We start from the raw sequence: 101945 nt of genomic DNA on the forward strand, positions 1-101945 counted from the left end.
AGGGCCAGATCGGCGAAGGACCTACTTTCCCAGGACCGTGGGGATCCAGCCTGTCGAATGGCGTCAAAATGTCGACTACGAAAATGAGGCCGATTTTTGGCAAATTTAATGATATTTTGCGAAAATCGTGATGGAATGGATGTCCTTTTTTCTGGTGCCAATCGGTTGGCAGGACTCTCCCGGTCACGAAATGACATGCCGCGCCCCGATCAGCTGCCTCATTGCAGAGATATAGCGTGCAGAAGAAACCAGTATTTGCATGTTGTGCAGATACAAATCTTCGGAAGGCTATATCTCAGGCAAATAAGGCCAGATCGGCAAAGGACCTACTTTCATAGGACCGTTGGGATGTAGCCTGTCGAATGGCGTCAAAATGTCGACTACGAAAATGAGGCCGATTTTTGGCAAATTTAATGATTTTTTGCGAAAATCGTGATGGAATGGATGTCCTTTTTTCTGGTGCAAATCGGTTGGCAGGACTCTCCCGGTCACGTAATGACATGCCGCGCCCCGATCAGCTGCCTCATTGCAGAGATATAGCGTGCAGAAGAAACCAGTATTTGAATGATGTGCAGATACAAATCTTCGGAAGGCTATATCTCAGGCAAATAAGGTCAGATCGGCAAAGGACCTACTTTCCTAGGACCGTGGGGATCCAGCCTGTCGAATGGCGTCAAAATGTCGACTACGAAAATGAGGCCGATTTTTGGCAAATTTAATGATGGTTACATCATGATTTTTTGCGAAAATCATAATGGAATGGATGTCCTTTTTTCTGGTGCCAATCGGTTGGCAGGACTCTCCCGGTCACGAAATGACATGCCGCGCCCCGATCGGCTGCCTCATTGCAGAGATATAGCGTGCAGAAGAAACCAGTATTTGAATGATGTGCAGATACAAATCTTCGGAAGGCTATATCTCAGGCAAATAAGGTCAGATCGGCAAAGGACCTACTTTCCTAGGACCGTGGGGATCCAGCCTGTCGAATGGCGTCAAAATGTCGACTACGAAAATGAGGCCGATTTTTGGCAAATTTTATGATGTAACCATCATGATTTTTTGCGAAAATCATGATGGAATGGATGTCCTTTTTTCTGGTGCCAATCGGTTGGCAGGACTCTCCCGGTCACGAAATGACATGCCGCGCCCCGATCGGCTGCCTCATTGCAGAGATATAGCGTGCAGAAGAAACCAGTATTTGAATGATGTGCAGATACAAATCTTCGGAAGGCTATATCTCAGGCAAATAAGGTCAGATCGGCAAAGGACCTACTTTCCTAGGACCGTGGGGATCCAGCCTGTCGAATGGCGTCAAAATGTCGACTACGAAAATGAGGCCGATTTTTGGCAAATTTAATGATGGTTACATCATGATTTTTTGCGAAAATCATAATGGAATGGATGTCCTTTTTTCTGGTGCCAATCGGTTGGCAGGACTCTCCCGGTCACGAAATGACATGCCGCGCCCCGATCGGCTGCCTCATTGCAGAGATATAGCGTGCAGAAGAAACCAGTATTTGAATGATGTGCAGATACAAATCTTCGGAAGGCTATATCTCAGGCAAATAGAGCCAGATCGGCGAAGGACCTTCTTTCCCAGGACCGTGGGGATGTAGCCTGTCGAATGGCGTCAAAATGTCGACTACGAAAATGAGGCCGATTTTTGGCAAATTTAATGATGTAACCATCATGATTTTTTGCGAAAATCATGATGGAATGGATGTCCTTTTTTCTGGTGCCAATCGGTTGGCAGGACTCTCCCGGTCACGAAATGACATGCCGCGCCCCGATCAGCTGCCTCATTGCAGAGATATAGCGTGCAGAAGAAACCAGTATTTGAATGATGTGCAGATACAAATCTTCGGAAGGCTATATCTCAGGCAAATAAGGCCAGATCGGCAAAGGACCTACTTTCCCAGGACCGTTGGGATGTAGCCTGTCGAATGGCGTCAAAATGTCGACTACGAAAATGAGGCCGATATTTGGCAAATTTTATGATGTAACCATCATGATATTTTGCGAAAATCGTGATGGAATGGATGTCCTTTTTTCTGGTGCCAATCGGTTGGCAGGACTCTCCCGGTCACGAAATGACATGCCGCGCCCCGATCGGCTGCCTCATTGTAGAGATATAGCGTGCAGAAGAAACCAGTATTTGCATGTTGTGCAGATACAAATCTTCGGAAGGCTATATCTCAGGCAAATAAGGCCAGATCGGCAAAGGACCTACTTTCCTAGGACCGTGGGGATGTAGCCTGTCGAATGGCGTCAAAATGTCGACTACGAAAATGATGCCGATTTTTGGCAAATTTAATGATGGTTACATCATGATTTTCTGCGAAAATCGTGATGGAATGGATGTCCTTTTTTCTGGTGGCAATCGGTAGGCAGGACTCTCCCGGTTACGAAATGACATGCCGCGCCCCGATCGGCTGCCTCATTGCAGAGATATAGCGTGCAGAAGAAACCAGTATTTGAATGATGTGCAGATACAAATCTTCGGAAGGCTATATCTCAGGCAAATAGGGCCAGATCGGCGAAGGACCTACTTTCCCAGGACCGTGGGGATCCAGCCTGTCGAATGGCGTCAAAATGTCGACTACGAAAATGAGGCCGATTTTTGGCAAATTTAATGATGTAACCATCATGATTTTCTGCGAAAATCGTGATGGAATGGATGTCCTTTTTTCTGGTGGCAATCGGTAGGCAGGACTCTCCCGGTTACGAAATGACATGCCGCGCCCCGATCGGCTGCCTCATTGCAGAGATATAGCGTGCAGAAGAAACCAGTATTTGAATGATGTGCAGATACAAATCTTCGGAAGGCTATATCTCAGGCAAATAGAGCCAGATCGGCGAAGGACCTTCTTTCCCAGGACCGTGGGGATGTAGCCTGTCGAATGGCGTCAAAATGTCGACTACGAAAATGAGGCCGATTTTTGGCAAATTTAATGATGTAACCATCATGATTTTTTGCGAAAATCATGATGGAATGGATGTCCTTTTTTCTGGTGCCAATCGGTTGGCAGGACTCTCCCGGTCACGAAATGACATGCCGCGCCCCGATCGGCTGCCGTATTGCAGAGATATAGCGTGCAGAAGAAACCAGTATTTGAATGATGTGCAGATACAAATCTTCGGAAGGCTATATCTCAGGCAAATAGAGCCAGATCGGCGAAGGACCTTCTTTCCCAGGACCGTGGGGATGTAGCCTGTCGAATGGCGTCAAAATGTCGACTACGAAAATGAGGCCGATTTTTGGCAAATTTAATGATGTAACCATCATGATTTTTTGCGAAAATCATGATGGAATGGATGTCCTTTTTTCTGGTGCCAATCGGTTGGCAGGACTCTCCCGGTCACGAAATGACATGCCGCGCCCCGATCGGCTGCCTCATTGCAGAGATATAGCGTGCAGAAGAAACCAGTATTTGAATGATGTGCAGATACAAATCTTCGGAAGGCTATATCTCAGGCAAATAGGGCCAGATCGGCGAAGGACCTACTTTCCCAGGACCGTGGGGATCCAGCCTGTCGAATGGCGTCAAAATGTCGACTACGAAAATGAGGCCGATTTTTGGCAAATTTAATGATGTAACCATCATGATATTTTGCGAAAATCGTGATGGAATGGATGTCCTTTTTTCTGGTGCCAATCGGTTGGCAGGACTCTCCCGGTCACGAAATGACATGCCGCGCCCCGATCGGCTGCCGTATTGCAGAGATATAGCGTGCAGAAGAAACCAGTATTTGAATGATGTGCAGATACAAATCTTCGGAAGGCTATATCTCAGGCAAATAGAGCCAGATCGGCGAAGGACCTTCTTTCCCAGGACCGTGGGGATGTAGCCTGTCGAATGGCGTCAAAATGTCGACTACGAAAATGAGGCCGATTTTTGGCAAATTTAATGATGTAACCATCATGATTTTTTGCGAAAATCATGATGGAATGGATGTCCTTTTTTCTGGTGCCAATCGGTTGGCAGGACTCTCCCGGTCACGAAATGACATGCCGCGCCCCGATCGGCTGCCTCATTGCAGAGATATAGCGTGCAGAAGAAACCAGTATTTGAATGATGTGCAGATACAAATCTTCGGAAGGCTATATCTCAGGCAAATAGGGCCAGATCGGCGAAGGACCTACTTTCCCAGGACCGTGGGGATCCAGCCTGTCGAATGGCGTCAAAATGTCGACTACGAAAATGATTTTTGGGAGGTAAGGTCTTTCTAGGCTCCTTTTCCCAGGGTCACGGGAATTCGGAAAATGAATATCACATGATCATTGGTATTATTTCTTTTCATTTATTGAAATTTTTAAGTCTTTTGCTTTTTCATATACATATTGTTTTGTTTTCATATACGTTTTGTTATTATTATATTTTAGGTTTTGGGTAGTTTTGGCTCTATAAATATGAATAATATTATATTATAGCTAATTGCTTTTAAGTTAATATTCGCCATGCAACGAACAATGTTGTTTTTAGTTACACGAACGAATATGTGTGTTGTTTTTTTTATTGAATGAAAAAAAAAAAAAAAAAACTATCATGCCGCGCACTCAACGGGGCGGGATGTTAGTATGTGCTAATAGAACTAGTAATCGTACATTCATAGATCGCATTTGTAATTAATTGGTAGAGAAGATTAGATAAAAATGTGGGGGGGGGGGCATGTCGCTTAGAGGTTGCCTTGGGTAAATTGGTGTTTCAAGTTCTTGGAGGAAGTCAAGTGTTATACAATTTGTTTGTATATATACATATATATATATTTATATATATGTGTGTGTGTGTTTGTATATATATATTGAGAATAGCTATCGTAGATCGTAGGGGCTACATGTATATGTATATCGTACGTGTATGCGTGTATGCTGAATGTATATATATACAATTAGTTTTATAAACTTATTTTAGCAAGTAGATAGTGCGGGAAACAGACAATTGTTTAATTTATGTACATCAATTAATATTAGCAGAGAACGAAGGAACATTCAAAATTCACTATATACTCGTAAGCTGTGTGTGTGGTGTGTGTGTATGTTTGTTTGTTAGGTGTTGCAGAAAAAATGGCTTTCGGTTCGTTTCGATTCGGATTATACAGATACTTGACTCTATATGCTATATAGATTTAATATTTATCGCTTTGCTGAACAACGGAAATGTACAATACGTAGATGAGTAGATGACTTAGACCTCCGTCGACCGTGCGTTCTCATCGGAGCGTGAGGCCTTCCTCTCCCTTCCAGGGATTCGTCCCGTGACCACGGCTCCTCCTCCTACTCCTGCTCCTCCGCCTCCCTGCTGCTGTAGCGCCTGCGCCTGAGCCTGCGCTTGGGCCTGGGCTTGCGCCTGGGCTTGCATTTGTGCCTGTTGCTGAAGCATTTGCTGCTGCTGCATCATGTAGGCGGCCTGCGACTGCTGCACAAAGTTGGCATGCGTGTACGCCTGCATTCCGGGCGCTGCATACACATTGCTGGGCGTGGCAATCGCTGCCGTTGGCGGCATGTTGAAACGCATCTTGGCAGCCGCCGCTGCATTGGCGGCAGCTGCAATGGCCGCCGCATTCTCCCGCGAGGCGCTGGACGTGGTGGTCGACTGGAAGGAGATGCTCATGCCGCTGTCCAGGGAGCCGACGCTGCCTCGTCGCTGGGGCTTCTCGTTGCCAACTGGAAGGAGACTCGGAATAAGACAAACGCTCTCACATATCAAAATCTGAGTCTGAGAACTCACATTGCTCGTGCATGTCCAGGAGACTGTTGCTGAGCGCACTGCGCTTCAGCTGCTGCGTGGAGTCGGCCGAGTTGCCAGCTGCCTGCTCGCCGGCTGCCTGGGAGCCGCCGCCGGACCGGGAGCCGTAGGGACAGGGACACACCTCCACATCGGCCACGCCGCTATCGCGGTTCTCTGCGTTCCCCGGGGCCCGGTTGCGCGCCGACTTCTGGCGCTCCAGCTCTGCCTCGATGCGCAGCGATTCCATTTCATCCATCTCGCTGATGGACTCCTTGAGATCCTCGGCAAACTTGCAGCGGTCGTGCTCGTTGCGGGCATTGAAGGTGATCAGGATCTTACCGTCGACCTTCTGCGACAGCTGGATGCAGAACGGATAGTTGGGCATGTCCAGCAGGGTCACCACCGTGCCGCAGAGCGGGAAGCTGTTCCGGAACGTGTACGTCACGGAGGTCTTCTTCTTGCTGAAGATCTTGGTGATGACCAGCAGGTCGTTGAAGAGGAACACCTCGCGCTGGTGGACGCCCGGCCGCTCCTTCTTGTTCACGTCGGGTATCTCGTACAGGCGGCAATAGCAGACCAGCCGGCGGTGGGGCAGCGCCAGATTCGGCTTCTTGCCGACAATGGTGGCCTGCACCTTCATCACCTGGGTGACGTGGTCGCTGCCCGGCTTGAACTCGTCCGACTTGACGCGCTCATAGATGCCGCTCAGCATGTCCTTGTCAATGTCGTGGCAATCGTCGATGCCTCGCAGATTCTTGATGAAGTCCTCGACGCGCATGCGCCTTTCCGGCTTCAGATTGGGCGTGTGCAGATCCGTATTGAGCATAATGATGGCAAATGCCAGCACAAAGATCTGTAAACAAATAGAAATCGGATTAGTAGGCGAACCTCCAAGGAGGGGAGGGGAGGGGAGACCCTACCGTATCGGATGATCTTAGGCGCCCCACAATGTCCGCATTGCACTCGCAGTAGCGCTGCGAGAAGATCTCCATCAGTCGCTCAATCTTCTGCGCCTCCCCGGGCATCCGGAAGTAGGCCTGGAACTTGCGAAGGGCCACGTCCACCTGGCGGCCGGACAGGTCCAGCTCCATGGCGAAGCAGCTGAGCACGGCCATGTTGAACTGGTTCTGCAGATTGCCCAGATACTCGCCGATCATCTGGCGGGAGAGGCCCTTGCGCGTGATCAGGAAACGAGCCACGCCCTGTGGCGTATTCTCGAGGAAGCCCCTGCGGATGAGATAGGTGATGCCCTTCTCCGGCTTCTTGTTGAACAGATTGAGGCCCACGCGGTACTGCCGCTTGCGTATGGTCTCCGACATCTTGTAGTTCTGGGCCACGCCCGCGGCGGAGGCCGCTGCCTGCAGCTGCTGCTGCTCGTGCTGCTGCTGTTCGTGCTGCTCGTACTGCGCGGCGCTGGTGTGCGACGAGACGGCATGATCGTCCGTCGGCGGTACTCCGCCCGCCGCTGTGGCCGCTGCCACGGCCGCCTGCATTTGTGCGGCATACGCTCCGGGCCCAGCAGCAGCTATGGCTGCTCCGGAGACCACAACGGCTCCACCTCCACCTCCGCCGGGCACCGAGACCGATACCGAGTCGGCCGAGTGTGTGGAAAACTGCTGGGAGCTGTTCAGGGCCGTGCCACGCTTCCACGTGTGGGGGGAGTTGCTGCGGTCCGATCCGAGGTCGCTGTTCATGTTCCGCTCCGCCGAGGTGACGCTCGAGTCCGAGCCGGAACTCTGGACGGAGGTCAGGCTGCCGTTCTCCGCCGTCTTGCAGAGCCCGTTGGTCCGCAGCAGCGACGGGGGCGGCGGTGTCTGGCGCTGCAGCAGCAGAAGCTGGCTCTGCTGCTGTGCCGTGATCGAGGAGGTGCGCTTGGGCACCTCCGGCGGCACCTTCTTGCAGCTGCCGCTGCCACTGCCGCTGCCGCTGCCCGTGCTGCCGCTGCAGCTGGGAGTGGGCGTGGTGCTGCCGCCCTTGGGGCGCATGTAGATCTGTGCCGCCGAGTAGTAGGGCGTGTGGGGGCTTTGCCCGCTGGCGTTCACCCACGAGGCGTTCAGCGAGACGTCCGCGGAGCTGGCGTAGCTCAGGTCGTGCGGGGAGCCGTGGTAGCTGGTGTAGTAGACGGCTCCCTGGGCATTGTAGTAATGCGGCTCGGCCGCGTGCAGCAGATTCACATGCGGATGGGAGGCCATTCCGCCAGCGGTGGCTGTGGATCCCGAAATCGAAACGGGAGAGGCGCCTGCAAAAGGACAGAGGAGTTGGATTAAGCAAAGGATCCACAAGCAGGGGGAGAGAGTGATTCCTTACCCGATTGACTACGTGGTATGGGACTGCAGTCCAGCTGTCGTCGCTCCCGCATCGACAGAGAGCGCGTGGGCGGTGTCCTCGAGAGTCCCGGGGAGGCTGCTCCAGCAGGACCCGCCATAATGGTGACGCGTGGCTGTTGCTGTTGCTGCATCTGTTGTTGTTGCTGCTGCTGCTGCTGATCCAATTGAGATTCTGTGGCACTGCCATAGGCCGACGAGGAGGCGTTCTCCTCGGCCAGCCCGAGGCTGGAGGCCGTCACCACCATGCGGCGGCTGAGCCGCTTCTCGGCCTTGGCCATGGCCGTGATGGAGGCAAACTTCTTCACCATCATGTAGTGGCGGAAGGCCCGCTGGATGGTCACCGCCGCGTTGCGGGCCCGCACTCCGCCGTACTTTCGCTCCAGCAGTTCGATCTGCTTCTCTAGCAGATCTTGTGAGAGTTCGTAGCTGCAAGAACAACGAAAGAAGAGCCCGAGATGAGGATTGATTCAAGATGGAAGTTCTCCAAATAGGTTCTGTGCTGTTCGTTCCAAAAGTGGCAATCAAATGTTATTGCACGTCGGTGCTTCTGGCTCTGGCCCTCTGGGGGCGGGCACACACAAGCCGAATGTTTTCCCCTCCTCGCGATAAGATAGCGACAAACGACGCCGTCGTCTCTTAGGAATACAAAGTTTCTGTGCTTTTTTTCGGCGTCGTCACCGTGTTGCCCGATAAAAAATTCGCATCTCAGGCCCACAATATGGCCTTTTGTTGGGATTATTCGAATATTTAAGTTGTGTGGCCACCACGCTTATTCAGATTGCAATCGTATCCGCAAGAGTTCACTGAGGGGTCAGCAGAGAGGCTCCCTCTCCCCCTCCCCATCCCCCGCCTGAGCAGCTGCACTCCCATTCCCCACCTCAAGATTTCTGCGGAATAACATATTTATTCTGCTCTTCTTCATCGGATGATGTGTGCTGCAGTCGCACGCAAATATTTGCCATCCTATCAGCGGATATCTCGTGGTGGCTGCTGGCTGGCAACGGCGACAGCACCTAATCTTAGATACTAGATACTGGACACCACCTACCTACCTTCGGGTGGAAGTGGATCCCGCTGCGAGCTGCTGACTTGGCCACTTTCGAAGGGGGGCCAGAGTCCAAACTCATTAAAAGCCCCACCACGAGCCCAATCCATAAATAACTGATTCGATATGGCGGAACGCACCGCTTGCTACCGTTCTGTTCCGGTGGCTATACTCGTATACGACTTTTGATTGCCAGAATGCCCAGAGTGTGCCCTGGAGGAGGGGATCTGGCGTTTAATAGATTTCTTAATCCAGCTGCCACCTGCCCCCTGTACTGCCTACAATCTCCTCCATAGATACGTATCTATGCTTTGTCCCCGAGCTAACATCTATGCTATGCTATTGATTGTTGATTGATTGACGCAAAAACACACAGAGATATAAACTGGAATTTGCAACAGCAGAATTTTCGTCTTTAAACGAAAGAGACTTCGCCCAAATATCACCAAAGGGTCGTATCTATTCTATTAATCTGTTCCCGATTCCCTTTCAAGACACTCAATGCCTCCAAACGAGACTTATATCTATGGGTAATCCCATAAAGAAGAGGCTCCCCGATCGGTTTTCCCTTTGAGAGAGGCAATACTTACGCTGACTGTGCCCGTCCGCGCTTGAGGACATCTCCGCCATTGCGGATCGAGTTCTTCTTGTGCATTCCCTGGTGCTGGTGCTGCTGCTGTTGCTGCTGGTGCTGCTGCATCTGTTGCAGCTGCTGGTGTTGCATGATCACGCTGCCGGCTCCCATCCCAGTGCCCACTCCGCTGCCGGCAATGACCACCGCTCCGCCGTGGCCGTGATGGTGTGCATGGTGCTGTCCGTGCTGTCCCCCGTGGAGCATGTGGTGGTGCTGGTGGTAGGCCGAAGATCCTCCCGCTGTCGCCGAGGTCACCTGCATGTAGTGTCCCGCAGCGGCCTGGTGCAGGTGCTGCTGCTGCTGCTGCTGCTGCTGCTGCTGCTGGAGCTGCTGCTGATGCTTATGGCACGTGGGGTACTGCTGGAGCTGGTACATCATCTGGGGATGGTGCTGCTGCGTGGGGTAGTTGATGGCGGCGGCGGCGTTGTGGGCGCCGGGCGCATAGTGGTTCTGCACGTAGACATAGCCCCCAACGCTGCCGCTGTCGGTGGTGGAGGCTGTGCTGGAGCCGGCCGGCGGCGCCCCAGCCAGATCGTACTGTGTGGAGCCGCTGCGTTCGATGCTCTGTTGGGGAAAGCTGCAAAAGGAGAGAGAATCGACGGATTAGCCATAGAAATTCGCAAATATATCTATCCGGGAGAGAACTTTCGTTTTCTGGGTCAGATATGGGGTCATGGGCTGTGGGGCTGTGGGGCTGTGGGTCTGTGTGGCGGTTCCTACCTTTCGCCAATTATAAAACCCGATATGCAAATAATCATCGTATCGTATCGGGGGAGAAGAGAAGACTGATATATGGGCTATTTATGCCTGGCAGCCTGCTGGCAGCAGTCGTCTGCCACGGGTTTGGGAGCAGTCGCACATTCAACACACAATAACAAAAAACACCAAAAACCAAACACCAACAAATGAGAGCCAGTCACAAGATCCGCGCGATAGATCGATTCTAATTAACATACGCGACGCGAATGCGAGTGCGAGTGGCGATCGAAATGATATTCAAATTGGGTGCCGGAGTGTCGGAGTGCCGGAGAGGAAGCGGAAGATATATGCAGATACGCTTTTGGGCCCTGGAGCTGGGGCAAGGGCACGTCCGATCTTAAAGGCGTTCGCGTTTGAACTAAACCGAGCGCTCGGCCACTGCTCGACAAAGTGCCAGTCGCAGGCGCAGGCGCAGCGTCGGCGTTGGCGTTGGCGTTGGCGTTCTCTTCCTCTCTTCGGGCAGAAGAAGAAACGTGTTTCGCATGGCTCATTAAATACACAGATACACACGAGGGGAGGGGGGAAACAGACACAGATACAGATACACCGAAATGCATCTGTTTTGTTTGAATCTACTCGTATTCGTATTCGTGTTCGTGTTCGTATTCATTGTTCGCGTGTACCCGAAAAAGAACAATTGTTGTGCTGTGCTGCTGCTACCCTTAAAAGAGACAAAACATTCAGACAAAAATAAAGAAATCCTAAGCGTAAAAGGATCCATTATTGAAAGGAGACAGGGGACAGACGACAGAGAGAGGGAGAGAGAGAGGTGCAAAGTGAAGGAAATGGAAATGATTAGCCAACGATGACAAACTTATTGATCAGGATAGCTAGCAGCCAGCAGGGAGACGCACACAGGAGGCAACAATTGGAGAGGGAACCCTCCAGGGAGATGGAAATGGAGAGAGACTTCCCCACATCCGAATTTCAGCTGACAAATTAACAGATCAACACCTGATTGATTGGAATTATTGGTCAGTGGAGAAGCAAATTAATGAAAAAGGAACAACTATTATTATATTGGAGAAAAATGCTTATTCCAAGCTTACTTTAGTCCCAAAACTAATGCTTAAGGCACATGGAAATGTTGTGGATTTACACACCGTCAAAGTTCCCAGCGAAAGAGCCCGAGCCGAGGACAGCCAGTGTGTCTCGCAGGAAGCCTGGTCTTTCCAGGTGATGGAAATATGCACAACAAACCGCAGGACCACATCCTGTTCTGTTCTGAATCAAATCAAATCAAAGCCTCCTCTACTTAAGCGCCTCAACGCCTATACTTTAAACCTCAAACAGACTCTGCACTGCTTCTGTACTTAACCGCAATTCAAGGCCATGCAAACAGGGAATCTAAGAATCAATATTTCCGATTAGGGACCTGCAAATTGTATCGAACTGCTGCCGAACGGGAGTTTTCTTCCTCAAACAGGGAGAGGTTTTCAATCATCTACAAAGGGTAGATCTGTAGACACTTTCCCATCAAAATACTTTCCCCAAAACATATCAGAAATATCGTAAGTATTCGCTCGCCGCGTTTCATCGTTTATTGATTTGCCATGAAATCGGGAATTCGATTTGCATGCTGATCCTCTGATCCTCCGATAATTCATTATCCACGTATTCGCTTCGTATAGCGAAAAAAACGAAAATCCTCTCCTGAAATCATTTTCCCGCAACGGGGGATCGATCTCTCAGTGTCTCTGTTTCTCATTCTTCCACATTTTGTGGCAGCTGCAGATTTGCACCTAGCGAGCCGATCGAAAGAGGAGTACAAAACAGGATCAGCTAAAACAGGATTCCAGCCGAAGGATAACCATTCAAAAGGGGCATCCTTTTATCTCTCTCTCTCTCTCTCTCTCTCTCTCTGTATCTGTGTCTGTGTCTGTCTCTCCTTTTGGCCAGTTTTCCAGCTGCACCTGGCACCATCGTGGCTTTATCTTTCAGGGTTTTTTTTTGTTGTTGTTGCAAGGACAACAGGCGGCAGCAGGTAGTTTTGCTTGCCACACAACAGCAACGGGAACAACAACAACGAAAGCAGCAGCAGCTGGAGGAGAACCCGCTTGTCATTGTTGCCACTTCTCCGCACTCTCCGCACTCTCGGCTCTCCGCTCCTCTCCCTCTCTAGTGATTTTTTAAGAGGTCCTGCTTTCAATTTTAGGGGCAAGGAAAAACATCTGCCACACGTCGCCCCTAATTGTTTGCCGCTGCACGTTGCACATGTTTGGGGCAGCCACAGCTCTGGCTTCTCTTCGCCGTCCCCCGTCCCTCTGTTTGACCAACCAGACAGCCCCTGGACGTGCGACGTGCGACGTGCGACGTGCAACTGGTGTCTTGTATCGCGTATCGCGTATCTTGTATCTCTACTCGACACACAAACGTCACACAAAACCACCGCCGCTGCCTGCACTCGCGAGCCAAAACTTCCGCAGTCACAGTCTCTGCCACAGTCGCTGCTGTGCTGCTTCTTCCTCCCTGCTTGACATGCAACAAGTGTCGCTGTATTTGCGGCGGCGGCTCGCGTCTAAGTCTGACCTGAAAGGCCCGAACCGAACCGCACCGCGCCGTCCCGAGCCGCCTTTCCGCCAGAAGTGTAATTATTATTGATTTTACATTAGTTTGTGCATTTTGATTGGGGAATGGGAATGGGGGCTGAGCAGCCCCCGTTGCGTTATGGAGCGTGCCACAAAGCGGCCCAGACACACCACGGAGGGGGTCAGAGAGAGGGCCAGGGCAAGAGACAGCAAGAGTGGACTGCAAGAAACAGTTTTATTCGTTTAATGTTTCCGTATGCCAGGGATTACTGTCACTGTTACGCCTTCAGCCAATTGATTGCAACATCTTTAGGGAGCGAACTTTTCTGCAGGATTCTGGGTGCTCTCCTCCTCCAAAGCAGCCCGTATGTCCTTCTCTACGGGATTGTCCACCTCCTTTTTCTCTGCCGGAGGCTCCATCTCCAACTTCTTTCCTTCTGGAGTCTGAATCGTCTGATCTTCTGGAATTTCTGGTATCTTCTTCTCTTCTGAAATCTCTGGTATCTTCTTCTCTTCTGAAGTCTCTGGCATCTCTGGCGTTTCTGGAATCTGCATCTCTTTTAAATTCTGAAGATTTTCCTGCTCTTGTGGAGTCACTTCTGGAGATACTTCTGGAGTCTCTTCTGCAGTCTCTTCTGGTGTCTCTTCTGGAGTCTCTTCTAGAGTCTCTTCTGGTGTCTCTTCTGGAGTCTCTTCTAGAGTCTCTTCCCGAGCCTCCTTCTCTACTGAAGTCTCTGCAATCGTCTCCTCCTCTGCTGCATTCTGTATCCCCTTCGCTAGTTGATTCTCAATTTTCATCTGTACGGGAGATGCTTCCCGCAGCTCCTCCAGCTCGTCCTCCTGCAGTCCGATTCCCATCGGTGCTTCGACGTCGGGGCACTCCAGCACCATCTGTGAGATCATCTTCCGGTGCACCACAAAGACCACCGGCATGAGGAGAATCAGAAAGGACACGGCCGCATAGAGAAAGAACAGGAGTGACCAACCGAACATTATGGAAATTTACGAATTTTATTTAAGTACTAGAAAATTTAACAAAATCGAATGCTTGTTCCGGCATGTAACGCAAAAAAAAACTAAATGACTAAAGAAAACCGAATAGAAACAATGGAGTGATCGATCAAGGAGTATATGATGATATACATATACATGTTTCTAGAAATTTTAAGGATTTTGGATTGACTTTGAATCTTGTTTCCAACAACAAATAACGATTCCCGATCCTGTTGTGGGATGTGGCGCATGCGCCACGAAATGACATTTCTACATGCATTTTACATTTATTCTACATCTCCCAAGCAAATCCCTGAAAGTATGCCACACAAAACGAGTGTCAAATAACATGTATTTTTGCATGTAATTGTCGACATCATAGTGGCGGCATCTGCCGCCCAACGAAGCCTGTTGGCAAACAATAAATTCGAATATTTGAGCCAAATTTATTTCTTATTTTAAAGGATATTTAAATAAAGTATAGAGATAAAGTTTAAGGGTCGAGGAGTTGGGGAAACCAAACTAATTTCAATCTGAAGTAGGCGCCGAAACTTGCAGAAACTTCTACCACGAAAAATTTGGATTGCAGAAGTTCCACACGGTATTTTTGTATTTTAAGGGAATTTCACTTTGTTATCTCGGGGGGTCAAGAATCGAACGATTATTAACAGGGCCAATGGTGCACTAATAGATTTGTGGGAGATATGATCGCCCTGTTCTTGGGACAATCTTAAAGATACTGATAATCTGATAAAGATACTCCATTTAAGGCTCATGGAAACGCATTCCCTTATCCGTTCGAGTAAGTACGCACACTTTGGATAGAAACCCACAAATACCGCGGAGCATAAGTATTAATAAATAAATGATCGGAGGGCCACAAATAGCCAGAGAACCGAGTAACCCCCCTCATAAAGATAACGGGATAAAAATGGATGTGTGTGTGGCGGACGATAAGAAGAGAGTTTTGACCACTTGGAGTACACTTCGTAGCCACACGAAGGCCACACAAAGGCACAGGGGCCACAGCACGGCTGTGGATCTGGAGAAGAGATCTTCTTACCTGACCGCCGTCACATGGTGCGAGGTGTGTGTCTGCGTCTCCTTGTGCCGGGTGGAAAGACTGACCACCGTCACGTGCCGTGTGGCAGTGCGCACCACGCGCCGCACTCGACTCCGGCCATCCCCCACCACCACCACAATGGGCGGCGGCTTCTTGTCCCCGTCCGTGCAGTACTGCAGGAAGGACTCTCCACTGAGGTCGGAATGGGAGTGGGAATGGGAGTGGCTGTGACTGGGGGATGGTGCCGGCACTGGGAGCTGCTGGCGCCGTGATTTGTGGTGGTGTTCACATTTTGACGACATTGCTGCCGCGTGGATTCCTCGGATTCGATGTTCGATGGGGGGGGGGGGGGAGGATGTCCGGATTCGGATTCGGGAATACGCGACACTTTCCCCTTCAACGCATTGGCAGCATTCGCTTTTCTAGTGTTTTTTTTTTGTTCAGCTTTTCGCTAACTTTCGTTTGTTTATTCGTTTGTTTGTTTTTTTTTTTTGCAAATTGACTTCTTGTTATCGAGAGATCTTTTATGCGCGCTTATCAATTTTTTGTTTTTTTTTTTTTATGGGATTCGGGTTCGTTTTTCAGTCCGCTTTTTGCGAGCGTTTCTCTCGTTTGAGCCGCCGACTCGCCTCGTTCTTTGTCATTTTATCTTTGGTTTTTGTTGGTTTTGGAATTCCGTCGTTCTGGCGCGACTATGGGGCTACATTCTTATGCGGCGGGGGCCTACGATAAAGCAGCGACACATTTGCGATAGTAATTTGCAGTCTTTATTTTCCCCGCCCACCACTGCCTCTGTCTCTACAGAGCAAAGGCAACGGAGAGAGAGAGAGAAGTGTGAGTGAGCGGATGAGAGTGCCCTTCAAAGCGCGTTTGTCATAAAAACAATCGTATAAATAAAACATGGAATAACATTTATGAGTGCTGCCTCCAGTCAGTCGGAGGTTAGAAAAACCAACACAACGATAGAGAGAGAGAGAGAGAGACAGAGAGATAGAGAGATCTATGTGTTGTATAGACTTGGGAATACCTCAGAGAGCTATGGATCACGATACCCTTTGGAACTTTTGTTTCCTTATCTGTTTCTGTTTCTGATTCTGAATGTGCCTTAACAGCTGCAGGCACTGATTGCAACGGAACGGATTGGAAATGGAACACACCTGTTTCTGATTTGAGAAGAAAGAACTTATTTTCAAAGTTGAAAACTCAATCACTTATCGGGGGGATATTTATATGTGTCTAAAAACCACTCAAACCCGCATCTGATCTTTTCGTTTAGTGGCAGAGGCCTAAGAGCTTCAAGTTCCACTTATAATTTCTCTAATACAAGTATCTTACGTGATTTGTTTGTGACTGATCTTTAAGATATTTCTACAGTATTGTGCTGGCATGATTATGGTCTGTTTGGTCCACCCATCAATCATCAGTCACTCCTCGCTACTGTGAGGCAGAATAATCTATAGAGATCATGAATCTAGATCTTGGATCTTAGCTAGGATCAGAGGACCTAGGGCGGAATCTTTAGTTTAAGTGATAATAATCCATAGGGGATTCCCGGGCATCAGTCACGCCCGGGGATGAAGAAAAATCTCTAGAGATCGTGTATGGGTCTTAGTTCCATCATACCCTTCATCCCCTATCCCATGATCGTTTAATATGATAATCATGCTGTATGGAAGAGCATGACACTTGCAAAAACACACGACGCACACGCAAGCGTCAATGAGAGAGCTCTGCTCCGAGCAATCGCATTCAATCATCATGCTGTTGCGGCGCTGCCGCGGCTGCTGCTGCTGTTTTTGTGTCGGTTTCTGTTTTTTGGGTCAGCGATCAGTCATTCAGTCATTCAGTCAGTCAGTCAGTCGGTCGATCCGATCGCAAGTAAAAGTCGCAAGTTGTCAACTGCAGAACTATTTATGTAGGAAAAAGCAAACAGAAAGAGAGAACGGCACCGAGAGAGAGTGCGCAAGCGAGAAGGGAGAATGCAAATAAACAATATTCAAATTGAACATGTCACGACACGCAGAGACAACGATCGACTTGTGCCAGACAGACAGACTAGAGGAGGGTTCGGATCGGTTCGGTTCGGTTCGGATCGGATCGCAGGTGTTGGATCTGCTCCAATCCAGACCCACAGACGTGCCTCACACGGGAAAGTGTGTGCTGGCACGGGGCCCAGGCTGAGGCACAGCGAAGGGGTGATCCTCACGCTCTGAACAACTGAATTGACTGAATGACCTGATCCACTTGGCAACATACAATGACGGTCGGACCGAGGGCCGAATGATCCATAAATCATATGAAAATTTATGTGCGAAATGCGTGAGAATTTGCCATGAAAACAATGAGTTATAGAAACGAATACACACGAATGCGAGCGAATAGCAAACCGAATAGAAAGGGAAACAACAAGAACAACAACAGAGGCACTCAAAGTGTTTTGTCCCAAGATCAAGATCTGCCATCAAACCACACATAAAAATATTATATTTATGGAGGAGCACAAGACTGCTACCAACCCCCACACTTTCTTCCATAAAATCTCAAGTTCAAGAACCTTTTTCGAGAGTCTTTCGAGAGCTTGAAAGCGATCCATCCGCCTGCGCCTGCTCGGAGACATCTCTGTTACGGTGCGGGATACAATTGTGACAACACTTGCCACTGTCTCTGGGTCTGGCTCTGTCCCGTCGCCAATTGTTGTTTCGTCAGAGAACCGAAAAAACAGTCAGCGGACATGCATACACTCACAGCCATCGATTCATGAGTGAATCAAGCTAAAAAGCTGTGCAAACAAGCGATAATCTCACGATTCTGGCGGTGCGGTGCCCAGGCCCAGCCTTGGAACAAGTCATGGAATTATTGGCCAAAACAAGTCGCCTACTGCTTGCTGCTTACTGCTGCCAATAAGCGCTTCAGGGGAGTTCTCTCAATCTCAATCACAAACGTTGTAGTAGAATAGAATGCTGCTCTAAGGCCCACTCACAAAACACACGAATCTCAAACCCCACAAAACAAAAAACAAAAACACCTGAAAGAAAAGTAACTCGAACTCTTGATACTCTCTATCTACTCTACTGAGTGGTGCACGTTCCTCGGATAATGACAGCGTTTAACATAGCAAAAGATATAGAAGCTTCTTGCAGATATGCGGATTGCAATCACAGGATTACCACCACATCAAACAGAGGAAGCAGAACAGAGGGAGACCGAAAGCTGCTCATCATACCCTCTCCCTTTGCTAAGGTATCACAAAATCAGCTAAAAGCGGAATATTTTCGTTATTTAGCAACCTATTAGTTGTCGTTTTTAGCTGTCGTTGCTTTTGTTGTTGCTGTTGCTGTTTTGTGCCTCTGTTGCTGTTGTTGCTTTTGTTGTTTGTGGTGTGTTCTAGTTGTTGCCGCTGCCGTTTCTGACTACTCCCAAGAACTGTTCCAACTTGTTCTGTTTGTTTCTTTCAGCCATTTCTGAGAAACTTTTGTTTGTACATAATTGCAATTTTGTCGAGCAGGTTTTTCGTTTGCTTTAAAGTTTATAAGAAAAGTCTGTTTTCTGTTTTAAGTTTTTAGTTTTCGGTTTTCAGTTTTCAGTTTTCAGCTTTCTGTGTCTGTTTCGGTTACTGTGCTTTTTTCTGGTTCGGTTTGCAACAATGCAACAGATATAGAGCTTGGAGCGGACCGTAGCGGGACTTGGGGGCTGACTGGGTTGCATCCGCTCTCGAGCACGACATCAGCGGCGGGCTAGGGTTGCCGCAGATAGAGCTGCCTTTGTTTTACAGGTGTTCCACTGCACGAGCAGCAGCAGCAGCAGCAGCAGCAGCTACAGTGGCAACAACAACAGGCAGCAGCTACAATCAGCTTTAAGTTGTTTTCTTGCTTGTATTGTATAATTATTTAATTTATAATTATTTTCTGTACTCTAACTCTCCCTCTCCCTGTCTCCCTGTCTCTCTCTCTCTCTCTCACTCGCACTGGAGTTTGGTGCTGCTGCAGATTGCGGCAGGGTGAAGTGCTGGAGGGGGTTAGCAGAGCCCCGTGCCCGATGCCTTTTTATTCACTTTCGTGTCATTAGTAACGGCGCACGTAACAGAAATCACCAGCAAACACACACACACACACACTCTCCCGCTCTCTCTGTCTCTCTGTGTGGACTTGGCTCTCACTCCGCGCCACAACTGAAGAGCGGAAGAGGAAGTGGAAATACAATATGCAACCAACGTCCACATCAACGACGACGATGCAGCGTAATTGGGTGGCAGGGTGGCAGCGATTATACAAGCCACGCCAGAAGCACCAAAGAGCAGGGAGTCAAAAGTGAGCGACGTTTTCGGACTGAAAGTGGTGACTCCTCTCCCTCTCTCTGTCTGTCTCTCGTTTTCGGAGCCTGAGTTACGGCTGAAACTGTGAATAATTCGACTTCCAAGATGTGTTTGTCGCTCTGAATCAGCTGATTTCCAGAAATTTCATAAATATTCCTTGCAAAACGTTGCACCCCGCCCGAGGGAGGTACAAGAAGGATTCTCTTCATTTCAATAGCATTCGAAGGGATCCTATCGGTGTAACTTGATCTTTTCGATTGCAGTTGAAACTCAAGGAACGACTAGGATCAGTGGGTACTCCCTTTCTCCCTTGACGGATGGGCTCATTAAGGATGGCAGAATGTTTGAGCCGCAAGCGATCTCCCTCTCTCGCTCTCTCTCTTCCCTGGCACTTGCTATAATTTCAATTACAAAATAATAGAAATTTCCAGTTCAACACACATGCAGAAAGAGACAGACAGACAAACAGACAGAAAGACAGAAAGAGAGAGACACATATGGTTTGGGGCGCACACTCTTGTTGCTGTTGTTGTTGTTGTTGTGTTTGCCGAAACGTAACGGGGCAGTGGCCGTGGTTCCCGCTCTTTCTCCCTATCTGGCCGCTGCTGCTGTTGACTGCTTGGCGGCACTATTGTTTTTGTGATACTCGCAGCTGGAGAAAGGCGATTTTCTCTTTAATTATATTTTATTTTTTACATAAAAAAATTGTGTGATGTGCTGATGTTGTTGTTGTTGTTGTGGATTGTTTCATGGTTTCCGCTTTGTTTTATTCGATGGAGGGTTTTTTTTTTATTATTGTGATATTGTGGCAGGCGGACACGACGATGTCAAATTAATAAACCGGCCCCGGCCCTGTCCCTGTCCCTGTCCGTGCCCCTGCCCCTGCTCCACTAGACAGACAGACCGACAGACGGACAGCAACAACAAATGTAATAAAAGCTTTGCGTGATGCGTATTTTTTTTCGCTGATTTTCTTTTCATTTAGCACTCACACGCACACGAAAAAAAAGACCCATACACATGGCCGCAATTTGTGTTTGCAAAATCAATTTGCATTTCCATTGGGAAATATAATAAGTTTCGGTGTTGCCAAAAAAAAAACAAACAAAAACAAAAAAACAATGACTACATATCGGGAATAATGTGAATATTGAATATAGATTATCGAATATCGCAATGACAGCCAACAACAAAGTGACTAACAAATGCACCAACACACGCACGCACACACACCAAAGTACGTACGTAGAAACGATCAACACGAACGCAAACGAACGGCTGACGGCCGACTACGAAAACTGTTCGAAAGAGACGAAGTACAGCGCGCGCGAGCAACCTGTGTGCTACCTCGACGGAGCTTTGAGAGAGAATGGCGATGCCGTCGGTCGGGGTCTGAAAAACTGTTCCAGCGAGCGGCTTGCCAGTCGAATGAGGCGAGAGAGGGCGGCCGGCCAGGTGGCGATAGTGCCATGGTATGGGTGAGAGCATGGCATGGCCACTACTGTGGCTGTGTGCCACTTAAAAAGCTGGCTAACATAGCTGGCTGTTCCATGGCTCTTCCGATTGATCCACAAAACAAACATTCGGCCCAAACAAAAACAAATAATCGGGCCATCCAGAAGATTCTCTCTGCCGCACACCTGTACCACATGAGACATGACACATGACACATGACGTGTGCTGCCACAGTGGGTCTAATTGGGGTTATATAACCCCCATTATAATGCGGCACTAAGCAGCAATGCAATTATCAAAGTTATTTGCATTTTTAACCCAATCAACGTTTCTCATAAGACTTGCACAATGCAGGGCTGCGGCTCGGGCTCCGCCTCGGGCTCGGGCTCTTTGCAGTCATCTCCCACTGTTTATGGAGCTTTCAGGGCTTTCCCCCTTGACTCCCATTGTCAAATTGGGCAATTGCAAAAGAGATCCGAAGGCACATACATACAACATATGAACATGCTCGTAAATCGACAAACAGTCGTAAAAAGGTGTAAATTCGTATGCAAACGACTTTGAGCACACACACAGAGACACAGACACACAGAACACACACCAAACAGCAAACACGAAGCCAAAGAGAGGCTGGCTGGCTTCCTCTCCGAGAGCGCATTAACAGCTGCTCCAGACAACGACTGCAGACAGCAGACTGCAGGCGAGAGTGAGAGCGCATGCGAGCGGAGAGCGAACAATAAGCTGGGATCAAGTACTGGCTAAACGCGACAGCAACTGCACTGCGAAGCTCTCCGACAGGTTGCTGCATTTCTGGATAGTCAGAAATGACGGCAACGCATCCGCTTTCTCGTTTAGTGAGTGCTTACAAAAAAAAAGTGAGTATGCCCGCGCTCGTACTCGAACAACAGGCTGAGCTTACGTTACGCTCAGGTGACTCACGATCGTGCGAAGGGCGAGCGGGGGCGCTTTACTGCTGCTGCCTGCTGATGCCGCTGCTGCTGCTGCTGCTGATGTGCTGACGTCCGCCGCCGCCTCTCCATATGGCATGTGCATGTGCCGTACATTATGGCCGAGTGGAGTCGAGTGCCTGCCTCTGGTAGTTAGTCGCTCTCCCGCTCGTCGTTAGCTTGCGGCGGCTGGGGCCACTAACAAAATGGGCAACGTAATGCCTCACTGGCTCCGACTACGACTCCGACTCCAACTCCGAGTCGGACTCCGAATCGGACTGAGCCAAGCGTTAAGACTGATGACTGTATTCGCCGCCTGTGCATGAGTGCGCATATCTGTACGTGTGTGAACCATACCGCTTCTCAGACAACAAACCATTTATATCCGGACCTGAGGCCTGTTTTGACTTTTCATTGAAACCTGCTGTCGCTCTGTCATAGTCGTCGGTGGGGCCATCGTTAAAACTAAAGTCGTAAAAATATATACGGAATACGGAATACATACGGAGTATCGCGTATCTACACACCACACTTTTGGCCCGCTCTCCTCTGTCCCTCTGTCCCTCTCCCTTGTCCCTTGCCCCTTGTCCCGTGTCCCTGCGGCCTAGACTTGCTTGGCTTGGCTGATATTAACGCATTAGGCACAAGGTACACAAACCCATTTGCCATACTTGTGTCTGGGGCTGCGTCTCGTACCGCGTACCGCGTACCGCGTACCTCGTACCTCGTCTTGCTGCGGCGTTTCAGGCGGTGTTATGAAACAATCAACAAACAAACCCGACAACAACGATGATGATGACAGCAACAGCAGCAGCCGCAGTCGCTGCAACAGTACTACCCGAGGGTTGCCAGAGCGATTTTAATAGGTGTTCCTGCTGTCATCAGGAGGGGTTGGAGAGAGCTCCAGGAACCAGGAGCTAAATAAGCGAGAAGTCTATAATTAGAACTGAGATGAGCTTTCTGCTCTGACGCACATCTCACTCCCCCATCTTTGGACTTCCTTTGTTCGGAAGCTCCTTTGGTATGTTAATCTGTTTTCTGTTGCTACTGTAACTACACCTGAATCACTCGTTCACAAGCAGAGCCTCAACGAAAGCCCAGCACTGTGTCGCTGGAACGCTTTTAATTAAGTTTTGGGACTAAAGAAGTGGCTGGGAATGTTCCAAAATTCCTCTAAAAGGGTAAATTAAGGAAAGTCGATTGGAGATAATCATTATTTGAACAGTCTGCTGCTGCTGATGATGCACCTGTTAACACCTCAAGAGGGTTTATTATTTTCAGAGTACCATTTACTGTCATCCGGTTGTCATCTGTCTTCATTTCTGCACTATTTCCAATATTACCCAATAAATACCCACTCCTAAGGACTATTTCGGAAGAACTGACAACGAATCAACTTCTCAATCGCCCCTCTTCCGCTCACATATGAAATTTATTTTATATTTCATTAGTAAACATCGCAAAAGGTTTTGTCGCATGTAGTTACTAACTAAGCGATTACCTATTCCTCCCCTTAGCCTTCGCCCTCCGCCCTCCACCCGCCACTCTCTGCAATGCTGAAGCTCGACTGACCTTAGGCATTTTGAACCCAATTTGTAAGCAACAGAAAGAGAGAGAGAGAGTGAGAGAGGGGTGGTTGGGTAGGGTAGAGAGGGGTACTACATACATGGCTAGTAGACCTTCAGTCCGCCCCAAAACAGAGAAAACACAGAGAAGCAAAACGATTGCGAGAGCTTAGGGGCCCCCAGAGCCTTCCCCTAGAGGGAGGGGGAGATGGGGGAGGGGAGAGCCCACCTTCAACTTGCGTGTTGCCACCGCTGGCGGGGCCATTGAATTGTTCATTCGGTCATGGCTACAACTGTGCTTGGGCTTGGGCCTGGGCCTGGGCCTGGGTCCGGGCTTTGCGGCTCATTAGAAAGTGAACGCTGAACCGCTGAATGCTTAAGAGACAATACCCGAACCGCACCGCACCGAACCGCACCGAACCCCATACCCACAGACGAACCCAAACCCAAGACGTCGCATCGGATCGGATCGGATTGGGGGTCTAATGAAGCTTGACAGGGCTGCCTATCGGGGACCATGGATCGGTTCAAGATTCACTCTCCTCTGTCATTAGGGTTTTCCATCTTCTGCTTTTTCATTCAATTAAATGTGTAACACACGAATCCACGACAAAGATGAGCTGCGCTGCTGACGGATGGATGGGAGATACGAGTGCGAGCACGAGCACAGCAGCCCCATGGAAATGTTGAAAGAAAGATGGGGCGCAAAGACACGAGACAGAGACAGAGACCCAGAGAAAGATACAAACCAACAACAACAAAAAACACACACACACAAAAAATGATGTTAGTGGGAAATTTTTGTGGTTTCATGAAGTACTACGCCGCCGAGTACTCCGATAGTCCGATTCCGACTTGGAATCACTTTCACTTGCACTTCGCTTTGCTTCCCTCCGCCCCGCCGCTCCACTTGTTGTTTCTTCTCTTGGCCATGAATGAATCCCCGCCACCCCCTCTCCATACACCTCTCTTCATTGAGTGGGGCTGCGGCTGCCCACTGGCCAAGCTTTTTGTATACCGCTTGCCACCGCCGACGCCACTGGCGCCTTCATCAATCAACGAGCAGCGGCAGAGGCAGCAGCAGAGGCAGCGGCAGAGGCAGCAGCAGCAGCAGCGTTGGCCGTGCTTGCCGCTCATGTGGCATAGACAATGGGAAAGTTCGCCCACAAGGGTTCTCTGTGCCGCCCGCCCCCGTTCGGCTCTAAATCACGTACCACCTCCACACCCTCCCATCCCCATCGGTATGTGTATCATTACCTCGTGTCTCTCGTCCATTGATTTTCGTGTGTGCATTTTTCATTGGAAAACTCATGTTTACAAGCGATTAGCAGCTTATTATTATTATTTTTTTATTTTTCCTTTGCTTTTCTTGTTTCCAATTGAATTTCTCAATTTGTTTTCCCATTGTCTGCACTTCTTCGAGGCACGACTCCGTCCTCCCCCTTTCCGCCCTCCGCCTTTGCCTCTACCTCCTCCAATCATCATCTTTTGCCATGTTTATCGGATAATCCAAGGCGCTGAAAACCGTTTGATGGCCTTTTGGAGAAAGACAAATCTTGGGGCTTTACATAATCCGAATCCCCACTTCCCACTCGCAAATGGTCATCATTATGCGAATTTCATTTCTTCATTTACTATTTTTGGATGGTTAGAGTGAATGTCGAAGCTTCTTTTCTTTCATCTCTCACTCTTCTTTTATTCCTATATTTTCCAATGTTTCTTCCCCAGAAGCTAATGAACTTGAACGAGACACCGCAGCGCAATCGGATTGTGGGTAGAATTGAGTAATTCAAATAAAAGTCCGGGGCTTTGCAATTATTCAACCACAACTAAAGTTCGGATTAGTTGATTTTAATTCGTTTGAATGATAGTCTAGCTGGGACTATGGAGCTCTGCCCCTCCTGAAAGCTCTCTACTATCCATACACATGTTTTTTGTAGCTGCTTCGATTTAAGTTTTGAGGAGAGCTATGATTCCTCTTCCGCTTTTTAAAGATTTCTCTATGTGAGTTTTATATGAATTGTTGAGTTTCTAGTCTCGTAGAACTCATAAGTAAACCATGCAAACGCGTCACTCCTCTGAGTAAACCTTTAAAGGTACTCTATTTTCAGTTTTTTCCAAATATGCATAATATTTTCTGTGTAAATCAAAATTTTTGTGCAATAAATAAATAAATTGCAGACGGATTCTACAGGTATGAATAAATCCCTTTTTTTATTTGTAGATCTTGCAGCCATATTCTTGGATTTTTTGATAGCCGTTTGCCCCTAACCCAGATCATATTTCTCATCGAAACCCATGGGTACAATGGGGTCATTCACGGGTCAATGGCTTCATTGCATGCACAGCAGTGGCTTAGAGTTACCCCTTTCAACCCTTGCCCAACCGAAGAGGACAAAAGAAGTCTGATTAATTCTACAGAGATTACAATACCCTGCATTTCGTGGGGGGGGGAAGGGGGCTGCATTTCGTCAGGGCTTTGATTCAATGCAAATTTCCAAATGAAAACAAAAACTGCATGCTCTGCCGACGCCCAAGAAGACGCTGCCGCCGCTGTCGCTTCTTGTCTGCATCTTGCGTCTGCATCTGCGTCCGAGTCTACAATTGCTGCTGCAGAATTGGGCAACGATCCGGCCCGAGAGCCCAAGACAAAACGCAACAAAGGAAACGAGAAAACATCGAAAAACAAAACAAAAAACAAAGCGAAGCAAAACAAAACAAAACAAGCAAGAACGCTTCAGGCGATGCTTCGACGTTTGGATACCCTCTAATTGGATTTATTATTTATGGAAATTACATTTAAAATCTCAAATTGAGGGGGATTATGTACTAATCTGATGCCCTGCAGCCCATCAGAGAGTACTACATATATACAGGGTATATTTTAGGCAGCGGTCGGCACGCACACATTCACGTCTCCTGCAGTGCGTTTGTGTGCGTAGACAGCAGGCAAAAGGGGACTCCTTGCCGACCGCCGATTCAAAGACCACCAATATACCCTTTATCAAGTACGAATACCCTGTATAAAAAACACTTTTTCAGTAGGTTCTTGGGTTTTGCATATGTATAGCCAAGAGTGGGAGGGAGATAGCCGGGGCATCCACACAGCGGGGCGGGGGGAGTGCTGGAAGCGACTAAAGTTGGCTCCAAGAAATTTGGCTCACACATAACTAGGACGACAACAACAACAGCAACAGCGGCAGCAGCAGCAACAACTGCTTCAAGAACTGGTTAATGTGTGGTGTGGTGTGTGCCAACCGGCAAGCGGAAAGCGGCAACCGGCAACTGTTTGCTGCTGCCCCTGTACTGCCCCCTGCACTGCCCCCTGCACTGCCCCCTGCCTCTTGCATGCATGACGTCAGCCATCAGCCCCGAATGGAAGTCCGTACATCGTACAGCCCCAACCTCCCCCCAACAGCCAGCAGCCAGCAGCCAACCGACAACTGGTTTCGCACTTAATTTAGATGCTTTCCATGCGGTGCGCATCGGGTTTTGCTGCTGATTTCGGCTGCAGCTCATCTGAATTTATTTGCTTTTACACTGTAGGCCTACAAACCCAGAAGCCTACAAAAGAGGAATCTGCAAAGGAGGATCCCCAGGCAGAGAAGAATCTGCCAGTGGAGGCCAGAGGAAGGAGAGCCGGCATATCCAGTTGCAGCGGGAAGTACGATCATTCATCCATCGATGGACCTCTATGGAGATGGAGGGGGAGGGGGAGGGTGAGATACAGAAACTGCCTCGCATTGCCTAGTTTTATCAATCATCGAAAGTCTAACGCTCAATTAGCATTGGACCGAACGGGAGCTGCCGCCGCCGCCGCCAAATGAGCGTCGGAAAATCTCACTTAAAGGTGAAGCTAATCAACGCCACCCCGTGGGTCACGTGGGGACCCAGAGAGCCCCAACAACTTGGGAACACAACAATGGAATGGAGAGGGGCAACAATAAAAGTGAGAAAGTCATTAAATAATCCCACGACACGACTTTCAACTACTGGAAAAGTCTGTTGCAAAACCCAAACAGCGGCTGTAGCAGTGGCACTGACAGTGGGATCGGGGGCTGGGTGCTGGGTGCTGGCTGGACTGTGGGAATAATGAGACGATGAAAAGAAAGACATTTTCAAAGGGAAATGTCCGGCCATCAAAGAAATGGAACTACTTTCAATCGATTTCCAGCAGACATTTAAAAAAAAAGTTCTGAGTATCGCAAACCTCTTAAACTCTTAAACTATCAAAAGTCAAGTCTCTGGGCCTTAACTTAATCGAAGTGTACGTTTTTAATGAGAGATAATGAGATAAGATATCCGCTAATTAGAATTTTGCCTGGAAACTTGGCAACAAAAACAAACGAATAAGTATGCCGTCTTTCGGTTATAATTTATAGATTGCTATGGAATTTTCGGCTAGAACCAAAGATAGTGGCCAAAAACGTATGACTAAGAAATGCTAAAATATTTGTTTGTTTCCAGAGGCACATTCCTTAGAGAAGCTTTTCTCCAGGAGAATCACAAGAGTTTCTCATTCGAAGAACTTGTATCTTTGACAATGAAATCGAGGAAATTCTGGCTACCCCACTGCTGTGCCTGGTCCTAATCCCCAACACACTTGCCCGTCGCAAAAACCCGGATATACCCGTACCGTACCCGTTGGACTTTAGCAACAAATGTGCTCGCTTCTCTAGAATCTGCTATCTGTTGGCAGATAGGTTATATTTGTGGCACTGGTCGCCCCATTTGACGGCTATGTACATACAATCACGTGTTTATCGCTGGAATTTCTATGCGCGTGCCTCCGCCGTGGGAGTTCAGCCCCCAATGCCCATCCCCATCTGCAGCCCCCATCTCCCAGCCCAACATTGTATTCAAATGTGGGCGTACGGATGGTATGTATGGCAAATGCCAGAGTTCAAGGTTTGTGTGTGGATGGATGCACACAGCGCACAGGCAAAGACAACAACAACAAGCAGTCATACTCGTACTGGTATTCGTACCAATATCATTAAACAGGTCGAGAAATTCCGAATTTATGTTTGCGCAAATACAGTGAAAGCCCTCATTGGAGGAACAGACAAATCCCTTGGGGGGGCGGGCAGCTCTCTTAATTGGAAAAACATGTACATAAGTACGACCAGAGAGACGGATAGCTCGGCGGATAGCCAGCTCCACTGTCAGGACGAAATGCTAGGAGTAATAGGAAAGGAAAGCCCTGTACAGCTGAGTACAGACATATGCTCGTTGAACCAGAAGTAATGATGGGCAGGGCCACCCTTTTATGGCAAAGGAATTGCAAAAAAAAACCTTGTTTCTTTCTTTTGCTTTTGCAAAACTTTTTACTCAACGAATGCTGTGGCCAGCGCCCTCCAGCGGTTGTTGGCGCAACTATTCCCACTGCAGCGCGGCGAACATTTTTATTGCATATTTTTCGGCAGCGCACACTATTTTTCAACAAATAAAATATATCTAAAAATTGCCTACTTTTCGGAGGAGGAATTAAATAGTCTCTCGAGTGTTTTTGTTGTTTTTGTTGCTGTTGTTGTAATCATATGCTGTGCTGTGTGTGGGCCCAAGCGACGACGACGCCCACTTGGATTGAGAGGAAAACTCGTAGGCGCGCGTGGGTGTGGACTTCAGAGGCGGCTTTAACCTTTTGTTGCTGCCAAGACAGCAGATCCATGGGATGCAGCAGCGGCGCTTCGTGTGTGGGCAGTGCGGGCAACCCACAAAAAGAGATGAAAAACCCCAATGATGCCATTGATTTTTTTGGGGCCCATCCCTGTGGCAGCATCACCCAATTGCGTCACAAATGTCCTCAAGCCCACACGCTAATCAAACCTTGAACTCTAGCCATTCACAGACGGCAGACGGGAGACGGAAGATGGGAGATGGGAGACGGGAGGAAGAAGGAACCCGTACATGTGTCCAAGGATAATAGAAATACGAAACCCCTTGAATGGGGAGAGTGCAGGACACTTACCAGTAGATCTCATTGGAGGTAATCATATTGGTGGTCTTGTAGTACTGGGCGGCAGTGTAGCTGCTCATTGTGTTTTAGCTGCTGTCATTTACTTATGGGACACGACTGTAGGAAGCGACTCTCTCTATCTCTCTCTCTCGCACTCTCTTCCACTAACTGCCTGGATAAGGGCTGGCTGTCTCTGTCGTGTTATCCAGTGAAATTGAATGGAATGGAATCGTAGGTTACGTTGGAACTAGGTTCTCCTCTTTGTATGGATTTCTTCTGGACGGTTTACGAACACTTTGGCACCACTGATGGACATCAATATGATGGCAAAAAAAAAATCAATACAACGGCGGGGGGTGTAGCATTTGGTCGTCTGAGTGTGTGTGTTTGTGTGTGTGTGTGTTGTGTGTGGGGCGCCACCAAAAAATTTCACTTTGAAGATATTTCCGTCGCGTCGGTCTTCCTTTTTTGCGATATTTTTGTATTTATAATCGGAAAGAGTATATGCACAGATGTATCTACGATATATGGCTATATAAAAAAAATCTCTGGCACACACACACGCACATATGTATGTATTATTAACGGGATATGAACAGCAGCGGCAGTAGCAGCAGCGGGTCGGGGGCGGGTTGTTGGTGGCGGTGGCGGCTACGGCTACGGCGGCAGACAGGCGAATACATACACGGGACGCGGCGACGGGTGGCAGGGAGGTGGAGGCGGTGGCAGTGGCAGTGGCGGAGGCGGAGGCGGCGAGGGCACACGCGAGACGAGAACAAAAGTTTCTCACTAAATTTTCAGCGACGGACGACACTTTTTGGCCAGACCCAGGGCTAGGGCTAGAACTGGGGATAAAGGACTCTCGGGTGCTCCTTTGGGGTCTAATCTAGTCTAGAGTACAGAGACGGCTGATGGCTCTGATTTCTCTGTGTGTGTGTGTGTGTGTGTGTGTGTGTGTGTGTGTAAGTGGGCGGGGTACGAAAATACTTCTAGGCGGAAAAGCGTCTGCGAAAAACTAACGTCGGATAACTGTATAAATGGGAGTAATGAATGTTACTGAAGGCCGTCGACTGAAGGCAGCCACAGAGCCCACAGAGAATGGAGTGTATGGCTCCTCAGAGAGCGGGAGAGAGAGAGAGCGAGAGAAAACCCAGAGAAATAGAGAGTACGAACCGCCGGCAAGAGAGAGAGAGAGAGCGAGCAGCGACAGATGTGTCGGTGGTCGTCTCTAGAGCGGGTTGTTTTTCCTCTCTCTTTTGATTCTTTTGTTTTTCTTGAATTTCTTTCTGGGGGTTGGAAACCCCCGTTGCAACGATGGGAAATGCATCAGAATGGCATCAGCAGGGCTCCTCGTGGGGCCCCATGGCCCCAAAAGGAAACCCCCCACCCCGTTAATTATTGATGTGGCATTGGAAATTGGCGGCACATAAACCCTTGGCCAAATAGTTTTATGGCGGCATTAAAAATCATTCCAAAATGAGAGGCAATTAACAACAGTTTCCGTTTTGGGCCGAGAGAGCGAGAGCGGAAGAGCGGAAGAGCGGGAGAGCCTGAGAGAGAGATTGAGAATTCAAAGAGAGCGCTGCCTTCCCCTTCTGAGAGGGGGTGCAATTGCTAAGCGGCTTTTTGCAGCAACTTCCAGAAAGAAATTCAAGATGTTTTCGAATGGAGGAAAAAACAACCTCCAGGAATTCCGCCCTTTAGATCCTTTGAAACGGGGCAAGCGAAATTGCACAAGGAGAGGCGCACGGTCAACCCTTAGAGTGGCGCAAAAGCGGGAGAGCGAGAGCGGGAGCGAGAGAGAGCCGGAAGCCAGGCAGACAGTCAGTCAGAGAGAGAGCAAAATTCTCAGACAGTTGGAGAGCAAAGGCATTGCCAGCCTGGATTACAGCTGAAATACACTGTCAGAAATGACTGAAAATATCATCGAAGTGTAAATACACCTGGAAAAATATTCTCTATGAATTCTCTTAAAATACATAGATTCCTAGACATGAATATATTCATAAATTAATAGAACAAAGAGCTGTCCATAGAAATGGGGCAAACTAATCCATTCCATGCCATTCCATTCTATTCCCTTAACCCATTTCGAAGAGGGCCATGATTGAGTAATTTACTTGGCTAATCACAATGAAATGAAATGAAATGAAATTGGTAATTGAGGCAGTTAGCATGGTTACCATGCCACAGAAGTGCTTGGGAACGAGCGGGGCCACCAGCCAGGCCAGGCTCCGTTACCAATCCCAGGCCTGACTCTGGCTCTCTCGTCTCTGAGGCACAGTTCCCATATGGGAGGTTGGTTTTGTTTGCCCCCACGATTGGGCGAAGACCCAGAAAAGTGATAGCTTCACCCTCGCTGTGCCTCCTTCACAGAATTTCATATTTTGCGTGTCTGGTGCGTGCTCAAGAGGCCTCTGTGGTGGTTGCCTCTGCACTTTCTATGGCCCCGTTGCATGCAACCGAATGCAGTCTAAGCCACACAAAGGTCTCTCTCGTCTTTCGTCGCTCGTCGCTCGTCTCTCGTGGAGCTTCGACTTCAACTTCAATTCTTGTGCGCGCTTTTCAAATGCAAGTCGGACAATAAGTATTTAATAATCAACAGCAAGAGCAGCAACAACACGAGGTAATTGCAACTGGCAATTGTGTAGCTGTGCCCCACAGCCCTGCCCCTGCCCCGCCGTACAACACGCCCCCATTCGTGCATTTTATTGTGTGAACAAAAAACAACTTTGAAAGAAGTTCAAAACTCTTTGAATGCGCCTGCCCTGCCTTCCCTTGCCGCTCAGACATGAATACTTCAGCGGGGGCGGTGGGCGGTGGGCGGTGGGCGGAAGGGGGGCATTCGAGGCGATAGTGCTTGACGAAGGCTGTTAGGCGGTGGGCTGGGTGGCTGGGTGGCGGGGCACTGTGGGATCCTACTTCGGCCGAAGGTCCACGCCCCACCGAAAAATGGGTCAGATGACAATGAAGCGCATCAAAAATGCAACTGCAGACCAGAAGGAGGAGGATGGATGTCACAAGAGCCGACGAAGAAAATGAACAAAAACGAAAATGACAATTTTCAGCTGCAGATAAGAGGGAAAACTTTTAATCTTGCATCCCCCAACCACCCCCCCCCCCCCCCCCACCCGTCCGCCTGTCCAGCCATAAATGAAAACAAACAAAAGCCGAAGAAGCTGCTGGAAAAGTCAGAAAAGAAAAGATGATGGAGCAGCCAGCCAGAGGAGAGATCAACTTGTGGAGAGAATAAACAGAAAAGAGCAGCCACAATATTTTCACATTCTTTATCATTCTCGAAATGGAAATGGAAATGAATGAGGGGGGAGGGGCTAGGGGGGGAGGGAGACCAAGGAAAGACCAACTTTGAGATTCTCAAGATGAATTAAGCGCAACGGCAACAAAAGATTTTCCCTCTTTGGCTGTCATAATATTGAAAGAGCCTTAGATGATGGCCTGCCACGGTTGGGGCGAGTGGGTGGAGTGGGGGAGTGGATTTGGGGCAGATCCACGGGACTGCAGGGACTGCAGACAGACGAATGTCCCAGAAAGATGACAAGTTATTAGCGGGGCGTTTGCTCCCTCTCCCCAGCGCGTTTCAGGCAATTTCCACTTGTAAATGCGGATGGGACTGTCAAAGGAAGTCAGTCAATCAAATGTTTCGAAACATTTCGGATATCCAGTGTCAGTTGATTTTATGTTAAACTTATGGTTATGGCAGACAGTTTAGAACCCTGTACTGGTTCGGCAATACGCGTCATGCGACAGTGCCCCTCGGTCGGTTGGGCGGGAAAGGGGCGGCGTTCTGGCTTAGAATTCGTAGAGAAAAGATGATGCAAAAAAATCATCAAACAGTGTTCCCATTATCGATGGATCCAAGGAGCAGAGAATACATACGAAAATCCACTGCTTTATCTACAAAGAAGTGCATTTTACCACCAAGAAGTGCATAACATATATTCCAGCACGTGAAGAAACCAATGAAGCAGTGCATTTATCTAAGAAGCAGTAAATGAATCGGACAAACAGTCGGACAGCCTTGTCACTCCATTGGATTTCTCTTTGTATTTCAGTCTCTAGAACTTTCAGTGAATGTCATGCCACAAAGGAACCATTACATCCATGTTGTTGACTCCTCCAGCCTCCCCCCTCTCTATTCTATATGTACGAATGAATGTCAACCCCCCCAACCCCCAGCCCCAAGCCTCCAAAAGCTAATAAACTTAAAACAAATTACATATTAAAATGCATCCAAAAATATGAAACGAAATAGAGCAGTGACCGCCTTGCTACAGGTCCCATCAGAGCAGAGCAGAGCGGAGCAGAGTCAAGTATTTGTATGCATATTATACGAATATGAGAATATATTTACGTGTATATATGTATATCCCTGTGTATATATGTATTTTCTGTGCACCCCATCTCTCTCTCTCCCTCTCGTTTTGTGTTGCTGTTTCATTTGTGTTGCAAAAACGAAGAAATGTCAGCAAACGCTAAAGAGCACTTCATGTACCCACGGACGTCAGACACATCATGCAGATGGAGTGGAACTGTGGCCTGCAGATGCGAGTTGGAGATGGAGATGCAGGAGGGGGGTGAGGGGTGAAGAACAACATGATGAAGAACACGATGCAGAACATCGGTAGGGTGGTGGCGCATGGCGTAGCACATCAAAACCGAGGGCCAAAAATCAACAAGCAACATGCTAATGAAACCGAAATACCCTTCCTTAATGGGGGTTTTTCTTGGAGTGGGCTGGAGTGGGTGGGTGGCATTAGCACACGATTCGATACTCTGCCGTGCTCTGGGCCGTGTGAATCTCCTTCACGGTAATCATTTCGAGCCTCTTTTATCGGAGAATTGTGCGTTCGGTCTAATTATCACACACGTAAGAGATCGTGATGGGAATAATGGTAGCACCCAAAGAGAGATCTACAGGTTTCTCCATTACAATGGGAAGAATTACAAGAATATGCAATGATTCGACACATTTACACATTCAAGTCGAGCTCTGAATGAATAAAGGATCATTTCCCATATTCAGAAAGTCCAGGCGGAAGCCAAAGAAAAGATTTAGGACTCCTGTTGCGTGTCTTTTCTTTTCATGGGGATCACAAAAGACTGTTTCTTTCCGTTCGTTTTAGTCCATTCCTTCAATGCAAACTGGACTCCCAAGTCCGTATGCCCCTTGGGGCGGGCAGATCATCGTCGGATGCTGGAGAAAGGGGGCGCAGCACTCCCGCGCGCTGAGCCTTCGAAGATGCACAAAAACAAACAGAAATGCTGTTACACGAGTGCCCGGGCCCAAGTGGCAGGCGGCGCTGAGGCATCCTCCATGGCACATGCAACATTGCAACACAGAGCCGCAGGGCAGGAGCCAACTCTCACAGAGTCAGTCTGCCGCCTCTTTTGGGGTGGTTTTTCATGCGAAAGAAGGACGAATGAAACACAGGACGATGACGTGTGGGGGGAAAATAGGGAACACACACACACTCAAAGAGAAATAAAAAACTGTGTTGAGATTTCTTCCCTTCCGCAGCATACCCACAGCGACGAGATTTCGCAGGAGTAGGGAAAGGGCGAGGGGCGGGGAGCGGCAGGGCAGAGCATCCTCTGATGCGATGCATGTGAATGCGAGACGAGGAATATGAAAATGAGAGGCGGCAGATGAGAGATGGAGAGGCGCTAGGTGGAGGAGGAGGAGGACGAGATGTGTGAATGTGCGAAATGGGACCAACGAGAGAGAAAGAGAGAGGAGAGAGAACGAGAATCCCCGCTAGAAATGGAAGAGTGTGTCGTCTGTGCCTGTCATCCGAGTGCGTGAGTTTTCCGTGTGCCGTGCCGTGCCCGTGTCCGTGCTCGTGCCCGTGCCCGTGCGTGTTCGTGCCTCTGTTTCTGTTTGTCTTTGTCTTTGTATGTGGTGGAATGGAATACTTTTACAGTTTGTTAAACTCTATTTTTAGAGCTCCCTCTCACTCTCTCTCTCTCTCTCCCTCTCTCTCACTCTCGCAGTCTCTCAATCTCTGCGGCCGCAATGGCCATGGGAAGGAAACAACCCAAAGCCCCCGCCTCCCGCCTCTGCGCGTGTGTGGGGGCCGCTTGTTGGCTTAGTTTTTCCACAGTCCACGCCGCAGTATATTTAATTTTGTTGCTGGGTTTTTCCTAATGCACTGCCGCTGCATGTTAATTTGATAAACACGAATTTCATGTAATTCCAGCTCCGCAGTTATTGAAACGTCTCCGAGAAGAGCTCCCAAAAAACTTGCCCAACAGACAAAACGGAACAGCAGAAACCCCTAGAAAGTATACATTTGGGGATACCCTAGCGAGAGATTCATTGGGGAGATCTATTGGAGATCCATTGGAGATGTATTGGAGATCCATGGGAGATCTTTTGGGGACCCATTGGAGATCTATTGGAGACCCATTGGAGATATATTGGAGATCTTTTGAGCACCTATTGGAGATCCATTGGAGATTTATTGGAGATCCATTGGAGATCCATTGGAAAACCATTGGAGATCTATTGGAGATCCATGGGAGACCCGTTGGAAACCCATTGGAGATCTATTGAAGATCCATGGGAGATCCATTGGAGATCTTTTGGAGACCCATGGGAGATCTATTGGAGATCCATTGGAGATCAATTGGAGATCTTTTGAGGAGCTATTGGAGATCCATTTCAGATCTATTTGAAATCCCTGGGATAGACATAGTCATAAGATTTAGTGCCAGATTTGCTGCTTTTTGAGTTTGTTTGAATTTTCTTTACCAAAAAAACAGTTGTTGTTCTTGCAAACCGATCGTTTCCATTAGGCATTAGGAGGCACATTAATGCCGCGTACAAAGGCACTTTGTGGGATTGGAAAAGCTTCTTCTCTGCTTTGCAAACAGATACTGAAAGTCGTGGTAGCCTCCTCAGCAAAGGGCAGGGTATACAAAGTTACACCATTTTCAATTTGGACAAACTTTAGTGCAATTTGTTAAGGGCCTAGACAGGGGGGAGGCATGGGGGTGATGTCGTTTATGAGCACCAGAGAGTCGGGGTCGGGAGTGCCAGAGGTGGAGAAGCAGTAGCAGGGAGGGTGGATATAGAGCGGTGTTGGAGTGGCAGAGAGGCAGGGAGGCTGGCGGGGGGGTGGGTGTCTAGTGTTAATTGAGTGTTGCAATTAGGCCAGGTGAAGAGGTAAAGAGAGAACCAGGGAAATTTGACATGGGTTCCATGGCTTACGGAGTAGATTGCCTTGGTGCCGGTTGCTGCTGTCGCTGCTGCTGCTGCTGCTGCTGCAACAGACGCCACGCAATTAACGGTAACTCAATTTTCATCCCAGAGGAGTCAACCTCTTTATATCAACCTCTCACCCACTATCTCCTTTCCACTCACCCTCTCTCTCTCTCACTCTCTCTGTGTGTGTGTGTTTAAGGTGTAGGAGAAATCTGACAGTCAATATATCGATACGAACATTTGTTTGCCTTCCCACGGCCGCCGATGGTGATAATGACCATCGATGGTGATGATGATGATGATTGATGGTGATCATGTTGCAGGCAGTCCCCCCCGCACTCTCTGGTAATGCAATCCGCTAATGCAACAACTCTCCAATTCAAAGCCGTTAACACTAAACAGAAATCGAATACGAGAGCAACTTATTAAAAACAGTAATACGGACAGCGAGTCAGTAATCGACGGAGAAAGAGACCACAACGAATTACGGATACCCTTCACTGAACAAAGGAACATTGAGGGGCGTTGAAAGGGCGGCACTTTTGATTCAAAAACACCAAAATGCCAGAAAAATACTACAAAATAGCCCGTAAATACAACAAAAAATACCAGAAAGTGGTGGAATAATACTATAATAAAACATATTGGAATACAATAGAATAAAAATACTAGAAAGTACTGAATACTAGGAAGTGCCAGAACACACTGAACTATACAGAAATTATAAGAAAGTGCATCGAAAATAAACACGTAATTTTAAAGTTTGTTAAAGCACCACAATTTCTTAAGAAATGTTCGAGGGAAAATGTGCATACATTTCTTAGCACATGTAATACGCGTAATATAACTGTAAGAACGTTAGAGTTGCAGTACCACCAACCAAACAAAAGTTCAATTTTATTCCGGCAAAGCCTCTCCCCAAAACGAACCAACTCCGAGGCCATGCCAGAGTATCTGGCTAGTGGCTGTAACTGGTTGTCAGTCCCCTGCACTCCCCTCCCCCTGCACTGCACCCACTGCAGGCCACTGCAGGCCACTGCAGGCCACTGGCGATCGCAGGCCGTGACGAGAGGCTGCTGACAATCGATTAATGGCACATATAAATGGCTATCTTCTGGTCGGTTAGTCGCTCGAATCGGCCACTCGATCGCCTCTCAGCTTTTGGGCCCGGTCCCAGTGTCCAGCTCCACAGGCAAGCTCCAAGCGGCTCCATCTTGTGGTCAGCGGAGCAGCAGCTTCGGCTTATACTCGTATTCGCTTTCAATTTGCATGTTTCTCGTATTCGTATTCGTATTCGTTTTCGTTGTCGTTGATTTCATTTTCATTTCACGTTTTTTTTTGTTTTTTTGGCTCGCCGTTTTTGTCTTTCGTCTTGTTTTGACACCCTTGAAGGGGGTATTATTATCTTTGGCAGAAGCTTTGCAGCACAACAAACGGAGGAGATAAACAAGGAAGTCTCTTCTACCAAATCTGTTGACTGCATACTCTTCTTTCTGCTGCAGGTAGTGGCGCCTTATTGGATCCCTAGGATCGTTCTTCAAGAAGAAAAGGCAACGCTTGGACTTGTGTGTGTTTTTCCCGAAAGCTCTATATAAGACTATATGATACAGAACAATGGTTTTTGGCAAGGGTATTGCCAACTTCGACCTCTGACGGATAGCCTTCCTCGCGTTGTTTCTCTTGTTTTTTGGCTTTTTTGTCAATGAATGAAATCAACATAAACAGCATTTAAACACACGAAATTATTATATATTGTGGGCGTTGAACGGAGTGCGTTCAACGGCGCCGCTGCGACGCTATCCATTGGGTCACCGCCGCCACTCACTTTGGCGTCTGCGCAAGCGTCGCAGCGGCTGTTGCTGCTGGCAGCGTCCATTGACGTTGAGGCAGAGGAGGCAGAGGGACGGCAGGGAGAGCGAGAAACTCAAAGAAGAGCTACAAAAGAGAGAGAGAGAGAGAAGTGCAGAGCAGAGCAGAGCAGAGCAATCTAAGGTCAAGTCGAGACAGCATCCATCCATTGGGGGACAGACAGCATCTTCGATGAATGATGAGCACGAGGCAAAAAGCCTTCCAAAAATGTGAGTCAAAGATCGAAGAAGTCGAAGAAACGATAAACCCACAAAAATATTCCAAAATCATATAAATCGCAATACATTTATTTATTGTTTCTGTAGCGCCTACACACACACACGCACAGACACCAACAACAACAACAACAACAACAACAGCTGTTCGAATTTTCGAGCTTTTAATTTTCGAACAAGAAAGCGAAAAGCAGTGCTCCCGACTAAGGGATATCCTCGAGAGAGAGAAACCAAAAAGAGAGAGACAGAGACAGGACTGTCGCTTAGTAACTCCTTTTGATCCTTATCAGGAATATAATTACACAGAGATTTTGGGCAAACAGCATACCCTTTGTGCACTAGCACGTACAGGGTACAAAAATGATATTTGAATATTTAAAGTGTAGGAAGAGGAAGAGCGGAACGGAACCACAGACAGCGGGCGCTGCACTCTGATAGATTGAACGAGTCAGAGCGAGAGGGAGAGAGAGTGAGAGTGCAGGAGAGAGTGAGACAGAGACAGACGGAAATTAAGCAACAACGCATTTTCTTGGCACTCGCAATTGGGGCGTGTGGTGTGGCAGCGCGGCCCCCACGAGTACTCTACTCAACCATGGCGTTGAAAAGAGCCCAAAAACAAAAAGAACCAAAGAGGGATCTTCCAAAATTTGGGTCAATGTACAGACAAACAAAATAAAATTAAAACACACACAAGAAAGAATAATTTTTCACGTTTTTCTTTATGGTTTTTTAATTTTACAACATTAATATGTCAAAGAGGGAGAGGGAGAGTGGGAGTGAGGGTGAGGTTGGGGTTGGGGTTGGGTTTGGGGGCAAGAAAAGTCAATGCACTAATGTTGGCTCATTTCCTTGGAAATTCCGATTCCAATTCCGATTCATTTGTTGTATTTTGCTGACTTCTTTACGAGTTTTGGACACAGCGTTAATTGATTTAGAGAGGAACGCGGCCCGCTCTGACCAGCTGCCACCAGGAGGGCTTTTTGGAGTATTGTAACCGGAAGTTGTCCGTCAGTTTGGTTTGGCACAACGTGTATGGGTGGCCACGGAGACCACAGAGACACGTTACCGTAGCGTAGAATCAAGATAAATGGGGACGATAGATGGGAAGATGTTGAAACATAGAACAAACCCCCCATCCACGCAGATAAGACAAGAGTCTACAAGTTATGATAAGAATAATGAAGAAATTACATCCATATAGGGGAGATATGGAGATTACTGTGATGATAAGACCCTGATGCTGTCCCTGGAAGTGTAAGACTTCTTTCACTAATTCTAGCTCCAATTCTGCTCAATTAATGATTCATTTACATAAATGTATGTGTACATTCCACAACAGTTACAACATTTTAAGGTCTAGTTCCAGTTGTTCGAAGGAAAAACTAGTGATTCATTGCCGCTGCGATAAGAACCCAAAGACCCCTTGGAAATACTTTGAATAAAGAATTTAGAGTGGAAAATTCACTTGAATATCATGGGATGTTGCATCACTTGCAGAAACAGCTGCTGGGATCAGAGATTATGACTCAGATATATTCCAAAAATCTGGCTAAAACGGTGTACGTAGTGCCAGATCCAACTCTGCTTTAAATTGAAGGGAAAACCCAACCAGATGTTGCCAATTATTCACAGAATATATATATATATATTCCACGATTCAGAACATTCGCCCAACAGTACAGCACTGTCTCTCTCTCTCTCTCTGTCTATCTTTCTCTGTCTGTCCATGATCGTTGATCATTATTTCTGGCCCATCATCAGCGTCCATCAGAGCCATAGACAAAGAATTGAATCCCACAGTTTTTTGGCCATTACAGAACCCAGATTGCTGGCCATTTTTGGGAAGATGGGAAGACAGCGGGCCGGGCCAAGCCAGGTCTAGTCGCTCGGCTCTTATGGCCATGTAAAGCGGCTGCTGTCACAGCCAGACACGATTGACAAGCCACCGTTTGGAGAGCAATGGGAGCAGCAGCGACTCCAGTTTGTTATTTGGATTTGGATTTGAATTTGAATTTCCGCTAAAAAGAGGGAAAGGGAGAAAGAAACCATCAACTCGGAAGTTGCCATTTGACAGGGACATCGGCATGTCCCATCAATCACTGGCTCAGTGGATGTGACTGACTGCGTAACGAGCTGCACGACATGTACTCAAAGATACTCCCCGCGAACACACCACAAGATACGAGCATAAAGCCACATGCAAAATACAGAATGCAGAATGCAGAGCTGGAGTACGCCCTCTAATTGATTACAGGGCTAATCCTCGAGTAACCCCCAAAGACTTTGGGGCACTGGCGCTGCCACTGGCACTGGCACTGGGAGTGGCAGTGTGGAAGCTGCTGCAAGCCATTGACACTCTGTTTATTAAACATTTCAAAGTATATAAATAAATGATTTTAATTATTATTCCTTGGTGGTGGATGGGCCAGTGCCCGAGAGATGATCTCATCTTTCAATTGAAAACTGAAAATTTCATTTCATTTCCAGTGTGTTTATTGCATGCATAATAAATGGGGATTGGAATGGTCTAGTCGGGACAGATGTGAATATGTGGATAGATGGGGCACAGGCGCTGGGGGGGGAGACTCTCACACACCATGTGGATCATTGGAATAATCAACATTATTGGGGCAATTCGGTTTTAGGGAGTGCCTGAAAGAGTAGTTTCGATACCGACTCCCTCTTTTTCTTTTCTTTTTTTTTTTTTGCAACATTTAGATCATCCAGTTGGACCCACCCCCCTCTCCCCTTGCATGTCCATTTGGCATATCTTTTAATTAAAAAAAAAAAACACAGAGAAGATACATATTTGCAACACGCATGGGGCAGGCAACCGCAATCTTCACTCCAAATGTTGCATGCAAATGAACAAAGGAAAAAGGGGGAAGAGACGCAACTACTTCACCTACTGCTCCTCCTTCACCTCCTCCTCCTCCTCCTCCTCCTCGTAGTAGAGTTACAGTACAACCAAAGCACTTCACTGTCATTAAGTAGTCGGAAAACGTTATCCCATGCCCCACGAGTGCCTCCCCCCCCCCTCGCCACTAGCATTTTTAAAACAGGGGCGTATGAAATTAATAGACTCTACCACTGCTCCTCCTCCAGTGTTCTTCTCCCCACTTAATTATCACAAAACAGACGAAAACAAAAACAACAACACAAAAGATACATTTAAAATGGGCAAGTGTTTTCCCTACTTCGCTCCCTCCCCCGCTCCCGCCCCCGCTCCCACCCCAGGCCCTGCCTCTCTGCCTGCGGGATGAGTTGTGCTGTGCGTGTGTCTGCTTTATTAGATGATGATAACTGGCTAATGAGTTGAACTCTGCGGCAGGCCGAAAGCCACCAACGACATTGTACGTCTCCCTCTCCCTCCCTCCCTCTCTCTCCATAAGAAACACTGACCAAATGCAGAGACAGAGACAGAGACACCAAGACCCAAGCAAAAACTACCGCAAAACCAGAGACGGGCGGAACGGAACGGGAAACCATACTCAGAAAGCTGCCCGCACATTTTCAACATCTTTGATCTTGAGTTTTAGAGTCTTATATGTATGTACTCTCTCTCTCTCTCTCTCTCTCTCTCTGCCATGCTGCAAAAGACCAACGACAATGGGATGAGGCTTGCTCTTCAAAGTCGGTAATATGCGATCTTCAATTGATTATAAATTCTAGACAAGTTCTAGAAGAAATACAACCAATTGAATATAAGAGAAGCAAGAGCTATTCTTCATCTTTTGTAAGAAAAGATAGCTATAAAGTATTCCATTACCAAAATTAGTAGGACATACATTCTTTGGGGAATTCCCCCCTTCACGACTTATTTATTTAAGTTGTGCTGATTGTGTTTAAAAATTGTATGGGGGTTTAGAAAACCTTCACTCTTGTATATTCGTATTTGTATTTTTCACAGTTAGATAAAGAATTATCGTTTCCATGTGAAGGATTGCTTTCCCACAGTAGGTTTACCTGTCGAGACTTAAATCCATCAAATCTGTAAGAGAGTCATGGGGATGAAAGCTGTCTTTTCCCCGCCTTTTATCTCATGAAACTGCCATTTATTTCCATAACCTTGTTAGAAGTATTATCAGCAATAATGTATGATATTCTATCAATTTTAAAGGCGAAAAGCAAGTGCAAACTCAACCCAAACACTGGGTCATAGATCCTTCTCACCTTGAGTACTTGTAGGGTGCTATCCACAAAGTATAAGCAGCCGAAGAGCCCTCCTTTTGAGAGTCTGCAAATGGAGAGAGTATCCAACCGTCGCTGCCCCCAAATCAATGAAAGATGTGGTGGAATCTCTGCTGTTGCTTCAGATTTGAATGTTTGTATTTGTTTTTTGTTTTTTTTTTTGCGAAGGTGAGCAGCGAAAAACGAAAATTTGGAAGAGCAGAGCCCACGAAACTTCTAGCAGACACACAGACAGACGGACAGCTGAGAGACCTTAGAGGTCTGCAAAATAAAGAAAACGGTTAAAGATAACTGCGTTTTATTTGTGTATTTGTGTATGCATGTGTCTGTGCGTCAGTGTGTGTCAGTGTGTGGGTCTGCTTGGGCATGACCGCATGCAAAACAAAGTCAGGTACGAAATCTGGCGATATATTGTACACACATAAATGTATATAGATTGTACATTTGGCTGTCAATGGCAAATGCCTGGCATATCGTTATTAATTTATCTTCGCTGTGCGCTGCTTGTGCTGTGTGTGTTTACCTTTGGGTTTTTGGATTTTTGGATTCTTTTTTTTTTTTGGGGTCTTAATCTGCCCCTCCAGCCACATTGTGCCAGAGACCCAAAGAAAAAAACAACACCCAGATACCCAGAGACCCACTCTGCGATACAAAAAAGCAACAACAACAAAAACAAAACACTTGCACTTAACATTGAATTTCCGTGTAGTAGTAGTAGTTGTTGGCATTATTTCGGATCGCCCTTCTTATCGGGGTAGAGAGTCGAACTATCAGCAAGGCAACGGGCAATGGCAACGGCAACGGCAACGGCAACGCTGATAACGAGCCAAAAACAAACAGAGAAACGTTGCGGAATGGGGCAAAAGAACATGGATTCTCCCAGGGTTCTATTCCACCCTGAGAACCAATCATAAATGAAACCCAAAAAATGAGTCACCAAATTTGGCAACAAAATTTATTTAGTTTTTTGGGGTGTCGTGGCAGCCCATCCATGCAGATCGCTGGCTGTTCCCATGACAGCATTTGATTCAAATTCAAAATACAAAAAAAATGCTTTGTTTCATTAGAATATGGAGTCATTTACATACATCTTTAGGTGCGCTCTACAGGGGTTTTCTTTGGTTATATTTGAAATTTGCCAATGCAAAAATGGTTCCCACCAAGGATCTTTACCAAAAAGAATCTTTAAAGTATTAACATATCGACAGATCTATCAAAAACTATCGCACTGATTCACATTTCATGTGGAAATTCCTTTTTTATATTTAGAAAAGTTCTGGCAAAAGTTATGCTACCTTTTGGAACACCCTCTTTAAAGATATAAAAATAGAAACAAATACGCAACCAGATAAGGCACTGCCATGTTCGGAAATGCCAACATAGTTTGCTGATACCACGCACCCAACGCCAGTAGTCCACACAGTCGGAGAGAAGAGAGGACTTGCAGGCAATATTGGAGCAAAAATGCCATCAAGGATCGCCTCGAAGGACACCCCAAGGCATATATGTATGTATAAGATGTGAGCGGATGAAGAAATACATCTTTGGGAATCCTTTCATAAGAATAAAGAAAATATATGCGTTATCCAATCAGATCTCGTCGGATGAGGGGATAAAGCTCCCTTCCGTATGGCAAATAAAACCATTAAAACCCAATGCCAATTCAGATAATATTCCATTGATTACTGTGATAATAAATCCACTATGCAGCGGTTATTCCATTTCATTTCATTCCACCGTGTTTCAGTTGTTCGCACAATATTTCGGCCGCCAGTGTGTCGATTAGCCCACAGGTAGAAGGAATGCAAAAGGGGTTGCAAAAACCAGAAAGACAGACTTGTCAGCCTGCAGCTGCCCCGCCACCAGCAGCACCAGCAGAGGCAGCGGCAGCGGCAGTAAGAGGTGAGGGCAAGGACAAGGCGACAAAGATTGAGTTGGAAACGGAGACGGAGACGGGGCACAGGGACAAAGGTGACTCAACGTTGAGTCAACAACGGGCGGAAGGGGCCCCCATTTTTGGCCTAAGGAAATAATTAAGGCAACACTCACCCCTCCATGTCCTGGTCGACGACGGGCAATCGCTTCAGCTCCGACATGTCCAGCTCCAGGCGCAGATTGGAGACCTCGCAGAGCAGGCAATCCCGCTCGACGGTCAGCTCTTTGACCCTGGCATGCAGCGCATGGTTCTCCCGCAGCAGATCCTCCACGCTGTACTGCATCTGGGGCTGCTGGACCGCTCCTCCATCCATGAACATCATGGAGCTGGCCATCAGCAGGGACTGTGTGGTCTGGTGCAGCAGCAGATGCTGCTGCTGCTGATCGGGTGGCGGCCCCAGATCTGAATCTGCAGCGGATTGGATGCCTCTGCGCTGCGGCGACACAGCCAGCGACAGAGACAGGGCCGTGTGCTCGGCCTCCGACATTTCCATTTCTTGTACTTCGCTTTTATTTCACTGATATTCTTTGCTGTTTTACTATTACTGCGACTGCGGGGACCGGACTGCACTCTGCGGCCAGAACATGGTCGCGCGCCACGCCACGCCACGCACACGCACTCGCGACAAGAAGCTGCAGGGGGGAGCTGCAGAGTAGAGGAGAGCCCCCTTGAAATCCGAAATGCAAAACGAGAGCACAAGAACACAAAGGCGACGACTCTGACTTTTGTTTTACTAATTTTGTGGATGGGGGTGGGGACGCTGGTTAATGCACTACACACTTGCAGCAAAAAAAATTCGTTTCGCGAGCAACAAATGGCTTTAATACACGCGCGAAGCACGTCGTCGTTCAAAATTTTCGAAAAAAGTTTTGTTTACTGTTTCCAGTGTGACTGCGGCCTTATCTTTGACATATACCGCCCGGCCCACCGAAATATAACAAAATATACCGTCTCATTTTAAAAATATACCGTAAATATACTGACGAGTTAAATTCTATAATACATATTCCTCGATTTTGATATTCCGTGGAATATTACTAGCTATATCGATCTATCAATCCTGCCCACATAGTTTTGACCAATAAATGAACATATTTTCTAATTCACTGGTTTATTTTAAACACTTGCTTTTATTGCATTTTGCGTAAAAAAAGATTATAGCGAAAATGGTCAAACAAAAAAACGAAAGAGGATAGTCGTTCCTATTGTTCAATTTTGGTATTCTGTCGAATATTACTAGCTATATAGAACATTTAGCCATGCCCACATAATTTTATCCGATTAATGAATCAATTTTTTACCTAACTGGTTTATTCTTAATACTTGATTTTATTGGATCTTGTCTAAAAAAAGGTTTTAGCGAAATAAGTCAAACAAAAAAACGAAAAAGGATAGTCGTTCATATTGCTCAATTTAGAGATTCCGTTGAATAATTCTAGCTATGTAACTAAAACCTTTAGTTCTGCCCACATAATTTTAAGCCATTGATTAATACATTTTCTACAAGATAGGCTAGTTTTTAGTCCTTGCTTTTATTGTATTTTGACTAAAAGAAGGTTTAAGAAAAATAGTTCAACAAAAAAAAAGTCGCAGTGTTGCTGCTATTCGAAGACATTCTGCGTGTTAGCCGTAGTAGAGGCTTTTGTATACCCTATTTCGTAAATGTTATATGAATATAAAACGTAATTAATAAAGACCTTTTCTCAAATTGATATGTTTTAGACATATTCTTGTATATTATAAGTATCTTGTATATACATATATGTGTATATGTGATGTCTATTCTTGGTCTCTGTAAGAAGACGATAAACTGCAAAATATCGTTGTAATAGCTTTTGTTTTTTCACTGGAGCCTGGGATGACAAACATTATCTCCATTTCCCCAGGGTATGCAGATTGATGAGACTAGAATAAGTCTCATTGTCACAAAGATAATTGTTCCGATGAAAAATCCCACCACAAGAAGTGGATATCTGGCAAAAGCTCGCTGCCACATATAAATTGTCATTCGTCTGTCACTTGACAATAGCTAAACTGTATGGAAAAAGGTGTAAGGTTCGCCCACCTCCGCCAGAGAGCGCACAGTGCAAGAGGATAGTTTCGAAGGCCAGACGTTGGGGACTTGCACTCTTTTTCGCTGAAACCTTTTTTAAACACAATACCATAAAAAGGATTAATTAAAAGTAGTCAATCTTGTAGAAAATTGATTCATTAATCGGATAAAATTATGTGGGCTTGGCTGTGAGATTTATCTAGTAGCAAGTAATTTTCCACGGAATATCAAAATCGTGGAATACGTATAGTAGAACTTGAATTTTTAAGTATATTTACGGTATATTTTTAAATGAGACGGTATTTTTTGGTATATCTTCGAGGGTAGACCAACCAGCTGTTTTGGCGGCAACGACTTTGTTTTGTGCAAAAAAAAAAAACCATGTTGTTTGAGTAAAAACGCAGGAACACCCAAATATTACCAATGATGCAGGAGGGCGCCATGTACGAGGCGCTCAGGAAGCACTTTGGGCACTCTAAGTTCAAGTCGGAGCTGCAGGAGAAGGCCATCAAGTGTGCCGTGAAAAGTGAGTAGCAGAGAATTAATCCGATCCGAGGACTGCATCATTAATTCGGCCATAATCCCTAAATAGAGAAGCAGGATGTGTATGTATCGATGCCCACGGGTTCGGGAAAGTCCCTGTGCTTCCAGTTGCCCGGACTCATGTGCGAGAACCAGCTAACGATTGTGTTCTCGCCTCTATTGGCCCTTATCAAGGATCAGATCGATCACCTGACAAAGCTGAAAGTGCCCGCCGATTCCCTCAACTCCAAGATGACCCTCAAGGAGAGGGACAGAGTCATCATGGATCTTCGTGCAGTCAAGACCAACCTCAAGTTCCTCTACATCACCCCCGAGCAGGCGGCCACCAAGTTCTTCCAGGAACTGCTGCAAACCCTCCACAAGCACAAGAAGCTGGCCTACTTTGCCGTAGACGAGGCGCACTGTGTCAGCCAGTGGGGCCACGACTTCCGACCCGACTACCTCAAGCTGGGCGAGCTGCGGTCCAAGTACCCGGAAATCGTCTGGCTGGCCCTCACGGCCACCGCCTCCAGGGAGGTACGCGAGGATATATACAAGCAGCTGCGGCTGCACCAGCCCGTGGCCCAATTCAGCACTCCCAGCTTTCGGAAGAATCTCTTCTACGACATCGTCTACAAGAACTCCATCGAGGACGACTTCCAGCACCTGGCCGACTTTGCCCAGCACTGTCTGGGCGATGCCAAGGAGTTCAAAGCCATGCCCAAGCCACAGCGCGGGTGCGGCATCATCTACTGTCGCACCCGAGAGAATGTGGAGCGTGTGGCTGTGGGTGTGTCCAAGCGGGGCATCGGCGCCGTGGCTTATCATGCCGGCCTGAAGACCGCTGAGCGTACGGGCGTGCAGGAGGCGTGGATGCGGGGCGACCAGCCTATCATCTGCGCCACCAACAGCTTTGGCATGGGCGTGGACAAGGCCAGTGTTCGTTTCGTGATCCATTGGGACGTTCCGCAGAATGTGGCCGCCTACTACCAGGAGTCCGGGCGAGCTGGACGTGATGGTCTGCAGTCGTATTGCCGGCTCTACTATGGCCGGGAGGATGTGCGCAGCATTCGATTTCTGCTCCAAAACGATATCCATCGAGCTCGTGGTCGAGGCGACAAGGAACTGCTCACGGAAAGGGCCCTGAAACAGTTCGAGAAGATCTCGGAATTCTGCGAGCACACGAGCTGCAGGCACAAACTCTTTGCCGACTTCTTTGGGGATCCTGCACCGCCCTGCAACGGACAGTGTGATGTCTGCAAGCGGCCGAAGAACGCGGAGAAGGCCCTGGAGATGTTCCACCGCCTATGCATGGATGACGCTTTCAAGTCGCACATATCCCTGCAGGACTGCGCGGATTTATATGAAGGTGAGCCGGCCATTTCCCGAGCAACTTTTCCTAATTTGTCTCCCCCTGTCCTTCGCTAGGTGGCCGAGCGGGTGTCAAGCGTGCAGCCCAGGAGTATGCCGCCGGTGAGTCCGGCTCTGATGACGATTCCGGCCAGAGCCACTCGTCAATGGCGAAGCGGGCCAAGAAGGAAGCCGCGGACTTCATTCAGCAGCAGTTCAAGCTGCGCAAACAAATCAGCGCCGCCCGCCAGCTGGAACAGGAAAAGTCTACCCAAATTTCTCGCGTGCATCAAGCCGAGGCCACGGAGAAGAAGATCGCTGGCCTCCAGCACACCCAAAGGGAGCAGTATCTCACGGCCATCATAGAGGCCCTCAAGGCGAATGTGCAGAAGTGTCAAGAGGACGAGGAACAGCAGCCCCGTAGCGCCCTTCGGTACAACGACTATGAGGCCATAGCCGTGGAGATGGAGTACGAGGTGTTCCGGCAGCAGAGGGTGGCGAACATGTATCGGCATGCTTTGGTTAAGCAGGTTGGCGTCCAGGTCTTACTATTCCAATTGGAACTCCATAATAGCTGTTTATTCACCCACAGATATCCGTCATTAAGCAGCTGACTGGGAAGACCAAACTGATGCCCCTGCTGGCCGACTATGTGCCGAAGCCTCAGACTAGTGCAAAGGGTGCCTGGACGGGCGGCAGCGTGGCCTACTTTGAGCGGAAACTGAAAGAGCTGGAGGAGCAAAAGCCGCAGAGCCTCAAGGAAACACCCAAAGCTCTGAAGGAGAGGAAAGGCTTCAAGCAGGAGAACAGAACGCAGACCTCCATTGCAAGCTACTTCAAGAAGGAGGTAAAGGAGGAACCACTTGCAGAGGAGGAAGGTGCAGAGGATCCACTTCAGAAGCCTCTCACTGTAAAACAAGAACCAGGTACGGAAGAAGAAAAAGAGAAGAGTTCAGACGACAGTTCAGAGGAAACAGTGGATCAGGATCAGGAGCAAGAGAGCCCCGCCGAGTCTGGTGCCGAACCAAAGAGCATCGTTGGTGATAGAGAGCTTAAACTGATGGCCAATGGGGATGGCACCTTCGATACCCATCGCAAAAAACGCGTCTCCCATCAGCAGGTAAAAGAGAGAAAGCCACCCAATAGCGGACCCACGTCTCTGTCTCTGTTTGCTTCGAAGAATGAAAGGGAACAAGCTTTGACTGCCTTCAAGACGGCTCGCCAAATTCTTGAAGAGAAGCTGGAGAAATTGGAAAGCAAAAATGATGTTCTCGGCTTTACGACAGCCAAACAACTGCATGAGAAAAAACGTCAAAAAGAAGCAAAGGAAATTATATCGAAGAGTAGGGGGAGGCCAGAGATACCGACATCAGAGGGAAAAGACAAGATGGAATCCGAAGCAGAAATAAAAGTGGAAAAGAGTTGCAAAAGCGAAAGCCAAGAACTAAATAAAGAGCCAGCAACTAGGAAAAAGGAGTCAAAGGAAGCCACATCCCAGCGAAGAGGGCCAAAGGAGATAACCTCCGCGAGGGGAGACAAGGAGAGAGAGGAGTCGACTCAACCAGAGAGAAAAGACGGAGACCATAAGCCGACGGTGAAGGTTAAGCAGCAGAAGAACGATGTCAGCAAGAATGTTGTGAACTGGCTCAATCCCTACTACAAGCGCAAAATAGCCACCAAGGAGCTGTTCAAAGCCCTGGCCAGACTCATCACTAGCCGCATCTGCGATGGCAGTTTAGGTGAGATCTCAATCTTAATAGACACCTCCACAAACAAACTATAATAAAGCATATACTTTTTCTTCCCCAGATGATGGAGATGCCTGCAAATGCTACATCAAAGAGACCTTTCATGGCCTGGAGATGATCAGCAATGATCAGGACATTGAGAAATACTTCACCGAGTCCAAATGACTTCCCATCTCGGGAACCAAATGAACTAATCGCATCGGAAAGATTGCTAAGAACCGGAGTTAAAAAACCATTTTTTTTTTTTTTTGTGTCGTTAATGTTTCAAGTTGTATGTATATAACAATTAATTTGATCAGTAAAATATTAAGAGGAGTGAGATATTTTCAATTTTAAATTGCACTGCGCAGATCTTCTACATGCTGTCTGCAATCTCCAGATAGAATTTCAAAAATTGTAACTACAGTTTGTTGGAACAAATATTCCCTCATAAAAAAATTTATTTGTGTGGGCTCTTATATGTTAAGTGGATTAGAGAAAAACGTTGGTGAAGGCTTACAAAAAAAAAAAAAAAAAAAAACAGGCTGCAGGCGATGCTTAAACAATCTTTCAACTTCCTTGGACTTCTTTTTGTACATTTTCTTTTCGATGATGGCAATTCTTCTGATGTTTTGTTTTCTGTTTACAGATTTCGTGGGTTACAATTTGCTGGGAAGCAGGTCATGTGATGGGGCTTACGACTATGATGGAGCTCTAAATATAACAGTCCACGCAAGGCGTCGCTGTCTCTGTCCCTGTCATTCCAGATCGCCATGGACGCCGAAGCGGATGGTGAGCAGTATGTCTAGTAGATAGACCAGGGAAGTGACCAGAGCAATGGAGGCGGAGGCCATCACCAGGTCCAGACGATGCATGTTCGGGTGCCAGTAGTTGCGATCCTTGGTGGTCGACCAGTCCCGGAAGAGTAGAGCCGTCACGGCCACATACAGACAGAATGCCACCAGAGACCACAACGTTGCCGTGCGCCAGGGTGTCCTAGACATGAAGATAGTTATAGTACTTGCGCGCTTTACGGCAATCCTTAATCACTCACAGATCACCGACCAGAGCCATGATCAGGTAGATCGCCGTGTAGATGGTCAGGGCTCCAAAGGTCACATAGCAGAGGGCAATCACACGGGGCGTGATGAACACTCGCAGGTGGGAGTTGGTGGCCGGCTCGTCGATCAGACCAAGGCAGCATATTAACAGGCACTGTGAGAATATTCAACTCGTAGTTAGTGTTCACAAATAGTACTAGTAATTTATATTTTTAAAATGAGAATCCATTCATTTCAGCGCACTCTTAAATTGTATTAAAATTGGATCTTAATGGCTGTTAATCGAAAAAAGTACATACTCGTATGTTTCACTTACCAGCTCCACCACTTTGATGCATATGAGAGTGTAGGTGGCCTTTTTGTTGCCACTCGTGGTGGCAAAGGAGTTATCATCCGCCGGCGACATTTCCACGCGTGAGATTTCTACAGGCAGTAAGTCAATTAATTAATGAAAGAAGATTTAATTAAGTAAATGAAAATTGAAGTTTTTCACATCTAAAATTTGCTCAGTTCAGAGAAACACTTGGATACAGTACTCGAACGGCGGATATACTGGCATGTTTATGTACCTATCGATCGTAAGTAACTCATTTCTCGATCTCGTTTTGAACGCTCGCGACCTATAGAGGAAACGGGCTCTTCAGTTCGTTTTATGCTTTATTTTAATGGGGTTTTGTGACCATACTTGGCGCCCGTCTTTGGGTTACTTGTTATTGGATTCTAAGTATTGGGGTGGATGCTCGGTGGAGCGTGCAAAACGGTAAACGGAATCTAGTGCCGTTCGTGAATTTGTGTCAATTGGTGGTCGAAGGTCTCCCTCCCACATGAAACTCATCCGCATCCACATCGGAATGAGTTGGAGCCCAAATTGATTAAGGGCAGTTAGATACAGATAGACGGATGGATGGATTCCTCAGTGATGTCATCTGTTTGGGTGTGTGTGGGATTTTGGGTGGGGTTTGATTTTGATATGCCTCTGGGGTGCTCAGATGCATACCAAATGTCGAGCTAAGATCGCGAGCAACCTACGTGAGGTTCGCGTGAAAAGCTTATAAATATTTAAAGATAGCTATAGCTGGGTCGTTCTCTTGTGACACTCAATCTATAATTCCATTACATAACTAATTAATTAATGACCAACAAGGGAACCACAACAAGGCACACGATTGTCACCATCATTGAACACCTTTCCTATTCTATATGCTTTGATATACATATGCACATATGTATAGCCCCGCCTGGCGGGATTTGTCGAAACATGTTCAGAGCCAACAACTGGCTCTCTCCATGGTTCAGCCGTCAGTGCGTACACCCATTGATTGGAGCTAATTGCATCACAAAAAGAACAAAACACAAAATTCCAAAAAGAGCTAAAGGCACGTTCGCGGAGGGGGATGGATTGAAGAGGGGATAGGGGTATGTTGTGCTAGTTAACCCCGCGATGTGTAACCCCATAAACAACAATTAAACTTCAGGCGCGGAAGGGGCAGGAAGGGGCAGGAAGCCCACACAAATGAACTCCAACTAAAACTGAATCTTGTGAAGGGTCGCGTCACTCATAACTTTCTCGGCGAATGGGGGAGGTTCTCGAGATAACAAACATTTCAGTGTCTAGGTTCTGCTTGAAAGATAGGTGGGAAAGATATAGGCACTATGGCTACATTATTTAATATACCTGATTCAAAAAGTGTGTTGAATTAGCCTCCACAGTGTAGCGTAGCAGTGAGGGCCAAGAAAAGGTAATTGGTATAGGGGATGAGTCTCGGTACTGGTGAAACTCTAGACTTTATATATTTACGGTATAACTAAACACTTAAAAATGGGCATGCATATGCCCATAACACGAGTAGCTCTAAAGCAAATTCCCAGCCAAAAACTCGAATGATTACTTCCAACAAATGTTTGGTCCTCGACTGACTCTCTAGCGGTGGAATGCCTCCAGGTAACTGTTTTGCGTGCTCTGCGTTGGCAACGAATGTTCCGCGTTCTTGGCCCCTCACGAAAAACAAAAAACAAAAAAACAAGTTTCGTTAGACGAAGAAAGCCCGAAAAGATGAAGCCAAACAAAACACGCAACAAGCCACGAAGCAGCGGAGGGAGGAAAAAATGTAAACAAAACGGCCAAGCCAAACTGGTTTCAAGAGAGAGAGAGAGAGAGAGAGAAGTGCGAAGAGAGAACTTGGCTAAGAGACGGTAAAGTCGTGAAGAGATGTAGCCACACCTGTATTGCGCCTGCGTGCCCTCGGAAAGAGCACCACATTTGGGCCTGCAGTGTGAATTAACCTCGTTTCGCTTTCAGGCCAGGCTCTGCAGGGACTTTCTCAAAGTTCTCTGCTCTTGGCCAGGCAGCCCTATAACTGGTCTGTCTTTGGGTCAATGACTTCTTCGACTTCTTCATTCTTCGTTTTGTTTTGGTTCTGTCGTTTCTTTAGTCGCATGCAACGAGGAGACTACGTATGCGGAGCGACTATAAGTTAATTTTGTTTTTAATTAAGCCCCATTTCCAGTTTCCTGCCCACAGTGGAGACTGGCGAGGAGAACACTATCATCTCCAACTTGGGCGATTGAAAAATGCAACACTACGAAACGTGTTTTTCAAAGCCGCCTTCTCCTCATGCGTGGCCTCCCCCTCACTTGCATTGATATGCACAACTGGCAAACTGGTTACGGAACAGAGACAGACAGCCAGAAATGCATATATGTGCATAGTATGCATGCATGTATGCATGCATTTACGTATGTGTGTACATGTCTGCTTGGAGAAGGCGCCTACTGTACTTGCGAGCGCCGTAGGAGAGACTCCGACTCCCCCTAGCGAAGGAAATTGCGATTTTCTTTGCATTTTTGCATTTGTTTTCCATTTACTTGTCGTAGTTTTGTTGACCTCATTCAGACCCACACCCCCCAGTGTAGAGGGTACTGTTTCAGACTCTAACATGCAACTTTTGAGGGATTGGGCTTTGGGGTAGTTGGTGTTAGGGGTTGCCTAGCAGCCCGAACGGGGGTTGTTGGCGAATTCAATGCCAAAGCTATTGGGTAAGGCTTGTAGGGATTTCCAGGTGCTGTGTTCAGGGCTGTGTCTGTGACGTGTCTGCCCGTGAAGGTCAGTGTCCAATAGCTCTATTGATACATCAGCGAAATATTTCGGGTTCAATAGGCTCCCAAGGGGCGGGTGGGAGAGTTATAATTGAGTGTGAATTAGGGCACCCTTTTATTTTACTCAAAGAGTTTGAATATACATATCTATTATTATTGGTTGCGATTTAAATAACCAAATTTCGAAAAAGTCATATAGAATTCTCCTCTTTATATTCTAGTCAGAGTCTAATTTTTCTAGTCAGCCCTACATTGAGAAACGTCTGATTGAATAGAAACCAATACAAATAAACTCGAAATCTCCGTACCGAATAAATGTGAATTCAAAAATGGTTCGAGCTTTTCTGAAAAATTTAAAAAAAAAATAACAAAATTTAAACAAAAACCACAATAATTAACAACAATTTGGATTCTTTTTGAAGCGTAGTAATCTATTGAGCACGACCATTCGTCAACAAACAAACAAATCATCCGAAGGGAGGGGCTGAGGCTGGGACTGGGACTGCGACTGGGACTGAGACAACCAACCGTGAGAACAGTGGGTGAGTCACAATTAACAGAAAATCTAATTCATGTTAGCCAGTGCTGCCTATTGCCAGTGTATGTTTGAAGTGTATATTGTGAAAAATTAGCATGTCTAACAATAACAGCAGAGAAGATAGCATTCTTGTGGCTGTACCCATGGTTGTGTTGTTTACTGTACAATTAGCTCTGGGTGGGGCTCAGCGATCCAGCCAGCATGCAGCACAGACTCCGAACAGCGACTCTCAGAAATCTTTGGAGGGGAGAGCCAGAGACTGACACAGAAGCTGAAACTTCAGTTTATAGTTATTGTTTTTTTTTTGTTGGTTAATGCATTTCCAACAGTTTCAATATTAGTTATTGTTGGGCAAATAAAAAACTGGTTTTTTGTTGTGTTTTTTTGGGTTACGTTAATACATTGGGTTATTACATTTTTCAAAATATCGTTGCGCTTGCGAGAGGTGCAGAACTCTGGTTAGCTTTGGGTTATTTCTCACTCTAATTACACAGAAACACACACAGATTAAACTATTTTCAAAACGCGCCCAATCAAATGTATGGTTCAATCGGAAATGTAGTTTTCGAACACTCAGCAAATCGACCGCCAGCGTCAACGTCAAAACTCGGTTTGCGCCAGAAAAGTAGAGTCGAAACCCAAACACCACGACGTTGTACGTTACAAAGCCCCCGCCCAGACGGGCCCCAAGTTGGCTCTCATGGCCATATGACATTAGACTTTGCTAACTGACTAGCTGCAAAAACAGAGATAGCCTTATGGGAAAAGCATGCACTGGGAGCGAGAAATATACGTACTTGCGACAGTTTGGTTCAATTTTGAACTCAAAAAAAACCGAAAAGTATTAAAAATACCAGAAACGGTTACCCTGCACCAAAGTCTAGTGTCATAGCACCATTGACAGGAATGATATTTTCTAGCAGTCGATAAGCAGTAAGTATTCACTAACGCTTGCACAAAAAAATACTGAAATCGGCTTCATTCTTAAAGCCGAAATGTAAAATATTATGTTACATGGCGCCAGCGTATGCCATGAAGGTATAATTTCAAACTCTCGAAAAATATTTATTATACGAGCTTCTTATTCGCTTGTTAATACCAAATCTTGATAGGTTTTTCTGCTCGTATACAAAGATATATAAGTAAAACCTAGTATGAACTAAAATAAATTAAAGACCGATCCTACCACGCCCACCCCAAGCGTGCATATAACGTTCAATAATTGGTAATTGTCTTTGACGTTTTACCGTTATACCCGATACTCAAAGAGTTTAGAGGTGCGGCACTTGACGGGGCTCACAATTTTATCTGATTTAGGACTACACATGTGGAGCTTTTTTTGAAAGAGGAACAGCTTATACAATTCGGAAAAGTTTTAGTCATGAGTAAAAAGTATTTGCCGAGTTTCGCATATGTACATATGTACAGCAGCGCTTTGACGCTATGCTTACTGAGAGGGAGAGGAACGAAGTTTGCTGTTTTGCTGAGCACAATAATACCCGAAAAGAGAGCGCGTTGCGTGCTGCTGCTAAGCTGATCACGTTGATAGAGCGCGAGAGAACAGCTTCGATGCTGTAACTGCAGAAACGAAGCAGGCGGGATAAAGAACCGAAAGAGCGGCCGCTGCCGTGCTTAAGTTTTGCGGTGAAAAATATTTACATATGTACAGTAGTGAGTGCGAATAGTGAACAATAATGATGATTTACGTTAGGCTGTACCTCTGGCTAGTCATGAGTAAAAAGTATTTGCCGAGTTTCGCAGCCCGATATTAGTCATCGAATCCCTAAATCATAGCCAGAGGTACAGCCTAACGTAAATCATCATTATTGTTCACTATTTGCACTCACTACTGTACATAAATATTTTTCACCGCACAAACTTAAGCACGGCAGCGGCCGCTCTTTCGGTTCTTTATCCCGCCTGCTTCGTTTCTGCAGTTACAGCATCGAAGCTGTTCTCTCGCACTCTATCCACGTGATCGGCTTAGCAGCAGCACGCAACGCGCTCTCTTTCGGGTATTATTGTGCTCAGCAAAACAGCAAACTTCGTTCCTCTCGCTCTCACCTAGCATGGCGTCAAAGTGCTAAGCGTAAAAACAGACACGAAATAGAGGGAGTTCAGTTCTCGCTCGCCCTCTGCTAAGAGCCAAGAGCCGTCCGGCCCGTCAGCCCTTGAATCAATAACATTCTTCCATCGGTCCAGCACATGTCGGTCCCACTTTCGCTGTCGTATACGAATAAATTGTACATTTTATAATGAATTACATTAACGAAATTATTTTAAACAAATTTTAAAACCTATTAAGACAGCCTAACGTAAGCTTAAGCTTACGTGAGGTACACTTTGCTCATATGAGCGAGAAGTTTAGCTGTGCGGGCTTTGATCATATTGGTGGTCGCGTTGTCGATCTGATCAATACTCGCTGCGGTTACAACTGGACTCGTTGGGATTGCAGGGCTATCGAAGGCGGCATGCGGGTTTTAATGGGACAGACTCATAACGAATTCGCTGCCCTTAACTCAGGATTCAAAATGTTCCAGGATAAGTTTCTCGCGGTGGAGTCTCGTTACAAAAACCTCAAAATTTTGACTGAGTTACCAAAGAGAAAGAAGAGTAACAACTATTTGCCAAATAGTAATATTGTCGTTTCTCTTCTAGTCCCGAAAGAATTTCCGTCACTCGAAATTCTCGTCCCGCATGAACATGTCAATAGTTTGCTCCACCTCTTTTTCTGGCCGGTGCATACGATTTGTAAACTTTTCACCAATCGTCCGACTAGCCCTGAAGATAGAGTTGGAAGTCTTCCAACTCCATCTCCGCCCGCTACATCTTCTGTAGCAAAAGCTCAAAAAGTAGCATACTGATAGTGCATCTTTTGAGGACGATAATATCGCTTTTTGTCCTGATTGCTGTCCGTTCCCACCTTGGAAATTTATGTCCAGGTGCCTTCTTCTGATCCCACCAAATCGATCTTCCTTACACTTTACACTAATAACCTAGCCCATATTCTCGCTACATCTAACGACCTTCTCGCCGCTCCCTCATATCTTATCCTTTTGAATAGCTCAAGTTATATCCGTCCCCCCCAAAAACTATCTCTACTAGGATTTCCGACTAAACTTCTTCTCTGGACTAATGCGTACCTTTTTAATCGTTTTCTCTGTTTTCGTCTCCGGGTGTGTCATTCGAAGAAATTATATTCGATGAGCACTTGTATGTTCTGGAAAACCTGATGGTCATTTTGGAGGATCTCGAAGAAAAGAAGCTCCAATACTACAAGCTCGGCTTTCATTATAGGCTATGCCCTGGAGCGATGACGATGCAACCGACGGACCTCTCTTAGCAACAAAGAAAGCTCAAGCTAGAGACCTAATGCTAAAAGATTATAGCTCAAATAAAAGAATGTATCCCAGTTCTAAAAATCAAAATCATTTTTCACAAATTGTTCAAAAAAACAATTTTATTTAAATTCATTATAAGAGATCCTTAGGCTCTCGTAACATTGTGGTGTGGGATCTTTGCTCTAATTCCATCGACTTAATAGAGGTTTAGAGCGGAGGATCTACTTCAAGTGATCCCCAAGGTCCTTCAAAATCAGGAGCTTATGAAAAGCAGAGTGTAAGAGCAGAGCAACTAGAGGACAATGAAAACGTCATTTTTATTTTAGCGGAGTCGCGATTTCCTTTAAAATCATATCATGTTCACTCAAAAAAAGTGAACAGATTGATTTAAGAATTTTTCAATGACTGAAAAAATGATATAATCAATTTATTGCGTCACTGTCTGAGTGAGTACAGATTAGATCAATTTAAAAGTATATGGATTTTACGTCAAACAAACTGATAGTGAAAGATTAAAGGAAACAAAAAAAAATTCGTTACATCATACAATCCTATTTATGCAAATGAGTTAATTGATGAACACCTAAATGATACCATAGAAAATTTAATAACTCTCAGCAGTGAATTCCAGGAGAAAGATTCTGGTTGGGCAATAAAAAGTTTTAAATATTTTGAACTTACCATGATAAAACTAGAGCATATCGCTGCAAACAGGTTTATCCAAGCCCCCAAAAAAATTAAGTCACGAAATGCACTAATAAATGTTAAAAATGACGATGATTTTTGTTTCAAGTGGTGTGTTATATCATCATTAGCCTATGGAAAACATGTTAAAACTACATATTAAAGAGCAGCATTAAAAAAATACTATCGGTGCGGACACATAAGGCATGACATTATTTATAATGAAGGCGTTAGATCTAATTTTTCTGGAATTGAGTGTCCAATAAGAAGCAAAGGAATTAAGCAATTCGAAAAGGCTAATCAGGATTTCATCATCAATGTATATGAAGTGGATGAGAATGAAAAAAGAAAACGTTGTGGGACCCATTGAAAGGACGAAGAAAATTCGGACTAATGTGCATGAGGAAATTATGTTATTCGCAACATAGTAGATCCCTTGGTGCTGAATATTTTTGGGAGAACTGTTTGCACTTTTATAGTTATACAAATACTATTCATGACACTAAAGAGTGCGGACATTATATTTTTTTTTGTAATTCTTTGATCAGTTTACAGGCCAGTATGTAGGTCTTATTCATATGGTGTGTAAACAGAAATTCAGACTAAGCGATACCTTTTACCCTGTAGTTTTTCATAACTTGTCCCATTGACCCACTCCTTGCAATAAACAGTTATATGTACATATATTGCGTTAAATCAAATTTTGTCAATTTGATGAATCACATCATTATCAATGCAAAATCAGATATATAGATTCTAATAGATTTTTAAATTCAAGCTCACAAAAACTAGCTAGTAATATAGACATACCAAATTTTAAAGTTTTGTACACTAAATATCAAGGTGAAAAATTGTATATGCTATGACGAAAAGGAGTATTTGCCTATGATTATTTATGTGAAGAGAATATTTTTTTAATTCACTAAATGATGGGGAATATAGGAAGGCATGTTGAAGACTAAAACTTTGCTCAGAAAGTTTGGAGAAGGTTTAATTGCAAACGTATCAGAGATTATTTAAAATTATATTTGTAAAGCGAAGTTTTAATTATTGCTGATGTCTTTGAAAATTTTAGCAGTCTTTGTAACAAATAATAACAAATACAAAACAGTAAATAACAAATAATAAATTTGACGCCATCAATTTATATAGATGGACTATGAGTCAGCCCCTTAAATTTTCTAATTTTAGATTTCTAAGTAACGATGAAATTTTATCTTTCAACGTTCTTGGATATCGGCATCTAGTTATGTAGGATATATCTTAGTAGAAGATATAAGACATCCATAATAAGCATAATAGTTTACCTTTCTGCCACGAAAATAAGAGGATAAATAAGGAGAGGGAAAGCAGTCAAGCTGATTTATCCGATATAAATAATTATATAATACATTTGAAATAGCTACAGTTATGTATAGAAAATCAATTTTAATCAGTCCTGTTGCTTAAAACCTTATATTGACCTTAATACATCACTTAGAAATGATGAGATCAACTTTTATAAATTAATGGTTAATGCCGTTTACGGAAATATAATGGAAATTGTAGAAAAAGTGTCGTGGATATGCATTGGTTAAACATTATGATTCAAGACAGAACTCAGCAGGCTTTAGACAACGCAAAGCTAGACACAATTTTCACAGTGCTGAAATCTTTGGGGACAATTTAGCTGCAATTGAGTCAATTAATTCTAGAATTTTGTATGATATATATATGGGCTATATACATTGGAGTTGGTTTATTAGAACATTCAAAATGGCTAATATGTGACTATTATTAGTCATAATAGTCATTAAAAACCCATAAATTACTCACTTTTGACAGGTATGGGGGTGACCTTATTATTATTTTTTGCATTAAAGATTTAAAAAGGGGTGGGGCTTGACTTGATTGGCATATTTTGTCCATAAACTTAGTTTAACCCCGACTAAAATATGGGAAAAGGGGACAAAGTTTTGGGATGGGGTGTTCATGCGTGATGGTGTGCACATGAGTTGCGCATGCGTATAAGATTGGTGCTTGGGGTTCAGATGTTGAAGGGTGGGTGTTCATCCGTGACGGGGTGTGAGTGAGCGTGGATAGAAGGTAGGATCCGATGGTTGTGTGTAGAGGTGGTGATGCAAATAATGCACCATAGTCGGGCCAGTAGCGGGGAAGGCCACCATGGGGAAGGAGGACTGTGCTGTTCGTTATGGACAAAACTGCTCGAACGATGCGGGGATTTTTAATAAACGGAGTAGGCTCAACTGCCAATTGTGGCTCCAACACCAGCGGCTCCACCGCCAGTTTGATTTGACCGGAACGTGATGGTCTTCCTCTCACAGAGACCTGGCGCGTTTGTGTAGTTTCATATTTGCGTAGTTGTATCGAAGGGAGATCACTGGGAAGGGGTCTGGAATTGTCATTAGCGGGTATATGTGTGTATGTATCTTTTGCTGTTTGTTGTTCCCAGCTGTTCTATTGTGTGATGGAATTTAATAATAACAAATACATTTGGCCTATGTATTCCTAGTTTTCGTTTCGCTGAGGATTGAGAGAGAAATCATAAGATGGAAATACGAGAGCTATGAGTAAATAAAGCAAGTAACTGTGAGCCGCTCGAGCCTGGTCTGATTGTATATGTTACATAAATCATAAAATTAGATACATATATATGTATATACAAACTAATTACCGGGCATTAAAGTAGTTACAACGTTCTGGCTTATTTCATATATTTTTTGTACATTACCTTGCAGGATCCCCCAAATACATACCCCCAAAGAGGTGGTGAGGCAGTGGATTATAAATGTGAAATGTTATTTTTAAGACTAGCGCCGTCTACTGGAATTGTTTCGCATTTATTGACTGTTGCGCTCCAGCCGGATGTCGGAGAATACTGGTAGATAGCAGATGCGCCAGCTGTTGGCATCGGCTGCCAGCACTTTTATTCTCTGCCATGTATCGACGAATGCGCTTCGGCGGCTCTGTGGCGCTCCATGATGTCATAGTTTATTTGTGAGTTGGCGCGTAGTTCAAATGTGTGCTATTTGTGGTACGATTAAAATGGGAAATGGCTCCCTGTGCTGGGTGTAGCTCCATGTGGTTGTACAACAATTGGCAAATTACAACATTGCCAGTTTTGTTTTCTTGATTTATTTCATTTCACTAAATTTGAATGGATCCTTTGATGAACAAAAAAATTATGCACAGACACAGAGATGAAGTACGAACTAAGGCAATAGAACACTTGAATAAATACAATGAGGAGTAATAGTCGGAAATGCTATATACACGACAGGCAAAAAAAAAAAAAAACAAAACTTACAACACAGTCTTTCCGTTACAGAACGCACAAAAACAATTGCCGCTACTTACATGCTAACTAACTAACAATAACTACAAGAAGAAGCGTTAACTAGCTAGGCGACTATAATTAAGTTACAACAACAAATCCAACACGATCTATGTACAGAAAAGGCTCAAATAATATAGTTATCTACATCAGTACCTCCAGTCAGCAAAATTTATGTAAATTTCTTATCTATACGTATTTTTAATTACTTCACAAGACTAGGCTGCTGATTCTGGCTGATCTATATCGTAGTTTTCATTAGTTTTACTTAATGGTTCAGTTCTTAACTTAATTTGCATGTATTTGATCCACGATCAGATAGCACGATCTCTGAGCTTCAGACTTAGCGGCGTTTTTGGGGCCAGCAGAAACTCGAACTCCGTTTCCAGCGGCTTCACAAAGCTCACATCAAATGCCACTACCAGCTAGAAGAGTTAAAGTCTGGTCATATTGCACTTTGGGAGGCCGAAGTGATCATTTGGTTTACCTTTGCGAGTAGCAGCACCACCTCCATTTCCACGAAGCGTTTTCCCGGACAGGTCCGTCGGCCTACCCCGAAAGGGACCACAATGCTGGCACTATCCACATTCACGGTAAAGTTTTCCGTGACTGGATCAATCCAACGCTCGGGGGAGAACTGTTTTGCCTCTTGAAAGTTGCTGTCCTTGTGGCAGGCTATCATGTTTTGGCAGAGAACTACAGTCTATGGTACGAAATATAATAGATGTAATATAACAGAATATAAAGAACAGAGCTCTCTCTGTAGTATCCGTACTCACCCCAGCATTGAGGGAGTAGCCCGATAGCTCCATATCCTCCTCGAGTATCCGGGCCAGACAGAAGGCGGTGGGTCTTAGTCTGTAGGACTCCTGTATGCAGGCCTTCGTAAAGGTGGCGTTTGTGAGGGCATCCTGCAGGATGTTCGTATCCCGATACTCACAGAACTCGCTTAGAATCCGAGTCATGGCCGAAGGTTCTTCCGTCACCGAGCTCAGGACAAACAACAAAGTGTTGGCTAACTAAGAAAATATTTCAAGAAACCCTGATTATACTGAGAAAGCCCCGAACCTTGGGTTTAGCAACCACTGACCGTTTCAATGCCAGCAGCTATGAAGTCAATAATAGCCGACTTCTTGTCTCTGATATCCAGATCCTTGAGGTCGAGGATATTGAGAAAGACACTGCGCAGGCCAGAGGCACCTTCGTCATCGCATTCAGCCGACTTCTTGTGCTCCTCCAACTCATTGTCGATGATCTCGGAGATGACACTGCGGAGGGGAATTCATTCCGTTTAGATAGAAAATAGGAAGCAACTTAAGATCGCTGTGTACCTACTCATAGATCAAGTCCTCGGCCCGCGCAAAGTCCCGGTAAGTCTTCGTGGGAAAGTACTTCCACAGACCCAGCCCGTAGTAGGAGTCCCTCTGGGAAATGAACAGCTGCTTGACGGCCGCCGCCAGATGACTGATCTTTTGCGGCTGCTTGGCATCGGCGGCCAGGAAGCCCATGCGCCGACCCAGCATCAGGGTGCAGACTGCCTCCAGCCCCATCAGATTGGCCAGCTCCTCAAAGTTTGGTACGACGAAAGTATCTGGATTGCGCCTGGCCCTCAGCAGGTCGATGAAATCATCGCAGACGGCATTCAGGGCAGGCAGGAAGTTTTGCAGGACCCGGGGTGAAGTGATGCTGGACGTGAGCGATGTCCGGAGTAGCTGCCACATAGGACCCTGCTCGTTGACGATGCCCACGCTGGCATACCGATCCGGACGCGACTGCCGGTACATTACAATGATCTCCGTGGGCGGCCGGAAGGGATACTTGCTGGGGTACTTGAGCACCTTTTCCAGGTCCTCGCGCTTGTAGAGATGAACGATCGGCACATTCGAGGGCATCACCTCCAGCACTATGTCCCCGTATCTTCTGTTGAGATCTAGAGAGGCCGTCGGGCGGGGGTTTTATTAGCATATGACCTAACCCAAATTGAGGAGCGTTCACCTGCGTAGACCTCGTGCAGCTTGGTCATCTTGTAGCGGCGAAAGAACACAAAGAATATCCATTTGGTTCCGAGGAAGGGTATGCGCTGAGGACCTGGTATGTCCCAGATGCTACGACGCCGGCGGCGCTTCTGCTGTTCCGGCACGACGGGCGTGGCATGGTAGCAGTCCTCCAGCGGCGTGTTCTTCAGCAGCGGCTTCAGATAGGTCGCTCCGATCTTGTGCCTGTGGATTGCGCAATAGCAGCCTAGTACAAGTGCCAGGGCCAGCAACAGGATCACGGCCATTACCATCAGGCGCTGCAACAGCGGGGAAAGCAAGATCGAGAGGGGGTGGGGGGTTTTAATCGAATTACAAACAAACTGTTTCTTATGCAAATTTTCACCAACAATTTCGTCTCGTTTCTAGGCCTTCAATTGAACTCTGTTTATTCGATTCGATTCAATTCGAAGCGAACCGGTCTGCTACTTGGTCTCTGGCCTTATATAGCCTTTTTCGGCCAACCCAAATCATCGATTTTGCATTATAATTGCCAATAGCTACGCCGCGATAACACTTTGTTCTCTGTTCTTGGTTCTCAGTTCTTTTGTCTGGCAGTTGGATTTTGCCTTACTTATGGCAAGAGAAACAAGCTTTATGGGCCTGCTCAGATAAGATAGCGAACAGGTGTGATAAAGTTCAAGGTTAATGCCCAAAAAATATGTGTAATGATGGAGATGCCAAATTGGCAAGCGTGCAAAAGTCTATAAAAATATATTCATGAAAAAGCTATGGTTTCAGATCGGCTTATGGATTCTCTTCGCCCGAAATACGGCTGTGTTAGGGATAATGCGAATCTTAGATGCTGGAAGACATTTCTTCAGGACACATAAAGGTATTAAGAAATAAAATGAATAACTAATTCTAGACAGAGATAAACATGCTAAAAAAAAAACACTTGGCACCCAAAGCTAGCCCAAGCATTTTTGGTTTAGCCTTAACTCAAAGGCTTTATTCGGGAGAGATCGGGTCTGGGTTTTGATAGTAGATCTTTTCGATTTATTTTGAAATTTTCCACAGCTGAATTTTTTTTTTGTTCACCTATTGCCAACCGGATATAAAGGCAATATAAATTAGCTAGAAATCGATTTAAGCCTCAAGGAGGTACCTGCTCAAAATGATTAATGTACTCCGAATGAAATTTGAAAGAAACAGACCAGAGATAGATGATCAATTCCAATATTTGCCAGAGCCACACAACAGCTCAGATACTCGTACACATGTACAATATATGTATGATCGAATAGCAAATAAAAGTGGAAAGGAAAACCTCATGCTGACTGCGGACTACCGAAAATTTTATTTGCAAAAGAATCAGGAATGCCAGATAAGAATTCGTTGGGCTCAGGTAAGGTACATAAGTAGTACATATATGTATCTTTATCTACGTGACACTGTGCATGGCTTGGCTAACGGAGTGGGGGAGAGAGTTGGCTGGATGGAAAGAGGGGCCAGATCTATGATGATTCGATCAATGCAAATTCATAAGCCGATAGGCCTAAGGTTACTCTAGTGTGTGCAAAAATAGGAAAACAGAATGAGAAAGAAACTCGAACTGGAACTGGAACTGTATGTGGCGACACAAGAAATCTACAAATCACAGACATCTGAGGCGAGCACTTCCTTCTTGGGTTTTAATCACTTCCTCATCTCGACGCGTGCGCCGTTCTTTGCGATTCTCACTTTTCCGATGAGCGCAACAAAAACTCGCTTTTTAATAAGAACTCTTGCAAATTCTTCTCAGGCACCAAGCATACTCTCCTCCGTCTCTGATTAATATGCAGATATGTAGATCCACTCGCTACTGTGTCCACTCTCAGCGTTACCCAGCGCTATTCTCTTCCATTCTTGGTCGTCGTTAGAGTTGTGTTAGACGACCAGTAGAAGGAGAAGCAGCTGCTGACCAAAACCGGATTGGAAACCAGCTCCAGGCCACAGAGGAGAAGAAAGCATCCCATCCCATCCCAGGTTCGGTAGAAAGCATATTATGTAAGTGATTATTATGTAAAGCAAGAACCCGGTCCGACCATGGGAAAGTTCTTTTAGCTCTGTTTTTGTTATGATCTCTGAATTTCACAATTTCTGGTTGGCATTTCACTGCCTTTCCAATTCTGTTAAGACGCAAATAAAAGTTTCGTTTCGTTTTTTTTTGGCCCGTTTTAATTCAAATTGTTTTCGTTTTTATTCTATTTTATTCAGCACCAACGAGAAAAATGTGCAATGACTCGGCTTATTATTATCTGTTCGAATCTTGAATGAATTGGAGTCTTGGTTTTTTTGGTGAGGGCTGCCTATAAGATACTGAAAGAACGTGAGTCTAGAATTACATGAGAGCTCTGAGGTTGGTATGAATGGATTGATAAAGGGGTCTTTAGAGATGTGGATCCATCCCAGATGTGTACAGATTTTGATTTCTACAGGTCATGATTATACATACATAAAACCCCCTGCGCGCCTCGGCTTCCTATACTGCGTATTATGTTCCACACCAAAGTTCTTTCACTTTTCTTTAGCAAATCAACTTCTAATGCCTTTCTAACATGCGGGGCCAGCTTGAGAGCCAAAGTCGGTTTTTGTACCTGCTTTGGGACGGCAAGCAAGTTTGGTCATGGTCAGGCCAGGCCGGGCCAGGCGGCTTCTGAGACCAGCCAGGCTTTGTGGAGGAAGCACATAAGAAGAGGGGCAACAGCGAAAATCTAATGAGAAAATTTCTCTATTTCTATTTGCCAGGCTTACTCGGACAGTGTCGCTTGGCCCACGATGGCACGTCGCGACGTGGGGCGTACATTGAACCTGGTTAAAGACAAAGTCGGGTCGAGATAATGGATGCCTCTTACCTCTCACTCTCTATGCCCCCCTTCTCTTTCCCTCTCCCTCTCTCTCTTTCTTTCTTTCTTTCTTAATATATAAATATATATATGTATATGTATATATCTATTGCTCACTCTTTCTATAGCGGCTTTTGGGCGGGGGGGGGAGGGAGAGGAAGCAAATTGTTCGCGTAGTTGGCCGTTTGGCCGGCGGTTTGGCGATCGTGGCCGTGACCATGAAGACATCGATCGCCATCGCCCCGATATCGTATCGAAGCCCCAGAGACACGGCTTGTGCAATCTATATACACTGACATACTGGTACACACACTTACGAGTATCTGTATGGGTGTAAGTGACATAATCTGCTGATTTCGTGGAGCGTTCTCGGTTTAAGCTGAGCTCGGGCCTTCTGTAACTGCGCAGCGCTTCGAGCCCGAACATTTGCTCCTCTTTCGGTTCTTTCGGATTTGCATAAATGTGAAAAATGTGCCAATAAAAATACATAGCTGCGAATAAATAACGAGCCAAGAATCACTGGGTATATGTATCTAGTTGTATGTATGTTTGATAAAAACATAAACTTGTTTATTTAGCAAAACACAAAAAAAGTATAAGTATAAGTATAAATGGTTTAAGCTTTTTTTTTTTTTGTGTCACATTTTGCGGCCTGTCGTTGGCAACGTGAGCAATCGAGCTTACACTTTGTATATGCATATGTACACTGGCACTTACACTTACACTTACACTTACACTTGCACTGACACTTAACTAAGTATGTTAACTCTTTCGGATTCTTCCTCCACCCGTGCTGCTTCCTCTTTTGCATGTGGACTGCCTGACGCCACAGAAGAAATTGATTCGGCCCGGCCGGTCGCTCTGGATTCACTTTTGCTGACTCCAATTTTGTCAAAGTCAATCGAAATTTAATCGAAAGAGGAAGGTGAAACCCGATCCCAGAACATGACGAAGAATGCACAAGAATCGCTCACAGCTCGTGTGGGTTTTATTTAACAGCAGATCAAATGAAATAAGCCCTGATATTTGTCCAAAATAGTGTAAAAAGTCGCGTGCGACGTGCTACAGTGGTCGAGGACTTTGGAAAATAATATCCGAATTCTGGACAAAATTTTCCAGAATTTTATCATTTACTGTTGCAAGTAAAGAATTTTATTAGCCAGGCCAAAAGGCTTTGCCTTTTTTATTCAATAAGCATCACACCCGGAATCACTGCGCCCATGCCCCCGCCCCACGCCCCACCCCCCACCAAAGGCAAATGTATCATCATTCACATCACACCGCACCGACCCCAAATAATCTCTCGGTCAGTGCACGTTAAATTCGCGATTTGGGATGTCCGAAATATAACAAAGAAAATACATGCTAAGAAAAATGACAAAAATAATTACAAAATCGTAATCGATTGACATTCACTTTGAGAGGAGCGGAATATAATATATGCATGCAGGTATGTATGTATGTACAACTGGATATACATATGTATTGATAAATGAATACCTGTGCAACGAACAAATGAAAACTGCAGCTTGCCAGAGCCCCAACTGAGGCGCTGTGTGTGTGTGTGTTTTTTTTAACGATGATAATGAACTTGAGGTCCTCTCGCATAATTGATAAAAAAATTATTATAAATATTTAATCTTATTGTGTTACACCTGAAATCACTCGTGCTTGATGATAAATATAAAATAATAATGAAAAAAAAGGTTAATAAATAAATAAAAATGACTCGAGCACACGGACAAGCAGGGGCAGCCGTGAGCAGAGGCAGAGGCAGAGGCAGAGCTCGACTGGACTGGACTGGACGGGAGCGCGGTTGAGAGGCTAATTACAATTTAATGCGTTTGTTTGCTGAAGTAAGTATAACACGATTTATTTATTTTCCAAGATACTCGTACTATACGACGGTACAGAAATGTGTGTGGTGTGTGGTGTGTGTTTTTTAAGGCTTGATTCATTTTTGTATGTTTGAATTGCATTTTATGATCAACGAGTTGCTGCTGCGACTGTAAAATATGCAATGAATTCGCCACCGAGAAATGGTTATGTGGGGAAAGTGACATTGGTTTTCATGGAACATGTGGGACCTTGTTTTTTTTTTCTTTTTTTCAATAGATTGAGTTGGTGAAAACCCGGTGAAGTCTGGTGTAATAAATCGAGTGAAAATTGATTTAATGATTGATGGGTGAGCTTGACAACCTGTAAATACATTTTGGAATCTTTCAAACTTGCTAAGATTCAGTCAGTTCTTATTAGGTAACCACCCGAAGAAGTTAGCAGCTCGTTAGAAGTCCTTCCTCAGAGGCAAACCATTGGGGTCTACTCACCGGTTTAGAGAGTTACAGTTTTAGATCCAATAAATTAGATTTCCTTGCAGGCTAGGCCAGACGACTTGTAGCTTCTGGCATTTTCAATTGCATTGCATGACTAATGGGTGGCCTATCACTTGAATATTCAATTCAGCACTTTCAAATAATTTTCAAAACAATCCGATTCTTCATGACTCTGCTATGAAATATATACATTCATACATTAAATACATATTGCACATTGTTTGAGTGTTGCAGTTATTTAAAGCTCTGGTTGGCATTCGATGCCGGACTCCCTGCACCACCTCCAATCGCAATCGCTGGCTTTTACGAAAACAATAGAAAAAAAATCTAATCACCATCCAGACATCGCACTTTTGCACTGACACTCGGCTGTTCTCGCTGTTACTATTGTTGATGATGAGGATGATGATGAGGATGATGATGAGGATGATGATGATGATGATGGCTTATAATCGAAAAGCGCATCCGTATCCGTTGCATGGCATAATGCTCTACCAGCGATCTTGGAAATAATTACGACTATAAAAAAAAATTGTAACAGAATCAAAGCGAACCGAACCGATTCCTTCGCTGGGCCGATACCGAGCCAGAACTCGAAACGGAAACCGAAACCGAAACCGACACCGATCTCCACGCTCCTCGATCACTTGGTTGCGACAACGTCGCTGCTTAGTCAAAGACTGAATGATCTTTGATTTAAGTATTTAATTTCTCTCTCATTGCCCACACTGCCTTTTCCCATTTTCAAAAACGCAACGTTTCCCGCTCGTTCGGCTCGCACTTCTCGCGAGAGCCGAGCCAGAGCCGAGCCAGAGCCGAAGTGCCCGCCGAGGCACAATGTTACCTCATGTTGCTTGTAATCCGCATGCAAGGTGAGTTAATAAATGTTTAATTCTGGTTCCCTCTCGCGAGAATACTCTCTTTCTCAGCCGCTCTCTGCCGTTGAGCGTGACCCAAGGTATAATTGTCAGTCAGGTATGGCCAGTCTCATCTTAGCATACATCGTTTTATTTTATTATATATTTTACAGCAACGTAACTGGAGGGGCTTGGAGAAACTAGCAGAAATTGTGGTGGACCATGTGATATCTTAGTGGTTTTCTTCAAGGTTCTATTATCCATTAAAGCCAGAAACTCAAATACTTGCGCATCCCCAAATAAAGCTCATTAGCAATCACTTTCGTGATTCTGCAACACTATCAATAAGAGAACTATTGGGGAAAATTGGTCTCTTTTAAAATATTTTGATTACATGGCAAACAAGACTGATATGGAGTACCTGTAGAGTACAGAGTACAACTGTTGCATTTTTTGTTTTAGCCGATGGCTGCACCTTGTGAACAAATCTACCATGGCTGAGCCGAAGCAGCGCTCCCACGGAGAGGGGGCTGATTTACGGAGAACTACTGAATCGAATCCGTTTTAGTGAGTAAGGTTCGAGTAGCTACCCATACGCATATCTGTGTGCCTGCATGTGTACGCTTGTGCGCGTGTGTATCTCAGTGTGTGAGGCACTGATAGCACCCGATGCTTTGATCACTCTCGCTCTCCGTCTACCCACTACACTCCCTTTCTTCGGGCCATGCTGCTGATAAGAGCCCCCTGCGCTGCCTCCTCCGTTGCGCTGCTGTTGGTTTTCCCTGCACGAGTACGCGTACGCGTACGCGTACGACTATATGCACATGTGTCTGTGTGTACTTTTTTCGCAAATAAAAACTCAATGAAAGTTTGTCCAGAAACAATGCCTCAAGGCTCGTTGTTGTTGTTGCTGTTGCTGTTGCTGTTGCTGTTGTGGTCTACTGAAATGTTTACTTAGAGCAAATTTATGCAACACATTACAGCAGCAGAACTGCCGAAGAGAGTGCGAGGTGTGAGGTGTGAGCTGTGAGCTGTGAGGTGCGAGAGAGTGTATCTGTGATCGTCAGGTCGCCGCAGGCTTGGCGTGAGGTAGGTTGCACTCTATAACTGGTTCGAGTGCGGCTTACGGGCTGAGAACCGAAAACAGCTGTGTGGCTGCTGCTGTCTGGATGTCTGAGCTGGCCACAATGCTGCCACTGGCTGTGATTTTTTCATACAGGGTACACAAGGAGGTGCACAATCTCTTGGTAGCCCATTTCTCAATTTTATTTCATTGAACTGGGATCTCAAAATTTGCAGTAATTTTGGCCAATAATCAGTCAGATAAATAATTCATTGATGACAGGGTATCCCCGAGTTCGAACCCCCCAAGGCCCCACTCCACATGCGTGTGCACAGAGGATGAGGAGGGGGGGGGCCAGGAGCGCGGAATCAGAGGCAGAACCCGAAGCGATCGTGAGTGTTGCTCCAGTGTGCGCGCTAATTGCCTTGATTGAGTTTTAAATTAATGCGAATTAGAGTTGTGGCTGTTGTTTTAAAGTCAGACAATGTACGAGTACATGCATGTGCATGGGCATTTACTATCGAGGGGGACTCGGACATGTGATACAGGAAGGAGGGCGTGTGACTTAGAGAACAAGAAGAAGCAGCAGATAAGGACTATCCCATTCACAGCACGATTGAGACCTGTGAATGAGTGGGGCGAGGAGTTCGTTACGGGGCCAAGGGGATGCCTACCCTATGTACACAAATTACGTATATCAAATGCACATACATATATCTTATCCTGAGATTACAAGAATATTCTTAATTATTCCTTTAGGTGTTCCGCTTGCCTATAAATCCTCAGACTAGTGGATCTAAAACACATGCAATCCATGCCATGTTATCTCCCATCTCCCATATGTAAAGATGTACATGTGTGTGTGTGTGTTGGTATGTATAGATTTCAAACTAATCTTGTACCCTCCATACTCCTATGTATTCCCTCATAGCTGACCCCCCTCTTAGCTGTCACATTAGAAACGATTCTCTCATATCTTCATCTCCCATCTTGATCTCGATCGACTTGTCGGGGAATTCACACGCTCCCCTCAGAGCAGAGCGAGCGGGCGAGCAGACAAGTACTTATCCTGTCGATCAGTGGGAACAGAAATTGAATTTCTAAGCAATTCCCCGAGTGACTGACTGACTGACTGGGTAGGCATTGGGTTTGCATTATTAATTAGCCCGGCTGGCTGGCTGGCTGGCTAGCTGGCTGGCTGGCTGATGATGTTCTCCTTCTGGCTGATCCCACAATTATGCCATACCAGACTGCCTGACTGCCTGACTGCCTGCCTGCCTGCTCGGTCAGGTTTAGGCTGGCTCCCCTTGGCCCTGGCTTCTCCGGGCTTCTCCGGGTTGGTCGGTCAGTCAATCAAAGGCATAAAGACAAAAGGCAGCGTTGTTAATACTTCTTTTCAATTAGCCTCACTCAACGGCAGCAACAACATTAAGCCTTTTCCAACGAACAGGTTTTTCACGCGACGACAACAATGTTGTTGATGTTGAATGACGATCATGCAGGGGCAGCATAGGAAGCGGCCACAGATACTATTCACGTTGCTCCTCTTCGGTGTTTTTGTGGTACGAGTATTTTCATTTGAATTTTCATTTTCCCCTAGGTCGGTTCTGAGGTTCTTCGGTTCTTCGGCTCTTCGGTTCTTCGGCTCTTCGGTTCATCGGTTTTTATTTGATTTCTTTAAGAACTTTATTCACTTTTCCGAACCCGAATCGTTGTCGGGATCTTGGCTTAGATCATTGATCGTTGGGGCTTTTTTTTTGTGTTGTTTCCTGTTCAGGCAAAGTCGTTTTCCTTTCAACGCGCTCGCCGCGACTCTCTGGCTCGCTTCATTTTATGGAACTAAAGCCTCAAGCTCAGAGAACGGACCTCGCCGCAGTCCGGGAAGGGCTGGGGCGGGGATTGGGGCTGGGACTGGGTCTGGGGCTGGGGCCGACAATTGCAGCCGAGGGGGCCGGCTCTGGTGATGGAGCTCGCTCTGGGATGGCCTGCACCGCTCCGATCTGAGCTGCGCTCAGCGTTCCCTTAACATTTAATGAGCATTAACAAGCTGCACTTAAATGCAATAACAACAAACCAGCATCGGGCAGGGAGCCAGGAGCCAGGGGAGGCATAAGAACAACAACAATTGATAACAAGTAAGTGGGGGCCAAAAGGAGAGCGAGATTCAGAGTAAGAGAGAGAGAGAGTGAGAGAGAGTTATGTATGATCCTCAAATGCCCTGCAAAAGCGACCAAAGAGAGGGTCTCCCCGAAGATTCGATATTCTTGGAAGCGAGAACAGTCGAGTAAAACTCTTTTTGTTAGTATTCCGATTGGGTATCTGTATCTGCATCTAACAGTACACTTACCCCATCGGCAGGGTAAAGGAACGTCATTCACAATGGAAGCTGGAGACGCCTCCACGCTGTCTGACCGAGCGCACAAGTGCAGAGTGCCTGCCATCTGTGTGAGTGTCTCCGTTGATTACCCACGAGCTGCAAATCCATTTCAGCCTCCTTTCTTCCCTTCTCTCTCCAGAGAGATAGACAATATGCTGCGGCTGCGACTGCGACTGCGGCTGCGGCTACTTAGCCTTCAGGGGATCTCTTGTCAGTTTGTGTTTTTTTTTTGTTTTTTTCTGTTCCAGTTATAAGCGGTAAAGTGAGGCTGAGGGACAGGGCCGAGCCGCCACGCATGGTGACCCAATGATCCACAGAGGGCGCGGTCGCCACACACGCCCAAAGATAAGGCCGGCGATAGGGAGCGAAGAGGGAAAAGTGAAATCAATCTGATCAGCGCCTAATCGATCCACAACAGAAAGAGATGGGTAGAAAAAAAACGAGAGCGAACAGCTCTCATTCATTCGGTTGATCCGATTACTTACCCATTCAGTCCCCTCTCCCTCTCCCTCACCCTCTCTCTCTCTCTCTTCCTCTCTTTTCAGTGCTCATCTTCTTCATTCATTTCCATTTGTAGTCAGCGTTGTTGTTGCTGGTTTGCTTTGCTTTGCTTGTCCTTGAACTTGACCCAGCAGCGCAGCAGCAGAGGCACCAGCAGCGAATTTCTCTCTCTCTCTCTCTGTCTCCCTCTATCTGTGCTCGCTCTTTATCGTGCACAAGTACTTACTATAATTATAAGCTGTGAGTGCGTGTCTGCTTCCCCGCCCCCGTCCCCGTCCCCCTCCCCACCATCCAATCTCCCCATTTATATACATCTACTATTGCTCAATCCCGATTCATTCACAGCTTTTTTTTTGCGCATTAAACATTTTCTACTTTGACACCTTGCAAACCGATCTGTTTTGCATTTGTGGGCCTGATAAGATTTTTATACGTCTCGGATTTTTCAATAATTCGGACTTTGACCTTATCGGCTAATGAGAATCGGAAATGGCCAAGAGAGATCTGCGGAGGAATTATTGAGTCTGATAAGGCCAAGAGATATAGGGGAATCCAGCTTTTTAAACAATAATTACATATGTTTTTGTAAATATTATTCGCTTGATGGATAGTAAAAATAAATAAAATAAAAATATCTATTACAAAAATAATACAAGACAAATTAGATCTTCGATAACTCTTTGCCTCCCATCAATGTTTATCATTGCCCTTTCGATGTGGTCTCCCAAATATTACCATTTAGCGCGGCTGTGGCCCAAGAAGATAAAATGTTGACTCTCTTAATTTGATTAGGTATAAATCGAATACCTTTAAAGTTCAATGGCACATGATTTGCGCTCATTATTCATTATACTTAGCCCAGATAGTCCACGCCCACAATTAGACCTACAAAAGTCACTATAAATAAAGCATACGCACTGTTGGCCCACAAAAAGTTATCAGCACGTAGACACGTGTGCGGGCGCCGGAAAGCCAATGACGAAATTTCCATAAAACCACCCAGGTGCAAAAAAAAAGTAACCCAAAACATAAATCGAAAAAATAAACATTATAAAAAAAATAGCGCCATCCGCCATCCACTGAAATTGCAGACAACCGTACAAAGGGCGAGGCGGTGTCAGAGGTGGGCTACCTTTAAGCAAAGGTAATTCGAGCACTTATCGACTTTTTTTTTGGCTAGACATTCACAGTATATATTTTGCAACCCATTTTGCCGACCTATGGAGAAAGTCTGGGAAAATTGGACGACCCAAAAACAAAAAAGAAAACTGTCAGTATAGGCGGTTTTCAATATACGATCATGAGGAGAAATAGTATGACATACATGCGATAAAACGGAGACGATCTAAGAAATAAAATTTGACTATTGCATCAGAAGAAGTAACAAATAAATTAGGGTTTTTTTTTTACTAAAGACAAAACTTAGATCTACAAGACAGCTGCGTCCTAACTAGGAGTACTTGCTTTTTTACTGCTAGTGGATCGTTTCAAAATTCAATCAAAAAAGTAAAAAAAAGGCTTTGCATTTCTTGGATTTTCCATAGAGGAATTTAATTGGTTTTAAAGTATTTAATAAGTAGTCAAAAGCCTCCCATCTTCCCTTAAAAAACTCTTATAGAAATAGTTCAGAAATATCATTTTTAGCTAAATTAATATTTTTAACGCCACGGATGTACATTAAGAATATTCCCCTAGTACTCGCTAAACAATAATTTTTTTAATACGAAAAAAGTGTTCGCTTATCACAAGATTTTCTAGGAACGTCATACGTAATCCAGAGCTAGGTTTTACCCGCAAATCGAAATACTACACGATTTACACGACATGCACTCTTCACTAAAAATCCCCAAAAGTATGCAATGCCCTTGGCGGAAAAATAAAACTGCGTTTAAATATGTAGAAGTCTGGCAACTCTGCAGCTGCCTCGTAATTAATGATACAAATACAGATTAATTAGTTAAACATTTAATGCCGGGTGGGGTGGTGGCGGCACGATCGCTGCTCCCATTGGAGATGTGATCTGCCAGTCGGAAACGATCCATTTAAGTTAATAGCTCCGCTTTTCCGCTATTGCTGCTATTTAATTATTACAACCCTTCCCATGAACAGGCATTACAACAAATATTGCACCATCATCCAATGTAATTAAACATGGAAAAACCAACTACAACAATTATAACAAACAACCGCGATATAAACAGCTGCGACAGTTTTCGACTTTTCTGCATTACCGAAAGGATATACCAGGATATACAATGTGTATGTCTGTATATGGCCCGTTCCATGGTTTTTCCCCCGCGGTCCACCCCTAACCAGAGAACCACAAAATGCGTGTTTATTAATTAAGCGCATTTGTTTCCATTAAACAAACGTTTTAATTGAGCATGAAAGTTGGCGCCACCGAAATAAACGCGACAAGGGCCATAGACGAGGCCATAAAAACGAATTCAACCCTTTGGCCCAACCACCCAACCACCCACCATCCTTCCCACCTGACACTCAGCCAAAAAACACACACAATAATTAATTTTGCTGTATTTTAATGGATATACTTTGGCAGACATAACGAAAATCTGTTCGCCCAGTGATTGATGAAAGTCTGCTGGAGGACGGTGTGCTCCTCAAGATTTGATGCCCCCTATACTCGTTTTTGCCCCCGTTGAAAACAGTTTAAAACTAAGCAGCTTTAAGGCTGCCAAAGGCTTTCGTTTTCCTAAACTGTAACGCTATATCATCGTCCAGCATACATACGAGTGTGCCACCCCCCTGAAAAGAGTACACACTCGTATCTAGATACTGGAGATCTTCATTGTGTTCATTAATCTTAAGGCCACACCGCCTTTTTCCCAACGAGTCCATTGGGTGCAATTAAAATTCGGCCTCCAAATTATTATTATTGCTTATGAAAAACACTTTTCCCTCAGCTATATCCCTCCCACCTCCCATCCGCTGTGAGAGAGCTTGGCCAAAAAGTTTTTGGCCAAGACATCAACTCGTTGGGATGTTTTCAAAAGCACTTTATACGCCAGCCACACGCTGTTAGATATACATACATACATACATATACATATGTATGTGCTAGTGTGTGTACGTATCTATACATATCTTAAAAATTCCCCCTTTCTGCTGGTCCTGCGCCTCACATTGTCTCTAGGATTATTTTTCATAAACTTGGCAAATGCTTGGGTAAATCCATTTAGGGAGCAAGAGCAGCCGCATTACTTTATCTCTATCAAGGGCCATCGCAATTATGATTTGTGTTTGAGTGTGGATTGAGCTGGTCGGGTTCTGGCCGAGTGAAATATGGCGCATCTATTTGCCAAGTCAAAGAACTTGTAATAGTTGGCAACGTCTCGTAGACCTCAAGCGCCAAAGTGGCAATGAAAGCCATTTGATGGTGATATATGTGTGTATGTGGGTTAATGGTCAAGCGATGTACAGCGAAGGCCAAGGTGTTTATCCATGATTAATGGGGGGAGTACCTGTTTGAAATTAAATAGATTATTCTATTGTCTTTCCATCTTTTCTTCGCTTTCGATCGGGAAACCTAATTACTTAGGTTTTATTTAGCTTATTCATTGTTTTATATATTTTTCATCATACTCGTAATGCTCAGGAAACTCACTCAGTAGCCGGACCTGCTTATTAATTGTCAACTCCTTTTCCACACAGACAGATGCACTCTGAGGATCTAAGGACCCCCGAATTTGTTAAAAAACTTCATTTCGGGGGCCTCCTTTTATTAACGCCACATCTCCAGCACTACACCACTCCTATACTCAACTGGGAATCCTTTGGGACATTCCCTCACTGCGCCTGATTTCTCGTCCTGGTACTCCAATTGGTGTTTCAGATTTTTGGATAAACAATCATTTCATTTTTCCACATAGTCTCTTTTTAGATCTTTACACTTTGAGCAACGTTTCCTCAATTTTTTGTAATCAATCGTTGGAATCCAATCTTTTCCTTCAGGTTTGCGGCTAAATCCGGAAAACAGGGCGAGTAAGGGAGCAGTTCGTAGCCTGAATCATGGATCTTTGCAATGGAAACTGCACATATGTATCTTAACCTTTGCATTTTGCTCGTACATAAACGCGGCGCCCATCTCGCGGAAAGCTTTCTTATACCCAAGTGATCCTTCAATATTGAAACCACTGAGCCCGTTGATGGTGCCACTTTTTTACCATTGAAATTTATGGTGAGATTGATTGACGAAGAAATTGTTGATAAGCGGGAGGCCAATCAACCCCGTACCTCCGTCAATCGCTGCTTAGCTGTAGACTGGCCGCCCAAGAATCTGCTCCAGTATCTCATATTGGACACATATTTTGAAGAGCTGATCAACACAAACCCCACAGAGATGAGGCCGACTAAGCATCTTCGACTAGCTCGGGGAGGCGTGAATGTGCCTACTGAGCATCGATGGAACCAGGAGGAGTCCTGGCCATCTCCATGGCTATATCTGGGCAAAACTAATTCAATTTTGTTGAGCTCTTCACTGGCAATAGCAAAGTAAAAGTCAAAAATATGCGCACAACGAATTTTTAACGTTTTTTATTAGAGATTTTTTTTTGTTCCCTTTGTTTGCTGTTTTACAAATTCAATTTGCGCCAATATTTGTGGAGGGGGAGGGGGGGTTTTTTTTTTTTTGCGGACTCGAAACTCTCCCTTCTCTCACCTCACCACGGTCTCCTGCGCGCCGCTTGTAGTGGTGGAAAATGTCATAAAAATATGCGACATTTCGTTTTTATCGCTTTTGAAAAACTTTATTCTTGGCTCTTTTGTGTTCAATTCCTCCTTGTTCTCTCAATTTGGTACTTCTTTGATTTTCTTTCATTTTTTTTATATTTCTTATTTTATTTACAATGGCAATTTTCTTTGTTTTAAACAAGCAGCGCATTGCTTTTTATTTGTGTAGCTCGATTGGTGATTGGAAAGCGCCCGATTGGCTGCGATTTTTGGACAGTTTGCGGGGGAATGCGTGGCACAGTGGAGCGTGAAAGAAAGTATTGTGGAAGAGAGGAAGGAGTACGTAAAGGCCAAGAGGTATTTGAAAGGATCTGGTGGAATAGGACTGAAAAATTAGCAAATCGAAAGATTAAAGCGATGAGGATGGCTGGCAATCCCAGAGAGGCATAGGAACAACACCTGAAATAATCCTTCAAACACTAGTAAAGTTTTCGACCAGATAGCAGGACCTTTAAACCACTGTAGCAACGCCCAGGCCCACCAACAACACCATCTTAATATCATCAACAACATGGCTTTCCCCACACCAGCCCCGTGACCGTGCCCCACCCGCCATCGAAGAGGTCGGCTTCCCATTTTGAAGGGGAAAACAGCTTTTCCGCGTCGCCATAAAATGCAAGTGGTCAAGTATAGCCGCTCGGGAGGGGGTGGGGGGAGTGAGGGTAAAGCAAGCGCCAAAGAGGAAATCACAAAATGAAAAACGAAGGAAAACAATTAAATGGCAAGAAGCAGCAGCAGTCGACAGAAGAAAAACAAGCAAATAAACTTGAAAGCTGGAAGTTGTCGGGAGGGGGGAACGAGCAGGGGGGAGATGAGGGTGGGGCTGGAGGTGGAAAGCGAAAACTGAATGCTGCATTTGTGACACGTCGAAAAGCGTCAGCGCCAAAGGCAACTCAGTTTAATTGAAATCAAGTGGAACGCGGCGGGGGCAGTGGACAGGGGGGATGGGGGATTGCGGATTGCTGTCAGGGGATGGGGGCTGGGGGAGCAACAGAGAGCGTGGGGCAAGATGGCCAGGGGGTTTGCAAATCGAATTGAAACGCCGAAACGTATTCGAAAATCGACAGCAAACGTAATTGAAATTGCATGAGCAACAATGTGCGATGGCCAGAAGAGGAAAGTGGAGAGGAGAGTGGCCAATGGGGGACCCCCATCAGCCCTTGACTGCCTTGGCAGCACTGCCAATTCGGTACCCTGTACTAATACCAAAAGCAGGGCGGGGGATCGCGGTATATTGATGCTGGGAATTTCCAAAATAGAAATACTCTTGAGGCGACTTTTCTTATACATCATTCTTCCCACTCCCACAGTACCTAAAAAAGTTGGCATACCCTATGGATGGTTTTTTTTTAAATATTTTGGTAGGAAAATTTATTGAGCCATGTTTAAGAAAGCTGGCAGTGCCAGTGCCCCAGGCTGATTAACAGTTAGCTAAAGTTTTCTTTAATTACTGCGTCAGAAAAGCATTCTGCAGATAAATTGACATTCTTTGATTCATTGGAAGGCTTGCATTTGGCATCAGGCACAGATTTTTGGAGCAATTTGCAGATTGTTTTGTAAGCAAACACGCACACACAAAAAAAAGAGACACCGACCTGATCGGAGGGTGGCAGCAAAGGAGATAGAAAAGTGTCAGCAAAATAAATGCTGACAATAAATAAAAATGGAAAATGATTGAAACATGTGTCGGGCATTTTCGATTTTTTGATATGCCATGCACGTACCATTTCTCCCCTGCTTCAGCTTCGCCCTCTCTCTATCACTCTATCACTCTCCTTCTCTCTCCCTCTCTCTCTTTCCCTTGTAAATAGCCTGAAAATGTAAACAAATAGGAAAGCAATCAAAGGCGACATTTTCTAACCCAACGTGAGGGCCCCATAAAAAATATGACAAGTCTGTCTTGGCGTTGGAGCCTAGGAGGCATGTGTACTAGGCAGGAAGGAGTATTTATCTCCTATACATAGTATAGCATTTATGGCACAATATGACGAGGAATAATGGTTTGTGGCTAAACAAGTGTTCAGAGACGAATAGCTTCGAATAGGTTAACGAACACTAATCAAAACTGAACTCTTAAATGGGAACTCCAGTCGGATATATTGGGATCCCTGTTTGCTGCAACAAAGACGCTCATCTCCCTATCAATATCAATAACCCATATCGGTGTCAGTGAATGACAAGCCCAACTAATACCATATTGATTGCATGGCCAATAAAACGATAGCCACCCCAAAAAAACCAAAACACCCACGGCATTTGCACCACATAACTCGGCATCAGGCGGCACATCCTGTTGAAGTATAAAAGGGTTTATGGCCTGTTTGCAAAAAAAAACCTAACGTAAAAAAATATAATAATAATAACGCAAAGAAAGGAAGTGAAACAAAATCCCAAACAAACATTAATTTGTAACGCACGTTTGGCCAATTTCGGGTTTACAATTTTGACCAAAAAATGTACCCAAGTGACCGCATAACGAGCCGAAATCAATTTGCCACGTTGATAAGCAACCCTCGACCGATGATAACCCTTTTTTCTGTGCCACCTCCGGCCCACTGGGTCGCTGCTGTCATGGCCGGGGATTTATAGATATTAAATTAGACAGGATTTTAACAGGCGCACGTATCTTTGACATACATCAACCCGACTTAGCTTTGCACCGAACAAAAAAAAAAAAAACAAAAACCCAATCTCAAATAATGCAAATTGTATGCCAAATGTTGAGATTTCTTTTGCTGACCAATACGGGACACAAAAAGTTGCATACTCCTCCATACGAGTGCGGACCCACATGTGTCCCAGCTGCGCCCGTCTCCCCGGTTTCGTCTTCGGCAGGCGCCCCAGTTTTATTTCCAAAACGCATTATAATCATAATAATAATAATAATAACAGTAACCAAAGATGACAGCAAATTTCGAATAGGTGTGAAAGGAAAATTGGATGGATGTGCACACAGATTGGTCAGCATTTGGATTATGGTCGGGGGAGTCGCAGATGTTTTGTGGCCAATCGAAAATTCAAATTTAGAAACGGATTATTGACCAAGCATGGTTGGGGGGTTTCCTGGGGAGGGGAGGGGCCTTGGCTTGGTCAAGCATTGATTTGGGGCTTCTTGTTGTTTTTTTTGGCAAGTTTTGTTTTCTTGGATATACAGTGTCCTACGAGTATACTGTAAGATTGATTTTTGATTATTTTTTTCAGAGCTTTAAGACTTTTTAATTATTATATATAGAAATTAAATTTTGGAAGTGTTTTATTCCAAATAATTATAGTTTTTCCCCCTGAATAATTCTAACAAAATTACCATCATTAAGGTCAAGCTTCTCTTGGCTTTTTGTAGAATTAAATTTCGTCTTTAAGGAGAATTATTGCTACCATTGTTTTCTATGGACATATTTAGTGTTGCTACCTGGAGTCTTCGGACAATCAAGTCATAAATACCCGAGAAGACCAAGACCCAAACTTATTCCTCCATTTCCAGTTTAATGAACTGTGAGAGAATGCGATACCCCAACCCCCATAAACCCCAAGCCCCATGACTTTAGCCATGGCTATTTACTTTCCAGTTGGTTCAGATTTTAGGGCCCACATGTGAAAGAAAATAAAAATCTCACAAATTATTTATTAATTACCCGGCACTGGGTCTCAGTTGATTTGAGTTTTCAAAGAGACTAAAAGAACCAGGAGACTATGGGCCAGAGTACAGAATGGAGAATACAACATTCTCAATTCTCTGCTTATCGCTATTGTAAATTGTAATATCTCTCTCGCCTTTTCCTCCGTTTTTCATCTTCCATTTTTTTTTTGTATTTCTTTTTTTGGCACAATAAAACAATAAATCAATCACAGTTAGGGTTTGTGTTGTTTTGTTATCTTTGACCAAGTTTTTAGTGGCTTGTGGATCTTTTCGGTTCGGGCTCACATATTTTGATGCATTGAGTTTACACCGAGAGAAATGAGGCAGCTTAAATTTGAAATATTAAAAATAACATAAACCTATGAATTATATTTTAATAAATTAAATAATTTATATTATTTATTTAATTAATAATAGGTATTTTTTTTTTTAATAATATATCAATACAAGGGGGCAAGTCCATATGAACGACGATGAAGATCCGAAACTTTTTCTACATAATTCTGAATTTTTTTATAATTTCCTTTTACCTATTCGCTTTTTTCAGTGCACCGTTTATGTTTTAGAGACCTTTTTTCCATTTATTCTGTGGAGATCTGTTAAGTGCGATAAAAGAAAAGGCTATGACATGTTTTCTGCCATGCACATATTTATATTGAATTGTTTAGATCAAAGTCGAAGATGCGGGATGGCTGGGGGCTGGGGCCTGGGGCCTGGGGGCTACGAGTATTTAGTAGATTTAAGGTTTTAGTAGTCAGCATTTTTATGGGCCGGCAAAGTCAATTAAATGCCGAACAGAGTTGAAAATCAACAAGCTATAGTGGAAAATGACCCTGCACGAGCACGGGCACGAGCACGAGCACGAACACCTCACTCTCTCTCAGAGAAACTTAACTTCAACATGGCGGCCTCAATCGCTAACGGTCAGAGCTTGCCTCTCTCTCGCTCGCTCTCTCTCCCTTCCATTCTCTTTGGCTTCTTGTCTCTCTCTCACTGCCTCACACTCTCCCTCTCTCTCTCCCTCTCTCTCTCTGACTTGTTTCGAGTGGGTGTGGCCTCGTGTTCCGAGTTCCGTTACGTTCCACGCTCCATGCTACACGCTCGCTCTTTTGTCTGAGTAAATTAAAATTTTCTGTAGTTTATTATTAAATGAAGCGCAGTTTTGTATCTGTATGTGGAGCGCCCGCCGCCCGTCTGAATGGAATGCCATTGTGTGACGGCAGCGCCAGCGGCAGCGGCAGCGGCAGCAGCAGGAGGAGCGTTTTTATACAGATAAACATAAATATAAACCGTTGGCCGTCGGAGGGCCAACCATCCCGACCTCCCCATCGCCCCATCCAATCCCCGTTCTAGGACCCAGACGGGCACATAATAATATAAAAATGTTAATTAGCGTATTAATTCAGTTCAGCGCTAAAAGAGTGCCAGCATTTTAAGGGGAATCTTCAATAAATACATACATATGCACACACACACGTACATACGAGTATGTACTTGGGAATATGCATTTGTGGACGGGACTGCTCGGGGAGAGGGGTTTTATTTGGGTTTCAATTAAATCTGGCTAATATTTAACTATTGAATAATTTGTTTTGTATTGAATATAAGTCTAATAATTGTTTCTTTCTATTTTTAATATTTTGTATAAATAATTTCATGTGTCATGTTTCATTTTATAAATACAAATTCTATACCATTTAAGCCTTATTCTACTATCCCATTGTTATTCCTAGTTTCCCATTTGGGTGCATTTCTTTAATTCATTTACCATCCGCGCAGTTTTTAATTATTTAAATGAATAAGCCCAACAAAAAATTAAACGCGGCGTACCCCCGGGCGCTCGTCTCAATATTTATAGCTTTTTAAACAAATAAACAGAATTCGCAGTCGACAAAAAGGCCACCCACAGCCACGGCCAGATTCAGACCTCGAACCAAAACCAGAGGCTATGAAAATGCACTCACAGCCAGCTCTTTCTCCCTCGCACACGCACACGCACAAGCAACAGAGAGAGAGAGAGAGAGTAACAGAGAGAGTGAGAGAGAGAGAGAGAGAGAGAGAGAGAGAGAGAGAGAGAGAGAGATGGAGAGCAACCAGTACCAGTACCAGGATCAGGTCCAGTTCAGTCCCCGTTTCAGTCCCAGGCTCCAATCCGAATCCGAAATAGTTGATTTTAATGATGTACATAATAAAATTCCCATTCGTTTTGTGCCATTGCCAATGCGTTCCAGTCTGCATTTCATGTTTACACTGATTGTGGAACCCAGTGGCTGCCAGAGGGAGAGCGAGCGGTTCGTTCCACTGATTTACGAAGCGCTGTCTCCCTCGCTCCGACGCCCGACTACCCGACGATGCTGCGAATGGAATTCGAGGGTTGAACTGAAGCTGGCCAAAACTGAACTGAAACTGAGATTGTGCGGCCCAGCGAGCTGGGACCATCGAGTCATTCCGATTTCTTAGGCCCAGACAAGCGGTCACGCGCGCATCCACACTCTCACAAAAAACCCAAGTCCGATTACGCCAAAATCAGTTTACAGCAGAGTGGTGCAACGCGAAAGTACAATCTATTTTCTTTTCAAGTGTCTGTGGATGGTTCAAAAATTACAAACTAAAATTTCCATCGTACAACAAACAAACAAAAAAAAACACTATTTTTTTGACAGTTTAAGAACAGAAGAAGAATTTCTGCAAAGTCGTGTGAACAAATCTTAAGGAAGAGTCTGTAAGAAGAAAATCTAGAGAAGGAAATAAAAAACAACTCGATTTCCGATCAGCATCAAATCCATTCTTAAAATCCAAAAATATATTCAAGGATATAGAGAATCGCAATAGCTAGACTGCGATTTCAAAGATTCCCCCCACCAGACCCCCAAACAAATCTTGCGCTGAAGATCGTCGGTACCCTGGCAAGGATTACCTCAGCCTTGCGTTCCCAAAACTAATTCGAGTGGACCGTGGACTCCGACTATCCCAAGCTGGGTAGTCCATTCCTTAACACAACGCCCGCGGGTGGCAGCACCAATCCCTCGCCCATACCCACACTCTCGTCTGCTCCAGCGGCGGCCACAGTGGCGGCCAAGCAGTTGGCCCAGACCTTCCAGCTGTCCGCTAATTCCGCCTTCAACCTTGCCCTGCCGCCGAGCTTCTACCGCCTGCCAGGCAGCAGCAGCAGCAGCAGCAATCACACCGAGCCACAGGCTGCCACGCACACGGACTGCTCGGGCCTGGAGTACGGACACGGACACGAGCCGGATATGGATCTGATCAATCCGTACATGCGGCACCACCACGCCATGGCCGCGGCGGACTACCAGCAACAGCTGGCGGACTACCACAGTGCGGCGGCTGCGGCGGCGGTCTACGCCAACAACAACAACAGCAGCAACAGCAACAACCACAACCACAACAGCAGTCCCCTGATGCTGCTGAAGGCAGCGGCCCACGGCGGAGGCCTGAAGTCCTCGTCCGCCGAAGATTCCCCTTCGACGACGCCGCCGCCCGCCTCCTCGCGCCTCCACTCGGAGTCGTCGCCATCGCCGCGCTACGAGCACAATTCCAGCCCCGGCGTGGACAGCGCCAAGTCCTTCGCACTCAGCGGCGGCGAGGAGCAGTGCCAGAACAGCGAGTCCGCCAGTCCCCCGCCGCCACTCGACTACAGCCCCGAGAACCTGACCAGTCGCGGCAAGTTCCACCACCACCACTCGGTCAATCCGTTGGCCCTGCACAACCACAACCACACCCACAGTGGGCATCTCAACAACAACCACAGTGGGCACCTCAACAACAACAGCATCAACAACAACAGCATGGGCATGGAGCACAAGCTGCCCCTCAGCTTCCTGGGTCCTCCGCTGGCCGCCCTCCACTCGATGACCACAGAGATGAAGACTGCCCAGGGGGGGTCCGGGGTGGGAGCCAGCGGCGGTCCCTCCTCCGCCGGCAACGGCCTCTCCTATGGCCACAGTCCAAACGCGCATCTGATCAGCGATCGCGGCTCGGGTGGCAGCTCCTCGTCGTCCTCCACCACGGCCACCACCACGAACAGCCAGGGAGCCCCCAATCCGCATGGCATCGATACGATTCTATCGAAACCACCGCCGGTCACATCGGCGGGCCTAAGTGCTTTAACAGGAGGTGAGTGCAAACGATCAGCGGTATCATGGAATAGTGGCATACGATGGAGACAGGGATCGGGTAGACTTTTATGGGATACATAGTACAATATCTAGATTTTTAGGGATTTCAAGTTACATTGAAGAGTACTAGTATCTCTCTATTATATAAGAAGGTTTTGGGTCACATATCGGCGCGAGAGAGTCAAGAGAAGCGAGTGGCGTACGAGCGAGGCGAGTGAGCAGGGGTTCTTGTCTTTCTATAAACTTCGATCCGTATTCTCAGCCTACCCGAAAGCTACGGAATAAGAAAACATAGACTGAGATTCTACAATTGATTCTTTTAATTTATTAAGAGCTTCATACCGTTTAATTTAATTGATTGGAATACCCCATAGAAATGTGTCATATTTTTCTTTTTCTTAAGAAATCTTCTTTTTTTTCAATTCAAATTCAATTTATTCCCGAGTAAAACCAATCTCGTAGGTGCACTCTAAGAGAGGTGCACTCTGAGACCCCTCAGACCTCATTTCGATTAACCAAATCATTGTGCAACATTTAGACCTGTACTTCAATTGATACCCGCATTATGCATGCTCCACGCCCACGAAAAAAAAAAAGATAAAATAATATATTTTAAATGCTGCAAAAACGGGTTTCGCAAACAAACAACAACAACAACAAAAAAAGAGCGCTAAAAATTTGTTTTGCGAATCCGGTTTGGCATGATTCCATGTGATTCAATAAAACGAAGCCCAGGCCCCTGTCATTGCCCCGCGCCCCGCCCTGCACCGCATACCCTGCATACATACATAATCAGGGCAATTTTAGATATTGAGCACAGCAATTTCTATGCGATCCGAAATGGTCATAATATCCGATTGCGAAATTGCCACAAAACGTAATGAGATACGCGTTTTAACTTAAATGTTGCAGCAATTAGTTGTCAAATTGTTTGTAATTAAATCAAAATGACACATGAAAAACGTGCGTCCATAGCGGTGAATGGGGTCGACGGAGGAGTCACGAGACGGGGGCAGGGGGGGGTGACGTGTGACGTTGTCGTTTCCATAAAATGATTTTTGAATTTTTGGAATTTTCTTTCTCTTTTCTATGTATATGTATGAGTGATTTTTTGACAGTCAAATGTGGAGCCGTGACAGCGGCGGTCCGGAGACAGGGTGCCGACAATTTGCCATCAAATTTTTAATTATTTTTAACGAGGGCGTTTATGTGATTTGGCCGTTTCGGCCAGCAAACAGGCAAACAGGCAAACAAAACGCTTCTCATTCTGTTTATGACAAATTATTTAATGGCTTTTAATTAATCCGAACAAATTTTCTTATTGTATTGGCGAATGAGTGAGGCATGAGTGGGCAGAAAAAATTTTGGGCAGCCCCGAACGAGTCGAGCAGAAATCTGATCAACTGGAAATAATCTTTTCGGGGGATTAGTTAATGGGGGAGGTATTTGCCAGCGATTACATAACAGATGATGAGTGACGGAATCTTAGACACTACTCAGCGGTATTTCAGCCATAAATATATGCGCACGAAGGTATCCCATATAATAGATTATCAATGGAGAACAAATGCATTTTATTATAACTTGACTCCCCTCCTCTACAGCTGGCATACCCCGCTTCTCCATTGCGGCCGCTGCCGCGGGCATGGCCCAGTATCTGTCGCAGAGCCAGGGAGCGCCGCTGAAGACCCATGCCGGACATATTGTGGACCGCACTCACCTGTACTGGCCGGGACTGCAGGGCCTGGTGGCCAATCCGATAGCGTGGCGAGAGCGTCTATCCAATACGAGTGAGTACCACAGAAAGCCTCTAATTTGCAAAAATCAAATCGATCGATCGGTAATCAGGCCAGACTGAATAGAGCGCGTAATTTGGTTACGATTGTCCGCGGACTGTCAACGGGCACACCCCATAGCGGCGACGGGTTCCGACTTCCTGTTGGGAGGGGAAACCGAAACCGATACCAAACCCGAAACCGTTAACAAAGCGAAGCGAATGGCCCCCTAATGATCGTGGTGATCAGGCGAGGGCTTCTCAAGTGATTACCAATATGATTTACAGCGTGCAGGGGGCAAGACGAGGCTGAGCTTACAGTTGCAGTTCTGCTCGAGGCCCAGGCAAAGGCCCAGCTACCATTGTCCAGCTCATTAATAAGTGTTGAGGAATCACTTTAACACGATCAGGGAGTTCAGAGAGCTCTCGCCATGACTCCACACAAAAGTCGATAATGATGATGATGATGGGAAGAGATGGCAAGAGATCGGATGGGATGGCTCGACATATGAAATATTAATTTACTGGCTCGCTTTCGATCTGGTCTCTGGTTTCTGATTTCTGATCTGGTTACTTCATTATTATATCTATTTATAGGAGCCATCTATCTCTCTGTCTCTGTCTGTCTCTCCCTTCCTGAGACCCTAAGCTCATTAAGTAATGTGGCACCATCTCGAAACTCGTTTTTCTTTTCCCAATTGTTTATTTGTTTAAAGTCTCCCGCTCCCGCATCAGCATCAGCATCAGCATCTGGTTCGCATTGGCAATTGATTTGATTTAGTGGGCTATGGGCTACTGCTGCTGTTTGGCTTTTAATTGCGTCCATGACGGGGCACAAATGCCTTGGCCCAAAGTCGGAAATCGTTCACAATTTTCCTATAGCTGAGGCACAGATATGTGGCTGTGTGCTGTGCCCATGTTTGTCTTGTGTTTGATTTGATTTCTGAAGTGTGTCGTGTCGTGTCGTTAGGTGTCGAGGAATTTTCAAGCGTTTGGTAGCTCTGTGGCCACCACTAAGAAAATATTGATTCAATTGATTTGCTAAACAGAGCAGAAAGCCTTACTGGAGAGGAGTCTCCAGCCAGCTCTAAGCTGTAAATGAGGGAGTCGCAAAGTGGAAGGGAATTGGAAATAGATCAATTTGATCCACTCCTTAAGCCGGAGAATCGTCACCACTGGGTTCCAACGAGTTTAGATCCATCTGTAAGAAATCGGTTCATATATTTTTGATGACCCCAATGATTAATCTCTGTAGCCAGCGATAACTAACCTATCCTATGGTTTGATAGCTGATAAACTGAACTGATAAACCGATAGAACCAAGACCACTATCAACGGCTATGCCAGCAAACTTAATCCCCTTTCAATTGGGCTTTCAAAGCCAATAAATTGCCATTAATGAATTGCCAGGCAAATATTAATAATAATAATCGTATGATATCATTAAACAGGTGCCGTGGCGTGGCGTGGCATGGTGTGGCGTGGCATGGTCTGTTGAATGAAAAATTCCCGGCATAATCAAAGAGTAAATAATGCCAGTTAGAGAATATTCCCTGCCCGCATACGAAATCAGCTAATCAAATGCAATTGCATTATTAATAACAAATAAAATGTGTTGAAAAGCAGAGGCAAAAAAAAAAACCAGAGCACTCTTTTGAGCGAAGGGAACTACGGCCGTGTGTGTGTTTGTGTGTGTTGTGCGCACACGCACACATAGGCACTACGGAAAGCGCTCTCTTTTAGCCTTGTTAACATGACAGCCTACAAGCACATAGACACGCACACACACACACACACATTTATTTGGGGCCTGTCCCCATTTCAGGATAAAAAAAACAAAACACACCAAGAACCAACCCTTGGACCTGCCACCGCTGCGTCTTCTTCGCCTACGTCTAGATAATAATGTGGCAACATATTCTCCCAGCGTCTGGGTCTGCCCTTATCTCCCTATATATACATATAGACCTCCTTTCGTATATACAGACAGACATACATTTGTATGTATTTATGGTAGAGAAATCCATTCCGCTTTAACATTGCTTTCGGGCTAAAAAGTTGGTTGCCTCCTTGCTGCGGCGTCTGGGCCAACAGCTGTCGCATCGCGTTTACCATAAATATATGTATGTTTATATTCGAGTAAAAATAAATAAATATATATACGAAAGTGAATGGATAGATATTCATGTAAATATGCGGAAATATGAGAATGTTTTACGGCGGCCAAAGTTAACCGAAACCGAGAAATGATGTGGAAACAATGAGCAACAGCAACTGACAATTGAAACATGTTTTTCAATTTTTATTTTATGGCCTGTTATTGCGGGTTGTGCGATTCTATAAAATATTGATTTTTCACAGGGCCTGTTTGAGAAAAGATGTGATAAAGCCATGTTTTCAACAATAAACAATGATTATTTTCGATTAATTAAGTATGAATTGAATACCATGAAATCAAATCTTTTTTAACCGCCTCACATGTGTGTTTAGTCGACCCATAAACTCGTTTCCAGCTCCTCATGCGAGCATTAAAAAAAAAAAAGGAAAAAAATAAAGCGAGACAACCACATTCTGCTAATGAAATAATTAACTTTAACATAAAAAGTAAATACAGCAAAAAAAAGGGGAAAAAAGCGAGCCATTAATTCAGAGAGCGAGCCGGCAACAGAAACCGCATCCAGCATTTGACACAATTCATTAAGCTTAATGAAGACAGCGAGAGAGAGACAGCACGAGCCTGTCTAGCTGTTGCTGTTGCGTTTAATTAAAATTCAAGTGGCATTTTGTGTGTCAGTCCTCCCCTCTCCACCTTCCCCCCCCCCCCCCCCCCAGGGGAAACTTGTGCTTTAAGCATATAATCGGGCATAAAACAGGCCATAAAACAATGCACAGAGACAGGGACGGCAACAGTGGCACTTAATGAGGCCAGAGGCAGGGGCAGGGGCAGGGGCAACCAGGTAGGAGGCATGTATATAAAAAGATGCGGATTAGTGGCAGGCGGTTGTCAGGGGGGGCGGGGTGGGGGGCTTGGCTTCCGCACAACCAGAAACCAGATTGTGATGAAGATTTTACAAGATTGTGGCACAATCGGGGAACACGCCTGAAGTTCAGATTTGGGTGCTTTCTAATTGAAGTTTTTCTATTTTTTCCTCATTTTGAAACAGAAACACTATTTTAATATTCACTCTCAAAAATCAATTCAGCCACCTCTTCATTATTCCCCTCGATAATCGCCTGTCTATCAACATTTGGTTTTAACAACTGTCTCGCGGAAGGCCAGACACACTCCACCCCCCCCCCCCCCCCCCCCCCCCCCCCTGGATCATGCCCTAGCCTCTTCCCCTTCACACCCGATAATAAATGACTTTTTAATATTTTCAATAACGGAAACATTTACACAAAACAGCACACGCCCACCAGCCTTCGCCTCCTAAAACAGAGGCGGAAAAAAATGTCCAAAAAATATTAACGCCATAAAAAATTATTGCGAGTGAAAGAAAATGAAACAGAAAGCGGAAAAAACGTGGCAGTGGAAAGAATACAAAAAAAAAAACGAGGATTTGGCAGGAGGCTGAAGGATGAAGGCAGGAAGGCAGGAAGGCAGGAAAAAGTGCAAATGCAGCGATGCCAACAGGGTGACTTATGCGATTATAGACAACTGCCGCTGACTCGGTGGAAGAATGCTGAGGGTGGCCAGGGGGACGGAGGGGAGGAGGGGGAGAGAAGAATTCCCCTCTGGCAGATCCATTTCATTGCAATGCGTTTGAGGGCCGTGACATGAGCAAATAAACGCTTCATATTTGTCGGTTATTTATGAGGGTCCTTTGCAGGACGCAGCTGCCAACCGCCAAGCCACCCGAGAGCAGGGCACGCTACAGAGACTATAGAGAATACAAAAATTATCACTGCTACAATTTTTCTTGCCAGGGATTATGCTTGTTACACTGCGGACCGACCTCCCCCCCCCGTCCCTCCCGCGGACGGGGTCCCCCTTTATTGACAAGTCTTGTTAAGCTCCAGAATTGTCTGTGAAACAACAAAAACCTTATAAATTGAATGCCACAAATTTGGCAGGGATTTCGCTTTCAATATTTCGAACATTGCAATCAAATGAGAGCATTCCAGAATGGAGGAAATGGTGATGAAAGCTGTGCGAAAGATGGTTAAGAATTCTCTTTGAACCCGAGTATCCAACGAAATCACATGACATCACATGCGAAACTCCATTTCCCTACACCTTCAGTACGCAGTTTAATTGCAATCCTTTCTTGTTCTAGTTGGCGCCCATAACCCAGAAAAAGATATCCTTATCTGTATGAAAGCTGTTAGAAATAACCATTTAAATTAATAATTTTGCACAAATGGCACCAAAGTATCATAAAGGGACTCAAAGTTTCGACCCAAGCCCGAGCACAGGAGGCGGCAAACCTAAAAAAGGCAGCCCAGCCACCCCCCTCGAGGGCAACGGCTGTCTGTGGCTTTACCTTTTGCCAACCTCATTTCCCTTTTTGCCCTTGTGCATATTTAGTTAAATCATTTCACATAATTAGGGATCATTTAATAATGGGGTGACATTAATTGAAAGGACACATGCACAGACACCCTGGCAGCCCTGCCAGCCCTGCCAGCCCTGCCATAGGCCCAACACCCACCACAACTTCACTCCCACTCCCACACCAATCTCCTTCCCATGCCCATTCCCATTCCCATTCCCATTCCCATGGCTTCCGTTTAATTTTATGACCACCCACCGACCATGTCCACTTGACTGACTTTACGAGCCAACAGGGCACGTACATTCCCGCCTCCCTTTCCCCCGGTTCACCTCCGACAGGGGCGTGGCCGCATGGGTGGGCGTTTTGTTTTTGGACCACTTGGCCTGGCCTGGCCTGCTTTTATTGGCCTCTCGTCGTCGTCGTCGTCGTCGTCGTCGTTGCTTTTGCTAATTGATTTTAATGAAGGCTCCGAGAGGCCGACCCTCCGTCGACCATCAACGGAACGGCAAAAGTTTCGGTCCCCATGCTGGCCTGTCCCATAAATTGCTGCGGTCAATTTCGGTTTGTTAATTGTGTAAACGTGTGCATAGGGATTTTTTTTTGCTTTGCACTTTTTGAATATATATTTTGTGTCCAAATTGTAATTAGTGTGCAATTATTATTTGGTTGGGACACATTTTACGAGATAGAACATTACAATGGAGCACAAATCCTTCAAAGATAAAAGTATATAGGGGCAAAGGAAGCCTCTCTTCCTCCCTTCAAATTACGTGGAACCCCGCTATCAATGGCTGTCAAACACAAACTAAGTGCCGCAGATTCCTCAAATTTTGACAGAAATCTACTGAAAGATGTCATTTGATAGAAACAGTGTTGCCCTATCATTTAGAAGGCGGAAAATTAAACAGCCCTCGTAAATTTAAAAGAGTATTCTTCTACTGCTTCTACTACTATTCAAAGACTGTTTAAAAGTATAAATAAAATACCAATTGAACTTTCAAAACATAGAAAAGTTCCAAAGAAAATTATATAGCTTTTATAATGCGTTTTTAGCTGTAAATAAATATTCGACTTCTACTTGTATTTAATGGACACCACACCATCCCCAAACACCTTTCTGCGGGCGATACTCAAAAACTTTATGCCCAAATTAGCAGCTGTCGCCTCGTAAACAATTAATAAATGTCACAAAACTTTCGTGCCACAACACCGAAATCGTTTGCCATCCACCATCCGCAGGATGCGATGCCAACTTTGTCCTCTTTGTCATATTTTGGGGCGACATTATTTAAGAATTCATAATTAACATTAAATGCTGGGAAACTGAGGGGGAAACGCCTGTAAACAAGGTACTAAAATGTTGGAATTTGTGAGATTTGAAAAGTTTTCGCGGGCCACCATAAATATTCAATTTAAAATCCAAGAGTAACGGACAGCGTTCGAGAATCAAATGCAATCGGAATAATCGGAACGAATTCGATTTCCCTTCTTTTTTTTTTGTTGCAGTGTCCGCCAATCTATCGCAGTCGCATCAGCATCATCCATCGAACGACAAGGATGGCAAGAAGAAACACACCCGCCCAACATTCAGTGGTCAGCAGATCTTCGCCCTGGAAAAGACATTCGAGCAGACGAAATATCTGGCTGGACCAGAGCGTGCCAAGCTCGCGTATGCCCTGGGAATGTCCGAGTCGCAGGTTAAGGTAAGCACATCCAACGCTCAAACTCACTTACTCGGACCGAAGCCTTCACTGTATGCAAATTAAAAGCCCATAAAATGGCGGATGAGGCAGGCAACAACAAAAAAATTTGAAGCCCAAAAAAGGTAGACTCACATTTTTTCGCCCTGTCTTCTCTGACAAATTTGCATTTTTATTGAAAGCCAAATCTCGTGGATTTTTTTGGCCTTACGCCGAGCACACAAAATGGCGCCAATGGGCCACGCAACCCTGGGCCTAGTCCCAGTCGGCTGTGCCCCAAGGACTTAGTGCATCAGCGATCCACCAACACCCCATAAAACACCATTTTAAAGTTGCCTTTTTCCACCCAACATCCCAACATCCCAAAAAAAAGGAAGGAAGGAAGGAAATTTTATCAACAAATAAATCCTTTGTGTCGTCAAATTTGTTGTCATCAACTTTTGCCGTAATCCGGACCCATCGAAACGCACGTGTCATTGTCTGTAGCCCGTGGTTTTGCCACCCGAGTCGCGTCTGCCGCCTGGGGGGGGGGATACAGTATCTGTGTATCTACATTTTCGGTCTCCCCTCTTTGGGATTGTAATTTTGAATTAGTTGTAAGCCGGCGCAGGTTAATTGGTTTGCGGTGGGGTTTAAAAGGTGGGAGGACAAGGAGTCGCTAAACGGGGTTGCCCGCTCTTAATGAGGGGAGTTTCTGAGAGGTCTCTCGATGGGGAAAACGTAAGAGTAACGGCTAGTTGGGAACATATTCCAAAATATCAATGATAAATATGAAATTTCAATTGAAAATCCTTCCCAAGGAAGAAACCTGATCAGATTACCTCATTAGAATGACATGATTGCCTCGTTTGTGCGACAGTTGCAACATCCCCCTTTGCTTGCACCACACACAGACACGCAACAAACACAACTGTGCCACAAATCAGTATCTGGAGTTGAGAGTGGAAAAGAAATCACGTTTATGATGAGGGAAAATGATTAATTGCCAAAGAATGAGGCACAGGACAGACAGAGATAGACACAGAGACGCAGATAGAGAAGAAAAGCGTGAGGAAAGAGGGCATAAAGGCAGAAAGAGATAGAGATAGAGATGGATAGATGAACATTCAGGATTGATGGCTTGAGCTGCAGCTAAATATGCGTCATTTTGTGCTAAGACTAAGCAGATATCAGAGAGAGAGAGAGAGAGAGGAGGAGAGTACGCGCTGCGCTGGTGACGAGAACAAATGGACAGACAGAGAGATGAATCGAAACTGCAGGATTGGGTTGACTCTGACCCCCATCTGGTCTGCTGTGCTCTGCTGTGCTCTGGGCGCGGTCCTAGACCTGTCCCCTGGTCTCGTCTCGTCTCGTCTCTCTGATAGACATGCCAAATGACTGCATGACTTTTGGGTGAGTGTAAATTAAATTCTGGACCCGGGATGGAACAGAGTGCAGATGGGACAGGGCCAGGGACAGCAGGCAAACGTCGAGGCTGCCCAGCTTCATACATATTCAATTAGTGTGCGTGCATGTGTGGCTCTGAGGGAGCCGTAGGACAGAGCCAGATGAAAAACAGCCATGACGATGATAGTATGCAAATTGACAAACAAAAAGCCAGAGCTGGACAACAGCCAGGAGCCGGGAGCCGGGAGCCAGGAGCCGCCCACAGGCAGGCACACACGCAGCCAAATTATGACAGACACACTCACGAGCCCAACATGCAAAGCAGGCTGGACGGACACCCTGTATCAGCGTCTGTGTCGTGTGTGTGTGTGTGTGTGTGTGTGTGTGTGTGTGTGTGTGTGCGGGCTCTTGGCCAAATGATCTTGACAAGAATAATTGCGCTGTTATCATAATTAAAACCGTTTTTGGACACACACACACCCACACAGTCACACAGGGAGCGAGAGTCCTTTGGTCCTTCGTTTTAGCAATCATTTAATGCAAATGGTCGCCATTTTGTACGCTCTTATGAGAGCGAGACATCCGATTCGGGCCGCACTCCTCTCTCCGCCACTCCGCCACTCCGCCACTCCCCGAGTGAGTTATAGCGTCTGTGGCCATTATTAATGACGTTCCATGTGTGGGAAGAGATTCCAGATACCAGATACCAGATTCCCTGGCATAGTTAGCTCCATTTCGTGCAATAAAATTATTGCATGTTTTGTTGTTATAGCTTTTTCGTGATTTTTACCCATGCCCAAGCCCAGGACAGACCCCCGTTGTCGTTTTGCATAAATGTAATGGCATTATGGATCCTCTGATTGCACAGTCCATGTATGTAAACACTCTGCTTTGGATTGTTATTGTTTTGCCAATGGTAGGTGGATAATGTAAATCGGGAGGGGGCGGGGCGGGCCGGGCCCCCTTGGTGTAATTTGCTAAAACCTTCGGACACATTTGGGGAATTAATTAAATGAGCTAGGAGGGTCGTATTCCCATTGGTTGAACCAGTGTAATTGGGCTGGAAGATATACACTACTGGCCAAAAAAATAGGTACACGCTTATGGGCTTTCTTTCACGTCTTATACAACTTTTGATTACAAAATGAAATTTACTTTTAGTTTTCTAACCTACCGAAGACTATAAAAATATTTCTCATAAACATTTTTCATTTCAAATATATATATTATGATCGATTAAACCTTAAAAATTAATACAAGGGTTGGCCAAAATAATAAGTACAGCAATTCTCCAAAGCGAAAAACTAAAAGCGTATCAAAATTTTTCCACTTTTCCACTTTTTTTTATTATTTATATTTATTTTGTATATATTTATTTTATTGTATGTGTATAGAAAGCTAGGAGATACGCTATAAATATATGTCCCATATGAGGTAGTACTCGAAGGAACTTCGTAATGGATTCCAAACCATCTAGAACGTATTTGGAGATCCATCTCTTACCGAATCTAAACATTTTCAAGAAATTATCATTTTTTCGACTGCCATAAAACATCACTGGCAAAGTGCTATTTGTTATAGATGGAAACAAGATTTTATTATTGTTAAAATGTCTTTTTATGAGCCGTGGAAGCGGGCCGCATAATTAGCACCAGAATAATGAAAGCTTATAGACCAAATCCAATTCCAGGCGGCTGTCAGAAGTGACAGTTTGGCAACGACATTCAATGGCCGATATCTGACGAAACCTGACGGCCCAACAAGCTGACAATGGGGCGGCAGTTCATAAAACCTTATGACAGAACTTTGAAATAGAGTGTCTAATTGATTTTTTTTCGGGATGAGAAAGAATTCCATTGTGCCCGGCTAATGGATGTGATTGTGTGTTAATGAATGGGTTGGACATTTACATACGAGTATCCGTATTCTAGCCTTCTCGTAGAGCTGACTTATAGGGTCGGTCGCCATCATTGCTCAGCAATTAGTCAAATAACCAAAAAAGAAGAAGAAAAAAAAAACCAAGAAAAAGAGGAAAAAATAGTGAAAAAGTAAAAACCAAATGCATTTTTATGGTCTGAACCCTGGGATGGGTTGGCTTCAAGTTTATGGCTACAAAATACAAAATCAAATAAATCACAAACTCACATAAATACGGGGAGAGCCCGAGTCCGAGTCCGAGCCCGACCCCGGGCCCATATAAAGAGCGAGGGCGAGTCGAAAATTTACGAGCCAGAACTACAAAAATAAATAAATAAATAACAAAAAACATTCTGTGGACCAATAGGAGGAAAAAAGCAAAGAGCGTGGCCACAGCCAACTTGTCAGCCGATCAGAGAGGTATACTGTATACGACTAAAAGGTAGAGGTCGATGTCGATGTTACCAAAAAGGCACTCGTATTGGGAATCGGAGAGAAGCCATGTTGTAAATTTTCATGACTTTTAAGTATGCCTCTACTACCGACCTCTCACCCCTTACCCCTCACCCCCTACCCCTTACCCCTCACCCCCTACCCCTTACCACTCATTCTGTCTCGCACACAGGACGCGTAAACAAATAAATTTCCAATTTGGCCAAAGAGTCATATATTTCGCTTTGAGGGATCGCACATCAGGAAAGAGGTTTGTTTTTGACATCCCATCCCGTCCCGTACCGTCCCGTCCATTCCTACGAAATTTACATAACACTTTTTATCCTTATCTGGGGGCCCACCTGACGGACAGCTGGACGGGATGGGACTGTGGCGGCAGCGACACCTCCCGCTGTGGTGGCAAAATGGAATATGTTTTATAACATTTTCCTTTTCCTTTTTGCCTTGTTTTGTTTTGTGTGTTGTGTGTGCTGTTTCTGGCGCAATAAATAAATCCCAATACGAAATCGAAGCGTAACGTGACCACGTCAAATTGATTGCCACAATATTTGATTGACTTTGACATGTTGGCTGTCATAAATCGTGCTTCTCTTGACCATCTTTCCGGCAGGGCCTGTACCTGTACCAGCCAAGGCGGCCTCTAAGTTCTCCGCTGCCATAAAAGTGTGCAGACCATTTCTGGAAATTTATTTCAACCATAGGGTGTGGCTAAAAGGCCGGGGCGTTGCTACTTAAAATGTAATAAATGCACAGAAAAATCTAAACAAAGACAGAAATGGATTGAAATAAACTTACAATTCGAGAAAAGAGGTTCTCGGGCAAATGTGAGCCAAAATGTTAGATCCTGTAGCTCTCCGCAGAGTCCTGCAATCTGTTGTCATTTCCAACTATGCTCTGCTTTAGTGGGTGCTAGATGACGCATACACAATTCGTTATGATGTCGACAAAAAGTAAGAAGGAGGAGGAGCAGAAGGAGGCAGGCTGCTACTTGCCCCAAGCTCGTTTTTCCTTTTTGCCCATGGCTCAGAGGCAAATCCCGTAACAACATGGACACAGATGTTACCAAAAAATAATGACCATGAAAAGCAGCCTTAATGATGCCAACTAATGTTGTTGTTGTTGCTTTTGCTGTTGGATGTCTGTTGTTTTTCCGAGAGGACCAAGACACAGTGCGAGTCTGGCTCTTTTGGTGTCGGTGCTGGTGCTGGTGCTGGCGTGTCTGCTGCCTCTGCGGCATGTAGCACACAAGAAATATTAATTGTATTTTTATTTCGCATAATGTTACATATAATAATTACACAAATGTGCAAATGAAGTTGTAAATTATGCTGTATCTGGTTTAATTGCACCTTTGGGCCGTTGTACCCGGCGCTGATTTCGCCATGGTCATGGAGGGAAATGTTATTACGCTTTCGTATAGCACTGAAGAGTGCATAAAGAAGGCCTTCCATCTTGGGTTAATTGAGAAAAATACATTAATTACTATTTAAATTTGCCAAATCCCATTGAAATCGTTCAGAAATATTTGGTATTCCCATCTATAGGGACTGAATCTCGACCAACTCTGCCTACAAATTGGCCATTCGCTGAAATCTTGTGTACAACAGAGCTCTTACATTAAGTGCCCACTTAGAAGCTTTGTTAATGATTCTAACTGCAAACAGCTACCAAAAATCTGCTCCATCATCAAACAAATGTAGAAATTATTCCGATTCCGAGGCAGCACACGCCCGCCGCCACCGCCACCACCGCAGCGGCAACAAAGGAGGCAAGTTGCAGAACGTGCCTGAGACTAGGCACTGGCTGGATTCTGGGTGGTGATTCCCTGTTTAAAACAGGCTGTAAGAACGGTAGGGTGAGTGGGTAGTCGGGGGAGATGGAGCAACATATGTTGCCACAGGGCGAGGCAAACGAGGCAAACGAGGCTGGCAAAATGAAGCGCAACCAAAGACGTTAGTCATGGTTTTGTGCATAGTTTTTGCAGCCGCTGCCGCTGCCGTTGCTGCTGGGCAACATTCTGCCATTTGGCTGTCCAGGGCTTAATATTGTCTTAATTGAGGGTTAACCGGCGTTGATGATGCGACTTATGGGCTGTTGAGGCAGCCCCCGCAGGACTTAATGACTTTGACAATGTGACTCGCCTAATTACATATGCGGCGAGCGTTTGATTTAAACCTGAAATTTTCCCTGGCATTTATAAAGTTTTACTTACGTTTCGCTTACATTTTCCGTTGCAGGTTTGGTTCCAGAATCGTCGCACCAAATGGCGCAAGCGGCATGCGGCGGAAATGGCCACGGCCAAGAGGAAACAGGACGATATGGGCGGCGATAACGATGGCGACTGCAGCGAGAACATGGACAGCGACAACGAGAGCCTCGACATGGGGGAGACCCCCGCCCAGAGCAAGAGATGTCGCAGCAACAGCTCCTCCCAGCAGCAGCAGCAGCAGCAGGATAATTATCGTCATTAAAACGAATTTACAAAACGGCAATGGAATGAAATTAAATGAAATGGAATGGAACGGAATATACAATACACTTAAAATAAATTTCAAATGCCAGCTAATTAGCTAAAAACCAAGCAAAAAAGCAGCCACGAAAGCCGCAGCAGCAGCCACTAGCGAAAAAAACTTCCACAATTTTTTTTTTTTTTGTCTTAAGTTTTAAGGTTTTGCCACTTTACCGTCTTCTGAAGACATTCACATCATTTTCCTCTCCTTAAATCTCACTAATTTCCCCCCCACCCCCCACCAACCCATTTTTTTTTGTAGGTGTGTAAATATTTATGTTAATTTTATAAAAAAAAAAAAAAAGAAAAAATACTAAACACGAAGCTTAATTAACGTCTCTTATTGGTAAGAAGCTACGAAGAAGAAGAGAACAACTCACAAAAATTAAACTGAATTTATTACATACTGTATGTTTAGTTTCTAAACCCTAAATTTAATGTAATTTCGTGCGTTGGAACAGACTTTAGTTCTTAAATATTAAATCTATATATACACTATTAACGATTAACTATGCTAACGGAGATTGCGTAAACAATATTCATAATATTGACGACGACGATACTGAGGATGATACTGTGAGGGACGATGCGGACGATGATGATTAACTATTCAAGTAAATTATATGTAAAATGTATTTAAATTAAATTGTAATTTTAATTATTTCAAATTGATAATGAATAAATACAAAAGAAAAATATGAAAACCATTTCAAGAGTCTTTTCGTTAAGGAATTATCA

The 101945-nt window shown here is 45.4% G+C and overlaps 5 protein-coding genes and 2 long non-coding RNA genes across 15 annotated transcripts; 4 read left to right on the top strand and 3 right to left on the bottom strand.

Moving 5' to 3' along the window:
- Positions 1–4436: 4436 nt before the first annotated feature.
- LOC108152078 (IQ motif and SEC7 domain-containing protein 2) lies at positions 4437–45629 on the bottom strand. Of its 5 annotated transcripts, none has more exons than XM_017281112.2 (7): positions 20636–20756; positions 15079–15801; positions 9692–10312; positions 8037–8482; positions 6650–7968; positions 5730–6582; positions 4437–5665 (listed from the first exon to the last, which is right to left on the bottom strand). In XM_017281112.2, exons 2-7 carry the CDS (start codon positions 15378–15380, stop codon positions 5187–5189), a joined length of 4020 nt encoding a protein of 1339 aa, XP_017136601.1. In that variant the 5' UTR covers positions 15381–15801; positions 20636–20756; the 3' UTR covers positions 4437–5186. The 5 variants fall into 5 exon arrangements, with proteins under 5 accessions (XP_017136601.1, XP_017136602.1, XP_017136600.1 ...); XM_017281113.2 differs by having other exon boundaries at positions 20624–20756; XM_017281111.2 differs by lacking the exons at positions 15079–15801; positions 20636–20756 and adding an exon at positions 44866–45629.
- Positions 45630–47121: 1492 nt separating this feature from the next.
- Positions 47122–50744, top strand: LOC108152544 (ATP-dependent DNA helicase Q5). Its single transcript, XM_017281955.2, has 5 exons — positions 47122–47331; positions 47398–48696; positions 48756–49207; positions 49270–50416; positions 50487–50744. The coding sequence occupies exons 1-5, from the start codon at positions 47229–47231 to the stop codon at positions 50588–50590; spliced, it is 3105 nt and encodes a 1034-aa protein (XP_017137444.1). The 5' UTR covers positions 47122–47228; the 3' UTR covers positions 50591–50744.
- A 103-nt stretch (positions 50745–50847) lies between these two features.
- Positions 50848–55718, bottom strand: LOC108152545. 3 transcript variants are annotated; one of them, XM_017281956.2, is made up of 5 exons: positions 55604–55715; positions 52035–52085; positions 51782–51888; positions 51459–51619; positions 50848–51400 (listed from the first exon to the last, which is right to left on the bottom strand). In XM_017281956.2, exons 2-5 carry the CDS (start codon positions 52054–52056, stop codon positions 51163–51165), a joined length of 528 nt encoding a protein of 175 aa, XP_017137445.1. In that variant the 5' UTR covers positions 52057–52085; positions 55604–55715; the 3' UTR covers positions 50848–51162. The 3 variants fall into 3 exon arrangements, with proteins under 3 accessions (XP_017137445.1, XP_017137446.1, XP_017137447.1); XM_017281957.2 differs by lacking the exon at positions 52035–52085 and having other exon boundaries at positions 55514–55718; XM_017281958.2 differs by lacking the exons at positions 52035–52085; positions 55604–55715 and adding an exon at positions 53141–53405.
- LOC117186276 lies at positions 54829–55637 on the top strand. Its single transcript, XR_004471384.1, has 2 exons — positions 54829–55103; positions 55161–55637. It is a non-coding gene; the product is annotated as an uncharacterized LOC117186276 (long non-coding RNA).
- A 6992-nt stretch (positions 55719–62710) lies between the features above and the next one.
- LOC108153350 (ecdysone 20-monooxygenase) lies at positions 62711–69803 on the bottom strand. Of its 3 annotated transcripts, none has more exons than XM_017283312.2 (7): positions 69647–69803; positions 64454–64751; positions 63794–64388; positions 63549–63726; positions 63238–63477; positions 62946–63161; positions 62711–62883 (listed from the first exon to the last, which is right to left on the bottom strand). In XM_017283312.2, exons 2-7 carry the CDS (start codon positions 64743–64745, stop codon positions 62773–62775), a joined length of 1632 nt encoding a protein of 543 aa, XP_017138801.1. In that variant the 5' UTR covers positions 64746–64751; positions 69647–69803; the 3' UTR covers positions 62711–62772. The 3 variants fall into 3 exon arrangements, with proteins under 3 accessions (XP_017138801.1, XP_017138802.1, XP_017138804.2); XM_017283313.2 differs by lacking the exon at positions 69647–69803 and adding an exon at positions 64842–64964; XM_017283315.2 differs by lacking the exons at positions 62711–62883; positions 62946–63161; positions 63238–63477; positions 69647–69803 and adding an exon at positions 67637–67655 and having other exon boundaries at positions 63634–63726; positions 63790–64388.
- A 611-nt stretch (positions 69804–70414) lies between these two features.
- Positions 70415–70839, top strand: LOC117186468. Its single transcript, XR_004471537.1, has 3 exons — positions 70415–70524; positions 70582–70627; positions 70683–70839. It is a non-coding gene; the product is annotated as an uncharacterized LOC117186468 (long non-coding RNA).
- A 14138-nt stretch (positions 70840–84977) lies between these two features.
- Positions 84978–101564, top strand: LOC108153581 (homeobox protein Nkx-6.1). Its single transcript, XM_017283661.2, has 4 exons — positions 84978–86970; positions 88577–88762; positions 94749–94945; positions 100936–101564. The coding sequence occupies exons 1-4, from the start codon at positions 86091–86093 to the stop codon at positions 101167–101169; spliced, it is 1497 nt and encodes a 498-aa protein (XP_017139150.1). The 5' UTR covers positions 84978–86090; the 3' UTR covers positions 101170–101564.
- The last annotated feature ends 381 nt before the right edge of the window (positions 101565–101945 follow it).

The sequence above is a fragment of the Drosophila miranda genome, chromosome XR, assembly GCF_003369915.1.
Source record: "Drosophila miranda strain MSH22 chromosome XR, D.miranda_PacBio2.1, whole genome shotgun sequence".
In the NCBI taxonomy this organism is placed as follows: domain Eukaryota; kingdom Metazoa; phylum Arthropoda; class Insecta; order Diptera; family Drosophilidae; genus Drosophila; species Drosophila miranda.

Excerpts from the sequence above, each read along its gene's own strand:
- LOC108152078 (XM_017281111.2), bottom strand. The coding sequence starts at position 45,245 with ATGGAAATGTCGGAGGCCGAGCACACGGCCCTGTCTCTGTCGCTGGCT. Across the intron at positions 8,483-9,691 it reads CGCGGACGGGCACAGTCAGC|CTACGAACTCTCACAAGATC; the intron begins GTAAGTATTGCC and ends TTGTTCTTGCAG. Across the intron at positions 5,666-5,729 it reads CCTGGACATGCACGAGCAAT|TTGGCAACGAGAAGCCCCAG; the intron begins GTGAGTTCTCAG and ends GTCTCCTTCCAG.
- LOC108153581 (XM_017283661.2), top strand. The coding sequence starts at position 86,091 with ATGGATCTGATCAATCCGTACATGCGGCACCACCACGCCATGGCCGCG. Across the intron at positions 86,971-88,576 it reads CCTAAGTGCTTTAACAGGAG|CTGGCATACCCCGCTTCTCC; the intron begins GTGAGTGCAAAC and ends CCTCCTCTACAG. Across the intron at positions 94,946-100,935 it reads TGTCCGAGTCGCAGGTTAAG|GTTTGGTTCCAGAATCGTCG; the intron begins GTAAGCACATCC and ends TTTCCGTTGCAG.
- LOC108153350 (XM_017283312.2), bottom strand. The coding sequence starts at position 64,745 with ATGGTAATGGCCGTGATCCTGTTGCTGGCCCTGGCACTTGTACTAGGC. Across the intron at positions 63,478-63,548 it reads TAGCTGCTGGCATTGAAACG|TTAGCCAACACTTTGTTGTT; the intron begins GTCAGTGGTTGC and ends ATATTTTCTTAG. Across the intron at positions 63,162-63,237 it reads GCTACTCCCTCAATGCTGGG|ACTGTAGTTCTCTGCCAAAA; the intron begins GTGAGTACGGAT and ends TTCGTACCATAG.
- LOC108152545 (XM_017281956.2), bottom strand. The coding sequence starts at position 52,056 with ATGAGTTACTTACGATCGATAG. Across the intron at positions 51,889-52,034 it reads GAGTTACTTACGATCGATAG|AAATCTCACGCGTGGAAATG; the intron begins GTACATAAACAT and ends TACTGCCTGTAG. Across the intron at positions 51,401-51,458 it reads ATGGCTCTGGTCGGTGATCT|GACACCCTGGCGCACGGCAA; the intron begins GTGAGTGATTAA and ends CTTCATGTCTAG.
- LOC108152544 (XM_017281955.2), top strand. The coding sequence starts at position 47,229 with ATGATGCAGGAGGGCGCCATGTACGAGGCGCTCAGGAAGCACTTTGGG. Across the intron at positions 47,332-47,397 it reads CATCAAGTGTGCCGTGAAAA|AGAAGCAGGATGTGTATGTA; the intron begins GTGAGTAGCAGA and ends ATCCCTAAATAG. Across the intron at positions 50,417-50,486 it reads CATCTGCGATGGCAGTTTAG|ATGATGGAGATGCCTGCAAA; the intron begins GTGAGATCTCAA and ends TTTCTTCCCCAG.